This window comes from Meles meles, chromosome 18 (assembly GCF_922984935.1).
Source record: "Meles meles chromosome 18, mMelMel3.1 paternal haplotype, whole genome shotgun sequence".
Classification (NCBI taxonomy): domain Eukaryota; kingdom Metazoa; phylum Chordata; class Mammalia; order Carnivora; family Mustelidae; genus Meles; species Meles meles.
The window spans coordinates 62,316,693-62,454,708 of NC_060083.1; the positions used below are offsets into that span (position 1 = coordinate 62,316,693).

Below are 138,016 nucleotides of genomic sequence, written 5' to 3' on the forward strand. Positions count from 1 at the left end.
ATGCGATGGGGCGGGTGACCTATACTTTGCACCCGAGTGTCTGGCCTGGCGTCCTCTGTGCCCCTCGCTGGCGGGGGGGGGGGGGGGGGGGGGGGGGGGGGGGGGGGGGGGGGGGGGGGGGGGGGGGCGGGGGGGGGGGGGGGGGGGGGGGGGGGGGGGGGGGGGGGGGGGGGGGCTGGTTCTCCAGGGAGGTGGGCACTGTCCAGGGTGCTGGGCTCCGGTTGGGGCGGGGGTGGGGGTGGGGGTGGCGGTGAGGCTGCTGGGGGACAGCCGGGGGCAGACCCCTGCGGGTCCAGAATCTGTGCTCCTCTGCACCCTGCCCCGAGGGCAGCGACAGGCAGCGCCTCCCCCTTGTCCACCGGGGGGCGCCAGGAGGTGGCATTGTGGCCGCGCCCGCCCGAACTCTCCCTGCCCGCAGCGGCGGGACCCGGACCAGAGAAACGAAACTGGGCCTCCGCAGAGGCTTGCACGCCCGGGCGGCGCGGGGGCGCGGGTGAGCGGAGGGAGGCGCGGGGCGCGGGCGGGCCGCCGGGTCCTTGGGTCTGGTCGGGGCGCCTGCGTGCAGCGGGCCGTCCCCGCCCGGCGGCCTTTTCCGGGGCGCCTGGTTTCGGTTTTGCCTCGGGCCCCGCGCCGCCCCGTGCGGACCCCAACCCCGGGCAGCCGGTGGGCGCGCGGCGTGCGCGGAGGAGTCCCGGGGCTGGCGCCGAGCCCTTCGCTGCCTGGGGTTGCCGGGGGCGCCCCTGCCTGCGTCCCCAGTAGCTCCCCGGAGCGCGGCACCCCCGCCCCGTGGCCGCCGAGCGCTGCGCCCTTCGCGTTCCCAGCGCTGCCCGCCGCCGGGGTCCCAGGCCACGGTGGGCACCGCTGCCGCGACGGCCTTAAGGGCCCCGAGGTGGCGGCGGGGAGGCCGGAGAAGGAGCGAGTGCGGAGATGGGGAGCCGGGCGCCCTCGACCCGCGCGGCTCCCGACCCCACGTGACCCGGCCCCGCCGGCGGGCGCGGGGGGTGGCGGCCGGGGGATGGGCGTGGAGTCCGGCGCATCCTGAAGCTGGGGACGTCGGAGGCCGAGTGGCTAGAGTATTGCCCGGGTTCTGCTACGCCTCAGGCCCCGGGTGGGGGCGGGAAACAGAAGGGCCCTTCAGGGACTTCTGAGCCCTGTGGTGGCTTTTCTGGTGCGCGGGGAAGCAGAGCCTTGCGGAGGGCAGCGGAGGGGTGGAGGCCCCGTCGTCACTGAAAATCGTGGAGACGCCGGACCGGGACGGTGGTCGCGTCCCTGGCCATGCAGGGGTGAGGGGCGGGGTGGCCGGGGCTTGGAGGTGACAGGTTGAGCCGGGGAACCTGGCCCACACCGTCTAGCTCTCCCTGCCCCCAAGAGCTCACTAGCTAGTGCACCGCGCGAGCCAAGGCTGGGGGAGGCAGGCAGGCCACGGGCTGGAAGCGGGCAGGGCGCAGCCTGCTAGGCTGACCACTAGCCCTGTTTGCCCTGAGCTGCCCCAGCGCACAGGCGGGCCCCTCCAGCGCTCTGGCATCTCTGAAGGGCTGTCTGCCCCACCCAGTCCCCATGGCACTGTGCACAGGTGCTTCTGTCTGTCTGCCCCTCGTCCAGCACCCACCGGGCCCTGTCCAGCACCCACCAGGCCCTCTCACACCGTGTCTGATCTCGGGGTTCTGCAAGGGCTGTGTCTCTGCTGGAACAGTGCCCCCTCCCCCAACACCTGGTTCTCAGTTGTCCCAGCCCCCAGGTCCAGCCAGCGGGAACCGTTTTAGACTCACTGAGGGATGGAGACCCCAGGACGGGTGGTCCTGGCCCAGGGAAGGGGGGGGCAGGAAGAGAACAAGCTGGAGCCCCTGGTAGGGGAGGGAGCGGGGGAGGGGGGAGATGCCGGGGTCAGGAGGGGCGGTACCGAGGGGGGTTTAGGGCTGCGAGTGCTGCAGGTGAGGACTGGCTAGCAGTAGGTTTCCGATTCAGCGGGGACCTGCTGGGCGCTGTAATTTCCCTTTCCCAGAAAATGAAACTGAAGCAGGGCAGGTCACGTGACAGGCAGCTCAGTATATAGTCAGCTGCCTGGGGACCCTTTTTCTTCCAGACCTGCAGGAGCGTGCCTGCCTGGAGCAGACCCATCCCCGGAGGAATGGAGTGTATTTCATGTGGCTACGTCTCCAAAGACGAAGCCCCCAAGTTCTGCAGCCGGTGTGGACAGAAGCTGTCTCCTGCAGCCCCCGTCCCAGGTGAGGGCTGAATGGGGGCGGTGGTGTGGGCAGCAGCCCAGCCCGGCTTCCCGTCTCCGGAATGGAAACTGTGCCCAGTGGGCAGCTCCGGCGAGTAGTTGGAGGTCTTCTATGGCTGCGGGACTCTTACTAGAAGCACTTTTGTTACAAGAATAGTTTCTCTGGTTCTTTACTGGGAGCTCTTGTTGCTTTTTAAAAACCTTCAATTTCATTTCCTGGAGAGCATCTGATGGTCCTTCTCCTCCCCGGGACCAGGCAGTGTCGGGCCGAGCTGAGGTGTTTCAGATTGCAGAGGATGCTGTGTGGGAGTGGTATCCCAGGCGGTGTGATGGGGTGCGGGGTCCCTACAGCCTGGACAGGACCCTCTCTGGTGATGGGGGGCAGGTCAGTGCCTGAAAGGGAACCATGTCACCTGCCAGCTCGGGTCGGTCCTTAACTCTTGGTGTCCAGGACCTCAGCCCGCCTTCCTTCCTTTCCTAGATGTTCTTGGACCCAGGACCTTTGCACTGCCTGTTCCCTCGGCTTGGAATATACCTTTCCTCTGAGGGCAGCACCATCACCCCCTCACCGCCTTTCTGTCTTTGCTCCTCGGCCCTCCCACATGGAGGCCCACTGACCACCCCACTGAGAACAGCACCTCCCCCCCTCACTTGCTCAGGCTGTTTGCGGTTCTACCATTCGGCCCCCAGCAGCGCACAGCTTCAGACAAGACATTTGTTCTCTTGGTAGCTGCTTTACTCCAAGTCCCTGGCACGGCGCCTGGCACATAGTAGGTGCTTGACCAATAATTTCCGGACCCAGCAAGGAAAGTCTTCTGGAAGATCGTGTGTGTTTTCTTTTTTTAAAGATTTTTTATTATTTTTTTTTATTTATTTGGCAGAGAGAGAGATCACAAGTAGGCAGAGAGGCAGGCAGAGAGAGAGGAGGAAGCAGGCTCCCTGCGGAGCAGAGAGCCCGATGCGGGGCTCGATCTCAGGACCCTGAGATCATGACCTGAGCCGAAGGCAGCGGCTTAATCCACTGAGCCACCCAAGTGTCCCTCGTGTGTGTTTTCTAAACACAGTTTGTGTGCGTGTGTTTGCACGAGAGTCAGTAAATGCCGTCAGTACCAGCCCTTCTTGCTCACTGACCCCTGGGTGATCTGCGAGGGTGTCCTGTGTGTGAAAGGGAGGCCCTGGTTCGTTACTCTCGTCTCTGCTGCGTGTGTACAAAACACTTACATCCCAGATGTTTTTACTGGACTGTAAGAGGTGCGAAGAGGCGACTGCTTTTGCTCTCAGGTTTGTTTGACTTTCTTTGGCCGCGGCCCCTCTAGGGAGGAGCTCCGGCTACAGTTAGATCCGGGGAGTCTGTCTTTTCCTTTGGAACACAGGGGACTTGACTCACGCAGTCGAGCTTGAATCAGCTCCGTGTTCGCTGTCCTCATTGGCTCCTGGCTGTCTGGATATGGGACCATGGCCTAGCTGAACTCTTGGTGGGTCCAGGCAGAATTTTCCCCCTGCTAGGGCTCCACACCCCTGGTCACTAGAACATCCGCCTGAGTGGGAGACCTTGTGAGGGGGTCTTTGGGACCCCAGAGAGTTAAAAAACCCAAATCAGACCAGTTGGTGAAATGGCAGTGAGCCTGATGTTGTGCTAAGTCTTGAGAGAGGAGACGTCATAAATTCCCATTTTACAGATGCCAAGAGTGAGGCACAGGGAGGTTAGGGAAACTGTCTACAGTCCCACAGCTAGCAATTGGCAGAGGCAGGATTTGAGCCCAGGCCGGCAGAGTCCTGGGAGGAAGCCGTGGTCTTGCGCCTCTGGGGGAAGGGAGGGGGGGAGGGTGGGGTGCTGGCTGCTCCCCCATCTACTCTGAGGTGCCACCACCTGGGCGGTGATAAGCAGCTCCACCCCTGCTGGCCCCACCCCTGCTGGCCCCGGCCTGTATGGGGGTCAGGGGTTAGGGGTGAGGCAGGGGTTGAGTGTGGGCCTCCAGGGTGGACATGAACGACCGTGACCAGGTAAAGCAGGAGGACCCCAGACCGGCAGGCAGGGGACCCTGAGGGCCTTCTCTGGAGTCTGGGTCCAGTGCCTCAAGCCTCCTGGAGACCCACCTCTTTAGGAAAGCACTCGCTCCTCTCTGGGGTCTCCAGGGGGCGCAGTACCTCTGCCCTCCTGTGGTTTTGTGGGGGGGGGTCTCAGAGCTCTGCTGAGGGTGGCCCAGGTGTCATGGCAGAACTGGGAAGGGAAGGTCTGCCTGCCAGCCTGGGCGTGTGGGGCTTTTACAGGATGCCATCAAGTCTTCCTGCCCTGACAGCAGGCCAGCGGTCACGGTCCAGGGCCCCGCCGATCCCTGCGGGTAGGGAGGAAGGGTCAGCCCCCCCCCCCCCACCTCCGAGATGTCCGCATGCTGCCAGACGACAGGACGGGAGACAACTGGAGAGCCGCCTGGAGTGCTGACTTCTCACGTCGGGGCCTCCCCTGCTGCTGGTGGGAGCGGGGCACACGGGATGGGACTCCAAGGGATCCCCAAGGGCCGGGATCTCAGGAGCGATGGCGATCTCCCCCAGCCCCTGCCCTGCAGGGCGCTCCTCCCAGCCCCCCCCCCCCCCTCCCTCATTCTCGGCCAAGCTTCAGCTTATAGGAAGGGAAACCGAAACCAAGCTGGGGCTGTGGGGGGAGGGGGAGATCTTCTTCCTGTCAGCCCCTCCCGGAGCCGCCTGGCTGCCGCCCCAGGGCTCTGGGCTGGGTGCCGCTGCTGTTCCTAGGTGCTGGGATCTGAAGCCTGCTTCAGGAGTGCGCGGCCGAGGCCCAGAAAGAATCCTTCAGACGTTTTCAGGGCAAAACAAGTGGTTTTATTGAAGCCCGGGGACCGAGCCGGTGCCGGAGTGCAGGGAGAGCTGCACTGGGGCCCGGGGAGCAACGGGTGATGTTCTTTTAAGCGGAGGACGGATGGGTAGAGACAGAGGAAGTTTCCGAAAGGATTTTCTTATGTTAGAAAGACTTAGAGGAACCCGGAGGCCTAGCCCTTGTTGAGCTAAGGTAGTTTTGGGCTCTGGCAAGACAGTAACAGGACGACCCTTGAGAGCTCCTGGAGGAGCTTCATCCTGGTCTCATTGTCCGTTCACCATAGTTATGGGGAAATCCCATTCCCTCTACCGTTTCTTTCTGCCTCGCACCTCCTGTGGCTGGACGCCTGGGTCGGGAGGCTGGGGGCAGGGCACCGACCACATAAAGGAGCGGAAAGGGGGTGTGTGGAGAGTCCCAGTCCAACCTGGGCAGAGAGGGGCCAACTTTGCCCAGAGTCGTGTTGGGCCAGTCTGATGAAGCTCTAGAACCTAGGTGGGGTTCGGTGGTGAGGTCCGGAGCCGACGGCTAAGAAAGAATTCTTAAGACGTCTCTGGTGCAAAAAGGTGGTTTATTAAAGCACAGGGACAGGACCCGTGGGCAGACAGAGCTGCTGCCCCGCTATCCTGAGGAGTGGCTGGTTATATACACAGGAGTTGGATAAGTGAGGACGAAGGGGTGTTCAGCAGGGCTATCGGGGAAAGAAGACTGTCAGGATATTGAAGGCCTGGTTACTGTCAAGCCAAGACCGTCTTTCCCTCTAATGAGGCACTAGCAAGAAGACAATTGGGAGTTTCCTGGTGGAATGTTGCATTCCTCCTATCAAGCGTCCTTGTTAGTGAGATTTGGGTTTAGAAGAAACTCAACTTTATTTACATTTCCTTCTGCCTCAGCCTCCTTTTTATGGGGGGAGGGTGATGTTAGGGCTTGAGGAACTGAGTTATGTGCCTCTGGAAATTGGGCTATTGATAAGGTAACTTCTTTGTTGTAAATCTCTAGGACATCTGTAAACCAAGGGAGAAAGGACTGTGATCTCTGTTAACTTTGTGTTTTCTTTTAGGGCAGCCAGGGGTGCCTGAGGAATGTCACACACGTGACCGAGGGGAGCGGGTGGAGAGGGGGTGCAGGTGCCAACTTTTTCTTTGTCCTCAGCCAGCCTCCTGCTCCCTCGTCAAGTCCAAAGGTGGAGGGTAGGGCCAGGGGGGAAGGTCAGGTTCCCCAGCGGACCCAGTGGGACTCTACCCTGAGTGCTAGAAGCCTATTATCAGGAGAGGAAGTTCCGGCCAGCGTCGTTACTTTTTCGTTTTCTGCTTATGTCCCAGTTTCCTTGATGTTTTTATAAGGGGAAAAAGAGGAGAACCTGAGACCCTATTCGCATCCAGGGTAGGGCTGGGGGCCCCTGGGGCAGCTCAGAGGCAGGACAGGTAGAGGTGGGGGTGGCCCCAGGCCGGGGGGGGGGGTTTGGGGAGCAATGGAGGGTCCCTGGTCAGGAACAGAGCCGTCCTGCCTGTTCGTGCCTGTGGGGCTGGTGTGGGCGCCTCGACTCCACGCCCACTGGCACAGGCCGTGGGTTTGTGCTCCCTGACCGGACTTGGGGCGGGCGGGGCAGGCACACCCGGAGGGTTGCACTGCTCAGTGCCCTGGGTTTTACGATTTCGATCGGGGTAAAACATTTATAACGTGAAATTTACCATTTTAACGCAGTGTCGCTGTTCGGCGGCCTGAGGCCCATTCTCGTTTTCATGCGGCCATCCCCACCATGCCCTCCAGAACGTTCCATCCTCCCAGACGAACGTCCATCTGCAGCAAACACTGATGCCGTCCACAGCCTCTGTCACCCACCGTCTCTTTCTGTCTCTGGGAATGTGACCGCCCTAGGGACCTCCGCGAGCGTGGGAAGCGTGCCTGCTTGCTTTTTAGCCTTGACAGCCTGCAGGGCTGCGGCCCCTGATTTCCAGCCTAGGGCTGGGCCCGGATGGCAGGGGGCCCCGGGCTAGCTGGCTGCCGTCCCAGGGGTGCGTGCGCTGCAGACCCAAGTCAGAAGCCTGGGTGTCGGAGTCAGCGTGGCTGACCGCATTGGGTCGAGTTAATTTTCGGTGACGTTTTGTCAAAGTGATTTGGGGTTGTCGGTGAGGCCCCTGCCTTCTCCCCTCATTCCTGTGCTAATCAACCATTGACCTGATTTGGGGACATGAAGGGGAGCTCAGACCCGTTGGCTCTCTGGGTACCCCCGGGTCTGCTTACCTGCAGGCATCCTAGCGTGCACGCATGCTTCAGGGCTAGGGGATGCGTCAGGGCTAGGGGACAGGAATTTGCTCTGATTAGCCAAAATATCCTACAGGCAAGGACCAGGACCCCGACAGCTGTCCGCAGGGCCTGTTGTGGCTTCTGTGAAACCGTGGGAGGCAGCCCAATGCCTGGGTTCAAGCCCTGCTCCCCAGTTGTCCTTCCATATTTGTGTCTACCAGGAAAGCATCTCCCTGTTGGCTGGCTGTGTGGGTACTTAGCGGGTTCACACGCAGAGCGCCCACTAACCTCCGCCGCAGGTTTGCTCCTCCTGAATCCAGCTGGAACTAACACCTGCTGGTGAGAACGGAGGTGATTGGAAGTGGTGTTCGGGAGCAATTCTTCAAACATTCGTGGTACAAAAAGGGTGGTTTTATTATAACACGGGCAGGACCTGTGGGGAGAGAGAGCTGCCCTCGGACTGCGAAGAGATTATATACTTTAGAGTTGGAGGAGGTAAGGACAATGCAAAGTTTCCAAAAGGATTTTCCCCGTCTCAAAGATTCACAGGGTCCGGGAGGCCTGGCTAGCTATTGTCAACCTAATGTTGCATTTCCTCTAGCAAGGCATTAACTCGGGAGACTGGGACTTCCTGGAGGAATGTTATATTCTGCCGGTCTAGAGTGCTTGTCAATAGGGCTGAAGGTCCTAAGGAAATTCAATTTTATGTACATTTCTTTTGCCTTTGTTCCTCAAATCATGAACGACCCTCCCACTGTAGGAGGGCACAAAAGCCATGAAGCCCGACCTCCTCCCAGCCCTGACCCTTTGCATCCCCCGTGAACACAACACTATTAAGTGTTTGGTGTGTCCCCTTCTGGATGTTTCCTCTGCGTGGAAACGTGCGTAGGCATATGTGTTTCTGTAAGCTGGTGGGTCATGCTGATGTAGTTTGGGAATACAGGGGAGGCTTGGTGGGGTAGGGTCCGGAGCCGACAGCCAAGAAAGAATTCTTGAGACATCTTTGGTGCAAAAAGGTGGTTTTCTTAAAGCCCGGGGACAGGACCCATGGGCAGAAAGCTGCGCTGGGGTCATGAGGAGTGACCCATGATGTGCTCTGTAGTTGGGGGGCGGTGAGGGAGAGCGTGAGTCTCTGAGGAATTTTGGAAGCAAGGTTTGCGGGACCGTGAGGGGCCAGCTGGTGTTGGGAAGAGGTCATTTCCTACTGCCTAGCAAACCTGAGTCATGAGACTTCGGATGTATATCTGTGGGTCATATCCCTGGGGATAGAGATAAAGGGAGTTTCCAAAGGAATTTTTATTTATTTTTATAAATTTTTAAAGATTTCATGTATGTATGTATGCATTTTAGAGAGGGAGAGAGTGGAGGGGCAGAGGGAGAAGGAGAGAGACTTAACCCAGCATGGAGCCTGACATCGTGACCTGAGCCCAAATCAAGAGTTGGATGCTTAAAACCGACTGAGCTATTCAGGCGCCGCCAAAGAAATTTTTATATTTTAAAGTAGACTTAACAGGATCCAGGGGCCGGGCTAGGACTGCCTTGGGCCCTTAGCAGAGTGTCAGCATCCGCTGAGTCCCTAGAGTCCCTAGAGGAAGGTCACTCTGCCTGTTTCAAGGACTTGTCAGTGGGCTGTAGGTAGTAAGGAAATTTAATTATTTTTTTCTGCCTTTGTTCCCCACATCACTGGGCATTTGCCTTGTTCCACCGTTTGTCGTAAGGGACATGGCGAGGCGGATCCTGCCCCCGGAACAGTCTATCTGGAGGACAGCTCGTGTGTTTATAAGCATGAGGCTTCTGGCCCCTCTGGCCTCCGGGTTTTGAGGTTTCTCGTCCACCTGCCTCCTCTGTAGCACTGGGCGCTACACATCTTGCTGGTCCATGCCAAGTGGGTAGGTGCACATGGCATCTCGTAGGTTCCTTGATCGCTTCCTTGATCAGTAGAGAGCCAAGGATGTTTTCGAGGGTCCCGTGTATTTCTTTTTCTTCGAACCGCCTCGTTTTCCTCTTGGGAAGCTCATTTTTTACAACAATTCCTACTGATTCTTCATAGGCGTCGAGGCTGTTTATATCGGAGAGGACCAGAACCGCAGCCCCCTGCTTCGTCCGCTGGAGGAATGCACTGCCTGTACGCTCGGCTCCAGAACCAGGGTCTTGGGTTTCCGCGGGGCTCGGGGCTCGCTCTCTGTCCCGAGTTCCTCTGTCTCTGCCTCTTTCTCTGGTCCCCTGCTTTGTCCCCAGGCTGGCTGTGTTCATGAAGGCAGACGAGCTCACCAGCTCCGGTGCCTGGGATCTGTTTGTCTGACCAGGGGAGGGAGTCACTGTGTCTGAAACCCCAGTCACCAACCCGGGAGGCCAGCTGCACGTTCTGCCAATCACTGGGGCCCGGGGAAATGCCAGGTCCTAATTGGATCAGGCTAATCAGGGATCGCACCACAAAGAGGCAGGTAGAGGCCAAAATGCTCAGAGTTTATCATCAACGGAGAGTGGCTCTGGGCGTTGTGTACGATGAGATCCTTGCTGGCTTGGTTCTTCGGCCATCAGGTTGTGGGGGAGGAAGAATTTTTCTCTACCCTTCAAAATGCTGCTGGCTGGTCTGAGAAGTAAACTGACATGAGACAGATTGACAGGAGAAAAATAGATTTGATTTCTGTACGATGAGAGATTGCAAAGATAAGTGAGGGGAGGGGTCTGTGTCACCCGGACTCAGGAGAAGGGACTGGGTAGGGGTCTGGGACGCCAAAGGGAAGATGGCAGGTCTCAGGGAGATGGGAAGGAGTCAGGGGTGAACAGATGTTTGCTGGGCCATCAAGAAACTATGGAACAAGAAGACTGTGGTCCAGCAGGGACCAAAGTTCCTCCTGGCCCGCCAGCCCGCCAGCCCGCCGTCCCTAGTTCACAGCTTAACGTCGTTATGTGCAGCGGCTCCCAGTGCCTCCTTCTCGATTCTTTTTTTTTTTTTTTTAAAGATTTTATTTATTTGACAGACAGAGATCACAAGTAGGCAGAGAGGCAGGCAGAGAGAGAGGAGGAAGCAGGCTCCCTGCGGAGCAGAGAGCCCGATGCAGGGCTTGATCCCAGGACCTTGGGATCATGACCTGAGCCGAAGGCAGAGGCTTAACCCACTGAGCCACCCAGGCGCCCCATCCTTCTCAATTCTTGTAGGCAGTTAGGGGGAAGGTCAGAATTTCTTCCTGAGTCTTTTCAGCTCAAAGGAGTCTTCATGACAAAGTGGCCCATCTCGGGGCAACTCAAAGTTCTAAGTATGTGTATTTAGACATTTAATGTAGTTGTCATTAATTCTGAGTCTCGTCACAGTCATCCAAAGGATGACTTCTGAGGGCCAAGTTCCAAATGGCAGAGGCTCCAAGGGAAGCAAAGCACTGGTCCCCACTCTCCAGCATTTACAGAGGGGAGGTTGGGCATAAGACAGGGCCTAGGAGAAGGAAGAGGAAGGGGCTTCAGAAGCGGGGCCCAGCAGGCCTTGGCTTTAGAGGCCAGGCTGAAGGAAGGTTTCAAGTAGAAAGCCATCTGGGGGGTGGAGGTGAGGGTGGCATGGGGACCTAGGTTTCAAAATAGGGTCCCTGAAGGCCTCAGTTTGGGAGGGGCCCCCATGGGGATGGTGGCTGTAAACGGGGGCGACTCTGAGAGCAAAGCAGCTGGGGTACAAGGGTCAATGGGGGGCAGGGACCAGGGAGGTGCTGGGAGACTCTGGGTCCGGCCGGGATCCCCAGTGAGAGGGGCTGAGAGTGGGGCGCCTGTCCCTGAGAAGAGAGGAAGAAGCACCTTGGGCAGGGAGGGGAGCGGCTCATTCTGTTTTAGACCCAGGGCCGGGCCACTCTGCTGATGCCGACATCAGGAAGAGCTGGACGGTCAGACTGCATGCGCTGTCTCGGGGGTTCGGCTTCTTCCTTGGGGCTGGAGCCGGGGTCCTGGTCCGTCATGCCCACCCAAGAGCAGAAATTGTACCCAGGGAAGGTGCACGTTGGGGAGAGGGCCGATCTGGCCAGTGTCCTCGCGGGACTTTCCTCCGGGACTTTCCTTGCTTTATCCTGAGACTTGCGTGGACCTTTGCAGATTCTGAGAACAACAACCCTGAGGCAGAGCCGGCCCCAGAGGAGAAAATGGAGTGTGAGCAGGAGCTGAAGGAGGACGGTGGCCCCAAGGTGACATCGGACCCAGAGGCAGAGATGGAGTGTGGACAGGAGCTGAGGGAGGACGGTGGCCCTTTCTTGTCCCCGGACTCAAGTCACCTCCTGCGGGCAGATCAGGATGAGCCCGTTTCCAGTGTCTCCTTGGCCGGCCAAGCAGTGGGCAGAGTGAGTCGTCCTGCGCCCTGGCGGCGGGCCGGGGGGTCTGTGAGGAGCAGCAGCGGCCCATTTCCCCCTGCTTGGCCCAGAAGCTGCCGCTGCTGTGGTCACACCCGTGGCGGAGCAAGGGGCCCCCTCATCCTTACCGTGCGGCTCGGTGTGGCCCCCCTGCCCCCGACGGCCGCACGCGGGGCAGCAGCAGGGCAGCCCGGTCTCTGCAGCCGGTTGGCCGCGGGCTCTGGGCTCCTGCTCCCCGGCCAGGCCCGGCCGCCGAGCGGGGGCTGGTCTGGAAGCCTGAGCGGCTGCGGCGCGCTGTGCCTCCTCTCCGGACCTCTTGGCCTTGACGGGGCTGGCGCTGAGGTGTCTGAGGCCACAGAGGCAGGGTCGCCGCTCAGGGAGGACGGCGGCGGGCCAACGCTCCTCCCCTAGAGCGGGGGTGGGGAGCCGGGGCTCAGCAGTCCGGGGTCGCCCGCCAGTGACCTGAGCGGGTCTTGCGAGCGAGCGAGCCTAGGCCAGGCTTGCAGGGAACGCGGGGACAGGTTCAGGGGCAGGTTGGGGACCACGATGCGGCAGAAGGTCCCGTGCTGCAGCTCGGCCTGTACGGACTGTAGGACCCAGTGGCCTGGGGCTTCCGCTGGACATGGGGACACGATGTTGTCCTTCCGTGTCGGGGTTGGGGCCACTGTCTTGTCTCTTCTCAGTTGTTCCTTGAAGTGTCAGGCCGGCGGGGCAGACGCGCAGCCGGCAGCGTCACGGTCAGTGGGGCACCGTGCGGGGCGCGCGGAGGGGTGAGGCGGGTGTGCGTGGTGTGGCAGGGGTGTGATGTGAGGTGAGAGCGGGGATGTGTAAGAGCGTGTGTGTTAGTGTGCGTGTGCGGGCGTGTGGGATTTGTGTCGTGTCGGTGTGGGTGGGGTGTGTGGAGGGCGCAGGAGTGTGGGTGTGTGGTGTACGTTAGTGTGGGAGGCCGGTGAGGTTTTTGTTAGTGTGCGGTGTGTGTGTGGTGGTGGGTGTGCGTGGCGTGGGAGTGCGGGGTGTGGATGTGTGCGTGTGAGTGGGGTGTGGGGCGTAGACGTGTGTGCGGGCGTAGCTGGTGTGACTGCGGTGCGTGCGGGGGGTGTGTGTGTATGTGTGTGGTGTGCATGTGAGCGTGCGTGGGGTGTGAGTGAGTGGACGCGGTGTGTGTGTGAGGTGTGACTGGGGTGTAGGGGTGTGAGTGTGATTTGTGAGTGTGTGGTGTGTGAGTGTGTGTCCTTCCCCTTGGGGTGTCGCTGTCCCGAGCAGGACGTGGGACGGTGAAGGTTCAGGTGAGCTCTGGGAGCGGGCGCCGGGGGGTGCACACCCGCAGGAGGGCACGTGGCGCCGTGAGTGGACCCGACTCTGAGCCCAGCAGGACTGGGTTTTGTTTTTTAATTTTGAAGTAACCAGAGTGAGTTTTTCAGGCTCTTTTGGAAACAAAAACGGGCAAGAATAACCAAGAATACTATGAAAAAGAAAAGTCTGAGTGGGACTTCTGCACGAAATCAAACAGAAACGTGGTACAGAGCCCTAGTCAGTGCAACGGTGAATTCTGGGGGCGATCGTTGTACTAGAAGAGAATCCCTGAGTCAGAACCTAGTATGTGCAAGAACTGGGGGCGGTACATACATATGTATCTGATCTCTGAATGGGGAAAGAGTTTCTAGTAATTAAAGCAGGGAAAAGACGACAAGCAAGAGACTGGTGTCTTTGACTTAAGAAAATTAAAAACGTCATAGAATATGATAAGCACCAATGAAGGACAAACAATCGAGGAAAAACTTAGAATATTTTTATTTACATAAAAGTACTTTTAGCGAAGAGTGAGTTGCCTCAGTATGTAAAAAGCTTTTAGAAATCAAGAAGAAAACAGTTGACGACCCGGTAGGACAAAATGGGTCAAGAGTGGATTGTAGTCTCTAAATAAATGGCCTGTCAATTTATAAAGCTCCCACCTCTGAACTCTACCTGGAAAATAAAAAGAACTGTAAGCTTTTACGTGGAACTTGTAAAATGAAAGAATGGAGTAAAAGTCAGTGTTTGGGGCAGAGTTGTCTCTGCACCTGCGGGCCGTCTGGTGGGACCCCGGCGAGACAGGTGCTCTTCTCTGATTTCATTACGAGAAATGACCCCAGAAAGGCATCTGAAGGTTTCAGAGAGGATTTAATCACAGCCCCAGCTTCTGTGGCCCAAAGGCTGGAACCCTCTTGAGTTCCCCCCACCCCGGGCAGGGCCCCCTGGGTCGTCCCTAGGCCCGAATGCATTGTGGCCTCCGGCTGTTACTGTCTCAAAGATGGAAGCCGTGGGGAAATTCTTGCGATCCAGCCATATAACTAAATAAACGAAAAGAGAAAAGAAAAAAACCCCAAGAATGGTAAAGGGATACCAGGGACAATGGCAGAGAAGGAGCCTGCAGGGTTCTGTCCCTCCCAGGGACGCACCAGCCACACTGAGCAAAAGAGCGTAAGTTCAGTTGCACGTCTGGAAAGTCTCGGTAGCGGGAGACCTGGCCCCGGTGGCTGAGCCTAGTTTGTGGGTTTCGGCCTGGCCCCACTCCCTCCCCGCATGGGGGGTCTGAAGGTGCCGCTCGTTCTGACGGAGGACGGGAGCCCTGCAGACCGGGTTCTGGGGCTTGACCTCTGGGATGTCTAAGGATGAGAAACGCTAAAGAGGCTGTTGCTGGGACAGCCGCCGGCACCTGGAGGGGCTCCCTGCACCCCCCAGGGAGGGAAGTAGGGAGTCATTGCTCAGAGGGCATGGGGTTCCTTTCGGGGAGGATGAAAATGTCCAGAACTAGATAGTGCGTGCGTGCAGTGGCTCACTGTACGTTCTGTGGTTTTCGCCTCGTGTCAGAAAGCCACATGTGGCACTATCACGGGAGGGGTTGAAGACAAAAGCGAAAGACGGCACGTGCGTGTGTGAACAGGCTCGTGTGTGCAGCTGGGGTGTTCCCACGGGGCGGGGGGACTCTGCCAGGGAACCAAGGGCCAGGGCCCCGGGCTAGGATAGGAGCCTTTATTCAGTGAGTCACGAATCAGGCAGCATCCCACCCAGCAACGCCAAAAGGCTGAGTGGAAGGTTTTCGAGAGGCAGAAAGGGGGTGGAAGAGAAAATTATTAGTAAAGAATGCATTGTTTTCAGGCAAGGTTGTACTCCTGTGGGGGTCAGGCGGAGGGAGGGCCAGTTGGGCTCGCTTTCCTGCAGAGGGTGTCCGGGAGGGATGGCCTCGGCCCAGGGGCGTGGGGCAGGGGACAGGAGGAAGGAGGTGTCTACGAGAGGGACATCGAAGCAGGAGAGGACAGCAAGGAGGCGTCCTGACTGTGTCTGGCATTTAAGATGGACGTGGCTGAGTGACAAGAGGAGGGATCGTGCCATGCCGGGAAGCCCCGGGTAGACGAGAGAAGGAGGGGGCAAGGCAAGTTTGGGCAAGTTCAGGATTGGCTGGTTTGAGTGATCTTGGTGGGCCCCAGGCTGTCAGGGTGTTGCCTGCCATTGTGTCCCCGGCCCTGGGGTGATTTAGAGCAGAAGAGCCGTGGCTGAGGGAGTTGTGTGGGGTGTGGGCTCTGGGTTGGTTGGTTTGCGAATGGAAGGGAGTCTCCCACAGTCTAGGAGTGAGCTAGCCCTGGGCGGGGTGGGCTCCAGGATTAGCGAGGACCCCAAACTGTCCAAGCGCCATAAACTGCAGAAAATAAAACCCAGGATTAATACTGGCGGCGGGAGCAGGACAGTGCAGGGTGAGGTGGGCGGGCTGTGAGCGGGGTCTCCCAGCCATGGTCCGGCTGTTATCCTGAGTGAGCAAATCTGGCCGCTCATACACGGTACAGGACCAGGGAGTCCTTGGGGAATGGGCGAAGCCATCTTATTAGGGCTTCAGTGTCTTTCAGGCTCGGCCTGCACCATCTCCTCCAGGAAGCCTTCCAGGCTAGAGGCCACCTCTGAGATCCCAGCCCCTTTGCCATTGGCCTTCCCCACACACTTAACACTGTCCGTTTGCATAGTCTGCTTCTCTTCCGAAACCACTGGCTTCGTGGGGCGGGAACCAGGCTTGCGCTCTTGCTCCTGGTCCCTGCACAGAGCCCAGTCGGAGCAGAGCTGGCGGGGCTCCCAGGGGCGCACTCGGGGCCTGTGCAGGTCCTCTGGTCTCCAGTGACCCTGGCAGCAGCTCATTGGAAACGCAAACGCCCAGGTCCCCCACGCCCGCCCAGTTACCGTCTGCGGCGTTAGTGCTCTGTACCCCCACGGGCGTTGGACAAGTTACCGCCTTAGCTGACCTTTCTTTCTTTCTAAGTTTTATGTATTTAAGTCATCTCCACACCCCATGTGGGGCTCGAACTCACGACCCCGAGATGAAGCATCGCGTGTTCTTCTGACTGAGCCAGCCTCTGCCCTTAGATGACCTTTTCTTTATGAGTTAAAGACTTTATTTATTTATTCATTTATTTTAAGGAGAGGGAGTGACAGTGTGGAGCCCGACACGGGGCTCGATCTCTCGACCCTGAGATCATGACCTGAGCCGAAATCAAGCGTCGGCTGCTTAACCATCTGAGCCACCACAGGCCCTCCTGCCCCCTTTGAAAGCCTCGTTCCTGCCAGCGCCATGGTAGCAGGTGTGGGCTTACAGGCCAGAAAGTCTCCGTCGGAGGCCGCAGCGCTGGGGCGGCCCGTGTGTCCTGCTGGTTGCTGCGGACAGAGCTGGGAGAAGACCCGGGACCTGACCCAGAAGCGGGCCGACAGACCCCAGGCCCGGGGTGGGGGGCGAGCCCCGGGTCCGTGTCTCTGGCACTGACAGGCCAGTGGCCCCTCCTCCCCCGCCCCAGAGCTGTATCCCAGGCGAGGTAGGGCACCGGGTCCCTACCCTGTGGCTGGGTCCACAGAGGGGCCTCCCCACACTGCTCCCCACAAGCTATTTCTGGTTCCAAAGCCGGGAGCGCCGGCCGCTGAGCAGGGATCTCCAGGCTAGAAAGGGCCGCTCAGACTCCGGTCTGCTTCTGGTCTTCTAACCTCCCAGCCGAACGGCTTGGTGTCGGAGTGTGGTACGTGGGGGCCCGTGTCCGCTTTGGAACTTGCGAGCAGCGCGCTTCAGGATGTCCCATGGGAAGCAGCCCCCGGGGAGGTTCTCGGCTGTGATTCGCGGGGACGAAGGGTGCGGCCAGCACTGCTCTCGGCCTGTCCTGCAGCTCTGCCCTGCCCCGGCCGTCGGGACTTTCCAGGATAAGCAGGTCTGACAGAGACGAGGGGGGTTGGTCAGGCCAAGCTTGATGTACTCGAGACATTGAAAGGAAATGGGAGGAAAATGTTGGGAGAGTGGAGTGACCCCAGGAAATTTAACAAGTGTCTCTTCTGTTCAGAGCAAAAGGAAGAGAGGGAGGAAGAGAAAGAACCCGAGTGCTTCCGCTTCTGCAGAGCCAGACTCCTTGTTGGAGGCCTCCTCAGTCCCCGAGGGTGTCTGCTCGCTTGCAAACTCCGGCTTCCAGGACCCAGCCCCACCCCAGAGCGGGGCCCCACACGGTGGTCCGACCAGCGAGCCGAGCCAGCCCCCGGGCGCCGCCCCGACGCCGCCAGACAGTGGCGACCACCCAGGGCCCGCGGGGCACGCCGAGGCTGGTGGCAGCCGTCCGCCGGACCAGACCGGCGGAGGTGCCCTCCTGCACGGGAAGGGCCACGACACCCCCGAGCCCTCCAAGGGCAGGGGGCCCCCCCCGGAGGGGGCTGGTCCAACCACCTCTGCCAGCAAAGACCGGCCTGGGAAGGAAGGTGCTGCTCAGGAAGTCCTGCCTCCTGAGTCCAAACGGGGTTCTGAGCCCAAGATGGAACCACAGAGCCCCGCGCGGCAGGCCGGGGCTCACGCCTCTGGGGTGAGTTGTCGGGAAGTGGTGAACGGGTCCGCTGTGCCCGGACCACTGGCTGTGGCCAAGCAGCTCCGCCGTCCGTCGCCTCCCTGCCCAGGAAGGGCACCCCTGGGACTTGTTCCCCGGGATGGCGCCCCTCCCTGAGCCACTGGTCCCTCTCGCTGGGCTGGTGGCAGTGCTGACCTATCCCCGACAAGCTGTTGCCTGGGCCCTGACGTGTGGGGCCTTTGTCTCCTCCAGGAAACCGCTGCTGCAGCCCAGCCCGCTAGGCCCGTGGGAGGGGCTGGGGAAAAAGTGAAAGCCAAGACTCAGAAAACGAAACAGCCGCCCGCAGGCCCCCCTGCTTCCCCAGAGCACTGCCAGGTAGGGAAGGCATCTTGTCTTGGAAGCCTCTGCGTCCAGCTGTCTGTCCCACCATCTGCTCCTTTGGGCCCTGTTCCTTCTAAACCTCATCCTTCGTTCAGCCATTCAGTGATTCCCTTTTGGGGGCTAGGGATGCAGCCACGAAGGAGACCTGACTCCTGCCATCATGGCTCACATTCTATAGGGGGAAAGACAGCGAAGTTAGGCACAGGGAGAGCCACATGGAAAGCAGGGTGCGGGCGGGGGGAACCGAGGTGGGTGCTGAGAGAGCGTCGCCAGGCAGGGTCTCCTCAAGGAAGTGCCGATGGGGCAGAGATCTGCCAGCGTGAGGGGCAAGCCATGCAGTTCTCTGGGGACATGTCCCAGGCAACAATGGCAGGTGCAAAGGCCCTGTGGCAGACTTGTATTGGGAACAGTAAGGAAACCAGTGACCCAGGAGCAAGTGAGGGAAAGAGGGTTGCGGAGGGGTTCTTGGAGGCTGTAGCAGGTGGGTCAGAGGGCGATGGAAGGGAAGGGACATGACCACTCTGGCTGCTGTGACAAGCATTGGTTGGAGGGGGGCAAATGGGCTTGGTTACTTGTTCCAGGAAGCTGAAACCAAGGAGAAGGTGGCCGTTGCTGGAGACAAAGCAGGTGGAAGTGATAAGGCCAAGCCAGAGGCTCCAAAGAAGCCAGAAGCGAATGACATGAACTATGCGGCCGCGGTGAAAAATGAGAAGGAGCAACAGAACCGCAAAGCCGGAGCATGTGAAGTGAAGGAGAGGTAGGTATGAGCCCTGGCACCTGGGAGCAAGGACACAACCTGCCCCAGGGACGCAGGCACAGCCTCCCGGGCTCCCCCACCTCGCCCCTGCTGGGGCAGGAGACAGACAGATTCCCAGGCTGCCCTTCTTGGTGACTCTTTTGGGGAAATGGGGGAACTGCTGAGGAGGCAGACCGGGGAGAGCCACGTGTCCCTGTTCCTTGCTGGTGATATGCTCCAGCATCCAGCCCCCAGGGTCCCCAAGGCCACATGGGCCTTATGGATCTCAGGGGAGAGGCTGGCACGTCCCAGAGTGCTTTCTGTCCCCTCCCGCCTCAGCCCCCAGCCTTTCAGAGTGGGGCAGAGATGGCCCCCACCCTTGAGTAGAAGCCCACCCCCTGCTCCACCGTGAGGGAGGCCCAGCAGGACCCACGTGGCATGGGTCTGTGGATGCCGTTGCACTCCGCCGGGGTGTATGTGAGCAGTCAAGAAGCAGAGGCCCTGTTGTGCACGTGTGTGTGAGTGTGCACGTGAGTGTGCAGGAGGCAGGCAGGTCTAGATCTAATCCGTGTTTCCTCTGATGCTTGCCTCCAGCCCACTGAGTCTCCAGGAAAGGATCACGGTGTTCTTCCACGCAATCATTTCCAAGGACGTCAGCTTTGACCCCAACGTGCACAAAGTGTTTGTCAAGGGGGGAGAAGAGTTGGGGAAGCCCAAGTGGAGTCGGAACGTCTGTGAGATGCACTGCACCAAGTGAGTGTGCCGGGGTCGTGGGGACTCTGTTGGAGAAGCAGAGAATAGCCAGTCTTCGGAACACATTGAAATCATGGTTTTTTTCACGTTGCTAACAATCTCACACTTTGGAAAACGACGGCTTCAAACAGATACGCCCTCGAATGCGCTTCTGTGCGATAGGTCACCGTGGCCCACTTAGTGTTGGTTCTGTCTGCAAACTGTGTCTCGTTCTAGAAGCATCCTCTGGTCAGCAGTGATTTCTTTTCTTTTCTTTTTTTAAAGATTTTATTTATTTACTTGACAGACAGAGATCACAAGTAGACAGAGAGGCAGGCAGGGAGAGAGAGGAGGAAGCAGGCTCCCCGCTGAGCAGAGAGCCCGACACGGGGCTTGATCCCAGGACCCCGAGATCCTGACCAGAGGTGAAGGCAGAGGCTCAACCCACTGAGCCACCCAGGCACCCCTCAGCGGTGATTTCTAGCTCTGGGTTTGCTCCAGGCTGTTTGAGGAGAGCTAAAACGTTCAAAATAGGAATCTGTTTTGGATAACCGGCCGGTGTCCTGTTGATTCAGAGACCTGCACGAGAACGGGTTCCTCGTGGAAGGCAGCGCCGTCCTTTCCCGGCAGCACGTGAATAAAGCCATCCCCTACAAGTACGTTGTCGTGCGCGGCAAGAACAGCGACTACGAGTACATCTACAAACCCCAGCAGAGCAGCGAGCACGTCAACCGCTGTCTGCAGGTGCGGGCGGAGCTTCTGGGCTCAGGAGGTGAGTCGCCGGCAGGGCCCCTGGGCTGAGCTCAGGCGTGCAGGTGCCGGGCCTCCCGAAGTGGCCGGTCCTCTGCAGAGCGGGGGCCCCCGTGGGTCCTCTTGGCTGGTACTGCCCTTGCCCGTGCCCCCGGGCCGCGGCCCCCAGCCTCCAGCTCTGCATTGAAGAAACCCTAGTTCAGAAGCCCGTTTCTGATCAGTGTAATGGAACCCCTCACTTCCCAGGGGAAACCAGGAAAAGGATTTTTACTCACGGGCAGAGAGGGTGAAGCTGCTGGGGGTGGGGGGGCAGAGGCTGGGTGGAGGGGCCGCAGGGCTCTGGCGAGAAGATTCAGGGCAGGAGGATGAGGCTGGAGCTGCGGGCAGCGACCCCTTGCCCCGGAGACTGTGGGTCTGATCCCTGCCCGCACCCACACCCCCGCTGCTTGGCGTCCTGGCCACCCTCCGCTCGTCTCCTTTCTCCTGTTCGTGTGTCATTGCTTCCTTGTCTTGTCTTTCCTGTTTTTTCTTTGCTCTATTTTCTTCTCGTTGTATGTATGTGTGTGTGTGTGTGTGTGTGTGAACACGGCGTGTGTGGAGTGTGGTGTGTGGGGGACATGGTGTGTGTGTGAACTGTATGTGGGGCGTGTACGTGGCACATAGGCGTGTGTGGCCTGTATGGCCTGTGCGGCGTGTGTTCTACCTATACGTGATCTCCGTGGCTTCTGCTTTGGGAACGTGCGAGGACTTTCTCTGTGGCCGGGTGCCCGGTATGTGGCAGGCGTCCCCGTGGGCTGAGCCAGACCGGGCAGCGAGCTGGGGGCGCGCGGGCCCTCGTGCATCTGGTAGACGAAGCCCGTTTGATAGTCAAGTCCTTTCTCGAAAGGCTGGCGTGTGGGCTCCCGAGAGGCCTCCGTCCGTGTGTTGCCCGGCGCTCCTCCCTGCTGCTCGGCCGCGAGCGCCGCGGGCCTTCGACGCAGGGTGGCCGTCTGGACCTGGGGCCGTGGGGTGTGGGAGCGGGATGGAGGTGAGGCCTGGTGACCTGCGGGACGGCTCGTGGGGAGGCCTTGGCAGGCTCTCCTCGGAGGTCACTGTCATTGCTACAGACGGCTGGGGTAGGGGCGCGGAAGGTGCCGGGAACGGGGTGATTGCGGGGGTTTCGTGTCCGCTCCGTCCCGTGCTGCGGCGGCTCCTCTATAGGACTTGAAATATAGCAGGTCTCCTGGTTCCCGGCGCAGGTACGGGCAGGGGTGGCTGTCCCCCTTCCTCCCTCTACGCATCCCCGCATGGCGTAGTGGCAGTGGCCAGGCCGCCACAGTAGGGGCTCCCGGCTGCCGCCCCACACCCCGAGAGACCCAGACCATGGCCGCCCTCCTGTGGGGGCCTGAGCATTGTCCTTCCGTGTCCTCTACCACTGTCCCTCCCCGTCTCTCTGTGGTTCCTCCACTGTCCCTCCTCTGTCCCTTCTCTGTCCCTCCATGGTCCCCATGCAGTCCCTCCACAGCCCTCTGCCGTCCCTCCACTGTCCCTCCGCAGTCCCTCTGCCACGTGTCGGTGCCGTTCTGCCTGGAACGGGGGGTGCGCCTGCTGTCTGCACCACCGGCTTCTGCTTCTCCATCTCCGCCTTCGTCTCTGCTCGGCCCTTGCTCTGGGGCCTGCCTCTCCGGCCACCTGTCTGTTTCGCTGGGCTTTCGTCGGTTTGTTTTCTGTCCTGGTTTTTCATTCAGTCTGACCATCCGTAGAGCATGCACTTAGCCTGCCCGGGTTCGTCCCGGCTGCTGCCGGAGGACAGACTTTGGCCGTCTTGACGGGTCTCTTCTCTTCACCTTGTTTTCATGCCCTCTTTTGGGTATTTTTTCTAAGTTGCAGAATTTCTTTCTCTTTCGTTTTCTCTAGTGGGTTGGAAACTTAAACATGTTATTTCTTTTCTTCTGGTAGATTCTGAGAGACCAAAACCTCTGATGGCCCCCTCTCCTCCATCCCAGTGTCAAAGGTGTCCCCTGCCTAGGTGACCCGGGTGGCCCTCTCTCCTCCTCTGGGATGTGGGCCTGGCCAGGCCAGCAGTTCACGTGGGCGTCTGGAGGCCGGGCACGGAGAGCAGGAAAAGCAGTAATTCCCAACGATAATTTCAAATTCTGGCCAGGCTGGGGTGGAGCAGAGGTGGGTGAGTGGGGACCTCGGTGCCGACAGCGGGATGCCGAGTACCTGCACTTCCGGACACTTGCCCATCCTGATCTTCGTGGCTGAGTTCGTGTGTTCATGTTGTCTCTGCCGTCTTCTAATTATTTTGCAGCTGGTTTTGCTGGGTTTTCTAATCAACTCTGTACCTTTGCACCTCGTCCCAAGAGCAGGGGTGGACTCAGTCCTTGCCCTGCCTCAAGGGCTCTGTCTTGTCTGTCCCACATGGAGTGGGTGTCCCAGCTCCCAGCACACAGGAAACTAGCCTTTGGGTCCAGTAACTCAGCCAAGTGGGGTGCTCAACTGTTAGTGAGTGCGGTTTCGGATAGAATTCTTAACCTCTGTGTGATCGTTTTCCAATGATCCCATATACCACGTGTGCTGAGCCATCTGGCTTAGTACAGACCCGTTTCGAATATTTTCACGCCCGCCGGATCATGGGACCTCGGGGCTCCCTCTCATCGCTGTGGGGCGGCAAGAGTCTGGGGCCTGAACACAGCTGTGCTCCTGCGTTGCCCCTCGCCGGCGGGACCCTGGCCCGGATGAGTTCAGTCCTTCCCTTCCTCTGCCTCCTGCGTTGGGGTCGTCAGCCTCCTAGGGGCGGTCTAGGTCGCCGCGACCGCGTGGCCCGCAGCGTGGTGTTTTCCTCTCTCCGCTCCTAGACTGGCACCAGTACGATGATCTGGTCCGTATGAAGAGCCCGGGGATGTTTCAGAGGATGGTGAGCTCCTTCACAGACGGGATCAGGAAGGACCTGGTGAAGGGCAAGCAGGTGGCGGCCGCCGTCATGCTGGACGGCATCTTCAGCCTCCTGCAGCCCTGGAGCGCCGTCAACCTCAAGAGCTTCTTCACCCAGCTCCGGCAGTTCTACTGGGTCGTGAAAGTGCCCATGATCTACGAGGGCCACGCCCAGCCCTGGCACTCTCTGCAGTACGAGGAGAAGGAGGTACTGGGTGTCGGGGTGTACGCCCCTCCCCTCCCGTTCTGGGCAGTCAGCACCACCCCACTTCCTACCGGCCAGGGGGTCCCTGCGGAGCAGCTGGGGGCAGAGCTCACCCTCGCCGCTGTCCAGGCTCTGCTGCTTGTGGAGTCTCTGTCCTCCTGGTTTTCTTCCTTCCTTCCCCGACCGGCACCTCCTTCCCCAGGCCCCACCCCGCCCACCTCCTCTCCTGGCCCCCCCACCCCCCAGGTCCTCTCCCGGCCCCACCCCCTCAGCTCCCCCGCCCCCCCGTCCCCCCCTCTGGCGGAGTGAAGGAGCAGGTGGAACCTTCCTTTATCACCTCTGCCTGCTTTGTGGGAAGGCCCTGGCCAGCCTGGGGACGTTTCGGAGTTGGCAGTTGGGCCTCGCAAGCGTGAAGGGCCCCTCCACCAGGCAGAGTTTCTGGACTGCACCGTTGGCGGCCTCTCCCAGCAGAGCCCTGGGAAGTGGGGGTGCTCGGGGTTAGCTGGGGAGGCGGGGCAGTGGGCCGGCCTCTCCGTGGAGCCGTCTCTGCCTCTTGGGGGCCTCGGTCCCTTGCCCAGCTGACAGGGCACTGAGGGCCGTGAAGGGACCCCTCTCGCACCCCTGCCGGCTTCAAGTCCACGGTTCCGTCTTCTCTCCTGGGGTCAGGTGAAGAGAAACCTGTGGGAGTATCTGAAGAAGCAGGCGGCTCCGTTCCTGGAGAGCAGCGGGGACCCTCTGCCCGAGGACAGCCCAGTAAAGAGTAAAGTGAGGATGGGCCTGATCCTCCTTTTCGCCGTGGAAAAGTTCGACATTCCCGTGTCGGAGAACGACCTGGGCATCCTCTGCCGTCTTCTTTCCTCCGACGCGCGTTCGCCAGCTGACCTTGACGGGGACCTAAGCCACATCTTTGGAACATGCCCGAGGTACTGTGTGTGGGTCAAACGATTTTACAGCTGTTGACAAGAGGGATCTGATCCTGCAAGAGTGTTTGTCGCGGGTCGGCGCGGACGTGCGGGCAGTGAAGCTGCTCGTGGTTTCCCTCGCCTGCCGCTCCCGTGTCGGCCTCGCCGGCCTCCTTCCTAGCACGTGTTTTGTCTTCATGTCTATTCCTCTTCTGTCGAACAGCCTGCTTTTGAGACGCTTTATGGTGTACCGTGCCCTGCCGCTGGCGACCCAAAATGAACAAACCTTTTTTCATAAAATTAAAAAAAATAAATAAAGGAAGGGGGGCACCTGGCTGGCTTAGCCGGTGGAGCGGGCAGCTCTTGATCGCGGGGCTGTGAGTTGGAGCCCCACGTGGGTGTAGAGAAGACTTAAAAATAAAATCTTTAAATTGATTTTTTTTATTCGTTTTTTTTTTTTTTTTTTTTTTCTTAAGTAGGCTCCACACCCAGTGTGGGCCGCCAACTCACGACCCTAAGATCAAAGTCGCACGCTCCACTGACGCAGCCAGCCAGGCACGCCACGTAAAAATGAGATCTTAAAAAAAGAAGAATGAAACAGGAAAAGTATTTTATTTGAGCCCAAGTTAAAGCGGCCAACTGGGACCCACGAAGAGGAGCACACACGCTCCAGGGAGGGAACCTGGGCTGCAGGGTCACGTGTGCTCTTTGCAGAAGGAGTTATAGATCATCAAGACAGACGTTCAGAAAGTTACAGACTTTTCCTTATGTGTTTAGTATGTACACTACTTTACTCTTGTGGGAACCTGAACATGTTTTCTCTCTCTTCTTTTTTAAAGATTTTATGTATTTGCCAGAGAGAGAGAGAGAGAGCGCACACACAAGCAGGCAGAGAGGCAGGCAGAGGCAGCGAAGGAAGCAGGCTCCCTGCCGAGCAAGGAGCCCCATGCGGGACTCGATCCCAGGACCCTGGGATCATGACCTGAGCCGAAGGCAGGGGCTTAACCCACTGAGCCACCCAGGCGTCCCTGTTTTCTCTTATCTTTCTGTTTGGAACGCTCCTTTTTGGTTTTTATTTATTTTTAATGAAGCAGACGCACGGTGTATGCTCCTGGCAGAAACAGAGCCCGTGGTTGAAGTCATTTTCACCTTTGTAAATGTCAAAGTTTTGCTTCCCTGGGAGCCCAGGAGCAGTGCCCACAAGCACAAAAACTTGAAAATGTCCCATATCACCCTGTGTGCGCAAGGTTGCTGGCGTTGGGGTTTGGGATGGACGGTGAGGGCCCAGCGAGGCACGCCCGTGGATGCAAGGGGGGTGCTCTCCCTGGGCCTCGGCGGTGGCCGGCCTGCCCTGAGGAGCCTCCGTCGTTCGGGTGGAGGGCCCCGCTCAGCACCCCAGGATTTCAGGCCCTTCCTACGCTGTTTTCAGGAGCTGTGTGAACAGAACTGGAGGGCAGTAGGAGGCAGGCTTCCCTGAGCAGTGAGTCCTATTGGGACATCTGTCTCTTGGTTTTACAAACTTGAAACACTGAGGGCAACACTACATTTTGAAGGCAGAGGAACTGGCAGCAAATGTACGAGGTTTGTGAGCGTGTTTTGAGGGTTTCCGAGAAGCGGCAAGCATTCTTGTCTCGCGACGGAAGGCAGTGTGCCGTGTGTGGTTGGCTTCCCCTTGTGCGGGCAACGTGGCTTCATATCTGGGCCTACTGTCTCCAGAGGGCCTGGGATCACAGGTCACAGAGCCCCTGAACCTCAGCTGTCAAGGGGATGGACGTTTGCTGTGGGTCTGCACAGAAGGCTTGTCTGGGGCCCGACGCTTCGCAGGGTGCCAAGGGCGCCCCGTGTCCCATGCAACCACGTTTTTCCTGGGGCTAGTCACTCTTTTCAGCCACCCTGAGTGCTCCTTACTTCCTCCGTGTGAGGGGCTGTCAGAGCCCCGGGGGCAGGACACTGGCCATCCCAGCTCACCGCGGGCTCTCTGCTCCCTTCGCAGCTGGCGAGAGTTCCTGGTCAACCTGTGCCGGCGGTGCATGGAGGCAAGAGTGAACCTCTGGGTGCTCACTCTGCCCGTCCTGCACCACTGCCTGGCGTCGGCGCCCCAAGGAAAGCACTCCAGGATGCAGCCTGAGGACACCTGGGCGGCCCTGGAAGGAATCTCTTTCTCGGAGTTTCGGGAAAGAAGGCTAAATGGGTAAGTTGCAGATCTGCACTTCCATCTGTAAATCTTGGAATCACAGCCGTGCTTCGGGGAACTCCGGCGGCCCCCTGGGTGCACACGTTTCCGCTTCTAGTGATCTTTTAAAATAACTTCTTTAGCAAACTTTAGACATACAAGAAATGTAACAAAGAATATTTAAAACAAAAAACAAAAAAACAAGCCTGAATTCCCAGAGAGAATCGTTGTTGCTAATACTTTGGCATGCACATTTCTAGGATTTTGTCCAAACACAGCTTTGCGGGCACGTGACGTGCTCGATAACAGTGACAAATGATTGGCTCTTTTTTTTTTTTAAAAGATTTTATTTATTTATTTGACAGACAGAGATCACAAGTAGGCAGAGAGGCAGGCAGAGAAGGGGGGGGGGAAGCAGGATCCCCGCTGAGCAGAGAGCCCGATGCGGGGCTCAATCCCAGGACCCCGGGATCACGACCTGAGCCAAAGGCAGAGACTTTAACTCACTGAGCCACTCAGGCACCCCAAAACGATTGGGTCTTTATTCTGTTTTCCAAACAGGCTTTTTTTCACCGCACAGTATTTTGTGAGCGACTCCGTGTCAGTAAACGTACGGCTATGTTGTTGTAATGACTGCTTACTCATCAGAATTTATTTTTACTTAAGTAAGGACTGGACAGGTTATTTCTGACTTTGTAAGCACGCATGCTTCCACGAGCATCCTTGTTGCTTCCCTGTCCAGTTCTTTCCCCGAGCTCAATCCCTGAAGGCAGGCCTGCCCGGTCAAAGGCTCGGCCCGTGGTATGTGCCAGTCTTGGGGTAGGGAAGTACCAGTCTCCGGGTGAGCCAAGCTTTCTTAGAGGAGACCCAGAATACACAATCCACAAATGAAAAATGGTAAATCGAACCTAAGTGCACAAACCAAATAAAAATTTGATAAAAAATTTGAAAAAGAGGAATACTTCTACTCAGTGGCAAGCACAGCGCTCCCCCACCCCCTGGCCCGTTCACGTTGTCTTGGGTCAGAGAAAGGATTCCAGGTCTCACCTGCTCCCAGCCCTCCAGCAACCCAGTACACTGCTGCCCATCCGTTGTTAGGGATTAAAGTAAATTAAGTTATTGTTCCTTCACTATTATTAGAACCTTTAGAAGTTAAAGCCCAGTTAAGATTACTTATATCAAGGAAAAAAAAGATTTCTTATATCATTGCAAATATTTTAGGGACCCTTTCGTGGTGTACAAACTGTCTGGAAGAAATTTAGTTGTAAACAGTGGGGAATGGCAAACACCAGCCTTGGTCTTAAAGATCGTACCTTTCAGGCAGACGTGACCTTTACTGTGCCATGAACCTTCATCCATGGGGTCCTCCTACTCCTGGGACTTCTGTGTGCCTTGCTTTATTGATTTTCTTTTTCTTTTAAAAATTTTTTTAAAGATTTTATTTATTTCTTTGACAGACTGAGATCTCAAGTAGGCAGAGAGGCAGGGAGAGAGAGAGGAAGAGAAGCAGGTTCCCCACTGAGCGGAGAGAGAGCCCGATGTGGGGCTCGATCCCAGGACCCGGGATCATGACCTGAGCCAAAGGCAGAGGCTTTAACCCACTGAGCCACCCAGGCACCCCAGCTTTATTGATTTTCCAGTGGTCATCTTGTGGAGTCTCCAGTACAATGTCACAGAACCAGTATGATTTAAAGACCTTCACTGGGCTCCTTTGGACAGTTCGATCTGAAGCATTCACTTAGTAGCTCATCAAAACACTTAGTTCATACATCACTGCAGCCAGTATGGAAAACAGTATGGAGGTTCCTCAAAAAGTTAACAGTGCAACGCCCTTTTGAACCAGAGGTCGCTCCTGTGGGCATGTATCCCAAGGAAATGGAATTGGCATCTCAAAGGCGTACGTGCAGCCCCATGGTCACTGCAGCATTCTTCATAATAGCCAAGACACGGAAACCACCGAGTGCCTGTTGACCGATGAATGGGTAACAGAGATGTGAGACCCGCACACATGTACACACACGGGAGTATGATACGTGCAATAGCATTTGCGTGGAATCTAAACAAGTCAAATTCCTAGAAACAGAGTAGGACGGAGGCTGCTGGGGGAAATCGGGAGATGTTGGTCATTGCACAAATTTCCAGCTGGAAGATGAGGACGTTCTGGGACCCCAGGACACAGTGTGGTGACTATCGGCAGTGATACTGCATGATAGACTCCCAGGTTGCAGAGAGAGGAGATCTTACCTGCTGTTAGCATGAGAGGAGGCCTGGTCACGTGACGTGGCGTCCGTGCTAGCTACCCCTTCGGGGAAGTGTATCAAGTCAACACGTGGTACGCGTTACGCTTACACGATGTTAGATGTCAGTGATATCCCAGCGGAGCTGGAAAAAGTGCCTACGTCTTCGTGTAGTTTTTTGCTGTGGTAAAATACACACAGCCTCTAACTTGCCCTGACCAGTTCCTGTGTGGACTTCAGCGGGCCCACTCGCGCGGCTGGGTCGCCACCTTCCGTCCCAGAGGTTTTTCAAGTTGAAACTCTGTCCGCGTTAAGCAACATCTCTGTTTCCCCGACTCCCCCACCCCCGGGTAAGCACCATCCTCCTGTCTGCTTCCTCGAATTTGCACAAGCTGGGGACCTCGCGGAAGTAGAGTCAGCGTGGCCGTCCTTGCGCTACCGGCGGCTTCACTCGGCGTCACGTCCTCAGGGTTCATCCGCTTTGGTGAATTCTTAATACGTTATTGTTTGCTTTTCATTTGATTCAGTTATTTTTAAAGTTTGAACTTTATGGCTCTCTTCTAAACATGACTGTACTTACCTTCACTCCATCTGTGTGTGCTGATCCCTACGGCTGCCCTTCTGTTCCCATTGTCCCTTATCCAGGACACGGCTGATTGACCTTATGGGAGAGTGGAGCCATTTGCTGGACGTAGATGTGTGTCTGTTCCGGTCCTGGTTCAGTCTGCTGCCTCTGAGCAACTTAGTCTCCTATATGAAGAACTTCACGGAATATCTGAGTCGCTCCCCTGCTCGCGTCCTGGACTGCCTTCTAGGGACTTGGTACCAGCTTCAAGGGCTTAGAGAAGTCTTCAGCAGAAATCGGGAGGTCTGTTGTCTGTTGTCTGGAACAGGCTCTCAAGTCCTTGCTTATTAGCAAAAGCAGATCAAACTAGACATTCAGGACCCGTGATTCCTTTTTTCTGAAATCCTGGCAGGGTGAAGCACTTTGAAGCCAGAGACGTGGTCGGGCCGCTGTTTCTTAGGGCTGCAGGGCTGCTCTGCTTGCCATTACTCTAGGGCGGGACGGGGTGGGGGTGGGGCCTGGAGTGGTCAGGCCCTGTGTGTGTGCATGTGCGTGTGTGTGTGTGTTGGGGGAGGTCCGGACAGGGTCCACACAGCTGCTCTCTCCTTTCCCATTTTGTGCAGTGCAGAAAACAGTATAATCTTAAATCCTCAATTTTATCTGTGAAAGATGTAAGCTTGGTTCTTGAGCATCTTAAAACTCACTTGTAGACAGAAAAGAACCCATTGGGTACATCTCTACCCATGTAGAGAAAACCCACTGGGCACATTTCTATCCATGTAGAGAAAAAAGAACTTAGATTTGCCTTATTTAGGTTGGTTTTATTTTTTCATTTGTTTTCAGGAAGATGGTAGCATCATGATTAACTCTTTCCTATCTTTTCTCTTCACTGCCCCAGAACATTGAGGAAATTTTTCAAATGCTGCTGCACCTCCTGGATATTTTTCAAGACAAGTAAGTAGAAAAGTGAAATGCAGCCTCTGTCTTGCATGAGGTTACCTCCCCCACTCCCCCCAACTGACCGGCCGCGTCCCGTATTTACTGTTGAAATCGGAAGACCCTCAGTATATATCCAACCTTGTTTTTAAGCTATTACTATCCTGGTTTGGTTTGGTTTTTTTCTTAAGGGAAAATAATCAATATCAGCTGCTAAGATTTTGGTTTATTTCCATCTGGTCTTTTTTCCTACACATTTGCTTCCATTTATTTTTTTGATGATCACCATATTACATATTCACGCTCGTGTTCTGGATTTCTTTAACATTGGTCTTTGTGTGTTTTTTGCAAGTCAGGCCGGTTGAAAGTAAAAATCAAACTTAGCTTTACATGGTTATCTGAACTCAGTTGCTCCTACAGACTTGTATGACCTCTGACACCCTGAAGAGACACACTATAGAGCAGAATGCAGAACAGCAGAAACGCACAAGTGCTGATAGGTGTTTCCTGAGATTCCCGGAGCTCTTTCCATATCACCTCACCTGAACTCGTAGGGTGTTCAGGATGGTGGGGGTGTCAGATCTCTGTTAATGTCAAGCTCCACAGCTTCGAGGTCTCCCCTGGGTCCCACAGAAGCACCCCCACGGTGCCTTTCTCCTGCCACCTGCCACACCACGCTCCAGTCAGTTCCCATCAGCTCGGGCCCTGTGCCAGCCGGGGAACGTGAGATGTGGTCTCCACGCACAGTGCCCATTCTAGCACTTTCCCCAGCCCTCTTCCCCAGCCCTCCCTCCCTGGATCTTTCTGAAATTTTTTCAAGTTTATCTAGTATCCTGATCTTCAGTAATACACAGCCCTAGCGTTTTTTTTCTTTCAAATAAGGGACTACACTTGGAAATAGTTTCACTTGCTTTTGTCTAAAGAGTTCAGACCATGGAAGCAAACCAAAAGGACTTTGTTTCCTTTTTTATCTTGGTCATAAGTTCAGGATCTGTTGAAACGCTCCTGATGTTAAGCACATGGGATCAGAACCATGCCCTCGTCGTAGGTATTTTGAAGGGAAGGAGCTCATCAGGGACAATGGGTACTGTTTTCTCACTTCTCCTAAATTACTTCAATGATCTCTCTTGACTCTTTGCTGGGTAGGATTCTTGAGGAGCCCTTGATACAGTCCTACTTGACTGTGTGCCTGAAACTTCATGAAACTATCTGCAGAATCACAAAAGACCCAAAGTTTTATGAGCTGCCTGCCTTATCTGCTGAGATTGTTTGCAGAATTATTTCACTTAAGCCTCTAGTGGTAAGTGGAACACACACACCATGTCACACCCACAATAAGTATGGAATTCCAAGTGGCCTCACTGCAGAACAGAGATCGGCTGGTTTCTAGGATTGCTAGAGGGACACAGAGTGGCTGATCCCCTCCTCAGATATTTGTTGGGCACCTGCCCCACGCTGGGTTCTGTTCTATACACTGGGGATGTTTTGATGATGAGTCTGTGCCCTTGCCCTCCTAGGGCTTCTGTTGGAGGTGGAGAGGCAGTGCAGGGGTCAACGTACAGAACTTCACATGAATGGGTTAACGGAAGAACAGTGCAGCTGGCTGGCAAGTCAGGCAAGGTACCCAAAATATGTGCCCAAAGTGCGTATCCATGCATGGTCGTTCCCACGTGACCTCATTTCCTGCGCACTGTTCCTTAAATACAGCAGCCGGCTGCACACGTCCCAAGTACACACCTCAGGGCCTTGCACACAGTCTCCCTTGTGCTGCCTCCCGAATCAAGCGGTAGGGAGACTCCAGCGCCCTGTGCCCTCTCCTACTCCCTCCACACACCTCCCAGGGGGAACCACCTTCTGTCTCCTACCACCAAACCTGAGTTGTGGCTGTTGTTGAACTTTCTGTGTTGTGTGTCTGCTCGCTTCACCCAGCACCATGTCTCTGAGACTCGTGCCCGTTGCCGCTCACGACAGCATTTGCTTCTTGTTCTGTACTCTGCATGCTTGAGTTTTAAGGGCTTCAGTTTGAAAATGATAGGAGATTTTATATTTAGACTAATCAACCTTTGGTCTACTCTATTATGATTCAGAACTGTGATGTTAATGATGGAGAAGAATTCAGTGTATGTTTTAACTTTATTCCTTTCACTCTTTCTTCCTTAAAATACCAAAGACACATTTTAAAATAACTATTATTGGTAAGATGATTGCTTTTTATGAATCAGGTGCCATTTAAACCATCACAGGCAGGTGCCCACTTCCAAATGAACTGTGTTTAGGAAGTTTGTTAGTTTTCTAGGGTCTATTTTCCTGCAGAAAAAAAAGTCTTAAATGTGGGTCAGAATCCCAGACCAGTGTAATCTACATCATGGTAAAAATACTCCATCCATGCCATAAAAACAAAATGTTTTGCAAAACTGGAACTCAACAAAAGTGACGCGTTTTCAACCAGCTTCCGGATGGGTCCTGACACAGGGCTCACTGGACTGGCAGGACACCGGAGTGAGGAAAGCAAGGAGCACACACGTGAGCCTGCCAGCCTAGATGCTCAGGCTTGGGCTGTTCACTTAATTGCCTGGCCCGGTGCAGAGGACAGGGGGATGGGAGAGACAAAGGCCCGCCTCCCAGAGAGGTCTCTGGGGGGCCACCCAGTGAACACATAACTGCACCACAAGGGACACAAGTAAGCTGGAGGGTCGATAAGGTGCCCTGGGCACCAAGGGCAGGGCCTGCATTCCCATGAAGCGGAAACAGCCCTCACGGGGTCAGGAAGGGGGAACGTTGCTGTTCCCCAGGGCCTGTGGCAGGAAAGGAGCCAGGTCCAGGTAAGGGCAGATCGCAGGGAAGGCATGCCATGCTGAAGCTTGTGGACTATTCTCGAAAGTGCTGCACCGATTGGGGATTTTAAACAAGGGCTGAGATGTCCAAATTTCAGCTGAGAACTGTTGCCACCTCTGGCCATGCAGTGATCGGGCGCACTGGCCAGGCACACCCCTACCCACCTCCCACACATCCGGCACCCTCCTCCTTCTTAGGGACAGAGCCCCTTCCTGCCTCAGGCTGGGTATCTGCCCTTTCGTACGTCTTGAGAATACCTTGGACTTTCCCTACTCGACACTCACCGTGGTTAACGCCCAGATGTCTGCCTGTCTGTCTGTCTGGATTGTAGCCCTCTCCCCCGCAGCATCAGCTCCCGTGGGGAACAGCATCTGCTTGGCCAGCAGCTGGGAGGGAGGGCACACGGTGGTTCTCAGGGAGCATCCCGCAGGGAGAAGTAGCAGCGAGTCCCGTTGTGGGTCCTGACATTCTAACTTGTGGAACTCCGCTGAGGAACACAGGCTAGCACAGAGCTGGGGAGACCCTTCCAGGGCCTCAGGGAGCAGCCACCACAGAGGTGGGGGCTCCAACGCCTGCATGCATACGGCTGTGCTCCTGCTGTGGTGGGGGGACACGCCAGAGCCCGCGACCCCACAGAACTCGGATTTTCCAGAGGGAGAGAGGGACTAGGGGAGGCCTCATGGGAGGTGAGCATGGATTTGGGTTTACCTCTGGCCCACTTCCTGCTGTTTCTGTGGCCAAGGATTAGGGGTTTGCAGGGTGCCCTGGTTGAAGGGTGTCTCTGAGCTGCTGGTGGCTCTGCATTTGGGATGCGCCCTTACCCAGCCAGTCTGGAGAAGGTGTACCGGCGTGGCCTGGGCTGGCATGATATGCTCATTGGTAAGGCCAGGTCCCCTCTGCTAGGGTGGTTCATGGGGGCGGTATGCTTGTCCTTCCCGTCCCTCCCCCACTTTGCCTGAGTTGTCAGCTCTCAGAGTGAATCCAGAGTCCAGGGAAATGGAAGCACCTTGAATGTAGTCCCTGGCGAGGCAGGTGTCCCGGAGGCACTCCTGTGACTCAGAGGTTGCTGTTCTCAGGGCCTGCTGTGGACTGGGAAGGGAGAGTGTTGTTTCCAGAGTAGCCCGAGTCACAGTTCAGGGACCATTACACACCTTCTCTCCCCTGCTGCAGCAGGATTCAGCCGAAGGGCCGAGAAATGAAGCTGGGAAGATTTCCGTGCAAACAGTATTCCAGGGGACGTTCGCTGGGACCAGAGCTTGGCTTCGGGGCATTTTTCAGGAGAGCATCTTTAGGAACACCTACCCATCATCTGTCACGTTCAGATACCAGGAGGAAATCAAGGTAAGCTCTGCTGGGCTGAGACGCTGCCCAGAGGGGTCTGAGCAGGGATGCGATGTGTGGGCCCCAGGCCGGTGCTCCATCCTCAGGACTGGAGAGCGCAGTGCTGGTCATACCACCTGCAAGCCCCCTGTGACAGGCCTCGTGGGAAGAGGGGACACAGGCCTTTGGCGAGGGGGCTTTGGGCTCTATTTGAGCAAGGAAGGTGGGAGGTAGTCATGGCTGGAAATGTCAGGAGACAGTAGAGACGAGGTAGTTGAAGAGGCGATTGGGCAGAAGGTTTCTGCAATCAAAGAAGAGGGAAATCAGCCTCAGAAAGGCTAGAAGGGTTCCAGAACAAGGCTGGATGAGGTGGGGGAGGACAAGGGCCACGGGGGGGTCTGGCCCGTGGAGGGGTCACCCAAGCAGGAGTGGATGCGTTGCTCCGAGATGGAGGGGTAAGAAAGGGATGTGCTGAAGGCTGGGGGTGCCTTACTTCCTCTGTTTTTTACCCTAATGCCTTATGTCTTCTTCCTACTTCCAACAAGTTATGGAGGGTCTTCCGCTTGAGTTTCCATGGTGTTGAGAAGAACCCACTTAAAATGATCTCCATGCTCGACGTTGAGATTTTGGGCCATCCCATCAGTGTACCGTGGGATGGCTCTGGCTTTACGGGACTGGGTTAGGTCCTACAGGGCTGTCTACACATCCTGTCCGTTTCTTATTCCCCTGCAAAACTAGAGAGGTGATGGCCCCTGAGGAAAATGCCTGAAAGGAAAACCTTGGCCACGAAAAGCTTATAACCCTTAGCAGGTTCTCCTGGCTGGCGGCCAGCGAGCTGGCAGCGTGTATGCCGAGCATCCGGTTCTGTACTCCCGTCCTGGAGCGATCTTGGTTTTCCTTCCCCTGTCTGCCTGGGGTGATGCAACCAGTGTCTGTGGCTCAAGGCTCATTTTCACACTCTTCTCAGCCTCCTAATCAGACCTCGCCTCTATGTCAGTGCCTGTTTTCCATCAAGATAGAAGGCGACTGTTCATGTTGGTCCCTCGCATAGAATAGACTAGAATATTGACAAAACAAAATGCCCCCCAAAAGTTGCATATTTCAGCGTGTGGCTCAGTGGGCTCAGCTTGTGATTGTTAAGCATCAGAAAAGCCTTCTGTAATTGCGCTGTGAAATTCCAGGCATCAAGAATGACTTCAGGATGGCCTTTGGTCCATGGACGTGAGAGGATGATTTTCAGCTAAATGCAGTAATAATGGTGAAATAATGTTAATTAGAATGTCATTGAGTATCCCCTCTGAGGCTGGTGCCTCACCCCCTACGGAGGAGGCAACCATGGCTTGGGGGAGATGGGGCAAACCCAGCTCTGTTCCTGGGACCTCTGTTCACAGGACAGGGGTCTCGTGACCTCCTTGTGCAAGTCTCTGATGCAACAGCACCCCCAAGATTTTAGGCAAGCCGTGGCACCGTGCAGACTCTCAACCCTGCCTGACCTACAAAAATACATTTTTTTTTTAAAGGTTTTATTTATTTATTTGACAGGCAGTGAGGCAGGCAGAGAGAGAGGGGGAAGAAGGCTCCCCGCTGAGCAGAGAGCCCGATGCGGGGCTTGATCCCAGGATCCTGGGATCATGACCTGAGCTGATGGCTGAGGCTTTAACCCACTGAGCCACCCCAGGCGCCCCAAAAATACATTTTCTATGCGGCTCGACTCCATAGTGTTCCCGCCAAAAAAAAAAAAAAAAAAATCAAATCTGGATCTCCTGGGAGAATCATGAGTCAGAGCAGGTTGAGAGAGTCTACAGGACAGCAGAGTGTGGACAGCACCTCCCACAGAGGACTGGGTCCCGCCAACATGATGTGCCTTGAGTGTGACATGTGCGTCATGATTGTGGAGAAGGGCCACAGTGTTTGGATACTCCTGCCCAAGTATTTCAGGGGCACGTGGCGTGGCACCTGCGACTTCTCTTCCAGGGGTTCTGCAGAGAAAGTTCTGTAGAGAGAGCATGGAAGACAGAAGGCAGCTGTTGAATATTAACACCTGGGGAATCCAGCTGAAGAAATATGGGCGTCATTGGGCCATTCTTGCGACTTTTTTTTTGTAGGTCTGAAGGTGTTTGAAATAAGGCAAGCGAGAGAAGTACTTTCAGAATAAAAAGCAGTTACACTGTGGAAGGACCGTCCTGGCGGTCTGGCCCGGTCCGGGCCCTTCCTTTTCAAAGTCTAGGGTGGCTCTGACTTGCCACTGACACAGCGCACCAGGGACAAGGACAGGGTCAAGTCCCAGGGGGCCGTTGCTCCTGGGGTTGCGATAAAAGTCTTTGCTCCTTCGTGGACTTCACCGCGGCTGTCACTGACACGGGTGCTTTGCAGGTCTGGAGACGGCTGGTGGACATCAGCTTCCCCGTGGAGTGCGACTGGACGGGGTCCTTGATGGGGGACTTGGAAGGGCGAATCAAACAGGTACCGGAAGTCGGGTTGTTCTTTCCATGGGGCATGTTGAGGAAGCCGGACGCTGACGACAACCTGCAGAGGACACGTGGCCTTTGAACGGACGGGCCTGCTGGGCGCAGGGCACGGGGCCAGGGCGCCCTTGTCTTCTGACCCAGCCTGACGAGCTTGACCGAAGATGACATCCCCGCGACGAACGGGGGGGATGGGTCCTTTCCCCCGGGAAACCCACAGGGATGGGGAGGAACGTCCCCCACGCAGTAGCTCCAAGTGGCCCGACCGAAGCCGTCCTAAACCCGGGGCCAAACGGGGAAGCAAAAGTGGGCCTCGTTTTAGCTCAGGCGCGCGGCCGAGGCCCGTCAGGGTGTGTTTCCTCAGGGCAAGAGGCGTTGATGCGGAACTATTAAAGGCCGCTTTTAGGGACGGAGAAACCGGCGGGAGGTCACTTACTCTCCACAGTCCCGCGGCTTCCTCCACAGAGCGGGAGGCGCTGGGGGCGGGGCCCGCTGTGGGGGCGGGGCTGGGGCGGGGCTGGGGCGGGGCTGGGGCGGGGCTGGGGCGGGGCTGGGGCGGGCTACCAGGCTCGCTGAAGGGCGTCTCGGTTCCGAGGCCCGCGGGCGGCCCCGACGCGCTGGCTGTGGTTGCAGGAGAAGCCGCTCGTGCAGATCTCCGCCTTCTGCAGCCCCCACTGGGACGCCACGGAGCGGGAAGACAGCGTGTCCCGATGCTTCGAGAAGTGCGCCGTCGAGGCCGTGAGCTCGGCCTGCCAGGTGACCAGCCCCGCCGGCTCGGCTCGGCGACCGCGACCGCGCGCGCGGCTTCCCTCACGCCGAGCCCCGGGCATCCGCCTCCCGCTTGGGGGCGCCACCCGTGCGAGTGCGCCGGTCACTGCCGCGGGCCTGTGTGAGCGCCAGCAGCATGCGGGAACCCGCCGCAGACGCACCGCACATTTACGGAGGCAAACCGGCCGCAGCTGAAGAGATGTTGTCGACTCACTCACGGTCTCGGCTGCGGGGCGGGGAGAGATTGCGCCCCGCGGGGCCTCTCGGGAACGGCCTCCACCCGTCCATGTGTGCGCGTGCGCCTGCGTGCGCGCGCCCGTATGTGCGTGTATATATCTGCGCGTGCGTGTGTGCATGTACATATGTGCGCGCGCGTAAAGTGCGTGCACGCACTCGCGCTCCGGGCTTTTTCCCGCCACGAGACCCGGTCAGGGCCCGTGAGGTTCTGCACTCCTTCCCTCCGACCCGGCTGCTCTGCGTCTTGCTCGCGCTCGTCGGTCTGACGCGCAGCCGCGGTGCGGGCGTCCTCGCCTGGCTCCTCGTCTCAGGAGGACGCCGTCGTCCGTCACGGCGAGCGCGTGCTTAGCTCCCGGCGGCGTCCGTCAGGGGCCGACGTCCCCCGGTTCCCGCCTCAGCGGGGCGTCCAGCCCGGGGGCGCGGGTGGGGTCGGAGCGGGGTCGCCTCCTTCCCTGTCTTCCCCGAGGTGGCGGACCGCGGGAACAGACTCCCGCTCTGCCGAAGGCTTCCGGGCGGGCGGCGGGGCGACAGGTGTCCTGTCCGTCGGGAGCGGGCCAGTCACGCCGCCCGCCGCGTCCGTTCGTCCCCGCAGTCCCGGACCAGCGTTCTCGAGAGGATCTCCAAGCACGACCTGTGGAAGTTCGGCACCCTGGTGTCGGCCGTCATCACCAAGTCCTGGCCGCGACCCGACGGCGACGCCGCGGACGACCTGGACGCGGTTTTAAAGCACCTGCTCGTGTGGCCGGACATGAGGCATCTCTTCAAGCTGTGCCGTACGTCTGCGGGGGGCGCCTGCTCCGTCCGACCCCGGGCTGGGGGTGCAGGGGCCGACCCCCCGCTGGGATGTTGGGGTGATGTCGGCAGAGGGAGCGGACGGGCCCCGGGAGCCCGGGGGATTCAGGGCATCGACCCCGTGGGTAGGAACCGACCCCGGGAGCCAGCCTTCCCCGGCCGGGCCAGGCCGCCGCCGCCGCGCCCACCGGGTTCCCCGTCGCGGTCCAGAAGGATCCGCGCGCTCGCTGGGGTGCGATCGTCTCGCGCAGGCCCTTGGGGATAGGGATTAAGGACCAGAATTCAGATCCACGTGTGTCTGCGGGAGACACTCCTCCGTTTTCCCGGGTCAGCGTCCATGTCCCGTCCGCCCGAACAGCTTCCGACCGAAGACTCGGACCGTCGTCTTCCACCCTCACCCCACGCCCTGAGCGTTGTAGGATCAGAGAGCGCGAGACACGAATTGCCCCATAAGCACCGTATTACAGTGTGTGAGTCATCAGATTCGGATTTAGGGGGAAAGCACTGGACTTGGAGCTGAAAGTCCCAGTGAGAAGATTTGGAGCCTCTGTTCCATCGGAGGACGGGGACAGCCAAAACGGAGTTCCTTGTGCGTGGGTGCGGTGCCCATAGCGTCAATACCCAGTAGTGCGATTGCTGGGTCATAGGGCAGCTCTATTTTCAACATTTTGAGGAACCTCCATGCTGTTTTCCAGAGTGGCTGCACCAGCTTGCATTCCCACCAACAGGGCAGGAGGGTCCCCTTTCTCCGCATCCTCGTCAGCATCTGTCATTTCCCGACTGGTTAATTTTAGCCATTCTGACTGGTGTGAGGTGGGATCTCACTGTGGTTTTGATTTGTATTTCCCTGATGCCGGGTGATGTGGAGCACTTTTTCTTGTGTCTGTTGGCCATCCGGATGTCTTCTCTGCAGAAATGTCTGTTCATGTCCTCTGCCCATTTCTTGATTGGATTGTTTGTTCTTTGGGTGTTGAGTTTGATAAGTTCTTCATAGATTTTTGGATCCTAACCTTTTATCTGATAAGACATTTGCGAATATCTTCTCCCATTCTGTCAGTTGTCTTTTGGTTTTCTTAACTGTTTCCTTTGGTGTGCAGAAGCTTTTGATCTTGATGAAATCCCAGTAGTTCATTTTTGCCCCTGCTTCCCTTGCCTTTGCCGATGTTCCTAGGAAGATGTTGCTGTGGCTGAGGTCGAAGAGGTTGCTGCCTGTGTTCTCCTGCAGGATCTTGATGGATTCCTGTCTCACATTGAGGTCCTTCATTCATTTTGAGTCTATTTTTATGTGTGGTGTAAGGAAATGGTCCAGTTTCATTCTTCTGCAGGTGGCTGTCCAATTTTCCCAACACCATTTGTTGAAGAGACAGTCTTTTTTCCATTGGACATTCTTTCCTGCTTTGTCGAAGATTAGTTGACCATAGAGTTGAGGGTCTGTTTCTGGGCTCTCTATTCCATTCCATTGATCTATGTGTCTCTTTTTGTTCTGGTACCATACTGTCTTGATGATGACAGCTTTGTAATAGAGCTTGAAGTCTGGAATTGTGATGCCACCAACTTTGGCTTTCTTTTTCAACATTCCTCTGGCTATTCAGGGTCTTTTCTGGTTCCATATAAACTTTAGGATTATTTTATCCATTTCTTTGAAAAAAATGGATGGTTTTTTGATAGGGATTGCATTAAACGTGTAGATTGCTTTAGTAGCATAGACATTTTCACAGTATTTGTTCTTCCAATCCATGAGCATGGAATGTTTTTCCATTTCTTTGTGTCTTCCTCAATTTCTTTCATGAGTACTTTATAGTTTTCTGAGTACAGATTCTTTGCCTCTTTGTGTAGGTTTATTCCTAGGTGTCTTATGGTTTTGGGTACAATTGTAAATGGGATTGACTCCTTAATTTCTGTTTCTTTCATCTTCTTGTTGGTGTAAAGAAATGCAAGTGACTTCTGTGCATTGATTTTATATCCTGACGTTTCACTGAATTCCTGTACAAGTTCTAGCAGATTTGGTGTGGAGTCTTTTGGGTTTTCCACATAAAGTATTATATCATCTGCAAAGAGTGAGAGTTTGACTTCTTTGCCGATTTGGATGCCTTTAATTTTTTTTGTTGTCTGATTGCTGAGGCTAGGACTTCTAGTACTATGTTGAATAGCAGTAGTGATAGTGGACACCCCCGCCGTGTTCCTGACCTTAGTGGAAAGCTCTCAATTTTTCTCCATTGAGAATGATATTCACTGTGGGTTTTTCATAGATGGCTTTGATGATATTGAGGTAGGTACCCCCTATCCGTACACTGTGAAGAATTTTGATCAAGAGAGGATGCTGTACTTTGTCAAATGCTTTTTTTTTTTTTTTAAAGATTTTATTTATTTATTTGACAGAGAGAGAGATCACAAGTAGATAGAGAGGCAGGCAGAGAGAGAGGAGGAAGCAGGCTCCCTGCGGAGCAGAGAGCCCGATGCGGGGCTCGATCCCAGGACCCTGAGATCATGACCCGAGCCGAAGGCAGGGGCTCAATCCACTGAGCCACCCAGGCGCCCCTGTCAAATGCTTTTTTAGTATCTATTGAGAGTATCATGTAGTTCTTGTTCTTTCTTTTATTAATGTATTGTGTCACATTGATTGATTTTGTGGATTGTTGAACCAACCTTGCAGTCCCGGGATAAATCCCACTTGCTTGTGGTGAATAATCCTTTTAATGTACTGTTGGATCCTATTGGCTAGTATCTTGGTGAGAATTTTCGCATCTGTGTTAATCAGGGATATCGGTCTACACTGTTTTTTGATGGGATCTTTGTCTGCTTTGGGGATCAAGGTAATTCTGGCCTCATAAAATGAGTTTAGAAGTTTTCCTTCCATTTCTATTTTTTGAAACAGTTTCAGGAGAATAGGAATTAATTCTTCTTTAAATGTTTGGTAGAATTTCTCTGGGATGCCATCTGGCCCTGGGCTCTTGTTTGGAGATTTTTGATGACTGCTTTAACCTCCTTACTGGTTATGGGTCTGTTCAGGTTTTCTATTTCTTCCTGGTTCAGTTGTGGTAGTTTATATGTCTCTAGGAATGCATCCATTTCTTCCAGATTGTCAAATTTGCTGGCGTATAGTTGCTCATAATATGTTCTTATAATTGTATTTCTTTGGTGTTGGTTGTGATCTCTCCTCTTTCATTCATGATTTTATTTGGGTCCTTTCTCTTTTCTTTTTGATAAGTCTGGCTAGGGGGTTATCGATCTTATTAATTCTTTCAAAGAACCAACTCCTAGTTTCTTTGATTTGTTCTATTGTTTTGTTTTGGTTTTGGTTTCTGTTTCATTGAATTCTGCTTTGATCTTTATTATTTCTCTTCTCCTGCTGGGCTTAGGCTTTCTTTGTTGTTCTTTTTCCAGCTCCTTAAGGTGTAGGGTTAGGTTTTGTATTTGAGACCTTTCTTATTTCTTGAGAAAGGCTTGTATCGCTATATATTTTCCTCTCAGGACTGCTTTTGCTGTGTCCCACAGATTTTGAACCATTGTGTTTTCATTATCATTTGTTTCCATGAATTTTTTCAATTCTTTTTTAATTTCTTGGTTGACCCATTCATCCTTTCATAGGATGCTCTTTAGTCTCCATGTATTTGAGTTCTTTCCAAATTTCCTTTTGTGATTGAGTTCTAACTTCAAAGCATTGTAGTCTGAAAATATGCAGGGAATGATCCCAATCTTTTGCTAACGGTTGAGACCTGATTTGTGACCCAGGATGTCATCTATTCTGGAGAATGTTCCATGTGCACTAGAGAAGAATGTGTATTGTTGCTTTGGGATGGAATGTTCTGAATATATCTGTGATGTCCATCTGGTCCAGTGTGTCATTTAAGGCGTTTATTTCCTTGTTGATCTTTGCGGAGATGATCTGTCCATTTCAAAGTCTTCTACTATGACTGTATTTTGTTGATGTGTTTCTTTGATTTTGTTATTAATTGGTTATATAGTTGGCTTCTCCCATGTTAGGGGCATAGATATTTAAAATGGTTAGATTCTTTTGTTGGACAAACCCTTTGAGTATGATATAGTGTCCTTCCTCATCTCTTATTATAGTCTTTGGGTAAAAATCTAATTGATCTGGTAGAAGGATTGCCACCCCAGCTTTCTTCTGATGTCCATTAGCATGGTAAATTGTTTTCCACTCCCTCACTTTAAATCTGGAGGTGTCTTTAGGTCTAAAATGAGTTTCTTGTAGTCAACATATTGATGGGTTTTGATTTTTTAATCCATTCTGATACCCTGTGTCTTTTGAATGGGTCATTTTAAGCCCATTTACATTCAGGGTAACTATTGAAAGATATGAATTTAAGCCATTGTATTGCCTGTAAGGTGACTGTTGGACTATATTCTTTGTTTCTTTCTGGTCTACTACTTTTAGATTCTCTCTTTGCTCAGAGGACCCTTTTCCATATTTCCTGTAGAGCTGGTTTGGTGTTTACAAATTCTTTCAGTTTTTGTTTGTCCTGGAAGCTTCCCCCCGCCCCCCCGGAAGCTTTTTATCTCTCCTTCTATTTTCAATGATAGCCTAGCGGGATATAGTATTGTTGGCTGCGTGTTTTTCTCATTTAGTGCTCTGTATATATCATGTCATTTTTTTCTGGTCTGCCACATCTCTGTGGATAAATCTGCTGCCAATCTAATATTTTTACCATTGTTTGTTACGGACTTCTTGTCCTGGGCTGCTTTCAGGATTTTCTCTATGTCAGTAAGACTTGTAAATTTTACTATTAGATGACAGGGTGTGGACCTATTCTTACTGATTTTCAGGGAGGCTCTCTGCACCTCCTGGATTTTGATGCTTGGTCCGTTTGCCATATTAGGGAAATTCTGTACAATAATTCGTTCCAATATACCTTCTGCTCCCCTCTCTCTTTCTTCTTCTTCTGGAATCCCAATTATTCTAATATTGTTTCGTCTTATGGTATCACTTATCTCTCGAATTCTCCCCTCGTGGTGCAGTAGTTGTTGGTCCCCCTTTTGCTCAGCTTCTTTATTCTCCATCATTTGGTCTTCTATATCACTAATTCTCTCTTCTGCTTTATTTATCCTAGCAGTAAGAGCCTCCATTTTTAAAAAAGATTTTATTTATTTGACAGAGAGAGAGAGATCACAAGTAGGCAGAGAGGCAGGCAGAGAGAGAGGAGGAAGCAGGCTCCCTGCTGAGCAGAGAGCCCGATTCGGGGCTTGATCCCAGGACCCTGAGACCATGACTTGAGCCGAAGGCAGAGGCTTTTTTTTTTTTTTTAAAGATTTTATTTATTTATTTGAAAGACAGAAATTACAAGTAGGCGGAGAGGCAGGCAGAGAGAGAGGAGGAAGCAGGCTCCCCGCTGAGCAGAGAGCCCGATGCGGGGCTTGATCCTAGGACCCTGGGATCATGACCTGAGCCGAAGGCAGAGGCTTAACCCACTGAGCCATCCAGGCACCCCAAGAGCCTCCATTTTTTATTGCACCTCATTAATAGCTTTCTTGATTTCAGCTTGCTTAGATTTTAGTTATTTTATTTCTCCAGAACGGGCTTTTATTTCTCCAGACAGGGTTTCTCTAATATCTTCCATGCCTTTTTCGAGCCTAGTTAGCACCTTGAGAATCATCATTCTGAACTCTAGATCTGACATATTACCAATGTCTGTATTGGTTAGGTCCCTAGCCTTCGGTACTGCTTCTTGTTCTTTTTTTTGTAGTGAGTTTTTCCGCTTTGACGTTTTATCCAGATAAGAATATATAAAGGGAGAATAAAATACAAAAGGGTGACAAAGACCCCAGGAAAATGTGAGTTAACCAAATCAGAAGAGACCTCAAATCATGGCGGGAAGAAGGGGGGTCAAAAGAAGTTCGGAAAAAAATTAATAAATAAATAACGAAAAGAAAAAGAATGAAAAAAAATTTAAAAAATATATATATTAGACAGGTAAATAGAACAGAGCCACCCACTTAATTTTGGTATTTTGGTCTATTAGAAGAAAGTACCTCCCAAAATTTTAATGAAAGAAACACACACACACACACATATATATATATATAACTGTATATGTGTATATGTATATGTATGTATATATACATATAAGTTGGTTGGGAAAAGAAAGAAAAAGAAAGTGGGGAGAATTTGCTCAGGCTGGAGACTAGAACAAAGCCCTGTGCTGGATTTAGGGTATATTTTGATCTATTAGAAGAAGCTGTGTCCCAAATTTTTTTAGAAGAAAAAACCGTACGTGTATACAAAAAATAAAGTTAGATATAATGAAGAATAAAATATGATTATAATAACGAAGTTTCAAAAAGATTTTTTTATGAAAGGTATTGTTAAGATAAAGTAGTAAAAAATGTTAAAAGAGGAAGGAGTAAAAGTTAAAAAAGATCAGAATAAGAAAAAAAATTTTTTTTTTAATTAATTAACTTTGCAAGACTAAAGAATCATGGGGAGAAAGCCATGAATTCCATGCTTTGATTTCTCCTCCTCTGGAATTCCGCTGTTCTCCATGAGTGAACTTGGTCTTGGCTGGATTTCTTGCTCATCTTCTCGGGGACGGGCCTGTTGTAGTGATTCTCAAGTGTCTTTGCCCGAGGTGGAATTGTGCCACCCTTGCTGCAGCCGGGGGCCGGGCTAAGTAATCCGCGGGGGTTTGTTTTTGTTCCCTGAACGCTTTCTGGCGAGCCCCGGAGGACTGGAACGAAAGTGGAGGCCTCCCAGTCTCTGGCCCTGAGGAGGCGAGAGCTCGGGGCTCCACTCCTCAGTGCGCCCCCCAGAGAAAAGCGTTGAATCACTCCCGTCTCCCTGGCCTCCAGCTGCGCTCCAAGCTCACCCAGCCTGCGACCAAGCGTCTCTGTCTCTGGCACACAGCCCTTCCTGGAGTCTCCAAACCCAGCAGATCCCTGCTGATCTTCCAGGGGGGCAGCCCCAGATCTGCCACTTGTGGGGTCCCTGCTCAAGGAGCAGTGGCCTAAGTGTGACACAGATCACAGTTTAAGGTAATCCCAAGCTGCGAGCTCACTCCTCGGCTCTGTCTCCATAGCCGGCTTCCCCACTCTAAGACCTGCGAGCTCGGCGGCACTCAGACAACCCCCGATCCTTCTGTGACCCTGCGGGACCTGAGACCACACTGTCCCCACGTGGGCTTCACCCTGGCTTAGCCTCTGGAGCGATGTCGCTCAGTGGAGCAGACTTTTAAAAGTTCTGATTTTGTGCTCCTGTGCTCTGCCACTCGGCGGGAGCCGGTCCTTCCCCCCGCGGTCTATCTTCCCGTCGCTTTGGATTCATTTCTCCGCTGGTCCTACCTTTCAGAAAGTGTCGATTTTCTGTTTCTAGAATTGCTGCCCTTGTTCTCTTCGATCTCCTGGTGGATTTGTAGGTGTTCGGAATGGTTTGATAAACCATCTGGCTCCATTTCCTGCTGCCGGATGTCCCCTCCGCCTGCTACTCCTCCGCCTGTACCTTTGTTTTTGTCACCAAATAATCTTCCATAGTCGGGACGGACCGCAGTTTGTCCTTTCACCCACTGCAGGACATCTTGGTGCTGCTTCCAAGAATTTGCAATTATGAACAAAGCTGCTGTGCTTTTAATGGCACAGAGAAATCTGGTCTTCTCATCATGCCACACAACCCTAAAATTACTGGGAGGGAAGGCCTCTCTGGGGGTTGAATTAAATATATTTAAAAATTCTGTTTTCTAGATTGATCTTCAAATTCAAATTCAAAATTTTGCGAGAAGGCCAAGATGTGCATAGAATCCAATCCTCGCATTGATGTATCTCTGTTTCCATATGCTACGAAAACACTCCCTTAAAACCATCTGGGTCACCCTTGCTGGGTGCGAATACAGCCACTCTTCCCCTGGATGGATTCTCAAGATGGGGGCACATAGAGGAGACAGTGGTTTAAGAATGATATTCAGGGGACGCCTGGGTGGCTCAGTTGGTTAAGCGGCTGCCTTCGGCTCAGGTCATGATCCCAGCATCCTGGGATCGAGTCCCACATCGTGCTCCGCAGGGAGCCTGCTTCTCTCTCTGTCTCTGCCTGCCACTCTGTCTGCCTGTGCTCGCTCTCGCTCTCTCTCTCTGACAAATAAATAAATAAAAATCTTTAAAAAAAAACAAAAAAGAATGATATTCAGCATATACTGAAGGGGCCCAGGTTTTAAAACCCAGAGCAATGTGGCTCTCCTGCCTGATTGCCACCATGGGAGGAATCCTTTTCATGAACAGGGTCATTTGGGAAGCCTTCCAGGCAGAAGCAGAATTGGGTGAAGGGAGAAGCACGTCTGGAGACACAGAATGACCTTCACTTGTCCCCTGTGGACGTGGGGGCAGGTCAATGAGGAGGCTGTTGGGGACCCCCATGCTTCGTAGAGTTGGGAGGAGAAGCGGGCGTCCACTGTTCTAACTTTGTTCCCCACCTGATCAGGAACTGATGAGAAGATATTAGCCAATGTTACTGAGGACGGCAAGAGGCTGCTGGTTACTGCCGACTCTGTGTTCACAAAAGTCAGTGAGGATCTCCTGAATGGCACCATTTTAATTGGGCACCTGGAGCTCATCGCGAAGCACTCAGATCAGTTTCTGGACATCTGGCAGATAAGTGAGTACCTGGGTGGGGTCTGGGCTTCAGGTTAGTGGGCAATGATTGCACTTGCCTATGTATTCTGTAGGGGGGCGACCCTCGTCATCTTTACAAGAGTGGCTCTTCCTGTCACTAAGTGGGGAGCGGATGGTTTCTAAGCCTCCGGAAAACCTTGGGAAAGTGATAAAATGGTGACTTAGTTAGACCTGCCCTTTCTCTCTCCACGCAGCCGAGCTCATAGGCGTCTTTCCCGTGTGGCTGTGCACACAGCCCCCTTGTCCCTCCCTGTAGCCGTGAACATGGAGCATCTTCAAAGGGATGTGGAGGAGACCGTTGCAAGGAAAAGGCTCTGCTTATTTGTTCTGTTGAGTTACTTTTTTCTTCCAGAGAGAAAAGATCTTTTACCCCAAGAGAAAAAGCACGACATGAAGGAGGTGCTGGACTGGAGAAAGGATGAGCTGAAATTTCTGAAGAGAGAGAAGAAATACGTGGACAGTCTCCTGAGGTTGTGTGAGCAGGTGAAACATCTGATAAAAGGTGATACTCCTCAGTGTTAACACAAATGACATTGAGAGGGCGCTGGGGGAGAGGGGTCAGAGGGGCGGAGAGTAAAGTAAACACGAGTCCCATGGCAGCCTCAGGGGAGGCAAGTCACACGCGCCTCCTTAATTCTTTTGGGATTTATCCCCATGCTCCCACATGGTGTGCTTAGACACCCCCTTCACCATTCAGGCTGCAGCATCAGGCCCTGTGGAACAGGACTGGGTCTCTGTTTCTCCAGGCTCTGCACATGGATGCACCCCTTCCAGCCTCCCTCTGTTCCCAGTCCTGTCAGGATTTCAGTGCGCTCACCACTCAGGGTTCCGCGATCACATCTGTGTAAATACACTGTTCACAACCAAGCTGTGAAAGAGGCCGTCCTGGTTTTCTATCTCTTGCACCAGCTTTGTCGTCTCTGGAGTTAAAATTCTCATTTTCTCCTCTGCTTTGTTTTCAGTGTATTTGTTTTCATTCAACCCTGGGCTCTTGATCAACCGTCTGAATTTCCTCACAAAGCAATCAATCAGATCTTCTGGAAGGGTTCCCCCAGACTGCAGGGTTGTAATTCTAGAATCTTCTTTTGCCATCTTAGGGGTTTCCTTTATGTCTCTCCCCAGTGAGATCTATTTCCCAGACTCCGTGATTCCCGTCTCTCATGTCTGTTTAGTCGAACGAGTTCTCTGTTCCTTGCTCACCCCCGAGAGAGGAAACACGTCTCAAATCCTTGCACGTCCGAGGATGTCTGCCCTTGCAGCAGTGTAACTGCCAGCCAGGTGGAATTACACAGCAGAAATCCTGCAGGATCTCGGATGCGTTGCTGCACCATCCTGGTCACTGCTGGGAATTCAGATGGGAAGCTCACGACCGAGCCTGTGTGTGGGCCACGCGTACTCTCTCTGGAGGCTCTCCAGAGCTTTTTGGCCCCACTCTCCTGCAAGTTCGTAACGATGTGCCTTGGTCAGGGTTGGTTTCCGTCTACCACATTGGGCATAATAGGATGGGTCTTTCTGGTCCAGAAATCCACATCCTTGACTCCTGGGCACTTCTCCTGAGTTATTTAAGTGGTTAGTTTTTCTCTCAGGAAAATGTGCATCGTTGGGTGCTTGACCTCCCAGGGCGGCCATCAGCCTTCCCTAAACTTCCTCTTCTCTTGCCTTTCTCTTTGGTTTCTGCCCTGCTTTTGGAGAGATTTCTACAACATAACCATCAACGTTTGCATCGTGTTTTTCGTTTGACTTCACACAAATATTTGATTGATGGGAACAGCTTTTTCTCTGAATGACCTTTCTTTATACTACCTTGCTCTTATTCAGAACTGCGGTGTTTTGTTTTTCTGAGATTATTGACAGTTTTGGTTTAGAGGTCTTCCTTGTCATCGTTCCTCTTCTTCTTCTTAAGATTTATTCATTTGGGGGGCGCCTGGGTGGCTCAGTGGGTTAAAGCCTCTGCCTTCGGCTCAGGTCATGATCCCAGGATTCTGGGATAGAGCCCTGCATCGGGCTCTCTGCTCTGTGGACAGCCTGCTTCCTCCTCTCTCTCTCTGCCTGCCTCTCTGCCTACTTGTGATCTCTGTCTGTCAAATAAATAAATAAAAAAAAAATCTATTAAAAAAAAAAAAAAAGATTTATTCATTTGGGGGCGCCTGGGTGGCTCAGTGGATTAAGCCGCTGCCTTCAGCTCAGGTCATGATCTCAGGGTCCTGGGATCGAGCCCCGCATCGGGCTCTCTGCTCCGCAGGGAGCCTGCTTCCTCCTCTCTCTCTCTGCCTGCCTCTCTGCCTACTTGTGATCTCTCTCTCTGTCAAATGAATAAATAAAATCTTTAAAAAAAAAAAGATTTATTCATTTGTTTGAGAGGGAGCGAGCAGGGGGAGGAGCAGAGGGAGAGAGCGAGGACCCCGAACACACCTGCTGAGCGCAGATCCGAGGGGGCTGGATCTCAGGACTCTGAAACCAAGAGCTGGCACTCAACGGACGGGGCCGCCCCGGCCCTCCTAGAGGTTTTCCTTGTCTTTTACTCCCAGAGCTTCCTGTTTCCTCCGAGTCTTCTTTATGTTGCTCTGTTTCCATGTTTGTCTTTCACATGAGAGATTTATCACGTATGTCTGGGAATTACTTTGCTCTCTGTATGGAGAGGGGGCCCAGCAAACCCACGGAAGACCTTGAGGGTGGTGCAGCTGGTCCTGCGGTGGACAGGTCTTCTCTGGGGCTGGCCAGCCTTGCGGTCCCCAGCTTGGCGGCCACAGAGCGCCTTCCACATTAGCAGCTGTCGCTTGCTGGGGTGGAAGGAGTGGCTGGCCTGCTATCTAGAATGGGGTGGGCAAGAAAGTCGGACCTCTTCTCCTGCCTTTCAAGCCAGGCCTTCTCACTTCTCACCAGCTCCCCCCCTCCAGCGGCCATATGACCGGTGTAGATGTTGCTGGAAATCCTGTGGCAGGAACCTGGCTGAGTCCTGGCCTCCCCGCTGCAGCCTGGGCTTCCATGTCCGGGGGCCCAGCTTGACCTTCACCACTGCTTTACGACTCCTTCCCTGCTCTGGCTGTCACATCTCATTTTCTGCTCTTCCCAGCCAAGACCGTGTCTGTTCTGGCCCTGGAGTGCAGGATGTGGGGAGGGAGTGAAATAGGCAATGTCCACACTGTCATCCCTGCCCAGGAAAGACCGTGCTTGCTTTGTTGTGAAAATTCATGAGCAAACTGGGAGTGGGGTGGGGTTTGTCAGGGAGACAAATGGCTTCTTAGTGAGGAAAAATGCCAGCAAATGTGTTTGTGTGAGTTTTCTTAGGAGCAGTGAGGAAGACAGTAAATATGGGGGAAATAAAATAAAATGGTGTGGTGAGCAGAGGTTCGACTTCTGACCTTCCTTTATGGTTTCAAAGTGGATCTGGAAGAGATGGCGGAAAGACACTTAGAAGATCTCAACAGTAAAGGACTGAGTGACGCCGTGACAGTGAGGTTGTCACTCAGCTCCCCGGATGTGAAGAGGACGACATATTACAACCTGAGCCCCCAAGTCCGGGAGATGGCCGAAAAGGTGGACCAGCTAAAGAAGAGCCACATTTTCCAGGTCTTCTGGGAAGACGCGGCCGAAATGCTGAGCGAGCCCGGGGAGGAGATGGAAAGGCAGACTCTTCAGGCTGAGGAGGCATATGACTGTCTGTATCTCCCTTGTTTAGAGAAGTTGATGAAACTGTATGAGGATCTGAGGTCCGGAGAGATCACCTTTCAGGAGGTTGACACCGTATTCAAGGATTTTGTGAATAGGTATAGCCAACTCACCTTGGATCTCCAGAGTATGTGTGTCCTGGACCCCAGCGACCGAGGGGACTGGATCAGGTGTCGCGTTGGGCAGATCAGGGAGTACCATCACCTGCACCAGGCTGTCGGCTCAGCCCAGGTCATTTTGAAGGTCAAGGAGAATTTGGGCCTGACCGGAGACTTCAGTGTTCTGCACACTTTGTTAAACTTTGTAAGTTGTTTACCAGGGACCCTTAGGGTGGGGGTGGGGGCTCCCATGGGCTCTCCGGGCTCTGGAGGCCAGACAGGATGGTTTCACAGCCCCCCCAGGATTTCTTGTTTGCATTTCACCTGATGCCTGATCATGCCAAGGGCTTCGTTCTCACCTGTTTATAGTGAGTTGATATGAGTGCTCCTGGCAAGTGAGCATTTTCTCAGGTTGGCATGAGAGTTGAGAATGTGGGAATGGGCAGTGACCCTCTTTTGGTAGCCAGGCATTTGGAAAGGGTCATCTGGTCTCATCAGGTAGGAGTCTGGAGAGGCAAAAATAAGGGATTGTTCTGGTCCCCTCTCTGTGCACATCTGCCAGGGCCGGCACGGGGTGGCGCACGGTGAGCCGCCTCTGCTGTGCCGAAGAAGCAGGTGCTTTGTTCTGTGTTTCTTCAGGTGGGCATTTATAAGGCACCCCACGATCTGTGGTGCGACAGAGACACTTAAAAGATGATGAAAATCAAACACAAAATTTGGAACGAGGCACACGTAGCCTCGGCTCCCAGCAGCGTGTTCTCAAATCGGTCACTGCTCTGGGCCTTCATTTCTTTACCCACCAAACGGGGAAGTAACAATGTGCACCTGGCAGAGTTCTTGTGTAAGTTGCTTCGTGGAGCGCCAGGTAGGGGAACAGTAGTTACTGTGGGCCGATGGGGAGACGGCAGCGAGGGCTCTACTGTTGCAGCTTCCGGTCAGGAGCTTCATGCACCTGCCTTTAGCTGCTGCAAGTCCAAGAAGGGCAGACCGGGGCCTTTGGGATGGTCGGCGCCACTGCTTGGACTCTAGGGTTCCAGGTAGCCAGGTTCAGCCCACAGTAGAGCTCTGTCTCGCAGACTGACAACTTCAACAACTATTGCCACGAGAAGCTGGACCAGATCAGCGAGCAGCTGATCCATGCCAAAAAGCTGCTGCAGGACATCAGTGAGACCCGGTGCCAGTGTCTGCGTGAGCTGTCGCTGAGCAAGGAGTTCATCCGCTGGGTCCAGGAGGCTCTCGGAGGTACAGCTGGTCATTGAGGTTGCTGGGAGAAGGGAGAGAGCGTTAAGAGGGCTCACGGGAGGGTTTCATAAATTTGCAGGCAGTCCCTTTGCTTGGACACATGCTGTGTAAAAAACAGACGCACTGTCTGCGTCCCTTCAGGATGTGCCGTGCATGCCTCATCGATTAGGCATCATGGCAGTATTTCATACGTTTTGGCATAAAAACTATTTCCTTCACTGCTTTTTGCCCTTGCTCTGGAGGCTTGTTGTGAATAGTTGGATATCATTTTCATACAAACTTACCCTCTTTAGCTTTTTCCTTTGGTTGATTTTAACTAGAAGACAAGATAAGCTCTTATCCACCAAAGAGATTTCATTACATCAGCTCATTAATGTTACGTGCATTTCTTTTTTTGGCCAAGAGCTTGGAAGCCTTTTTTGCCATGTGGCTTAGGTGCCTCTGGCGGAGGGGATGCATGGAGGGGGACAGAGAGGTGAGGAAGATAGGTGGAGGAAGCAGGAAGGGGCGGCAGCAGCTCTGGTGTGCAGGACGGGAGCTCATCTGGGTGCTCAGTACCCTCAATGGGGGGCTGCTTGGCCCACTCTGGGGCACAGCCTTTGGTTAGTAAGTCGTCCAAAGAGAATTAGCTTCATTTCTTTATAGTTAACTGGCAACATTGCATTTACCAGGTGAAATCATTTCTTTTCATATTAAATAGTGATGTTGGGTGGATCATACACGACAAAGTGCACGGAGGCCTTGTGCCATGTCTGCATGTTGCCGCTCTGTGAGGCCAGATGTTGGCCAGTGGCGTCAGCATCAACAGTGGAGGAAATGTGGCCCCAGATTTGTACTAAAAAACAAAAAGTGGATTAGGCCCTAAAAACCCATCACTATCCATTTATAGCCTAAGTGTTCTTGTTCGAGGTCTGAGTGTGGGATCGTCCTAGAGCCCTTGGGCACTTACCTGTCTCTCCTCACCCCAAGACATCAACGAACTAAAGGTGTTTGTGGACCTCGCCTCAATCTCTGCGGGGGAGAATGACATCGACGTGGACCGGGTAGCTTGCTTCCATGATGCCGTGCAGGGCTACGCGTCGCTGCTGTATAAGCTGGATGTGAGTGCAGGATTTGAGGAGTTCATGATACATCTTGAAGAACTGTGGAAGGCCCTGGAGAATGACCTGCACCTGCCCCGTAAACTGGTAAGTCTTCTTTCTGGCTTCATCTGAGCACACGAAGCTGTGCACAGGATCTCATTTGGCATCACAAGGGGCAGGACTACAGGTCACCCCACCTGTGTGGTCTATGTTAAAATGATGTTTGAGACCAGTTTTTCTTCGTATGTGGAACTGTTATCTTTTCCTTGTTATGGTAGATAGAAAGTGGGACTCAAAATTTCATGTAAATAACAGCAGTTTCCACCGTGCAAAACACACATGGAAAAAAGACTGATCTATGACCCGTGTTTCCTTTTGAATGGTGATATCTGTTACTTTTTACTATATATTTCTTGGTTCTTTCCACGTTTCCCACAATTGGCATGAATTAGATTTCTTTAAATAAGCTCTCCACACCCAACATGGAGCATGAACTCGGGACCCTGAGATCAAGAATTGCATGCCCCCCCGACTGAGCCAGACAGGCACCCCCGTAAATTCATTTTTTATCAGAGAAAGGAATGAACGTGTTAGTGTAAGTAAACCATTTGCACCGGGATCCACACAGACCCCTACCATGTCACGTGGCTGGCACACAGAGGTGATGTCCAGCCAGATCCGCCAGAGGGTGAGGGCGGAAAGGAGAAACAGGACCGGGTAGAGGGGTCTCCACTTCCGCTGCTGGAAGCTTGCGCCTGAACAGAAGTCTTTGCTGTAATCGCTCCCAGGGCTTCCATTTGGAGCTGGGGTCCCCAGAAGCACACTTAGAGTGTAAGGCCACACTGCCCTGCTCTGTCCAGCAGTACCCCCACCTGCGGGCCTGGCAGCATGAAGCCCTCTCAACTGTTCTGTCCATGTGCCCCCGTGTGCTAGCCAGGGCAGTGGCCATTGGTCCCCACCAGACAGCCTGTTATGTAAAGGGCAACACCATGGGACAGTGACCGGGAGGGCTAAGTGAGAGGACAGTGGGTGAGGAAGGCCTCCGCTGCGGGCAGAGGATGGGGAGGGGGAACTTGCCCCATGGGGAGCAGAGACGGAGCCACAGGAAGAAGGGCAAGAAGGTTGCTCATACCGTGGCCTATTTCCCCTCCTGTTCCAACAGCGCGACTCTGCCAGGAACTTGGAGTGGCTGAAAACTGTGAAGGAAAGTCACGGGTCGGTCGAACTTTCCTCCCTGTCATTGGCAACAGCCATCAATGACAAAGGCGTCTATGTGATCAGGGCCCCCAGGGATAGCCAGAAGGTGAGCCACCCTGCGTCCTGGTACAGCTGTCAGTGGTGTGTTCAGGCTGCCGCAAGTTGGGGTGGGGGTGGGGTTCTTCTTCCACAACAGTGACCTCTAAGCGTGCACGGTTCCGTAGATCTCCCCAGACACGGTTCTACAGTTGCTCTTGCCGGAGAGCCATGGAGACCCTGAGGAGGCGCGAGTCTACTCTTTGGAAGACCTCAAGGAGCTTTTGAATAAATTGATGCTGATGTCTGGCAAGAAAGATCACAGGAACGTTCAAGTAGAGATATTTTCCAAGGTGAGGACTTGTGATGACGTTGGGACCAAGCAGATGTCTTGAGCTCATGTTTGGGCAGAGGACTGTCACTGCCCAGTAGCCAGAGAAAGAAGGGTTTGACTTTGGATTAGTTGTTAGGAAGCACTCTGCTCTAAATCCACGGAGCGGGGAGCCAGCGTGTCTGCAGAATGAAGTCACCCCAATTCCTGACCCCAAGAAATGCCCGAGCTCCAACGGGCCCTTTGGTCGGTAGTCCCTTCTTAAGATGCTCAGACCAGATCGTTCTTAATCCTCCACATCACGGGGAGATAACTCCATGGGTAGGTCTTAGAAGGAGACTCCTCTTGTTCCGTTTACTCTAGAAGTCAGCAAGAACACGCCAAGACTTAAAGATTTAGCTAGTCATTCTTCACTGAAATCAAAAAGTAACCATGTCGATAAAGGAATATCTGTGTACGTAACTGTCTCTGGACTTTGTTACGGGTGTTTTCTTTCGAGGTCGTTTGTACTTTATGATGACATCCTTTAGCCTTATCAGAGAGTCCTGTGGGAGGCGTTGATATAAATCAGGAAATAAGGCCTCTGTGATTACCCCGTGTGCTCAAGGCCACCTAGGGAACCAGTGGAAAGACATTATCCCAAGTACTTCAGGTCATATTTCTGTTTGGGTCTTTCTGGACGATTGTGTGACCTCTGACGCACTCCGTGGCGTCTGCCTCCTGGTTCCGTTTGCTACAGGTGTTCTGCAGCGTGCAGAGGCTTGTCCAGGCCTTCATAGCCCTTTACTGTGCTGGAAACATGTTGTTCAGGGCCTGGGATGCCGAGGTGTACTGCTCCCCCCAGCACAGTGTCTCCATTCGAATGGATTTCTGCTTGACGCCCGTAAGCCAGCTCAAGGGCAGTGGCCCGGTGGCCACGCTGTTGGAGGCCGTCAGCAGAGAGATGGAGTGTTTCCTGGATCACTGGAAGAACTTCGTGGCAGAGAAGCGGGCCAAGTACTTTTATCTCAACTACTACACCGCCGAGCAGCTGGTGTACCTGAGCACAGAGCTCAAGAGACAGACGCCAAGCGATGCCGCTGTCACCATGCTGTCCTTCATCAAAAGTGGCTGCACCCCGACAGATGTTGCGAAGGCCCTCGAGGGGCCCGATGGTGAGGCTGCCAGGCACCACGAGAGGACAGTGGTTGAGAAATTGCGGCGTGAGTTCAGCCTGGTGGGCAAGCTGAAGGCCGTCCTGGAGCAGTCCATGGTGTGCATGAGTGCCTTCCTGCCCCACTCTCTGGACCTGGAGACCCTCGGCCGCTGTCTGGACCACCTGGGCTGGATGAGTGGACGTCCCGTGATGCGGTTCCTCCCCAATGGCCTGCACGTCGGCCAGCCCAACCTCATCGTCTGTGGCCACTCTGAGGTGCTGTCGGCCGCACTGACCATCTACATGCACACCCCGCATCAGCCGCTGCCCACCTTTGACGAGGTACTGCTCTGCACCCCGGGAACCACGTTTGAGGAAGTGGCCCTGCTCCTGCGCCGCTGCCTCACTCCAGGCTCCCGGGAACAGGGGGTCTATAGCCTGCTGTATGCGGACCTGCTGAGCTATGAGGTGGCTTGCCAGGTGGAGGCGCTCTTCCTGACCCTGTGCTCACAGCCACACCGGGATGACTTCCAGCTGGTGATGATCTGTGACTCTGAGCGGGAGCATTGCCACCTGCCCTCGGCCTTCAGCCAACACAAGGTCCTTGTCACCCCTCAGAAGCCCCTCCAGGATATCCAGGCCTACCTGGCTCATCATTTCCAGGTCCCCAAGCACATGCCGTCAGCTGCCGACGTGTTCCGCGACCGGATGTGTGTGGGGATTGTGGCCTCCAAGCGAGCAGGCGTTGGTAAGGACAGTTCCTGGGGTGGATGGGCCCCTTGGGTCCCAGGGACCATTTGATGTTCAGTGTTCAGTGATGTACAAATGGCACAGGTTCCGATGCCGTATTTTCCCATTTATGTCCATGAAGTACCTTGGGATGACGTTCCCTATCTTGCAGGGGCAACTCAGGCAGAGCCCTCTGTAGGAGGAAACTGAGTCTCAGGGAGGTTTTGATTCTCGGAAGCTGTAAATCAGGGCCCATGCTGGAATGCGACACCCTTCTCCCTGGGTTTCAGGCTCAGGCGAGTCCAGGGAGCCAAGTCACCTTCCTCTAAACAGGCTTCTCTGAAGCTCCCTCTCTATTATTTTATTTATTTATTTATTTGACAGAGAGAGAGAGAGATCACAAGTAGGCAGAGAGGCAGGCAGAGAGAGAGAGAGAGAGGAGGAAGCAGGCTCCCTGCTGAGCAGAGAGCCCGATGCGGGGCTCGATCCCAGGACCCTGTGATTATGACCTGAGCCGAAGGCAGAGGCTTAACCCACTGAGCCACCCAGGCGCCCCGCTCCCTCTCTTTTAAACTCTGTTGGCCACTTCAGGGTTGATGTGGATCTTGAGAGCAGAGGGAGGTGTGATTGCTTTGTCTTGAGAAGAAATAGATGCCCCTTGACTTCCCTTCTCTTGACTTTATCCCCTAAACAGCACAACCTTCTTTGCATGGAACACCTGTGCCTCCCCTCCCCCGGACATGGGTGACACAGCCGCTGTCCTTTGATTCAGATGGCCACCATCCATTCCAGGGCATGGCAAGGATCTTGAGCAGGCAGCAGCAGGGAAATTTGAGGATTCAAAAGTGTATTCTTTACCGTGATGTTACATCGTGTCGGTTCTGAATTTTGCAGAGAAATGACTTGTAATAAATCTGGATTCTCTTATTCCTGGGCACAGCCCTGGCACATGATTTCCATGTTTTATTTTATTTCATTGTTTTAAGACTTTGTTTCTTTGAGAGAGAGCATGGAGGGAGGAGCAGAGGGAGAGGGACAAACAGACTCAGCGCTGACCGAGGAGCCTGATACGGGACTCCATCCCAAGACCCTGGAATTGTGACCTGAGCAGAAATCAAGAGTCAGACGCTTAACCCACTGAGCAGCCCAGGTGCCCCCTAATTTCCATATTTTAATGTTACAGGAAAGTCTCTCTATGTCCAGAGATTACATGGCAAATTGAAAATGAAGCTCGGAGGCAAAAAAGTGCCCCTAAAAGTGATCCGACTAATCGATGCTCAGGTGGATGAGAACCAAGTGCTGCAGTCCCTCCTGCCTTTCCTGAAGGCTGAGCACCAGACCGGACCTGTGATCTTCCACTTTGACGTGACCTCTTCGGTAAGTCCCCCAGGGTTTCAGTTGATTGGTCGCGTCAGGAAAGACTCAGGCCCCATGTCTCGCGCTTCCTCCTTCCTGTATAAAGAATTTCCTCTTTCTATGTGATAGTCAGTATCGCTGTGTCCAAGGACAGAGAACAATGGTCCTCAGGGTTGGGAGACTGCATGGTCCTTTGTGTGACTGCTTACACACCCATGTGATTCTGTCTCTAGGTGCAGACTGGACTTTGGGCGTTCATTTTCAAACTCTTCATCCTACGGTACTTGATGGATATTAATGGGAAAATATGGCATCGGAACCCGTGCCATTTGTACATCATTGAAACCCTGGAAAGGACGCCAGCGCCGCCCAGGACGCCTTCAAGACGGGTGTGTGCCACAGGGCCTTTTCACGTGTCTGTGCCGGCACGTCCCACTTCTGCCTTCGCGAAGCCACTTTACAAGTACTTTTTTGATAATGTCTGGAATAAAAACACTCTTACTAGTTAGGAGTGTCTAGAGTTTGATTTGGGATTGATGCTGTTTGTCTGAGTAAGCGCTAGAGGCGCTCAGGACCCAGTAAATCCATCTGCGGGCACACACAGTCCGTCCCTAACGCCAGCTAAGACGGGGAGGAGGCTTTTGTCACATACACTTCTTAACAGAAGCGAGCCTTGTGCACACACGCACGCGCATGTGCTTAGGAGAGATTTTGTTTCAGGAGGGTGGGTGATAAGGACCTGACCGTGGAACCGGTAGCTCCCTTGATGCCCCATAGAGAGAGAGCAGCCTGAGCACAACGGAGTCCGCAGCAATGAGTTTGTGGAAAGTGGGATCTCAGAAAGGTCCTGTACACTGCATGTGTACAGCTAGTGTAGATCACGTGGAGGGTTAAAGATTTTTTAGGAAACGTAGTCATAACCATTGTATTCGTGTCTCCCGTTTCTAGAGTACACACACCCCCTACTTCAGTTTTCTCGATATCTTCCCAAGAGTCACCTGCCGGCCTCCCAAAGAAGTGATCAACATGGAGCTGAATCCCGAGGAGAGCTACAGCGATCCAGGGATGGACCAGAAAGCATTCCGCAGTGAGACTTTCCAGAGGCCTTATCAGTATTTGAAACGGTTCCATGAGAAACAGAACCTAGACATGTTTCAGTACCAGAAAGGCTCTGTGGAAGGCAATCCTGGGGAATGCCTCCAGTATTTCCTGATTTACTGCGGGTTGATAGATCCATCCTGGGCAGAGCTACGGAACTTTGCTGGGTTCCTCAATTATCAGCTCAGAGATTGTGAGGCCTCCCTCTTCTGCGACCCACACTTGATTGGAGACACCCTTCAAGGCTTCAAGAACTTTGTGGTCACGTTTATGATCTTCATGGCAAGAGATTTCGCCACACCGACACTTCATACGTCCGATCAGAGCCCTGGGAACTACGCAGTCCCCATGGATGGGGTCAGGGAAGAAGACCTAGCCCCTTTCACTCTCCGGAAGAGGTGGGAGTCAGAGCCTCACCCGTACGTGTTCTTCAATGGTGACCACACATCCATGACATTCATGGGCTTCCACATCGAGCCCAATGGGAGTGGCAGCCTTGATGCCATCGACCTCTCCAGTGGGAGAGTGATCAAGAACGATGTCATGGGGATGGAACTGTACCGGGGGTTGTTGCTTCAGAGGGTGCCTTTCAATGTTGACTTTGATAAGCTTCCCAGACATGAGAAACTTGCAAAGCTCTGCCTGGTGTTGGGGATCCAGTGGCTCTTGGACCCTGATGAAACCTATGAGCTCACAATGGACAATATGCTGAAGATCCTTGCCATCGAGATGCGGTTCCGGTGCGGGATCCCCGTCATCATCATGGGGGAGACTGGCTGCGGGAAAACCAGGCTCATTAAATTCCTCAGTGACCTGCGACGTGGGGGCGCCAAAGCTGAAACCATGAAGCTGGTCAAGGTCCATGGAGGGACCACTGCAGAGATGATCTACTCCAAAGTGCGGGAGGCAGAGAAACTGGCTATGTGCAATAAGGACCAACATCAGCTGGACACTATCTTGTTCTTTGATGAAGCCAATACGACAGAAGCCATAAGCTGTATCAAGGAAGTCCTGTGTGATCGTACAGTGGGTGGCCAGCCCCTGGCCAAAGACTCGGGCCTGCATATCATAGCGGCCTGCAACCCTTACCGGAAGCACTCACAGGAGATGATCTGCCGCTTGGAGTCGGCCGGTTTGGGATACAGGGTCAGTGCAGAGGACACGGTGGAGAGGCTCGGCTCCATCCCCCTGAGGCAGCTGGTGTACCGAGTGCACGCTCTGCCGCCCAGCCTGATCCCGCTGGTGTGGGATTTCGGACAGCTGAACAACACCACCGAGAAGCTCTACATCTTGCAGATTGTGCAGAGGCTGGTGGACGCCATCAGGTTAGATGAAGACGAGACTCGCATGATCACGGAAGTGCTCTCCGCCTCTCAGGCTTTCATGAGGACCAGAGTGAATGAGTGCAGCTTTGTCAGCCTCAGGGACGTGGAGCGCTGTGTCAAAGTGTTCAGATGGTTTTACGACCACAGTGTGATGCTTCTGTCAAAGCTGGAGTCCTTTCTCCAAGAGTCCCACGTCAGCCAAACCAACGTGGAGAGAGATCCTGTCGTCTGGTCCCTGGTGCTGGCCCTCGGGGTGTGCTACCACGCCTCTTTAGAACGGAAGGAATCGTACTGGAAAGCCATTTGCATTCTCTTTCCAGAACCATATAACGACAGCAAGATTATTCTGGAGGAGATAGCTCAAACACAGAGTCTTTTTCTAAATGGTGTGTCTTTAAGGAAAACCATCGCTAGGAACTTGGCTTTGAAGGAGAATGTCTTCATGATGGTTATCTGCATTGAGCTGAAGATTCCCCTCTTCCTGGTGGGGAAGCCCGGCAGCTCCAAATCGCTTGCCAAGACCATTGTGGCAGATGCCATGCAAGGCCCGGCCGCTCACTCGGACCTCTTCCGGAGCCTGAAGCAGGTCCATCTGGTATCATTCCAGTGCAGCCCACACTCTACTCCTCAAGGCATCATAAGCACCTTCAGGCAGTGTGCCCGCTTCCAGCAGGGAAAGGACTTAGAGCAGTACGTCTCTGTGGTGGTGTTGGATGAGGTTGGACTGGCAGAAGATTCGCCTAAAATGCCCTTGAAGACTCTGCACCCGCTGTTGGAATATGGGTGCATTGAAGACGATCCTGCCCCCCACAAAAAGGTTGGCTTCATAGGCATCTCCAATTGGGCCCTGGACCCTGCCAAGATGAACCGGGGCATTTTTGTGTCACGTGGCAGTCCCAACAAGAAAGAGCTCATAGAGAGCGCTAAGGGGATTTGCTCCTCAGAGCCCCTAGTTCAACAGAGAGTCCAAGGCTACTTTGCGCCCTTTGCTAGAGCCTATGAAACAGTATGTCAGAAGCAAGACAAGGAGTTCTTTGGCCTCCGCGACTACTATAGCCTCATCAAAATGGTCTTCGCCAAGGCAAAGTCTTCTAATAATGCGCCCTCCCCGCGGGATATTGCGCAGGCCGTCCTTCGGAACTTCAGTGGCAAAGATGACATCCATGCTCTGGACATTTTTACAGCCAGTTTACCTGAGGCGAAGTGCTCGGAAGAAGTCAGCACCATGCAGCTGATCCAGGAGAACATGTACAGTGACCTTCAGAAGGCGTCGGGCAAGGAGCTGGACGGCTCCGAGTCCCGCTACCTGCTTGTGCTGACCAGAAACTACGCGGCCCTGCAGGTCCTGCAGCAGACGTTCTTCAGGGAGGACCAGCAGCCAGAGATCATTTTTGGCTCCAGCTTTCCCAGGGACCAGGAGTACACCCAGGTCTGCAGAAATATCAACCGAGTGAAGATCTGCATGGAAACGGGCAAGATGGTGGTGCTGCTCAACCTGCAGAGCCTGTACGAGAGCCTCTACGACGCGCTCAATCAGTACTACGTCTACCTTGGAGGCCAGAAGTACGTGGACCTTGGTCTGGGGACCCATCGGGTCAAATGTCGGGTTCACCCAGACTTCCGCTTGATAGTCATTGAAGAGAAAGACGTTGTCTACAAACATTTTCCCATCCCTCTCATTAACCGGCTGGAGAAACACTATCTGGATATCAACACCGTTTTGGAGAGATGGCAGAGAAACATCGTGGGAGAGCTCAAGAACTGGGTGGAGAGATTTGCAGCTGTGAAAGCGGAGCATCTTGTGGCCGGACACAAGTACAGCCCCTCTGAGGTCTTCGTCGGCTACCACCCGGACGCGTGCGCCTCTGTGGTGCTCCAGGTCACCGAGAGGCTGGGGCCCCGCATCTTGACTGATGAACTGTACCAGAAGGTGTCTGAGGAGGCCAAGCTGATTCTGCTGGGTTGTGCCACGCCAGACGCCGTGATTCGGCTGGGAGCTAGCTCCCTGGGCCTGTTCGCCGCCCAGTCCCTGGCTCGAGAATACTACCACACGCAGCAGCATAACTGCTTTGCTGACTTCCTTCAGGCCCAGCTTCGCACCGCGGATCTGGGGCACCATGTGACCTTCACGGAGGTGATTATAACTTTACCGTTGTTTTCTTTCCGAGGCCTTGCATCCCTAGTTTCTAGAATTCGGGATTCTTTTCAGGTCGGTGTACAGGATTTATAAATTGACGTGTTTGGACTTCAGTGTCTCTCCATTAAGTGCAAGGAAACCCAGGCACTCACAAAAATGCAGTGAGAGCAAGTTTGGAGTGCCTCTTACTGTGCAGAGCTGCGTGGTGGTTGTAGCACCGTGTCCAGTGTCCACTTCAGCGAACGAAGCGACACGAGGGCACCGAGGATATAAAAATGCGTCGGCACCGTTCTTGGCCTTGGTCCACATACAGTGTCAGACTCGTGAACGGGTGCCGTTGGCATATACCACAGGGCTATCCGTAGGGGCAGAAAGGAGCAAGGCACATCAAGGTATGAGGTCAGAGGACCCTCCAGCCGACTGTGAAATGCGGCTGAGGAAGTGTCATGGGCAGAGGTCCCTCCTGGAGAAAGGTGTCAAGGTGAGGCACAGTGCCGTCTGTGCAGGAAACCAGGAACCGGCCGCTGTGCATGTGGAGCTCGAGGGTGCAGGGGCCACGAGTTGGGGATGACATGCCCTGCAGAGCCTTCATGGAGGGACCTCTCCGCGCTGCTGATGGGCTGGGTGTGCTGTCGACAGGGGGGAGAGGAATGCGTATGGAGATGGGTCCCGTTGCCTGGGAGAGGGAGAAGGCCAGATGGAAGACTGTCCCAGGAAGGGCAGGTAGGGAGGCCGCTGAACCACTTGGAAGTAGAGCCGCTGGGAGACGGAGCTGGGAGATAGCTCGTGAGCCGGCAGAGCTCGTGACTGATGCCGTCTGGGGGCTCTGGAGGACGAAGGGTCTAGGGATGACTTCCTGCAGTCGTCCTTGGATGACTGGAGGTTTGGTTAATGACAAGCCAGGAATGAGCAACACATATTGGTAAATTCCATTCGGGACAGACTCTGCTGCCCGTGGGATCCCGGCAGACACGTCTGTCATGCAGGTGGACATGGGAATCAGAAGCTCAGTGGCAGGGTCGGCCTGGAGTTGGGGGTTCAGGAGCTGTGATAGCTGCATGCCCATAAGGAGTGTTTTGGTTTGCTCTGGGCCGGTGGGGGGGAGTGATACAGGGTTACAGGAGAATTGGTCATAACTCGGGGGCGGAAAGGGCACCAGCCAGCTGCGCTCCATCCGGAGTATACAGAAGACTAGGAGGGAGGAATGGCATTTGTGTTGAGCCCCAAGGGGTCATCCGAACTTCTAGAAAGGGCTCCCCAGATAGGAAGGGACACTGCAGTCCAAGGAGATGTGAAGGCACCTGGTGGTAGGTTGGGTCTTTGCTCCATTACCTTTGGATCCCGTAGGTTCTGTCTGCCTCACCACTGCCTCATTTTTCAAAACTCCTCTGGGTTTGGGTGCTTTTCTGTCTGTATACCAACTGCACAGTGATGCTGAGCCCATAGAAGATATTTGCTCAGCATCCTCCTGTTTCTAAACCCAGCAAACCCGCAACCTCCCTTGAATTCTAGCCAATAATTGGCATTTCCTGACTTCGCAGATCACCACTTTCTCCAGGCTGCTCACCAGCCATGACTGTGAAATTTTGGAATCAGAAGTAACGGACGGAGCTCTGAGGCCCACGATCCTGTCCCTGCAGGAGTTTGATACCGAGAGCTCATTCCTCGGAAAAGTCCAGTGAGGCTCCCCCTTCCCTCCCCGTCCCCTCCACCCCCATCTCCGACTGCTTCATGCTTCACGTGCCTGACTGCGGGGGCCACCGGCGCCGTCGCCAGCCCTGGTTAGCGAACACCGAGGACACGTGGTGGAGAAGGATGGTGTCCCGTTCTCCCTGTGTCCTCTTTGTCTGTCCTGCCTTCTGCGTAGGCATCCTTCTCAGAAGCCAGCGCCTTTTTTCTCATTAGAGAAGCATTTACTGGGGTTTATGCACTCTCCACTGGCTTCTCTATCCACATAGACGAGAACCCCCACCTGAGTGATTCCCACCAATACATTCCTTCATATTTCCCGTCACCCCGGGAGTTTTATCACCCATTGTTTAGGACGGGCAATTTCTTTTTCCTTTCAGAAACTGCTTAAATAACGCAGCCAGATGCAAAATCCTTATCATTCAAACGAATTTCGAAGACGGAGTCCGTAGTGCTCAGCTCATCGCTTCAGCTAAGTATGTTTTTGTTGTTTTTCCCAGAAACTACCCAGAAAGCCCAAATTTCATTCAGGAGTTCCTGAAGAGTTTCTTCCCTGAAAACAGTGTAGTATTAGAATACACAAAGAAACAGAAATAGAACAGCTCTCGCTTTTCATTCTCTACAGATACGGGCTAGAGAAAAGGCTAAAACAAGGCAAAAATGGTAAAATGCCTAGAGGTGTAGATAATAGATTATTAACGGATATAAAAGAATATCCTCGGAACACATTCTCTACAGACGCGTCTCGGTAGTTATTAATTGGATGTTTTTATGGTATTAGTATAGCAGAAATCGGGTACTGTGTTCTCTTATTACTTAAGTTAGGGGAAAGTGATTTCTGGGCCTTTGAAGGCTTTGGAAGCCGTATCTCATAGTGTGTTTGTGGGTTCACAGAATCCTGTTTCTCAGGATAGAAAGCCCAGCCCGCCTCACCCAGAGCAGCCTCAGAGCAGGCCCATCAAGGGTTGCATAGGGACACGACACTTTAAAGCAGAGGGACACGGGAGTGGGGAAGAAAATGTTCCCAGTGGTACAGAGCTTGCCCTCTTCTCACAAGAGGAAACAGTGAGCATGAGGGTATGAAATTTACCTAGGGCGCCTAGGTGGCTCAGTCGGTGAAGCCTCTGCCTTCCACTCAGGTCATGATCTCAGGGTTGCGGGATCAAGTCCTACATCGGGCTCCCTGCTCAGTGGGGAGCCTGCTATTCCCTCTCCCTCTGCTGCTCCCCCTGCTTATGGTCAGTCTCTCTCTCTGTCAAATAAATAAAAAAAGCTAAAAAGACACAAGATTGAATCCGACCACAGGTAGGACACTCTTCAGCCACTTCACGACTTTGGTTTTGTTTATTTGCTTGTTTTTTTGTTTTGTTTTTTGAGTTGTTTTGTCTTTGTTTGTTTTAAAATAGGTATTCTTCCATAAATGAAATCAACAAGCTACAAGGCAATAAGGACCGCATCTTGGTCTATTTTATTACGAAACTGTCCCGGATGGGAAGTGGAACATCCTATGTGGGATTCCATGGAGGTAGGATGAAAATGTTAGTGAAAATGCTTACTTAGATCCCGTCTGAGTTTTTCCTGATTTGGTCCCATGATGTACAAGTCTGGAATTAGAACATTGATGTTAGTCTCCGCAATACTCGTTTCGGATTCGATGAGATTTCTTACCAGTGGTTATCGCGGGAAACACTTGTGTCTGGACTTGCTGCCCCAGCCTCTGGCTGCCCCTTCATAGACCGGTAGATCAACATTTGCTTAACCTCTGTGGGTCCTCGCCTTGCGTAACATGGACGACTCAGACGAGACCCTCCCAGCTGGCGCTGTTTCAGAAGCGCTGCCGCTTTATGCCTGTTTCTGGAGGGAGCAAAATAGTATTTTAAACCTCTTTCTCTCTTCCTTTTTCTTCTGAGAATTAAACCGACTAATGTTAAGAAAATTGGTACTTAAGAAATTGACAAATAACAGCTTGGGGAATGGGAAGCAAGTCTTGCCAGTTTCCCACACTCTTTACTAACTGTGATGCAGCAAGTATGATACAAAATGGAAAATATTCAAGAACCTTCAGATATCCTTTACAAAAAGGCAGTTCTCTTCGCTCTTATGACCAATGTTCGTGTCTTGGTCATCGGCATAGGTGCAGGGACAGGTGGTTTCTGTGTGGATTCCAGGCTTTGGGCATCAGGTACAAATCATGGAGCAGCAGTGAATTGAAACGTCAGGACCCGTGGTGTGTCCCTGCTTGTGGCTGACGAGAGGACACCAGGAAAGGCACGGGGAGACTCTAGATGGCTTTTACCCCCCCCAGGGCTGTGGCAGTCTGTGCACATTGACGATCTCCGGAAGTCCACAGTCATGGTTTCAGATGTGACTAAGTTGCAGGATGTGGCCATCAGCCAGCTCTTTAAGCCAGAAGAGAACCCTGAGTGTAAGTCGGGAGAAAGCATTTGGGGACGTAGGTGGGACAGCAGGACTGGTGGCCAGGGGTGCAGGGAGCTGCACTGCTGTCCCGTGAGGGCCAGGCCGTGCCCTTGTCCCCATTGCACCTGCCCCAGGCAGGTTAAGTCCACAGGCAACACCTGCTCCTTCCCAGGACCAGGCACTGGTCAGGAGTCCCACATGGCAAAACAGGTCTGCATGGACGCAGCAGGCTGTGAAGTGGGGGCGGGGGGGGTGTCTCTGCCATGTGTCACACTCTGGTCACCGGGGCCACACGTCAGCTATGCTTTGGATGTGGATGGGAACAAGTGTTGCCGCTGGCGGACCGCACAGACGGGGCCGGTTCGAGGCCTATGTGCTCCGCAGCCTCTCCTACGGGGCCTGCAGTGGAGGTGAGGGGCCGGGAGGCCTGTGGGGAGAGTCCGCGTGTCACTCCCATCCCCAGTGGCTTCACTATGCGTCTCCTGCAGCGGAGACAAGATACGGGGCTGGAGACGGCCAGATGGAGGCAGAGGAAACCCAGGCTGCCAGGTCAGCGGAAGCGGCAGCGGCAGACTGGGAAAGGGAAGGCTCTGAGACGCTGGCCGGCACATGTGCTAAGCGAGGCAGGAGTGAGGTGAGTTCTGGCTCTTCGTTCGTGGGCCTCCCAGAAGGCCAGGCTACCCCGCAGGCAGCCTCCTTCTGCTCACCTTTGGAGTCGAGGCCCACAACCAGGGCAGGGCTCCCCATGGCGGAGTCCCCCAGCAGTGGCCCTCAGAGGGGCGGGGGTGGTGTGGGGCCAGGAGACCTTACCATCCCCGCCACACACACACAGATCCTGGACACCACCAGCCTGCTCCAAAGCTGCATCCAGGGCGCCGTGGGCATGCTCAGGGACCCGGAGGAGAGCTGCCCGCGCGGCATGCGGAGAGTGGAGATTCTCCTCCAGCTGCTGAACGAGGACGACGTGGAGAAAGGTACAGGGTCCTGGGGCCACACACAGGCAGGCTCCCCTCAGGAGTGCCCGTGTGACACACCCAGGACGTGGCCCCTCTGCCCTTCTGCAGCTGCGTTCCTGCAGGCATGCAAGGCGCGCCTCTACGCCCTCCTCAAGCAGCAGGAAGAGAATTGCTTCTTGAACATGAAGGAGTGGGTGTCGAGGGAAGCCTCGAATCAGGATGCTCTCCAGGAGGCAGGCACATTCAGGTACCGGGATGAAAGGCATCCGGGGGCCGTGATACGATGGTGGGGCAGGAGCGCCCTGGCCGTGGATGGTTTGGCCACCCACTTCTTCCTAGAGCTCTGAGTGGTTCAGAGTGGTCATGTGTCTTCTCCGAAAGATAGAGGATGGTCTGGGTGGTGGTACATGCGGTTTGCTAGACTCTTCTCTACTTTTCCGCATGCTTACATTCTGTCCTAACAATAACAGAACCAGAACACCTGCTCTTGCGGGATGTAAGCACTGGCCGGCATGGCCGCCCGTGGAGGTGGCTGCTGTTTGAGGCTGTGGAGGTGGTGCTAGGCAGGGAGGCAAGAAAATGCTGTCCCAGGCCTGAGGTTTGGTTGAAGTTCCGTGATGATCATAGGCATCCGACCTGGGAGTGTTCATTCAGTGGCATGGTCTTTTTTCTGTAAAACCTGACCGTTTTTCAGGACCAAGTGAGCCAACCCATGTTGTGGGGAGAGGTGGGATGCTGCGGGTTCCCCCAAGAAAGATCCGGCCCCCACCTTGTCCACAGAGTCTTTGTAGGCTTGTGACAGTCACACTGTCACTCCTGAAGGAACGTTCAGCTCACCGGAAGCCTCTCCCAGCCGGTCTTCCCTGCCATGATCCGTGTGGTTTCAGGGACACAGCCCTCCTACGCTGATGCAGGAGGGCAGTGTGGGCGCCCCCGGAGTTGAGTGGGAGGTGTGAGCTTGTCAGTGTTGGTTTTACTGCTGTGGGTGGGGGTTTCTGCTTAAGTTTCCTTCCTTAGTTACCCGTAGTGTCTTTCCTACTTACACTTTCTGAGTGAGGAATTGTAGAAGATCACACATGAACCTAGATTCCTTCATTCACTCCTTACCGTACTGCTAAGTACTTAATTTCGCATTAGTACTCCTTGAAATCTGTTTTGGGTACACACTTGACAGGTGTTCCAAGAAGCACACACGTGGCCCCACTTCTGATTGCTGTGCCTTTGGCTGTGGCGTTGGGGCTGGCCCAGCCCTTAGCAGGCACTGGTACTCTCTGAACACACCTTCGTGGAGGAGTGTTCAGGACCACACCTGTAGCTCCCCTATGTCAGCCGTCGGGCAGGCTCCAGAGCCTGCTAGCCCACTCCCAAAATCTCTACGCCCGTCTCTCTTTACCATCCACGTACCTGGGACCTATGTCATTTGCCCTCTCGGGATTAAAATCCAAGGTGTGATAGTCCTGGTTGTTCCTGATGTCCGAGGTCTGCATGCCTGTCCAGGGACACCTTCCTGCGTGCCCTACAGCCAGCTTCCAGCTGTCACCCTGCGGCCTTCTACGCTTCCCCGCTATGCGCACATTTCCCTTCAGTCAAGGGCTCTCTGACCATCAGCATGATTTGTTTCCTCAGTAGATGCTTGTGAATTCTTGCCCGTGAATTCACTCTTCAAGAAGGAAATCATTGTTCTTTCTTCTTTTCAAAATGGGCCTGAATTGGTCTCCCCGACATGAACGAGCCGGTAACAGATGTCTTACACTGGGTTACAGAGTTTGTGATTGTGTATAAACATTGTGATAACAGTGAAGGATAGCGTAGTTCATAGAAGCGGAGAAGTGTCCCTCTGGACGTAGAAACACTCAGACCCCGTGTGTCCAACCATCAGCAAGAGCGACCTTCTAGAGAAACAGCTACTTTCCTGTTTCCCTTGACCTGGAACACATTTGTTTTGTATATAATATAGCTTTGTATATAATATAGCCTTTTATATAATATAGCCTTTTATATAATAAAGCCTTGTGCTTTATTATATTCTCTCTTTAACTGTTTTTTTAAGAGTAAAATTTATTTTTTCCCCCAAATGCACATGGTCCCTCTTCTTGTAGAGCCTGGAAGACTTGCCCTGGGAAATTAGCTGTATGACAGGGTTCAACAAATGCTACTTGGCCTTTTTAGGGAGCCGATGACCACTTATTCCATGTAGATTAAGGTATATTCTGGTCCTGCCTCCAACCTTAGATGTTTCTATCTGTGAGTTTTTCTTCGAGTACTTACAGACACCGGCAGTCTGCATTTACCGCCCGAGCCGTAGTGTGGAATTGGGAGACCAGACGCGTTGTTCCGGCCTAGAAGGAACCGGATGTCCGAAGGAGGCAGGGCTCCTGCAGCAGTCTGTGCTCATGGAGCTGGAATGAGATCCCCTCTCCCCTGCACTGCAGGCAGACCCTCTGGAAGCGGGTCCAAGGTGTGGTGACCCCTCTCCTGGCGAGCATGGTCTCTATCCTGGACAGAGACAGCAATCTCGAGCTACTGATCAGGCCGTACTCTCCTTCGTGGACAAGAGATCTTTGGATGTTTATTTTCCAGGACATGAAGCTTCTGAACATTCCTCTTGTGACAAATGATACGAGGTAAGTAGGAGAGTTTCATTTTGTGGAAAGGGAAAAAAATCGTAACACAGCGAAAGTCTTCATGTGTTCTTCCAAGTAATTGACAAAGCATAGGTTTCCATTTTGGAATCACATTTATTTTTTTTTTAAGATTTTATTTTTACATACTCTCTGTACACAGCGTGGGGCTCAAACTCACAACCCCGGGATCAAGAGTCTCACAGTCCATCAATGGAACCAGCCAGGCGCTCCTGAATCACATTTATTTTAAATGCGGCCTCCTTTTGCAGCCTGAGGTTTTGCAGTAACAAAGGGGAGTTCTGGAAAGTTCTGAGACATCCTGGTTTCATTCCCCTTCCTAATTTCCTTGCTTCCAGAGCACCCACCACAAATAGAATTTCCAGCTTCAGCTTTGTCTACACCAGTGAGGCCGCGCTTTGGAGAGCTGTTGGATGCGTGCGGCACTGCCTGTCCCTCATTCTGTGGCACGACCCACGCGGCCCACCCCGGGCCTGCCCTTACATAGCTCTACTCTCAGCGGGCCTCCCAAGAGCTTCCTCTTGGATTTCGGGGGCTTCGATTCTATAGTATGGGCGAATAAAGAGTCTACGAGTGACTGGGGTTTGGATCTCCAGTGGGAACGCTTATTTAGAAGACAGGACGCTGTGGACCATGATGGAAAGGGTCGCCTCGGACAGGCCATGTTCTCTGTGCATAGGTGGAGGACGAGGGTAGGTCCAAGCACCGCAGACGTTGGGTAGCCCGCTTGACTCTTCCTGGCCTTGGTGCGTTTCTGTTTGTCTGTGAGGCAGAGGTGATCTGTGGATGTCCTGGGTTCCTTTGCAACAGAAGCCCTGAGCTGTGAAAGGGACCAGCAGGTTGCCTCTGAGGCCTTTTAGGCACACCTGCCGTCGAGCATGGAGAGGAACTGGCAGCGGTGTGGGTCTCCTGCTTTGAGCAATCGCTCACTGATCCTGTCCTTTGTCCTCCTCTGCCCGGCTCAGGTCTAAAAGTGAGATACCCTACATCACAGTGCAGAATGGTATGAGCCCTCCCGAGGGTGTGTCCAGTGACGTCCCGTTCTCCTGGAGAATCAAAGACTATCTGGAGGAGCTGAGGGTCCAGGCTCAGTACGTCACCGGAGCCGAAGGTGAGCCAGGGGTGTGGGGAAACAGGACGTGCTGACTCGCCGTCATAAGCCATGGAGGCTTCTGGATAACTAGCGTGCCAGCACTCAGGAGATGTCCCTAGGTGAGCCTTTCCCAACAGCATCAGCAACCAGAGTGGACTCAGCTCCTCCAAACTGAGCGGTCAGTGTCCTAAACCACAGGGCTCTTTGCTCTGCTCTCACAGGCCGAGCAGCTTGGCCTTAAGTGTCCCAAGAAATCTGGGGATAGTGCATACTTTTGCAAAAGTCATCTTTCGTACATGGGATAGTCTTTTCAAAGTTTACTTATGGTATTGCCTTTGGAAAAAGTAGGTCAAGGGGTACCTGGGTGGCTCCGTCAGTCAAATGTCTGCTCTCAGCTTAGGTCACGATACTGGGGTCCTGGGACCGAGTCCCACACCGGATTTCCTGCTCACCGGGGAGTCTGCTTCTTTCTCTGTCTCTCTCTACCACAACCTATTCCTCCCCATTGCTCATTCTCTTTCTCTCAAATATGTAAATAAAAGCCTTAAAAAAAAAAAAAGGTCAGGACTCCTGGGTGGCCAGTCATAAGCGTCTGCCTTAGGCTCAAGTCATGATCCCAGGGTCCTGGGATCAAGTCCTGTGTTGGGCTCCCTGATTAGTGGGGAGCCTGCTTCTCCCTCTGCCTTCCGTTCTTTCTTCTTTTGCTTTCTCTCTCTCTTTCTCTCTTCGACAATAAATAAAAATCTTTAGAAAATAACAACAAAAAAAGGGGGGGTTAAATATTTGAGCACGTTACTTCTCTGGGTACACATTCTGCCACTGGCTCTGAGCAAACTGAAGCAGTCTCTATCCTGAGGAAAGAGTACTTCTTTTTCTCGAGGCCGTGTCCTAACTGACCGGGCTTTCCTGTGATAGCGTGTGCCCCAGGGGCCAGCGCGCCTGCACTAGGGGCAGATCTTTCTGGTGTGAGCAGCCTGCGAGCCCAGCCCCTGAAGAGCAGCTCACTTACTCCTCATCCACGTGGGTCCTGGGGTTCCTGAAGCACATTATGGTGCTGGCCATAGAGCCCGGTTTGCTTTAGGTCGTTTTATCCAGCTCGAGCCAGCTAGGCTGTTTGTGACAAATCTAACCTTTGTTTCTGGTACTCCACTGGGAAAACATCTAAAACGTCTAAAAACATCTGAAATGAAAGGACTGTCAGATCCTGCCGCTTGCCCCCCGTGGCCGAGAGCCAGCGTTTGGCAAAGCCTTACCTGCTGCTGCCGTTCGCAGCGCTGCCCTTCCCTTGGAGACGCGGCGGATTCTGATCGCAGGGCCAGAGTCACACCTCACGGTCTCCCTCCAAACCCTTCTTGGTTCTCCTCTGCAGGAACGTCGAAGAAGTTAGTGGAAATCTTTGAGCAGACCCCGCTGGGCAGGTTTTTTGGGCAGCTCGGTGCGGAACAGCAGCGGGAACTGTTTCTGTGCTACATGAAGGACTTCCTCCTTCTGACCATGAGAGCGTCCACTCGGGAAGAACTGGAGGTCAGTGCTGGGTCTCGGGCGGGGCGGTGACGATGTCACAGGGATGGGGGTGAGCCGTTCTTCCACTGCTGAGTGTGCTTTGACCCTCAGCCCCTCCGCCCCGGGGTCCCCAAACCACGGGCTTTTCATTAACACGAAGAAGACCTCCGATTTTCCTTTAATGCCTTGTTTTTAAATGTGGAGTTTCTCTTGAAAAATATTAGGTGAATTTAACTGACTATTACAGGTAATAACAGTAATGGAAATTTTAGTGGACATTTTGATACTTTTTTTTTTTTTTAAAGATTTTATTTATTTATTTGACAGAGAGAGAGATCACAAGTAGGCAGAGAGGCAGGCAGAGAGAGAGAGAGAGAGGAGGAAGCAGGCTCCCCATGGAGCAGAGAGCCTGATGCGGGGCTCGATCCCAGAACCCTGGGATCATGACCTGAGCCGAAGGCAGAGGCTTTAACCCACTGAGCCACCCAGGCGCCCCCATTTTGATACTTCTGACAACCGAAGGATTTCAAACTTAAGTACATAAAAAATGAAAATGACAAAATTTGAGGCGAACATATTTACAACCAGTATGATTAAGGGTCAATAAAACATTCTTGGGAATCTTGGGGCAACCGGCTGGCTCAGTCAGTGGAACGTGCAACTCTTGATCACAGGGTTGCTCAGGGTTGTGAGTTCGAGCCCCATGTTGGATGTACAGATTACTTAAATATACGAAATAAAATTGGGGGCCTGGGTGGCTCAGTAGGTTAAGTGTCTAACTCTTGATCTCAGCTTAGTTCTTGATCTCGGGGTCCTGAGTTCAGGCCCCACACTACGCTCCACACCAGATATACAGCCTACTTTAAAAAATAAAGTGAAATAAAAGATCCTTAGGAATCAATAAGAAAGTCTCCTTGGGTCATGTGTGGCTCAGTCGGTTAAGTATCTGCCTTTGCCTCATGTCATGATCCTGAAGTTCCGGGGTGGCGGGGGTGGGGGCTTGCGGGAGGGTCTGAGGGAAAGGGAGAGAGTCCTGAGCAGATTCACCCCTGAGTGTGGAGTCCGACACAGGGTTTGATCTCATGACCCTGAGATCACGACCTGAGCCAGAATTAGGAGTTAGATGCTTCACCAACTGAGCCACCCAGGAGCCCCAGAAGGTCTCCTTATTTTAATAAATAGGTGAAAGTTATATAAAGCAGGAATTAACAGAATAATTATGCAGAGATCTAGAAACATTAGAAATACTGGCCAGCCTCACTAGTAAGTCAACAGAACGTGACTGGCTTTTAGATACTGCTTTTGCCTGCCCACATGGCAGGACTGGTTTGTGACAAGGCCAGATGCTCTTCTGTGGCTGACAGTGCTGAGAACAAGCACGTGCTTCGGGAAGAGCCTGGAGGATGGATTAGGAACCTTAAACTATGAACTGGTGTTTGTGTCCCAAGAGCGTTACCAGATGAGGACATATATTTTATCCATAGGAATGTTCCTTCCAGCTTTGTTTTTTCTTTAAAAAAAAAAAAAAAAAAGATTTTATTCATTTATTTGACAGAGAAAGAGCAAGAGAGGGAACACAAACAGGGGGACTAGGAAAGGGAGAAGCAGGCTTCCCGCTGAGCAGGGAGCCCAATACAGGGCTTGATCCCAGGACTCTGGGATCATGACCTGAGCTGAAGGCAGAGACTTAACAACTGAGCCCATCCTTCTTACAATGAAGAAAATAGAAACAATTGTCCATCATGAAAGGTCAGGCTAATTAAATCACAGCCATCTGATTGTTGATTGTGATTGGCGCACACATTAACAACGGGGTTCTTCCAATGTGTTTAATGACAGAAATGTTCACAATGTGATATTAAGTGGGGAAAAATCAGAAATACACCATGGTTGTGATTTGAAGACCAAACGGGGGCAGGATTTGGGTATAAAATACCCAGAAGGGGAGACACCAAAAGTGCCCAGGGAAAGTAACTGTGCGTGGTTTTTAAAGTTCTCTTTTGTCATTTCTGAGCAGTTCAAATTTTCCACTGTGACAATATATCTTTTCTTTGCGTTTTACAACTGTACACTAAAAGCTTGTTTCTCATCCCAGGTTTTGCAGGCAGCACTGGGGTCCTGCCTCAGTCAGGAGCTAGCAGAGAGGCCAGAGGAAGCGGTCTCCTTACCGTGGGTGCACCTCACTTACCAGCGCTTCAGGGGCCGGCTGCAGAACTTGTCCAGAATCCTGACTGTCTCCCCCCAGATTCTCCAAGTGCTATTTCACAACATAACAGAAGGCACATGGAATGTCCGATTGGACGGACGTGAGCTGGTACGGCCCCTCGTGGGGACAGTTTGTGCTCAGAGTCAGGGCTTGGCCTTCCTGGAGCCGGTGGGTTGTGTTCCGGGGCCGCCCGGGATGGGAAAGCCCGGGAGCTGTGTTCTGCGCGGTGTGCCCGGGTAAGGTAGAGATGTGAGGAACACATCTGCCTCCTGCCTCCTAGGTCCCAGGACGAAAAAAGTTGAGGCTCCAAGCCTAGAACACGAGAACACACTGGGGTCACGGCCTGGACCTCTGGACTTAGCACTTAGGGCAGTGACAAGGGGTGGGGGTGCTCCTGCGTCAGGGGCTTGTTCTCTGTGCCCCCAGACTCTGGACGCACTGGCAGCAGTGGCCTGCACAGAGCTGCTGACAAGGGACATCCTGCAGCCCAGCCCCCAGGCGTGGCTGCAGATGGTGAAGAATCTGTCCGTGCCACTGGACCTCCTGGGCTCTGATGGATACCTGCGGAGCTGCGGGAGGCTGGCCACAGAGGTCATCAGGGTAGTCAGGTGAGACCAGCAGCCTGGCCCCCACCCAGTCCTTCCCCACATGCTTGCCCACAGCTGGCTGGGTCCCGGGCACGTGGGGTTCTCTGGCCACAGAAAGGGGTCCTCTCGCCACTTATATCACATCTGCTGAACCTTCTTCCGTGCCAGGCCTCAGGCTGATGCTGGAGACGCAGAGAGGGAGAACACATCCAGGGAGTGCTGGGGGTATAGGCAGGACAGAAAGGGGAGCTTGGGGCTTCACGGGAGAAATGCCGGCAGGAGGGAGCAGTGGGAAGGCGCCCCAGACAGGACAACGGGGACCAGCAGGCAGAGGAGAGGGGTAAGCAGTTAGTCTAGGCTTCCCAGCAAGGTAGGTCCTGTGCCGGCCTTCCAGAGCGAGGCAGCACTCACTCGGCACAGCCTGTGGATGTGGCCCCTGGGGCCCCTCTGCTCTGCAAATCGGAGGGAGGGCGGAGGGCACATGGAGGTGGCTGGGGGTCGGGAGCATGCAGCAAAGTCTTCCATCTGCCCTCACCCCACCCCTTTCGCGGATTCCGCCCCTCCCCTCCTCCTGGCATCTCAGATGCTGTTGTCCAAGCCCAGGGAATGACAGCCGTCTCTTACAGAACCCACTGGAACCGCATTTTCCCCCTGGCTCTTTTCGTGGAACACGTGCTGCTGGGGATCGAGAGCCAGATTCCTGAGCTGCAGGCACTGGTAACTAACTACGTCTTCCTGCTGAACAGGGTGAGTGCTTGGGCCGGTCCAGCTCAGCTGGTAGCACACACGAGCCTCTTTCCAGGACGCAGGACGCCAAGGCGTCATCGGACATTCATCCGCGGGGTGGTACATTTGCTTCCGGCTGAGAGTCGTACCTGGAAGTGCAGAGGCGCTACCCAGGCCTCCAGTGGCCTTAGACCCGCCCAGCCCAGCAGTCTGGCCCCCTCGCGAGGCCAGGTTTTCACAAGAGGGCCACTGGGCTCTGGGCTTCCAAGCAGTGGGTGAACCGAGGGAACGGGAAGCCCTGGGGCCTCTGCCACCTGCCACCCTTCATGAAGTCAGCGCCTCAGTTCAGTGCCCTGTGCCCACGCGCTCAGCACCGATGGCCGTTCAGCAAAAGATGGCCTCTGCCTCGGTTACCCCTAGAGCCTTGCACCAATGCATCTAACAGCTCTAGCTGTCCAGGCTCTGACGCACACTCCACGGAGCTGACGTGGATACCAGGAGCCAGTCTTCCTCCTCGGTGACTAGAGTGTCAGTGGCAGAACAAAACGTAAGGCTGCTTCTCACATGGTCCTGCGAGCCTGAGCAGTCCGGGGCGGCGGCAGGCCCCCTGTCAGGTGCCCCCGCCCCTCTGACTTGTCCCCTTGTCCTCGCTACACAACCTCCACCTTGTCATCTGAGAAGGCTCTTGCTTTCGTGTGCTGCAGGACACGACGCACGGCCCATTTTGAGAGCACAGGTCAGAGTCAGTTCACACCACTGTGAGTCCTCGCTCACCGTCCTGAATGTAGTCACAGCCTCACCTGGCTGCAGAGCAGGTGGGGACACCTCGGGCAGTGTAGTCATACGCCCAGGTAGACCTGGAGGTTCTTTTGAGGGAAAAGCGGAGAACTCTAGAAAAGGCTGGCGCTCCGCCACCCGGGGTCCAACTTGGCCAACCTGACCAACTTGACCAACTTGGCCAAGGACAGTATCCATGGCCCAGTTGAGACCTTTCTCCTGTGGTAAGAAATGCAGCCCAGCCTACGGTCTGGTCACAAAGCTCAGGGAGAGCCCTTCCCATCTCAGCTCTGCCTGAAGGCCACAGGCACAAGAGGGTCTGCCTACAGCCTGACTGCCCCAGAGTTATGCCCAGGAGGAAAGGGCAGGAGCCTCACTCTACCAAGTGTCTAGGCCTTGACCGGCAGTAGGGCACCCAATTTGATTTGCTTATCTCCCTTCCTTCCTCCCTCTTTCCAAAAAAAAGAAGGAAAAAAAAAATTGGGGGCCTAGGTGGCTCAGTCGTTAAGTGTCTGCCTTCGGCTCAGGTTATGATCCCAGGGTCCTGGGTTCTAGCCCCACGTTGGGTTCCCTGCCAGGCGAGAGGCCTGATTCTCCTCTCCCACTCCTCCTGCTTGTGTTCGCTCTCTTGCTGTGTCTCTCTCTGTCGAATACATAAAATCTTTAAAAAACAAAAAAAAGACAAGGACTCATGATACCCTTCTTCCCACACAGAGGTCAGCTATGGCCTCTCTCCGGTCTCTGCCCAGTCCCTGGCCACAGGTCCCAGGGCTTGCTCCATCCTTCCAGCCGGTGCAGTGTGGCTCCTGATGGCCAGGTGACCGGTGAGCCAGAAGAGAAGTTGTTAGGTCCCCACACGCCGGTATGCACACACACACGCAGGCTTTTGCAGGCTCGGTATGTGGGGAGGTATATAGGGCAATAACGTCACCCCAGAACTTACTGGGTTTCTGGATTGTTTCTTCCCAGTCAGATCCGGGTGTGAATGATCAGAGCCAGAGGTCTTCTCTCACACTTTTTCATACCTGAAGACTCTCGTCTTTATGGCCTCATGCTCTCCTTGTCCCCTCCGAAGCCAGCCTTGAGGCCACTCGCAACAAGAGGCCGGAGGGGGAAGCATTGCCTGCAAGGCTGGCTCCCATCATCCAGCTAGGAAGGAAGTATTCACCAGGCAAGGCCTGGGGTCCCAACTCATCTTGCGCTGGGGCCGTCTTTGAGAGCCTCCACTTAGTTCGCCTGCGCCAGCAGCTGCCAGGGCCTCCCACAGGACTTTGGCAAAAGCTGCAGAAAGATGGATATTCTGTTTCTGATCAAAAGGATGGGTGGATGCATGGATAGATGGATGGGCAGATGGACAGATGTAGGTAGGGAGATAGATTCTCTTGCCCTGTGACCTGCCTCTCATGGAGTCACACGGGACAGACAGTCTTACCAGATGTTGTGTGCTGATCTTAAAGTCATTGGCTTCCTAATCTGAAACGTCCCTGTCCTTACCAACAACCATCCAACCACTAGACTACTGCCGTTTTTTCACTGTGGTAAGATACACGTCACATGAAATGTATCTTTTTGAGCATCTTTAGGTGCACGGATTAGTGACATCAAGCATATTCCCACTGTTGTATACTTATCACATTGTCTCCAGAACTCACTTTTCTTGTGAAACTGAAGCTCTGTCCTCATGAAACACTGATTCCCCATCCCTCCTCCCAGCCTTGGTGCCCCCGTCCCACTGTCTGCCTCTGTGATCTGATGACTCTAGGGACCTCACACAAGTGGGATCCCCCAGTGCTCGTCTCTTTGTGAGTGGCTGGCTTCCCAGTGGCCTCCAGGTCCGTCCCTGTGGCAGGCGTCAGGATGTCCTTCCTGTCTAAGCCTGAGTCACGTCCGCTGTGCGTGCGGACCACGTTCCGTTCATCCGTCCGTCCACTGGTAGACGTTCAGGGTGTCTCCGCCTTTTGGCAACAGGGAGTAACGTGTACGCGTATCTGAGCCCAGGCTTTTGACTTTCTCGGAGATCTCCCTGGAAGTGGAATTGCTGGTCATACGGAGGGTCTGTGTTAACTTTTTCGGGAACCGCAGAACGGTTTTCCCCCGTGGCTGCGGCCTTGCGCTCCCGCCAGCCATGTGCGCCAGCCTCCGGTGTCTCCGCATCCTCGCCAGCACTTGCCGTGTTTCCGTGGTGTGGGCTGCCATGGCCGTCCTAGTGGTGGCAGGTGGCATCTCATGGTGGCTTTCATTTGCTTCTCCCTGGTGCCGATGACCTCGAGCCTGTTCCTATGTGCTTGTGGCCCATTTGTGTGTCGTCTTTGGAGAGAGGTCTGTTTAAATCCTTTGGTCCCTTGTGAATTAGGATATTGCTTAACAAATCAAACTTCGCGGGGTATTAAAAACATATCATTTCAGGGAGCCTGGGTGGCTCAGTCAGTTGGGTGTCTGCCTTTGGCTTGGGTTGTGGTCCCAGGGTCCGGGGATCGAGTCCTGCATTGGGCTCCCTGCTCAGTGGGGAGTTTGCTTCTCCCTCTGCAGCTCCCCCAGCTCATGCTTTCTCTTTCTCTCGCTCACACTCAGATAAGTAAATAAGATTTTTTTTAAAAAAACACATTATCATTTCAAAGTGAAATTAATCCTGGGAATTCAGAGAGAGCTCAAAAATCATAAAATCATAAATGTTATCAGCTATGTAACAAATTAAAAGTGAAACCTTAAATGCCCATTTCAGAAGGTACAGAAAAAGAATTTAATACAATCTATAATTTGGAAAAAAGTTACTTTTGGCAGACCAGGACGAGAAGGGGCATCTCTTTATGGCGATAATGCCCAAGGGCATGTAAAATATAAAGATATCTACTGCAGACACCATGCCTGAGCCCCAAATTCCAGAAACACACGCAGCTCACTCATTGTGTCGTGGCGCTGGAGATGTGCGCTTCCTAGAATCCATTGCTTCCCCTTCTAAATACATGCCGTAGAGAAACTTCCCACTGGTGTACTCAGGCGGACACATGGAAGGATACAGGGTGCAGAACTGTAATTGCAGAACAAAGGGAACATTCTAACTTGATTTTTTTTTTTTTTTTTTAAAGATTTTAAAGTAGGCAGAGAGGCAGGCAGAGAGAGAGGGAGAAGCAGGCTCCCCGCTGAGCAGAGAGCCCGATGCGGGGCTCAACCAGGATCCTGGGATCATGACCTGAGCCGAAGGCAGAGACTTTAACCCACTGAGCCACTCAGTTGCCCCCAAAGGGAACATTCTAGATGCCCATTAACCAGAAAACAAGTAACTGGCGTGTCCGTCAGTGTGCGCCGTACAGCAGCTAACTGAGTCATCTGGACCTACGGACAGCGTGACGTCACTGAGGCAAAGGCTGGAAACGTTCAGAGCAGCACCACGGTCTCTGTGCTCGTGTGTAAATGTAGCGGATGTGGGCGTTTGGGAAGGCGGTCCTCTGTGGGAGGGGAGGAGGGCCGTGTTTTCAGAACGGACACAGGAAGTCACAGCTGTGTCTGGGATGTTTTGTTTCTTTAAAAAATAACCTAAAACAAATATTCAAAAATGACAAGATTTCTTAAAGCTAGGTCATGGTCACACAGATGGTCATTATGTTATCATTTAAAGTTTGAAATGTCTCGGAGCGCCTGGGCGGCTCTGTCAGTGAAGCGTCTGCGTTCGGCTTAGGTCATAATCTCTGGGTCCTGAGATCAAGCCCTGCTTCGGGCTCCGTGCTTGGCAGGGAGCCTGCTTCTCCCTCTCCTTCTGCCTTTCCCCTCTGCCCATGCTCTTGTACTTTCCCTCTGTCTCTGTCTCAAAGAATTAAAATTTTTTAAAAAGACATTAAATAAATTGAAGTTTGAATGATCTCCTAGTGGGAGAAGTGTGAACCTTCTCAGAGAGAAGGGGGCAGAATCAGAAGTGGCAAATCCCATCCTCCCCGCAAATGCAGCATAATGAGAAAGGGCATTCGAAGCCAAAGAAACTGCTGGAAACAGAAAGGCCTTGCCCTATAGGCTGACCTGATGGTCCCACAGCCCAGCAGCTGGGGGGTACCTGAGACGTGCCCTGGGTTGCCCGGGGAAAGTGGTCTTGCTGGCTAACCTTTGCCCTTACTCATGGCTTGTCATCCTCCTGGTCGTTGCTCCTCTCTCCACCAGTATCTGCAGGATGACTCTGACATCAAGACATACAGGCCTTTTGTCGCAGTGATGCGTACTCTACGTGAGTGCAAGGACCAGGCCAGCAAGACCCTCTCCAGGTGAGAACTTTGCTTGGAGATCACCTTGGTGGGGAGCACTGCATGAGTGAGGTCTGAAGCTGCCTGTGGCCAGCTTCTCTGCTTCAGAGCTGGTGCCTCTACGTGGATTCTAGGGTTGAGATTCAGCCGTGCCCCATCTGCCTGGGGGACGCCCAGGATCCGGTCTGCCTGCCCTGTGACCATGTGTTCTGCTTGAGCTGCGTCAAGTCCTGTCTCACCCTAGGGCAGATGAGATGCCCCTACTGTTTAACAGACTTGCCAGAAGACTACTCTCTAGCTGTGTCCCAGGAGCACAGGTAAATCACCCTTTCTCTTCGATTTCTTCCCTTTTTTGGCAAGTACATAAACTACAGAAACATAAACTTGTTAACCTACTTATTAATATCAACTGTATTAACCTGAACGAACCTGACTTTGGAGCACCATCCAAGAGAGACCGCCACCTTCTTAGACCCCTAGTGTCTCAAAATTGTTCCCTCCAGAAGACACCCCCAAGTAAACATTTGGGAGGCAACACGGTTAGAGGAGATAAAGCAGAAAGTCCTCAATGAGATAAAAGCATCGCAGGATACCAGGGAGTTTAGGACACAGCCAGTTTGGCTCCAGAGACCTGAGGGCAAAGCTAGCTCCTATGTGGCCGCGTTCTCCCGAGCAGGGAAGGAAACGAGCGGAGGCTCTGTGGGCTCAGCAGCCTCCGGCTCCGCTGCAGCGATGGCTCCCCGCCTCCTGAAAGGGGAGCACAGGGCCAGCGCGGGGCGCGGGATCTTTGCAGGCTTCAGGATGAAAGGTCCCGAGGACCAAAGTGCTCCTAGAAAGACACGAGTCTGCGTCCCGGCAGATAGCTATGCCCCCTGCTCAGTCAGTGTAAGGGGATGGTTGCATCTTTTTACTGAAAAACACAGACCGCAGGTAAATCCCGAAGCGCTGCGCGTGCAGGAGCGCGCTCGGCAAGCCCGTTCACCGTGTGTTCCAACCGTCCCCAAGGGAGGCCGTCCGGAAGCATGCCTGCGTCCGGCAGCGATGCAACAGCTTCTTCCTGGACCTGGTCTCCACCGTGTGCTTCAGAGACAACTCCCCGCCGCAGAAGGAGGTGATCGACGCTCTGCTCGGTTTACTCTTCGTACAAAAGAAACTCTTAAAAGACACTTCCCAAAGTAAGTCGCTTGCTTCATGTAGACCTGAAAACGCACTTCCTCGTCTCGCTTCTTTATGACTGATGGGAACACGAGCCTCCTCTCTCCCTCTGGTTTAAGGCCACCGCGAGCACACCAAATCTCTGTCTCCGTTCGACGACGTTGTGGACAAGACCCCGGTCATCCGCTCGGTGGTCCTGAAACTGCTGTTGAAGTACAGGTGAGCACAGAGCCTGGGCTCTAGAACTTCTAGAACGCCTTGCCTCCTGCTTCCCTCCTCTTGGCCGCTGCTTTGCTGCCAAGCATCCCTGGCTGAACTGGTAGGTGGTTCACGGTCTTGGGCAGAGTTTCCAGGAGGGACCGCCTGTTTCTTTATCTGTACTGGTTGTGTGCTTCACCCGTGGGCACGTGAGTTCCTCATCTCCACAAGTTCCCCGTTAGCAAGGACGAAGCGGATTTCAGAGAGGAGTGAGGTAGTGTGACACGTGTGGGAATGTGGGCAGGGACCCGTAGTTCTGAGCCTCCTCACACAGCTGCCTAGTCCTGTGACCCGGGGGCTGCTGAAAATGTCCCCTCATCCTCGTGGTCCTGCATGCCTCCGACGTCTCGTTTCAGTGTTTCAGTTTCTCTGATCCCGTGAATGGACAGAGAAGTCCCTATGGTGCCAGTGCTCAGCAGTCTTGTCAAATTATGCTATTCTAGAAAATTCTTAGGGAGCTGATCTCTGTTCAGAGGCTTCTTTCTGAGGACACTGTGTATACTCGGCCTGTGCTCTGATCTGACAGCATTCTTTGAGGTGATGGCAAAATCAAGATGCTTCAAGAAATGCTCCAAAGGGGGCGCCTGGGTGGCTCAGTCGGTTGACATCTGCCTTCAGCTCAGGTCACGATCTCCGGATCCTGGGATCCAGCCCTGCGTTGGGCTCCCTGCTCAGGGAGCCTGCTTCTCCCTCTGCCTCCTGCTCCCTTTGCTTGTGCTCACACTCTCTCTCTGTCAAATGAATAAATAAAATTTTTAAAAATAAACAAGTAATTAAATATTTGCAGTAAGATGTTGTTAGGAACTGGTTGTACATATTTACGTGGTTATGTGTATATCTGTATAGGGAGATGGAGATGGATAGGCAGATAGGTAGAGAGATTCTCTCTCTCTCTCCCTTTTTGGTACGATGAGACCACCAGGTACCCTGTTTTTCTTTCCGTAGCTTCCAAGAAGTAAAAGATTATATCCAGGCTTACCTGTCGCTGTTGGAGGAGAAGGCCCTGCTCGCTGAAGATAAAACCGAGCTGTACATCCTGTTCAGCAGCTGTCTGGAGGTGAGCACGACGCCCCCAAACTCGCTGCACCGTGTGGTTGACTCTGTGGAAAAGAGTCTCTGGAAATTCGCAGGTGATTTTCGTCAGTGAAAGGAACAGACGTGCTGTGGCGTGCACACGGGGCTTCCGCAGCCTGGCTTCTGCGCCTCGCGTTTGTGCATCCTGCCACGCTTGGGCCTGGGCCAGAGAACAGAAACTCGCCCCCCGACGTAACCGTGCTCATCTCCAGCTGGCGAGCTCTGATGGCTTTACATTTTACATTTTACATTTTTTTTTTTAAAGATTTTATTTATTTATTTGACAGACAGAGATCACAAGTAGGCAGAGAGGCAGGCAGAGAGAGAGGGGGAAGCAGGCTCCCTGCTGAGCAGAGAGCCCGATGCGGGACTCGATCCCAGGACCCTGAGATCATGACCTGAGCCGAAGGCAGCGGCTTAACCCACTGAGCCACCCAGGCGCCCCTACATTTTACATTTTTATCTTCCTATTTTGTTACTTCCCAAAATTTTACCAGGTGTGTGAGGAAATTAGATCATAGGACATTTTTTTCCATTCGTTTCCTCTACCCCTTCTTCTTGCCCCCATCCCATACAAAAGGGATGTTCTCTTGCCACGATTCAATACAGTTACCCTCAAACTTACGGTATTTCTACTTGTTCCCCACCGTCACAGGGTGGCGATTCGGGAAAGTTGGGGGTGTGCCTGCTGAAAGGAACATCCGTTTTTTCCGGGTTCTTTGTTCCCTAGGATTCGCTGTACGAGAAGGCCAGCGGTCTGTCTGCCAGCGAGGAGCTGGCGTACCTGCGGGAGGAAGGCGTCTTCCTGCAGACCTGCTTGTGGCGGCACAGCCTGGAGCCGGCCAGCGAGGCGTCCGTGGAGTACCTGCAGGAGACGGCCCGGGTCCGCCTGTGTCTCGACAGAGCGGCCGACATCCTCAGCGAGCTTCAGGAGGGCTCAGGCAGGTCTCCTTTGGCACGTGTCCTTACCCTAGGCTTGGAAACTCCACGATTTAGACATTCGGGGCATTCTCAGGGTGACCCCAGTCTGTACCCGTGTCCCCTTTCTCCGCGACTGGTTTGTTCGCTGTGAGCTCCTGGCGACCGGGGCACCTGCCTTCCGCCGGACTCCGTGTCTTGGGTGGGCGGGCAGCGGGTCTGCTCAGCCAGCGTCGCTCAGCTCTCTCTCGGGCTCCGCAGAGCTGTCCGGGGAGAAGCGGCGCTTCCTGCAGCAGGTGGAGCGCTTCTGCGGGCAAGGGGGGAACGACTGGCACCGCGTGTACCTGGTGAGGAAGCTCGCCGGCCAGCAAGGGATGGAGTGTGTGCAGCGCCTCTGCGGACAGGGCCAGCCGGCGCAGTGGGTGCTCCCCCAGGAGGCCGTGGGGCAGCAGGTGAGGACACCTGACCTCGCTTCCCCCCTCCCGTGGCTGCTCTGGCCCCTTGTGTCTCCGCTGTGGCACCCCGAGCCTGCCGCTGGGCGTGGGGGACAGGGTGTGCGTGCACTTCTGGCTTGTCTCCTGCGGGCAGAAAGGCGTCTTTAAGGCTTCACTTCTGATCTAGTTTGACGTGGGGAAGGCCCAAGAATGATTCTGTGGCTTTTGCTTTCGGCAAATGAAAAGTAACTCAGGTTGAAGCATCTGGGGGGCTCGGTCGGTTGGACGTCTGCCTTCAGCTCAGGTCATGATCCCGGGGTCCTGGGACCCAGCCCTGCATTGGACTCCCTGGTCAGCAGGAGTCTGCTTCTCCCTTTGCCTCTGCCCCTGCTCCTGTGCTCTTTCTCTCTCTCTTTCTCTGACAAATAAAATCTTCAAAAAAGAAAAAAAGGAATTCAACTTGCAGAAGTCCATTACTCTCTTCAGCAGACAGGAGGTACGGGAATGAGGGTAATAGAACAGGAGCAGTTTAGGCTTGGGGGCCCTCTCTAGTCCTGTCCTGGGGGTACAATTGTACTAAAATCCTGACTTTCTTTCTCCCTCCTGGTGGGAGCTGACAGTCCACATACCAGAAGTCCCTTGTGTCTGGTGTCTGCTCTCAGTGGAGACAGGACGCGGCGACAGGACCGCCGCGGCTGCCTCCCCCAGTTTCTCACCTGCTCACCCCTTCACTGGGCAAGGGGGAGGCGTCTCCCAACACAGCAGGGGACCGTCATGCCCGGGGCTGGACCTCTGATGCTTACCCAGTCCTTTACCTTTCTCGATGGTTCTTTGCGTGTGCTGCTCTCGTCCCCGCCCTGTGATTAACCTGTGTGTTCCTGGGCTTTGCAGGAGGATCATCCAAGCCAGGTGGACCTATACCTGGTGCATGGTGAGGAGTACAAGGCTCTTCGGGACGTGGTGGGCAGAGCTGTGCTCAAGTGCAAGCCCTTGGCCGCTGTGGCTGGTCCGATGGTACGACAGCCCCCAAGTCTCCTTCTGTACCAAACCGCCGCGTTTGTGTCAAATGACCCAGCGGAAGAGGCACCCCCAGGCGACGTGCCATGTTGGGCATCGTGTGTCCACAGCCTCAGCGTGCCTGGCTGAGACAGGAGGCCGTCAGCGACAGAGTTAGGGGACAGATTTGCTCCGCTGTGCTGACCTGCAGGCCGTCAGCGACAGAGTTAGGGGACAGATTTGCTCCGCTGTGCTGACCTGCAGGCCGTCAGCGACAGAGTTAGGGGACAGATTTGCTCCGCTGTGCTGACCTGCAGGCCGTCAGCGACAGAGTTAGGGGACAGATTTGCTCCGCTGTGCTGACCTGCAGGCCGTCAGCGACAGAGTTAGGGGACAGATTTGCTCCGCTGTGCTGACCTGCAGGCCACAGCTGTCTGCCGCTCCGTCCTGGGTGCTCCCGGGTGTTAATTTCCTTTGAGACCCAGCTGGAGCCTCCCTCCCTCCAAGGTCACCCTGAGGGCAGACCCGCCAGCAGCGCTGAGAGATTCCCTCCTGTGCACATTCAGGATTCCTGGCCGTGGGGATGGGGGTGTGGATTTTCATAAAGGGCAGGGTTTTTAGTATCTAATCTTCAAGCAGCTCTGGTCTTCCTTCCTCTTTGAGTCCCTGTTTACTCTGGCAATGTGCCCAGAAGCGAGAAAGTAAATAAATAGCCTCTTTCTGCTCAGAAGTTTCAAGGAATGGTGAAGTGGTCGGAAAAATAGATGGTGATATCTGTTACTTGTATCCCAAGTGACCTGATCAACGTGCATGCGTTTCACGGCAGAATGTTTGTGAGCCTCGCGGGCTGAGGTGCGGGGTGGTGCGCGTCCGGCGTCCGGGAAGGGCTCCCTGCCCTCCGCCTGGTGGAAGGGCTGAAGCAGCGGGACTCCGGCCCTGAGGCAGACGTGTGCCATGGCTGTAAGCCTCACCGGGGTCCCTCCTTCTTGCTTGAGGTCTGCGAGAACCCCGGCCCGCGGCAGGCGGCCCACTTCCTGCTGGCGCTCTACAGAGAGGTCACCACTCTGTACCGGTCCCGCAACGCAAACCTCCACCCTAAGCCAGAGGTGAGTGTCCGCGTTCGGGCCGGCGCCCCCGGTCTCCGTATCTGGAGGTACTTTTCTGAAGAGGACTAAAAGCCACAAACACATTTTGCCCATAATTTTTCTTTTTATCTGGGATAGAGGTTCTCAACTTACTTTTTTCTTTTTCAAGATTTATTTATTTTAGAGGGTGGGGAGGGGCAGAGGGCAACTCTGAAGCCGACTCTGCGCTGAGCCGGGAGCCCAGTGTAGGCCTCGATCTCGTGACCCTGAGACCGTGACCTGAGCTGAAATCCAGAGTCTGCCGCTCAGCCAGCTGAGCCCCCCAGGTGCCCCTCAACTAGCGTGATGTGGAGGAACGACTTGCTGTGCCACGCAGAACTTTCAGAATTACGATGAAAAAGTCAAGAACGTGAGAAACTGTCGGAGCTAGTCCTGGGGTGTGTGCGGCTGCGCCGGCAGGGGACGTGCTCTGGTCTGGGCCATTGCCGCCCCCCCCCATTCCCTCCGTATCTGATAACTAGTCACGTGAATACCTGCCTTGAAAGCAACTGTTTGTGGTCACATCACATTCTTCTCTGATACATTGTCAATGCTAAAACGGTTCTGATACATTGTTAATGCTAAAACGGTTTCCCATCAGCAATGCGAGGCTCTACACAAGTTCATCCAGGAGAGCCAGGTCCTGTCTTCTCCAGACATGAGACATTTTGCGACATCCCTCGTGACCAACACGCTGCCCCTGCTGAGTGACAGCAGCCTCGAGGGCCCAGTGGCAGAACTGGTTGTTCACACCGCAGTCGTCCTCCTGTGTGGACACAGCCACCTCTTAGAGCCCCTGCAGAATCTGGCCTTCTCCCCGGCGGACATGGTGGTAAGACCAGGCTGCGGTTTTCCTGCGGCCTGTCCCTCGTGGCCTGTGTGTCTCATGGCTCCTCTCTCTGCCTCTGTCCCTCCTGATGCCCTAGTCCATGGTGAGGTGAGAGGTGGAGAACTCCCAGGGCACTGGCAGCCCGCCCAGTCTCTCACCTTCCTGAAGCCTTCTCTGCTTTCTTGCCGTTTCAGACTGCTTATCTTCCAACGATGCCTGAAGACTTGCTGGCTCAGGCTCGGAACTGGAAGGGTCTTGAAGGACTCCGCTGGTATGGTAAGTGTCCGGTTCTGACACAGGACCGCCATCCTCGTTGCTTTGAACTGGAGTCCCTGTGGTTTGTGCCTCAAGGTCCCAGACACCTGCCCTGGCCCACTGTCAGGGCTTTTGCAGCACAGGGCGCCCCGCTGACTGCAGAGGGCACGTGTCAGGGCCTTCCCAAGCCCCGTCCGGGGGGAGGGTCTGCATGTGAGCCCAGCCAGCAGCTCAGGCAGGGGTCCGCTCGGCTGTTTGTGACCCAAAGATAATTGTTTTTGAAACAACAGAACTAGGAATCCAAATAATGTAAACCATACTTTACGTAAACTTTGCTGCTGTCTGAGAAACAATCTTTTTCTTTTTTTAAATTTTTATTCATGTTTTTAAATAGACAAAGCAAGGCCTTTCCAGATTCTCTCTCTCTCTCTCTCTTTTTTTTTAAGTTAGTTCATTTATTTATTTAGTAATCTCTACACCTGACGCGGGGCTGGAACCCACAATTCCAAGATCAAGAGTCACATACCCCTCCCACTGAGCTAGTCAGGTGCCTCTCAGCAGATAATCCTTTGAAATGAATTGTAAAAGTCGTTATAAGACATGCTCTTGGGGCGCCTGGGTGGCTCAGCTGGTGAAGCGTCCGCTCTTGGTTTCAGCTCAGGTCGTGATCTCAGGATCCTGGGATCCAGTCCCGCGTGGGCGCCCACTCCGCAGGAGTCTGCTTGAGATCCACCCTCGGCCTCTGCCGCTCCCCCGACTTGCGCATGCACACGTGCACTCTCTTTCTCTCGATATAATAAATCAGGAAATAAAATCTTTTTTAAAAACCCACGCTCTTTAAAAACAAAAATTAAAGAGAATATGAAAGAGGCCAACGCTACCTCGCGGGACGGCTCCTTCAGGAGGCTGTGGTGGAGTGTTTCCCTGCTCTGTCGGGTGAAGCTGTACATAGTTTTCTCTCATGTGCTCGGCCCCTACTCCATGTCTTGGTTTGGTTAGGCTGGAGAGGAGGGTCTTGGCTTTCCTTCTCTGCCCTGGGTCATCAGGTTAACCCTCACCAGCCCACGCGTCTCCTGTTGTTCTTTTCACAGTGTGTCCCAACGGTCACCCGTGCTCTGTGGGAGAGGTAAGTCTCGGTATTTAGGGTGGTGTTTGCCGGGCTCAAACGTTTATTCCTCTAGATCTGAGCAGAGGGAACGGGGAAGGGGTTAGTGAGGGTCATGACCTTCTAGAGAACACAAACTCTTTTCAGCTCTGCTTACGGTGCTCCACCCAAACATCTAAATGGTGTGGAGGGCCTGCAGGCCTCCCTGTGTTGTGGGGCTGGCACTGTGGGCTGTGGTAGGCATTCCTGCTCTCAACTCCTAGAGGCCAGTTGCTCCACAGGTCACAAGGGGGACAACCAAAAATGTGTCCACACATGGCCCAAGTCCCTCTAGGAGACAAAACGGCTGCTAGCCGTCCTTCCCAGCCACGGCCGCGTGGGGTCAGTGACACGCGCTAGGGGTTGACTGGGCCATAGGCTGGATTGCAAGTGTGCTCTAGAGGCCACAGGACAGGGAAAGAGACCCTGGATGATCAGCCCCAGTGGAGAGATCTGTGTGCCTCCCCTCTGCATCCCGCAGCAGCCGGCAGGGCCCTTGGCGCTGTCTCCTCTGCTAGCCCAGCAGTAGGCTGAGGAGCTGAGCAAAGTGAATGAGAGACAGGGAGGAAGCACGACTACAGACACTGCACCTTTCTCAGGTTCGCCCACTTCCTCCTCCACGACGTGGGGAGAGCGAAGCCCTTTCTTCCCAAGACGCACTCCACTCCGACGGTCTGAGGCCTGGGGCTTGAGGCTGGTTTGGGCTCTTTCGGGCTGAGATTCACAGTATACAGCAGCCCACGGCCACATTTGGAAATATGAGGTTTGGGAAGGAGCAAATCATATGGCTCCCTGTTTTCCTTTTTTAAATTAAAGAAGTCCAAACTGAGTTCAGGAATTACGTTTGGAGGCTGCGGTAGTCTCTGGGCGCTAGATGATGGAGCTGCGGTGCGGTGGCCAGGGGGCGGGGAAGAGCAATGAGCCTGAGAAGGGAAGGCTCCTTACGTATTTGTCTGCAGAGTGTCTGGGAGTAAAACTCAGGTGGTCTCTCCTGCTTGAAAAGTCCACACTTACTCCCATGCGCCACATTTGCATGGAGCATCTGGCCCGGCTCACGGGGCTCCTGCAGTCACTGGCACGTGCTCGCAGTAGAGCAAGCAGTCGATGTGCCACACGTGGATGGGCCTGCAGGGTGGCGTCTGCGCATGAAGCTCTCCTCCTCCGAAACTGAGCAGGGCACCTTTGTCTTCGTCCCAGTGTGGCAGGCCGATGGAACAGAGCTGCTGTGTTGACTGCGGGGCCCTAATCGGAGGGATTAATCACAACCCCGAGGCTGGATTTCGAATTATCAAGTATGTAAGAGCGGATTTCTTTTCTAAGTGATCAAGCCACGGGTGTCCGGGCTGTCTCGATCCCAGCGGACACAGTGCTCCTGAGTGCAGTGTAAGTCTCTGCTGTGCATTTGGGCCTGTGTCACGTCGGATCTCAGCGCTGAGGTCCCTGTAGTCATGTCCCAGTGAGGAATCTGATCTGTCGTTGGCCGACTGGGTTCTTAAATGTAAAGCAGACCACACGTTCAAATGTCTTATCCAGATGTCCTCCGTGTGGGCCTGGGCCATGCCCCTGTAGAAATGTGCTCCACACACAAGTGACCTGATTCAGAGGGACACTGAAGTCCATGGAGGCACAAATTGGGCTTTTGTCTATCTGAGCTCACACTGTCTCACTTGTAAGCTCTCTTAGCTTCCTCCACTGTTTGTGAGACGCTAAGGAGACGTGGTGCTTCTCACCAGACACTCCAGAATCCACGCGCATAATCCACACACTTGTCCTATCCCAGCGTTCCCTCAAGATGAGCGTGGCTCCCCGTGCTTCTCCAGATGGCAGGTGGGGCGACCTCTGGCCATCATACATTGTGGCTCTTCTAGGACTGTTATAGTTTAAAATACCTTAGCCTGTTGTCGTCACAAACCTTCAGAAAGTTCTAGAACCTCCAATATTTACAACAATGTATCTCTCAAACTGTGCCTCCCTCCTGGATGTGATATGAGATTCTTCACCAGGCCTTCAATCGCAGTGTACAGTTTGGGAAAATGAGATTGAGACACACACGTCCTGATGTTGATGTCACCCATCCCAAACTCTGGCCACACTTAGCCTGTCTGCTCCCCTCCCCATGATGATTTCCGTGATAAAAGCAGGTGCAGACCTTGGCCTGACACATGGCCCAGGAATCGCACAAATAGCCACTCGGTTCAGCCGTTTCACAGAGAATGTTGTGGCCTGTGTTCATCCGGAAGGGAGAGGCTGCATGGAAGACGCTGAGTCGAGTTGTCTGGGTTTATGAGGACAAGTCCTGGAACGCCGTTTTCTTTAAAACGGCGAGCCTCCTCTCCCAGCTCCCAGGAATCTGGGTTGTGCCCCGAGGGCTGAGGAAAGATGATCATCTTCCGTCTCCTCCCTGTCTTCTCTTGTCCAGCGACAGCACAGACAGAACACAGACGGGCCATGTGCTGGGAGCCCCGTGGTTCAGAGGCGAGGCGGTGGTGTCTGACCGGGAGCTGTCCCCAGTGGTCTTCCTGCTCATCCGGCTGCTCACTCACCTGGCCCTGCTCCTGGGAGCCGCTCAGAGCCCTCAGGTACCTTACGGCCTGTTCCTGCCAGGCTGTGTGTTTGCTCGTTCGTTTTGAACAACCCACTGTAGATTTTTCAGTGAGTCCTTTTGTCTACAGAGTGCGGGCCACCTCCCGTGGGTTAGGACACCTCCTCTGTCACTGTTCTCTAAGCCACAGAACAGTAGAACATTCACACCTCCTCACTTCCCCACTGTGGCATATGACGGTGTTGGGGAGCTACCCGTCACGTTACATAAAGTCCATTTGATTTATTGATTTGGACAGAGGGCACAGAGGGGAGGGGCAGAGGGAGAGGGAGAACCCCAGGCAGACTGCACACTGAGCAGAAAGCCTGACCTGGGGCTCCATCTCACAGCCCTGAGATGACCTGAGCCGAAACCAAGAGACAGACACTCAACCGAGTGAGCCCCCCAGACACCCCTAAAGCCCATCTTAAACGAGCACTCCATGTCTGCGCCCTCCCAGGAGCGGAGAGGCTCCCGGAACGGTGACATTACCTGCGTCTTCCCGGTGGCTCTGGGAGGAGACACACTGTCTCCTCTGAGTGGATTAACTGTGATAGCAAACGTCAAGACTTTGAGATTCTTTTACTTCGGGGTGTAAACAGTGTAGCTTTAATGATAGGGATGAGGCTGTTTGCACATAAGCTTGTAAACGTGCATCTTTTTTTTCTTTTTTCTTTTAATTTTTTTTTAAATTTCTTTTCAGTGTTCCAGAATTCATTGTTTGTGCGCCACACCCAGTGCTCCATGCAATCCGTGCCCTCCGTAATACCCACCACCAGGCTCCCCCAAGCTCCCACCCCCGCCCCTTCACAACCCTCAGATTGTTTTTCAGAGTCCACAGTCTCTCGTGGTTCGACTCCTCCTCCGGTTTCCCCCAACTCCCTTCTCTGCAGCTCCCCATGTCCTCTGTGTTATTTCTTACGCATCTTGATGAAGGAAGACGTTACTTGAGAGATGGGTTTCGAGGCGTTAAGAACAGGGCGGCGAGACTGTTGGCACTGACGATGTCGCAGGCAGTCGTCCCCAGACCGTGGCGGCTCCTGCCACCGCACGAGCCTCCTCTGAGACGCCGCCTCTGCCTCGGAGCTGGCTTCCCTGCCCGGGGCCTGCGCGGGTGCCCGGCTCCCCGCGCGAGCTCGTGTGTCTCGCCCTCACAGGCTCTCCTGAACATCATCAAGCCCCTGGTGCAGGACCCCAGCGTCTTCCTGCAGCAGCACGTCCGCAACGACCTGCAGCAGCTGGCGAGGACGCTGGGGAAGACTGCTGACGAGACCCTCACCGTGGCGCACCTCGTGCTCTGCGGCCTTCTCCCAGGCCAGCACCACCGCTTTGGATGGAGTGAGCACAAGGGCCGGCGGGGGTGGGAGTGGAGGGCGGCGATGCTGAGTCATAAAGGGAAGCCGGGAGAGGCCTGTGGAAGGGAGCACAGGAGGACAGCTCGGCTTGCGTTTCCCCGACCAGGTTAAGACCCGTGACACCTGTGTGGCCGTGTGCACAGGGGTGTTACCTGTGCGTGCACGGGGGAGGCTTTGCCCTTTCAAATGCCAGCCTGGTGTGCCGTGCCCCTGCTGCACGAGGGACGTGTACGGTCCAGGACAGGCGATGTGTGAGTCATCACTGTCAAGAGACCAGTGTCTGGTGATCTGTTGGGACTTGTCCTCCTTGGACCCCTGGCTTGTCTGCAGGTCCTTCTGCTTTTCGTAAGCACATGGCTGTCCAGGGCTACCTGGCCGTGTTGACATGTCTGCAGGTCGCTGTGTGGAAAAGTCGGCTACAAACCACTGTGGTCACTGAGCTAATGTTCCCATTTTTAAAACTGAAATCCATAGAAAGGAAAGGTCCGTAACATAACTTGGTAAAATGGTTCTCTGGCGCTGAGATTTGACTTTATTTGTATCTTCGCAAAGATCATGGGGTTGGCGGGAGCAGCAAGGACCATTTTTAAGTGTTCGGGTTAATTTAGGAAGACGAGCCCTGCCCATCCCTGAAAAGGAGTGCGACTTGGTCACCTTTAGGTCCTGTTCAGGGGGCTGCTGTGCTTTCCGTTCCGTGGGTAACCCATCACGCTTCCTGGCAGGCCCTTTCGGTTTCGATGCAAGGCTGTCAACCAGAGAGCAGAGAAAGAGCTGGGAGAAAGCCATGCAGACCCTCATTCTCCCTGAGCTGGAGGTACGTGGCCAGCGGCCCGGCTGGGAGCCTAAGGGCTGGTATCCTGGGTGTCCCCCAGGCACTCGAGCCAGCACGGCTCACGGAGGTGCTGTCAGGGGCTCTGGCTGAGCCCCAGCCCAAGGGTTGACTGCCCAGCCACTCCACTGTCCCGCTGTCCCCACACCCTCTGCCCCTGAGGCCGGACGGGCAGGTTGGGACACTACTGTGAGTCCGGACAGTGCACGGGGCTTTCGCTCCCCCGCCTTTTACAGCAGGACAGGAGAGCAGCAGGTAGACAGACAAACCCTCCTGCACACACCCACCAGAAGTGGCACTTTGTCCCTCCTCTGTCAGATGACAACAGCACTGAGAGTAAATAAGCCCAGCGGGGAAGGAAAGTCGGTAAAACAGGTCTGGGAGTCTCGTGTGTGGAGACGAAGCCCGCAAACAGTGAACCGTGAGCGGTCTCCAGAGACAAGGAGTGTGGGTGCCCGGTCGCGTGCTGGACCCAGCAGGGCAGACTCCCTAAATGGCCCGCCGCTGAAGCTACCGGGTGTCCCCGCCTGCGTGAGTGGTCTCACCTCCAGGCCCTGTGCCGTCCTCTCACCCAGCACCTGGAGCAAGCCCTGCTGACGGTGAGCAGCCTCATCAGCAAAGACGAGCGGATCAGCTCCAACCCTGTGGCCCGAATTGTGTACGGTGACCCGACGGCCTTCCTGCCCCGGCTGCCCCGGAAGAGCGCGGTCCACTGCTCTAAGATGTGGACGTGCAGGAGGAGGGTCACGGTGCAGCACCTCCAGCACGTGGTGGAGCGGAAGAACGGCCGGGAAAGCGTGCCCGTCCTCTGGAAGTTCCTGCAGAAGGTGAGGCTGCCCCACTGAGCGCGCACCCGTGTCCTCCGTGCGCCTGACGGCCCGCCTTCCTTTGGTCAGTGGGGCATCTGACCGACGACATCGGGGCTTCGCTTTTCTGATGGAACGCCGGGAGCACGAGACTCGGGGTCGGGGGGTGGGGGTCTTTGTACACATGAGACCGTGAGGCGGTTCGAAAGTCACAGAGGAAAAGAAAACCATACGCGGGTCAGGGTTAGTGGGAGTCTGTGAAGCCGGGGAGGGCCAGGACCGCATCTCCCCAGTCACTCAGCACGGAGGAGGGGAGTCAGACCTTGCGGCCGGTGGCCGTTCACCTTCACCCCCGACCCCCAGTGCCGGGAGTTGAGTGAAAAAGCTTTCGGCAGCCTAGAGTCTCCCCTGTTCCCACCCCGGCCTTGGGAGAGGGCAGTGTGGTAAGCCAGTCCCATCGGTTAAACCATGAACCCACCCGTGCTGGCCTTGTTCCATGTAAAGGCTCCTGTTTCCACAGTCGTCTGTCGAGCCCCTCCCCCTGGGCCAGCGTTTACAGTCCAGCAGGAAGCGTGGGGCCTCAGAAATGTCTGACGGTTGGCGAAAGGGCAGGAGTTCCTGGGGGAAGGCTTTCCTGGCTCTCCCAGGAGGCGCCCCGTCCCACTCCACTGGAGATTTGGGTCCTGTCCTCAGATGACTCACAGGAGAGATCCCAGGCCTGGTTGCCTGTGTGCCCGGCCTTTCCGCTCCTCACATGGGCCCACAAGACAGATTTCTTTCATGAGTTTTTGGCAAATACACATGATGCGTCAGCTCCAGGAAGCCAGGGACTGTCCCTGGTGTGCAGGACATTTGGCATCCAGGCGGCAGGCTCTGGTGAATGACGAACAGTCACTGCCCGTGTCTGAGGAGCCTGATGCGGCATCACGTGACACGGCACGTTGACTCACCCAGTGCAGACCCGAGCCCTGAGCCAGCCCCAGAGTCCGTTTCCCGGGGCGTGTTCCGGGAGAACTGATGCGCGGCCGGGCTTCCCTCTCCAGGAGGCAGAGCTGAGACTCGTGAGATACTTGCCGGAGATTTTGGCGCTGCAGAGGGATCTCGTGAAGCGGTTCCAGAACGTTTCTGAAGCTGAATACCAATCTATCAGATCTTTCGTTAGTGGCCACCACAAAGGTACGGGTCGGCACCACCCACTTTTGGTGGCTCGAAGGGATCGCCGCAGCGGGGCTGGGAGAGGCACAGTCGGGCTCTGGGTGCTCCACGCCCTCAGCTTTTAGTGCCAAGCGGTGGGCGCTGTGAACCCAAAGCCCAGACGAGGCTTTGCTGCGGCTGAACACGCTGCCCGGCCTCTGGCCGCTAGAGCTGGGCGTCTGCGCTCTCGGTGCGGAGGCGTGAGGCTGGGCTCTTCCCAGAGACCGTGGGATGTTATCGGTTGGGCCTGGTGGGGCGGATGTTTGCGTGGGGCTCTGAAGAAGCGCTCTGTCCGGCAGACGGGGTGAAGCAGCTACTGCACAGGAGGGTTGGCATCTTTCTGTCAACGTGGAATAAGCTGAGGAGGTCGCTTCAGACCAGAGGTAGGTGCCGCACTCCCTGCACCTGCCCGACTCAGCCCTGCAAATGCAGGGCGCCGCGCTGCACGTGCTTCCTCTGACCCTCTGAGTGGAGGTGTCCGGGACACGTGAAATGACGTACCGGGAAGACTGAGTCCCCACTCATCCTGGCGTGTCGATGTGGACTCAGGAAGGAGTTGAACATCGGAGCCAGTCAGTGCAGGGGAGAGGCGGGAGGTAGAACGTCAGAGTGTCCCCGGGTCCAGCCTTGACACGGTGGGAGCAGCGACAGCGACCGGGGAGGCCTGTCTGCTGAGAACACCTGTCCTCTCAAGGTGAGATCAAGCTGCCAGAGGACTACTGCGCCGCCGACTTAGACGCGGACACCAGTTTCGAGGTCCTGCTGCCTCGTCGCCGCGGCCAGGGCCTCTGTTCCACCGCGCTGGTCAGCTACTTGATCAGCCTGCACAACGAGATGGTCTATGCCGTGGAGAAGTTCTCCGGCGGGAGCAGCAGGTGGGTGCACGCTGCAGGGGGCTCCGCTCTGCCGGCGCAGGAAGCGCTTTCGGAGCTGGCTCACCCGGGGCTGCCGGGCCCGCCAGGGCGGACGTGAGCGCCGAGGCAGCAGCTTCCGTGCCTCGGTCAGGTCCTCGGGTCCCCGCGGCAGCGTGCTCGTCTGCTCCGACCGCACACGTCCGCCAGGGGTCGGCTCCGTGTCGCCCAGAGTCCCGGGCCATGTGTGCGCGGGAGGACGCTGAGTGCCGTGCTCCGGGCTCCCGCAGCTACTCCATCGACACCTCCGAGGTCACAGACCTGCACGTCATCAGTTACGAGGTCGAGCGGGACCTGATGCCGCTGATCCTGTCCAACTGCCAGTACCGGGTGGAGGAAGGCCAGGAGACCCTGCAGGAGTTCGACCTGGAGAAGATCCAGCGCCAGGTCACCAGCCGCTTCCTGCAGGGCAAACCCAGGCTCACTCTCAAGGTATGACTGACCCCGGGGTATTTACTGGGCCGACACGATTCTGTGAAAGTCGGCCCAAGTGTGGCTTTTATCCAGCGGTTTCGGCATGAGCTGGGAGCGGGGGTGGCCGTGCAGCCGCACATCCCCGCAGAGGCCGGGACTCTACTCCCGCCAACCCTCTTGAGCTGCCTCTAAGCTTCTACCTCCGGGTCCCTGCAGGTCCCAGCGGACCCGCTGTAACATTTCCCCACCGCAGTAATGGCATTGCCTCCTGCCCCGACGGTCCTTGGTGGCGGCCGTGTTCCGCTTCCTCTCTACACACAGCCTGTCCCCCGGCACCACGGGTGACCCATGTAGCTGCCACAGCCCCACCTTCCACGCCCAGCATGTGGCCCAGGTGTGACTGCTGCAGCGGCCACCACCGCCCCCTGCCTCCCACGTCTTCAGGCCACATTTTGAAGCCAGATCCGACTCCTGTCACTCCCTGATGATGGCCCGACCACAACGGGCATCCGGTGCATGTGGGGTAAAGTCCACGCTTGTCCCAGCCTGACTCTAGCCACCTCTCGCAGGCGGCGTGGACTGCTGTGACCTCACGTACCAGACCGTCCTCTCTCCCTAAACACACTGTGTCCCTTCACGTCTCTGTTCCTTCACCTGGGCTGCTCCTGTTCCTTCCAGACCTTGTACTGGGGGCAGGGGGGTGCTCCCTCAACTGCCTGAGGTCACGCTCTGAGCTGTTGGGGCCCAGGGCCGCCTGAACTGGCCCTGCCATCCCTGTTGTCTAGCAGAGGGACTGCCTTGTATGAGGCTGTGCCCTGTCGTGTTCAGGGAGGGCCCCATGTTCCTGTGTCCCCAGCGGCTCGCAAGCTTACAGCATTCTATGTGAGGCGTCCGCGTGGCCGTGGAGGCGGGGCCGGGTCCCTCATTGTGTTGTTGGTTCCATAGACTGTGGATCAGACACAGACATAACGGGGCCAAAGCTGCGTGCTCTGCCTGGCGGTGTGCTGACAGCACGGGCCTGCGGCGGCTCAGGAAACCTCCACGGGCTTCCATTTCCAGAGTCTGTTTTCTTTCTCAATTCAGGGAATACCCACTCTGGTGTACAGACGGGACTGGAACTACGAGCGTCTGTTCACGGACATCAGGAACAAGATGCCACAGGTGATCGCGACACCCCCATCGTGTGCTTGCTGCTCTCACCTGGTCACGCGCTCCCTTCCTGCGGGGACTCCGCAGCCTCGCTCCGGGCACCATGGGGGGTCTCCCCGAGTTCCCTGGGCCTGCTGCTCTTTCCAGAGGGCAAGCAGGACGCAAATCAGAAGTGTTCTTGTTGAAACCCTGCTTTCGTTTCTTGGTAACGATGTCATGACTGCGTGTGCTGATGCAGAAGTTCCAGAGAACTGATTTGTCCCGCTCTCTGGGTTTCTGTGGTGGGGTGTGTACCTGGCGTGTGTGTGTCCGTATGAGTGTCCTCACGGAGCTGCTTTGAGGACTTGGTGACTTCACGTCTGTTTCTGTGAAGGGTCTGAAATACCGCTGCCACGTAGGAGTCACTAAGTGTTCACTGTCGTTATTGTTAGAGGGGTCGTCCCCCCTGTGGCCTGGCAGTGAACAAGGTTTTAAGGGCTCTTGTCAGGTAGCCGGGAAGCCCCAGCCATGGACCCCTGTCCTGTCTTTGATTTCCTAGAAAGCCCTCCCCCACTCAGCCGTCAGCGCCATCTGCGGGCAGCTGCTGTCCTACAGCGAGGTCTGCGAAGCTCTGTCTGTCCTCGAAGTCGCTCTGGGGTTTCTGAGCACGGCCGGCGGCGATCCGAACCTGTCCTTGAAGGATTACGTCCGAGACATGCTACGCATGGGCGACCAGACCGCCCTGGCTCTGCAGGTGGGTCTCGGCTGGGGCTCTCTCGCAGCTGAAGGCACGCTGCCCTCCCCACTTCCTGCCAGGATTAGCGCCTCTCGGGGCCTCCCCAGAAGGCGCTCTGGCTAGAGCTAGAGATGCGCCCGCAGTGGGGGACTCTGAGCCCAGCCGGCCACAGACCGCCCCCGGCACACCAGCCAGGGCCGCTCCCTCAGGGCGAGTGCGGGCTCTGAGCTGGCCCCGGCGGCGAGGGGGACGGCGCTCTTGAAGTCAGGCGCACGCTGGTGCACGCATGTGGGAGGCGTCTGTGTCCGTGGAGAGGGGGATCTGTCGCGCGGGAGCAGAGGCGCCACCGCTCCCGCCCACTGGTTCCTGCAGCCCCGCACCCTGCTCAGGGGCCTGTTGCGCTTTCAGGTCTTCCAGAGGTGCCAGCTGAAGCACGCCATCGCCCTGTGGCAGCTCCTGTCGGCCCACAGGTCGGAACAGCTGCTCCGGCTGCAGAAGGTGAGTGCAGCCCCACCGGCCAGGGGCCGCCCGCCTCCTCCCAGCCTCCTGCTGCCTCTGTTCTGGTTTGTTCCAGGAGCCCTTCCGGGATATCAGTGCCCGGTACAAAGTGGATCTCGTCCCAGAAGATGCTAAGTGCCTCGGCATTTTCCTGAATCAGACGGACCTCGACTCCTTCCTCCTGGAGCTCCATGAAATGATGATCTTGAAACTGAAGAGCCCCCAGGCCGAGGACGACTTCAAGCCCGAGTGGAGGTACGGAGGGGTTCGTGCGCACGCGGGTGTCCTGCCGTCTCTCCCACGGTCGTCTCTGTCCTCCACATACATGGAAGATACCGCCTCACCTCAGAAGCCCGCACCCTGCTGCGGTACTCCCCCCAGGCCCCCCGCAGGCTGGCCTTCTGGGTTTGGTCTCTGTTGGGTTTCTTAAAATAACTACGGGAGAATTATTTTCATTATAGCAAGCGTACTTATGTCAGAGATGTGCATTTTATTTTTAAGTTTTCCTTCTTTTATTGACGCGTAATGAACACAGTGTCCCGCTAGTTCTCGGTGTGCGGTGTGGCGCTTCCACAGCTCTGAACCGCGCTCCGCGCTCGTCATGGCTCATGTGCGCTTAACCCCCTTCGCCTGTCCCGCCTGCCCCCCGCCCCGCCTGCCCCTGGTGACCACTGTTGGTTCCCTAGAGCTAAGAGTCTAGTTTTCTTTGTTGTTTGCTTTTTTCTCTTTGTTTATCTGATTTGTTTCTTAAACTCTCCAGATGAGTGAGAACACGTGCCGTTTGTCTTTCTCTGGCTGACCGCTCAGCGTAGTGCTCTCTGGCTCCGTCCACGTCGTTGCAAATGGCAAAATTTCACTCCTTTTGATGACTAATATTCCATTGTGCCCATATATATATTGTAACTTCTTTTTTAAATTTATTTAAATTCATCTAATTTACACAGAGTGAACTATTAGTTTCAGGGACAGAGGTCAGTGACGCGTCGGTTGCTCACAACACCCGGCGCTCATCGCATCCCGTGTCCCCCTCAGTGCCCGTCACCCAGTGCCCCCGGCCCCCAGCCCCGCTCGTCCAGCCACCCTCGGTCTTTTTCCTGTGGCTAAGGGTCTCTTACAGTTTGTCTCCTCTCTGACTCGGTCTTCTTTTATTTTTCCGTCCCTTTCCCTTTGTTCGTTTGTTTTGTTTCTTAAATTCCACATATCACTAGATCATATGATAACTGCTTTTCTCTGACTGACTTATTTTGCTCACCATAATACCCTTGAGTTCCACCTACGTCGTTGCAACTGGCAGGAGATCGTTTGTTTTGACGGCTGCGTAGTACTCCATGGTGCACCACCTTTTCCTTATCCATTCATCTGTCCATGGACATCTGGGCTCTTGCCATAGTTTAGCTACTGCGGACATTGCTGCTATAAACGTTGGGGTGCAGGTGCCCCTTCGGATCACTACATTTGTATCTTCAGGGTAAATACCAGTAGTTCAAAGAACATCAGTGTATGCAGGTATGTGCCAGAGAGCGGAATGGAAGAAAACCGCAAATACAAAGTATGCTAGCGAGGGGAACTGGGATTAGATTATCTATTTAGAAAAACAGGAACCAGGGCGCCTGGGGGCGCTCAGTCGGTTAAGCGTCTGCCTTCAGCTCAGGTCATGATCTCAGGGTCCTGGGATCGAGCCCCATGTCGGGCTCCCTGCTCAGCGGGGAGCCTGCTTCTCGCTCTCCCTCTGCCTGTCTCTCTGCCTACTTGTGATCTCTGTCAAATAAATAAATAAACATCTTTAAAAAAGAAAGGGAGGGAGATAGAGGAGGGAAGGAAGAAAGAAAGGAAGAAAAAAAAAGCCACATCAACGTGTTGTATGTAAGAATGCCCAGCACTGGATATTATCCGTCTTTAACATTTTTGCCAATCTAACAGCCAAAGAAAAATCTCATTTTCACTTGTATTTTCCCTGGTGAAGCTGCCCATTTTGTATCCTCCTCTGAATTATCTGTCACGTTCGCTTTGGGCTGTTCACCTTTTATCATAATCTTAAAAGATTGAAGATTAACTTTTTGTTTGTTATGTTATAAATGCTCTACCTTGGTCTTTAATTTCAGAAAGCCAGATCTGACCATTTTTCTATCAGGACTAGGAAAATACAGCCGTACAGGTTTCCTTACCCGAAGGTTGTAACGTATTCTGCCGTTTTCTTCCTGTGGTTTATAGTTTCATGTTGTACGTCTGCTGTGTTAACCAGGCTATTTTTTAAGTGTGATGGGAAGGATTTACCATTCCTGTTTTTCTTTTTTTTTTAAGATTTTATTTATTTGACAGAGACACAGGGAGAGGAGGAACACAAGCAGAGGGAATGGGAGAGGGAGAAGCAGGCTCCCCACCAAGCAGGGAGCCCGATGTGGGCTTGACCCCAGGACCCTGGGATCATGACCTTAGCTGAAGGCAGACTCAGCCAACCGAGCCCCCCAGGGGCTTTGAATGGCGAGGCCATGCGTTCATGTAGCAGGTCACATTAGCAGAGTGCGAACGGGACCGTGACCCGGCCGTTGCCGGCGTCAGCTCTGGGCCGCGCTGTCTGTAACTGTGACCCGGCCGTTGCCAGCGTCAGCTCTGGGCCGCGCTGTTTGTATGGTGCAGTGCGGTACGCAGCAGGTGCATCCTGGAGCCCTGCGGCGCGCGTTCTAGTCCCCGCTCAGGAACTCAGTAGTTGGTTGACTTGATTTTGACGGTCTCCACCAGCACTTGGGGACTGTGACGACCCTGATGGTGTCCTTGCATTATATGGGAGACGCTTAACCTTCTGCCTCTTGTTTCTTGGTTTTTCAGCCTGAGAGACACTCTGGTAAGTTACATGGAAACCAAAGACAGTGAAATTCCTCCTGAACTAGAATTCCAGTTCCCCGAGAAGATACTGCTGTGCAGCTGTGTCCCCGTGTGGAGCATGGCCGCCGAGCTGAGGCGGGCTCGGCAAGTGAGGTAGACTCTGCCCCCAGCTTCTGCCACCGGCCACCCTGGCTGGGGCTTCCTGGGGGGCCACAGGACCCCCGTGTGCTGCACCGCGGGCGGCCGGGAGGGCCACGCTGCTTCAGGGAATGTGCACGTTTCTCGTCGGATTGTGAGTGCTATGCATGGGGAAGGGAGAACCCGAGACGCCGTGATACCAGAACCGACCACCCTTCCATTCTCTGGGGCACCAGGCACGTGCTCCTCAGCGTCCCGTGACAGCGGCCTTCAGCTCGCCGGCTGGAGACTGGCAAGCACCCACCCCAGCCCCTCTCGCTCCAGAAAGGCGGGGGAAACAGGGCTATTGATTTTGCTTCTGTTTTCCTTCTCATTAATTCTGCACTCGGAGAACCCGGCTTGTTTCTTCCTTCCAGTCCCTTCAGTCCCGCGTGTGATACACGTATTTGTGGACTTCCATGAAGGTGTGAAAAAGTGCCAGGCCCTTTTCTGCGTCCTCCCAAAATACAAGCCAGCATGTTCTGTGAGTGCCTTAGGCCAAACCTCCCAGCCCTCACGCAGCCCCCCGGAGTGGCACGGGTCAGAGCTTTCCTCGTGCACGCAATCAAGAGACTGGTGTGGTGGCCAGATTTGCTTGTGATTCTAGGGGTTTTCAATTCTGAACGAAAGTTTTTCAGTTAACCTAGGGTCAAAGGCATGGTTCTGGCATTTTCCTGGGAACTTTTGGACTGGCCAGCATCATGCTAAATAAACGTGTGTTCTTGATGGGACCTCGATGTCTCTGACATGTGATTGGTTCTTCCTCTGATCTCAGCCACGCCATAAAAACAGACTCAGAGAGAAAACTGAACCAGTCAAGTTTCTGAAAAAGGAAAAAGAGCAGTCGATCAGCTCTGATCTTGTACCTCTTTTCTTCCTGGGAGGGTTGTGTCTCTTTTGTACAATGTCCTCAGACACTTGTGGCCTTTGGCCTGACTCCTGCTCCCGGGGGGCTCAGCGCCTTTAGCACGGAGATGCCCGCTGTTCACGAGTCAGAGGCGGACGTCTTCAGTATACAGTCCCCACGAGTGAACGACTGTCAGCTTGAAATCAGGCCCTCGGGGTGCGAGCTGCAGGAACAGAGAATGCTGCCAGGACCGCTGTTGACCCTGCAGCCGCGGCGGAGGGAGCAGCAGGCGGAAGAAGCCGCCCCCGTCCTCTTCGTGTCTGAGGAAGGGGGCGCGGGAATCCAGACCCCTCCGCGGTTCATCTGATACAACAACCTCTCGCACTGAGGAACCTACGACTGTTCCATCATTCTATGCTATGCAAAGGCCCCTCCCTTCCACCTGGATTGCCCATGTCATGGGGGGGGGGCTCTTCAACTCCTCGACTTGCACTTGAAATTCCTTTGACACCTCCAAGCTGGGATGGAGCCGGTGTGGCCCTCAGATGCTGCGCGGGTCCCCGCTGTGCCACGCCTTCACGGGCAGTCAGGTGTCGGTCTTGTGCTGTGAAACTTGTTTTTGGCTGGGAGTTTTCTCCCCCACACTTACGTAGCATTTTTTAATGAAGGTATTTTGTGTGCTATGCTTTCGAAGCCTTAACCGTCGTTATCTAGAATTATCTTGTTTGTACAGAAATACACTGGCTTAGCACAGGCAAATATAAATTTTCATGTATTTGTTTTAATAAACTTGAGTTTTGCTGCTGAAGAATCATCTTTGAGGGTGGAGCTTCTGTGTTTGGCAAGTAGACACCAGCTCAGCCTCGGGGGATGGTTTTGGTTTTTTGTAGACCTTCCACTTGGAAGGTTCTGGACAGCAAGCGTTCACTCTGATGTAGAAGGTGGGAGGTAAATTTTCGTCAGGCCCAAACGGCCGCAGAGCTGGGGATCCCTAGTTCGCCACCACTCGCCACACTCCAGGGGCAAGACCCGCAGCCTCGGCGTCGAATGCACACTCCCCTGCCCGAGATGCCTTCGCAGGGATACGGCCGCGCTGCCGCCGAGGTGTGAGCACCGCCCACGGTCGGGCTGCGGGATGGGAACAATAGTTCCTCTGTAAAAGGGAATAAAGCTACGCGAGGAATGAACGGTCAGCGGCCCGCTTCCATTTGACTGGTAAAAGACCACTTGGGGGAGAATTGCATTTTCTCTCCCGAACGGAAAGGCTCCTCCGGGAGAGAACCTGTGGGCATCCAGAGGAGGGCCTGCCCCTGCTGTCAAACCCCTCTTTCAGCCGCACTTTGTTTCAAGCCCACCGACCCATCCCCTGCCTTCTCAAGTCCTCAGTGACCACCACCTCCGCCTCCTCCTTGCTCCCGTCTCATGGCCTCCAGCCACCCGCACGCTTCCCGGCTGCAGCTCCTTCTGCTTTCAGCCCAGGCAGAGACGCTCGCTCGGCTGGTGGTGATTGACCCGAAAACCGTCACGACTGATCGCCGTCTCCTCTTTAAGACCGTTGCAAACGCTGCACGTGTTGTCCTGGCTCCTCTAGACTGAGACAGCCATGAGATGTCGGGGATTCCTGGGTTCAGGCAACGCTTTCCAAGCCCGTCTCGGCCACCAATTAAGCTTGTACACAAGCACGGTGGTCCCAGCTCCAACTGGAAAGGGCAAGTGCTGACCTCACCTCATCAGGGGCCTGGGGAGAGCAGGACCCTGCTTGCTTCTGAGGAGGTGGGAGGGTTCGGGGGAGCCATCGAGAGCAGAGAGAAGTGGAGGGAAGGGTCCCAGCTGGAGCCCACACAGTGCAGCCCCAAGGCCCGGCACATCCTACACAGACCTGCCCCCGACCCTGCCCCATTCCTCCACACTGCACCTGGTGGCGAGTGCGCCACAGGCCCAGCATTCCCCGCCCCCCGACTGCCTGTACCCCGAACTATGGCAGAGCCTCCGCCCAGAGCCACATTGGCTCCAGCTCCGCAGGCCCACGAACGGCCCCCAGTCACCCAGTCCAAGGCCCTCCTCATCCACACCGCCTGTGCCATGACAAGGCCCATGCACAACACGTCCCAGGCGGACCCCAGTGCGAATCTGGGCTTTCCCGTTTTCCAGTTCTGTGGCCTTGAGCGAGCCCTTGACCTCTTTAAGCCCTGACCTCTCGGTGTGTACAACACCTCAGTGCTGTGGCGAGAGAGAAGGTAGTGCGCGGAGACGACACGACGCCGTGCCTGGGGTGCAGTGGCGCCCAGAAGTGGTCGGCATTCCTTCTCCCTGCCGGACACTTGCCCGGCCTTCAAGGCCCTGGCCGCTGTGAAGTGCTCTGGCACGGCTTTCCCGCACCTCGGACGCCCGTGTCTCCCGTCGCGATCTGTATTCAGACCACGTTCCTATCCACACTCCTCCGATCCGCCGGTAGGACATCCACGTGGGTCGAGTGCCTCCATGTGAGCCTCGCTGGCCGCCTTCCCGGCCTCAGGCACGCCAACGTCTTGCCTACCACCGGACCCTTGCACGTGCTGTGCCCTTTGCCCGGGCTGCTCCGCGCGCCCAGAGAGGGCTTCCCCCACCGCCGGCGTCAAGTGGGCTGGCCCCTGCTGGACAGCGCGCGAGGACGCCGTGACCCGCGCGCCCGGCACGTGGCTGGCACAGGGGAGCGCAGAGAGAACGTGCGTCCCGCGGAGGAGCTCGGAGTCCACGCTCCGGCGGCTGTCCGCGGCCAGTGTGGCGGTGACCCGCGGGTCTGGCCCGGGACGGCCGCGTCCCGCTCTCAGGACGTTCACCGCGGCCGCTGGGCCGGAAGTCGCAGTGCCGGGGGCGGGGCTGCTGCTCGGCGGTGGGGTCGGAGCGGGAGCGGCGGAGAGCGGAGAGGGCCGGGAGGGCCGGTCGGTCCCGCCCCGCGCTCCCGCGCGCACCGCACACCTCCCCGTGCCCGGAGCCTGCGGCCGGCGCCCTCCCCAGCCGCCCTGCTGCCGCCCCGCCCTGCCCGCAGCAAGCCCGGCCGCCCACCCCCGGCTTCGCGGCCCTCTGCGCGCTGCCCCAGCCTTGGCCCTGACGGAGACCCCCGCGCGCGCGCTCGGACTCCCCACTTCGCGGCTCCGCGGAGCCTCCCGCCACTAGGCGGCGGCGTCCGGAAACACAGCCGTCCGACCCCGAGCCCAGCCCGTCGCTCCGAGCCCACGAAGACGGCCGAGCGCCTGCGCGCGGACCTCCGGAAGTGACGCGAGCCGGAAGCGACGCCACCGGAAGGGGCTCTTGGGAGGCGAGGCATGGCCGAGGAGGCGGAGGCGCGGCCGCTTGAGGAGACTCTGTCGCTCTGGAAACGGTAAGGCGCTTGGCTGGCTGCCAAGTTTTGGGGTCTGGAGTGACTTGGGGGCGGCGGAGGCCCGTCCCGCTTCCGGTACGCAGGCGAAAGGGGCTTCGGGAGTTGTAGTCCGTGAGGTCAGCGGGGCTTGCTTCCGGCGCGGGGTCTCGGTGCGGTGGGAAGAGGAGGTCGAGACCGCGGAGGAGGGGTTCCGGGCGGGGCTCCCCGGGCCGGGGTCGGGACCGCGGAACGGGGGCCCCCGAGGCCGGGCTCCCCGGGAAGAGGGTGGTGAGACCGGGAGTGCCCCTGGGAGGAGCCTCAAGGCCCCGCGCCCCGCCCCGGACGTGCGGGGTCCGGAGTCCGCGGGACGTGTGTCGCCCTCAGGGAGCAAGCTCGGCTGCAGGCCCTCGTCGTGGACCGGGACACGGAGGCGTGGCAGCGGGACGCCGCCTTCTCGGGGCTGCGGAGGGTCGGGGGCGTGGACGTGTCCTTCGTGAAGGGCGACAGCGTCCGCGCCTGCGCGTCCCTGGTGGTGCTCAGCTACCCCGAGCTCGAGGTAACCCCGCGCGGCGCCGCAGAGCCCGCGTCTGCCCTCGTGGGTTCCCTGAGCGGGCGGGAAGCGTCTGCAGCCGGACGCAGCGAAGTAGCAACGGGGGCGGCCTCGCGACCTGACGTTCGGGTCCACCGCGTCCGGCGTCCCATCCCCTGACCCGCAGCCGTTCACCCCGGCTGCCTCGGCTGCGCGTCCCTGTGTCCCCCGAGTCCCAGGCGCACCTTCCGCCCCGCCCCGTCCCGCGCTGGCTCCGTTTCGCCCTTCCTGGGTGTGGAGGAATCTGCCCCCGGCTGCGCCCTGTCCCCTTCCGTCCGCCTCCCGGGGTTTCCTGCCTTCAGCTCTGCCCGCTGCGACCCTCTCCGCGCTGCCAGCGGCGCGACCGTCCTAAGGGACTGCGGTCGCGCCACCGCCTGGCTCGCTGAGAGCGCGGGTGCTCGCTCTGACCTCCCGGTCGCTGGGGCTGTGCTTGCTGATAAGTACAGACTCGGTCGTCGCCGTGCGGCCCGTCCTGCCTGCCTGTGCGCAACGCTTCCTCTGCTCACCAGCCCCTGCTCGCCTCTCAGGTCCCCGTAGCTCCCCTGCCCTGCCCTGCCCGGCCCAACCAGGAATTACTCAGCGCCCTCCCGCTCCCCTTTTCTGCGCTGGGGTGGGGGCGGCGGGTGGCTCTGCCCTCCCAGAACGTGAGCTCCGGGGTGATGCGAGCCGCCTTGCCGTGCCCACCCGCTGCGGCGGCGGGCGCCTCGCTCGGGGCCTGCCCCGGAGGACGCTCGGACAGCGCCCGAGTCAGCGGGATGCCCGGGATGCCCGGGATTCGTTTGGGGGCCGCAGTTGAGGAAGCCTTGACTGAACAAGGGCTTGACAAGCTCCGCAGCTCAGAGGTTCGTCCTCCCTCCTCCGCGGCTCCCGAAGACTGAGTGTTCCGGCTTCTGTGTCTTCATTTCACGGGAGGACCCTGTTAGCCCAAACGTGGCAAAAACGCGCTGAGCGCCTGCCGCACGCCGAGAGCTGGCTTTGGGGTGGCCTGGGAGCCTGGCCCCCCAGGTCCCCCCGGTCAGTTTGTAGGGTGGCCTCGGGGAGAGGCACAGCCTCGGGAACCAGACCGCCGGGGTCCTTACCTCGCCTCTGCCGCTCCCACTCCGCCCCCTAGGCCCCTCACGTCCTCTTTTAACTCGGGAACAGACACAGCCCAGTTGTGAGGGGTAAATGGGAGCACGCGCGGAAGGCGAGGCGTTGGCCCTCAAAAAATAAATGTCAGCTGGTCTCAGTTCTGGGAACCGAGTTCCCGTGGTCCGTCTCTGTTCTTCCCCTCGCTGCGGGGTTCGCTGCCTCTCGTCCCCGTCCGTGGTCTCTTTCTCCGTTGTAACCAAGTCGGCGCACTAACGGGGGGTTCTTAAGCGTGGGGTGAGCCTGTCTTCCTCCTGGAACCCCGGCACAGAGAGAGTGCCTGCTGCTTGGACGGAGCCCGCGTTCATCGTCCCGTGCTGGGGAGCTTAGACTAGGAGAGGGGCTTGGCCAGGGTCTGGTGCGGAGGCTCCGCAGTGCCGGATGGCAGGTCTGCCCGGTCAGCCTCCCGCAGGCCCCTGAGGCGGATCCAGAGACACAAAGTAAACGCCTGGTTGCTGAGGGGCAGGGAGGGGGATGGACGGGGTGTGACTCCTAAGGGAGGCAAGATTTATTTGTGGGGGGCGGTCATGAAAATGTTCTAGGATCAGAAGGTTGTACGACTCCGTAAGTAACCTTGAAGTACGTGCTCCAAACAAGGAACTTTGTGGTCGTAAATTCTATCTCAAGCTTTTAAAAATACGTAAATCCCAGAGCCCCAGCTCAGTTCTGGAAAGAAAGAGGACCCCCATGTACGACCTGGAAGTCCGCTTCCTTAAACAGGCGTCCCTGTGGCAGCCCATGCAGCTGGGAACCCTTTCCCCAGCATCCCTGACCGATGGCCTCGCACCAGAGCCCGGTGGTTGGACGCCGGCTTTGTATGGCCCAAGGGGTGGAGACGTTCGTGCCTTCTGCCGGTCCACCAGGCCTCAGGCAGCAGGCGCAGGCCAGACCTTTCCCGCCTTCCTCCACGTCCACCGTCCTGCTCTCTGAAGGCCACTCTGCTCTCCCTCCCTCTGCCCCGCTCTGCTCAGAGGCTCGCTGACGTGACTTCCAGCTCCCCTGCTATTGGTCCCCCGGGATGCCCGCACTTAGCGGCGTCCGGCTCGACATCAGGCCCCAGGACTCAGCCGAGTTGCCCCCGAGTCGGGCCGGTCTAAATGCACAGAGACTTAGTGTTCGGGGCCATGTCACGCACTTAGGCTGCAAGGTCCTGCGGATCTTCCCAGGGACTGCGGACTGGATCGTGCTCACACCATCACACGCTGAGTTTTTCCCTTTTTCCAGATTTCTAACTGGGAAACGTGTAAATGTTGAAACGCTGTAAGAGTGACACCTTGAACCCGCGTGTCCTCTCTGCTTAGAGATCGCATTTTCCGCGTGCATCCCAAGGGCTCCGCGGGTGTCTCCCAGAGGTGGTGACAGCTCACTGGGGCACCCCTCAGCAGGCCTGTCCCCAGAGGGACCTCCGTGACAGCAGTCTTCAGGGTCCCGTAGCACTGCCTGGATCCCTGTCTGTATCTCTTTTGCCCAGTTCCTTCTCGAGCTGGTATTGCTTTCCCATCTGCAGGGGTCCGACGTGTTATGGAGCCCCCTGCTGCCCTTGTGTCACGTGGACGTCACGTGGACTCGGGGCGGGGGTGCCCGTGACCGCACCTGTTTCCTTTCCTTCTCTTGCTCCCTCACGTACTTCCCGAGCCGACTGGTGCAGGTCCGTGTCCCCAAGCTGGCGGCTGGCTCTTTGAATGTGTGGGGTCAGATTTCCTTTCTTTCTGGAACGCTTCTTGGATTGAGGCGTGACGTGCCCAGCCCTGTCATCCTGTTTCTCGTCTTCGGCCACGCGCTCTGGCTTTCCCGGCCGTCCTGAGTTGTTAACTTTTGCCTCGTGCTCTCATCTGCGTGTAGGAATAGCTCACTGTCCGCCACCACCGCACGGCAGCCGGCGGCGCTTACCCACCCGGGAGTCGGCATCGCCGTCCGAGCTGGCGCAGCCCTCCGTGTGCGTGGCGAGCCGTGCTTCGACAGGTGTCTGGAGGCCCGGGGCTGTGGGCGGCCGGCTGGGTTGCTCGGATCGCGAGGGACGGTGACGTGTAGTCGCTCCAGCAAGTGGTGTCCTTTCCCGAGTCGACTACGGGCACCATGCCTTCCTCCTCTTGACTCTCCTGTCTCTGAAGGGCTCACGCTCCTGGCCTCGTTCTCTACACAACCCTGCGGGGTTCCCCTGTTTCTCCCCAGAGGCCGCGTCTTCCTGCAAGGCCCCTGCTGGACCCGTGTCTCTTCCCTCAGGTCCCCGCTGGCCAGGACTGCCCACGGGTCTCCTTCTGACCAGCCCCCCGGCGCCAGCGGTCCTTGCCCAGCCCAGATCGAGAGCTGCCTCTGCCGCTCCCGGCCGCTCGCTTCTGCGTGTAGGTGCGCCGGGGCCGTCGTAACGGGCTCATCCCTGGGTCGTGCTGTGGACGAGGTGTCCGCGGAGCTGCATGTGCTCTCCTTGTGGCTCTCCGGTTTCTGGGGCTCATGTGGACAGATTCGGACATAAGCATCCATGATCCTGTGAGGGTTCGGGCCACATTTGAGCGTCCTGGGGCTCTGCTCCAGCCGCCGGGCTCACCGCGAAGACGTTTCTCTGCCCTGTCTGCGGCCGAGAGCCCCCTGCTTTGCGTCACTGGCAGTTGGATAAGCTTCCGCGAGTCCGCGATCAGGATGCTGGAGGCACAGACCCCGGCCTCGTGCTCGGCGACAGCGGTCCCTTCTCTGGGGCACAGGCACTCCCAGCCCAGCTTCAAGGGGGGGTGGAAGGTGCGCTTTGGACGGCCCCAGGGCTCTTCCTCTGGCCGCCTCACAGTCTCTCTTTAGACTCCTGTCCCTTGGGACCTGTTTTCTCTTTCAGATTGTCTAGCTCTGAGCCCACCTGTCCTTTTCTGGATTCTCTGAGATCTCTTTTCGCAGAGCCCGGCTGGCCTTTCTTGTGCTCGTAGCCTCTGTGAAGGCCCGGCCTTTGCTTCTGACAGGGAGCAGTGGCGTCCTTCCTTGTCGGTACTTGACAGATGTGCTCTGTCTTCTCTGAGCCTCCTGACGGCTGGCCTCCGGGCGTGGGGCAGACAGCGGGGACCTGAGCAGCAGCTGGGCGTGGGGCGGACAGCGGGGACCTGAGCAGGAGGGCCCGGTGTGGGAAGCGTGTGAGCACCGTTGAAAGGCCGCAGGCTGACTCCCCCCACCCAGGGGGGCAGTGCAGGATGATCACCTTGTCACTGTGCACACCTTGTCACCAGCACTCTCCCCCCAGATGGGTGGGGCTGGGGCGTGCGGCTGGGAGACGGGGAGGGAGCTGGCAGCTCCATGAGGCTCGAAGGCTAAGGGCCGAGGGCCACGCCCACCTGTGACCTGGGTGCCCCGTGACAGGTGGTGTATGAGGACTGCTGCATGGTTAGCCTGACGGCTCCCTACGTGTCGGGCTTCCTGGCCTTCCGAGAGGTGCCCTTCCTCGTGGACGCAGTGCGGCGGCTGCGGGAGAAGGAGCCCCGCCTTGTGCCCCAGGCAGGTACCTCGGCTCCGGGGAGGAGGGCCCTCCGTTTCCACCCAGGAGGGAAGGCCTGGCCGGCGCACTACCCGCCACGCAGGGAGACCTCGGAACTCCCTGGCAAGGAGGCACTCTTACCTTGAGGAGAGAGCCCAGATTTTCTCAAAAGCCGCCATCCCCCCGGACGCGGCAGTCCCGCCCCTCTTGCTCCAGGATGCCCTGGCTGATGGGTGAGGGGCAGTGCGGCCGTCTGACTTCCACCCGTGGCTCTTCCAGGTCCTTCTTGTGGATGGAAATGGGGTTCTCCACCAGCGAGGTAATCCTGCTCCCAAAAGACAGGGCCCAGGAGGGGGCAGTTCCGACCACTGTCCCTCAGGAGTGCCTGTGCCCGGCCTCGGGCCCTCTGCTGCCAGCCGGGCCCTGGCCACGCTCTGCTGGGCTTGCTTTCATTGTCAGGACCCCACCCAGTAAAGAACCCTGCTCCTTGTCACTCCCGCCTTGTTCCTGCTCGCCCCTGAGGCCTCCCCTAGCGCTCTGCACTGGCCCATGTCAGGCCCGCTCCGCCGTAGGTCCTGGCTGCCGCTCAGACTGTCCCGCCTCGTCCCACCTCCAGTAGTGACAGGCCCTCGACTGCAGCCAGACAGGAGTGCCCGTTCCCCACTGACGCTGGGAAACTACACCCACCTGCGTACTGGGACGCTGACCCCAGAGTGACCTAGCATGGGGGTGCACAAGCCAGGGGGTGGGGCAGCAGAGGGACCCGGGAAGGCTGGCCCTGGGACCGTGGGTGCCAGCATGGGGCCGGGCCCCCAGTCGCTGCATACGCATTGCCTGGCAGGAGCCCCAGGGATGTGTTGGGAGGGAAGCTGAGGCCTGACGGCAGCTGCAAAGAGGAGAAGAGGATGGAAAGTGCCAGAAAGTGGGAGGAGAACCAGTGTAAAGTATTGTGAACTAATCTGGCTCCTAACCTCGCCAGGGGCAAGGAGGCGTCTTTCCCCCAAGCCTGACAACTGTGAACTTGAGGCAGAGGGCCACGTCCCAGTCAGGCTGGCCCTCCCAGTCCTCTCTCTCCTCAGTGCTGTCTGCCGACAGGCCTCTGCTGACCTGGGGACACTCGGCACGTTCTGGTTTGTCCTCTGTCCCTACACCATGTCCGCCCTGCTGGGCTCACCGCCCGCCAACCCAGCCTCACCCTCTGCCCCGTAGGCTTCGGAGTGGCCTGCCACCTCGGTGTCCTCACAGACTTGCCCTGCGTTGGGGTGGCCAAGAAGCTCCTGCAGGTGGACGGGCTGGAGAACGATGCCCAGCACAAGGAGAAGGTGAGGGCCGGGGCGACGCCCGCACAAGGGGAAGGTGAGGGCCGGGGCGACGCCGCACGAGGGGAGGACAGGGAGAGGGCCTGTGCGGGGCACGCAGGGGCCTGCCCCTTAGGTACCTCTGATCCGGCTTGGCCTGCCGGCACTCTCCTCATCCCAGAGTAAGAAAGCCCCGCCGTTCTCCGTGGGAGGCCCGTGTCCCCCCATGGGTCGTGGGTCGCAGCGGCAGTCTGGAGGAGGGCCCTCTGAGCTCTCCCAGCCTTCTGGGCACGTGCTTGCTGCTCCCCTCCCTGTTCCCTCTGTGTTGCTGTGGCACCCCGCGTAGGGCAAGGGCCTGCAGTCACTGGGGACGGGACGTATGGGAGCCCGCGAGGCCCTCTCTGCTTCTCGCCAGCCCCAGTCCAGGGCCCGAAGGTTGGTGCTGCCCAGCCTGCCTCAGCCCTTCCTCGCTCCACCTTCTCCCAGCATCCCCCTCCTCTGGCCCCTCAAGGGTAGCACTGGGAATGAGACACCCCACTCCAGAGGGACCGGTGACACGTCTGCCTCTGCCGCTGGATGGCAGGCTCTGAGAACGGCGATCACATCTGTCTCGTTCCCCCGCACAGAACAGTTGGCCATGGAGTTGACCGGCCCCAGACCCAACTGAGGAGCCTCCCGGGCCACTCAGTGGACCAGTCCCCGCCCCTAAAAAGACTTTGTTGGGTTGAGTCAAACATCCTTAAATTCCTCGCAGGAGAGAGCATGGCAGGAAGGGCTTCTGGCCCACGGGAAGCGCCAGGCTGGGTGGGCGGGTGCCAGGCCTTCGTGGCAGCCCAGTGCCTCCGGGCATCAGTCCTGGGGCCTGGGTGGGCTGCTGCCTCTTCTCCGGCCCCGGTTCCTTGTCCACAGAACGAGGAAGGGAGAACTGAATTCCAAGGGCCTCGTCAGGGTCGGGCGGTGTAGGAATGGCCTCCTGGATGCCAAGTCCGCTCATGGGACGGATACGCCCATAGCCATGAGACCGCTTGGCTTCGCAAGGACAGACCACTTGGTGACCTGGGCCCTCCCCCGCCTCGCCCAGTGGCTGCTCAGGCCTGCCCTCTGCCTTCCACCGAGAAAAGACTTTTTCCATGTTTTTTCTTCCTGTTTTCCAGATACGATTTCTGCAGGCTGGAGGGGACTCATTTCCTCTGGTAGGAGGCTCTGGGACCGTCCTGGGCATGGTGAGCAGCCCACGCCTGCACCCCCAGGCGGGGGGGGACCCACAAACACGCATGCAGTCGCTCCCGTTCCCCAGACCCTGCCCGCTTCCCCCCGCCCCTCTGACGGAGCCAGGGGGTGCCCTGAGCCCCCCACCCCATCTGTGTGGAGGGGACCTCCGGGCTGTCCTCGCCGTGGCCTGCCCCCAACCTGTTGCCTGTCATAAAGTCCCCGGGGCTTGTCTCAACTGCACCCTGACTTTGCCTTCCTCGTCCTAGGCCCTGAAGAGCCACGACCGCAGCAGCAAGCCCCTCTATGTCTCTGTGGGCCACAAGATAAGCCTGCAGGCTGCCGTGCGTCTGACCCGAGGCTGCTGCAGGTTCCGGATCCCGGAGCCCGTGCGGCAGGTGGGTGAGCCGCGTGCACTGGCTACTCTGCGCTCAGCCCAAGCTCCTGGGGCAGGGCCTGCCTGGGCCCCGCTGGGCCCCGGGGGGAGGCGGGGGCAGCAGAGCCCCTCCTGGCGCCCTGCCCTGCGTGCAGCATCAGCCTCCTACACCGTCCTGCACCCCACACTGGGGTCCTCGGGGGCGTCAGCTGACGCCCGCCCTCGCTGAACCCCTCTGGGCCCAACCTGCCCGGCGGGCCTGCGAGGGAGCCCCTGTCCTCTGCGGGGCTGCAGGCGGTGTTCAGCAAGCCTCGTTCCGGGCCGGCCTTCAGTCGGGAGGTTGTGAGATGCGGCTGGGCCAGGCCCCTAGCATGTGTATCAGGGACGGAGGCTGGGGTGGGGCGGAACTTTGGGGAACAGGTTGGCTCGGCTGAGAAGCAGCGCAGCTCGTAGGGGCTAGAACTGAGCACAGGCGGGCTGTGGGCCTGCGTTGGGCTCGGTGGTGACGGGGCATCACCAGTCTCAGGGAAGTGTGTGTCCCAGGGAAGCCCGGGGTGTGAGGACCCGTGAGAAGCCATCCTCAGGAAGAGACCAGCCGGAGGAGGGGGAAGGCGGTCCAGGTTCAGGGACCCACGTCCGTCAAGGCCCTGGGATGGGAATGAATCTGACGCCGGCAGGAAACTCCGAGGAAGGGGTCGCCAGAGCCAGGGCGGCGCGAGCCCTTCATCAGCCCCCCCCCCGCCGCGGGGACGTGGGTGTCTCTGGGGTCTCTGGGCCGTGGGGTCTCGTGGGGTTTCTGGGCCGCTCAGAGGAGCCGGGGGAGCCCTTCCAGACAAGAGGTGCCGGTTGTGCAGGTTCCTGCCTCAGTGCTGCTGCTGTAGGACAGGAGGGCAAAGCGCCTGGAAACCTCCCTGGTCCCTACTGCTTCCCCCGCCTCCCCATGACCTGTGCCGGGACATCTCGAGGGGACCCAGGGGCCCCAGCCGCACTGCTGAGAGCCGCTCCGCACAGCTCAGCTCCCCGGTGACCCTCCCGGCCACCTCCTGGGGACCTGGCCCCTTCCCCGGCTGCTGGTGCGCAGGACGGCCTGCAGGTGGCAGCCGCAGCCCGCGTGTGGCAGTGGCACACGCCCCACCCCCCCCAACACCCGCCCCACGGCCAGGCTGTGAAGATCTGGGCCTCTAGGGGGCGCCTCCGGGGTCCCGCCGTGGCCGGAGCCCCATCCCTCAGGTGGGCTGGACCGCTGTGCTGGTGACTCCGCAGACCTTCTGGGGACACCTGGGGAGGGGCCTGTAGCAGACGCGAGCCGGAGACGGGCGAGCAGGCTGGGGCAGAACCACAAGGTCTAGCAGCACAGGCCACGCAGCCGGCGGGAGCCCAGGGTCTCCACTGGCTCCCGGGGACAGACCACGGCCTCCCGCTCAGCCTTTCCCCTCGGCCCCTTCAGGGACCTGCCATTGTGTCACTCACGGGGCTGCGGCCCCTGTTCCCGAAGGCTGGGCCTGTGACAGCCTGGCGTCACCTGTGTGGCTTTGTCCAGGAAGCAGGAGCTCGCACCGGGCTGGCGGGGGGCGGGGGCTCGTGTAGACGCCAGCACCTCTCACCGGGGCCCCCTCTCCTCAGGCCGACATCCGCTCTCGAGACTACATCCGCAGGACCCTGGGAGCCCCGGGGCCCCCCGCACCAGCACAGGCGAGGTGAGTGCTGGGCACGCTCAGCGGCGGTGGGGCCGTGTCCCTGCAGGGCTGGGAGGAGGACGCGGAGTCCCTGGAGGGATGGCAGAGACCAGGCAGCAGGATATGGGGCCTGGGCTGACTCCAGTCCGTGGGAATTCCTGACGCCCAGCAGGGCTGCCCCCACCTGCCTCGTCCACTGTTTGTGTGGGGCCGAGGCGTGGGCTCTGCAGGAAGGGCATGGGAGTCAGATGGACCCGGTTCTCGTTCTGGGCCTGCACAAGCTGCCATGGCCGTGACTTTCTCCGGGCCTCGGTTTTCTTAACTGCGCGCCAGCCATAGTCATTCTCGTCCTGTAAGTTCTGGTGGGAGAGCCTGGCACGGATGTGTGGCTGGTTATTCAACCTTCCCGTGGCACCACACCACGGGACAGACCCGTGGCCCACTGTCCGCGTGCAGAACAGGCGTGGCATTGACCAGCCCCAGAGAGGTTACCGTCGGCTTTTCCTCGAGCTCCTTTTTTCTCTAAGTCAAAGGCTGTCCTAGGCCGAGCTGAGCTGTTCTGAGAATGGGCCGCCCCCGTCCCCGAGCTCTCTCCGGCTGGCCAGCTGGAGTGCATGGGGCCCTTGTCCAGCAGGGTCTGTCCCTTCTCGAATCAGCAGCGGCTTCCAGCACCACCTGGGGAGCCAGGGGGCCTCCGGGCTGGCTCTGCATTTGATGCTGCCCTTTCTCAATGTCATTACCAGGAGCCAGAAGGCACAGGGGCCAAAGGTGTGCCCCAAGGGAGGTTCGGAAGAGCCCGAAGGTGAGGACAGGCCCCCCGAGGCCCACAGCTGAGGCCCCAAGACACACCGCAAAGACCAGCAGCGGCAGTGGGGAGCTGAGCCAGACACGGTGAAGCGCTCGGGCTGCCCGGCTTCCCACTCCTGCCCGGAGTGGTGGGTCCCCAGCTGCAGGCCTCGGCACACGCTGGCCACACCGGCCACGGGGACGGCTGCAGATTTGGCCCTGCTGGGTGGGCCCGGGCGGTGGTCCCTCCTGCTCTAAGGTCTCGGGCGCGAGGTTGCCAGGACCCCGCAGGAGACCCATCTCCCACCACAGAGTGCCGGCCCCAAGAGGAGCCCGATAGTGCTCTCCCAGGGCCCAGGAAGGGCATTTAGGGTTCTGGGGGTTCTTTGGTATGTTTTGTTTTTGTTCTTAAAGTGCCCAGGTGGGCTTAGGGCTGCCAGACTGTGTGTCTATCCTGGCTGCTCGTCCGTCCGCCCTTCCATGCCCACTGCTGCTGTGTTTGCTTTTGCGTTTTATCTTTCTGGAGCTCGTTTCTAAACCAGCGGTTCCCCCCATCTCCACCCCTGGCCAGTCAGCTGTACAGAGTGGCCTCTGCCCCAACCCTGACAGGTGCAGACTGGAGTGGCCAGGCCTGGTCCCTGGCTGCCCTGCCCAGCGCTGGCACGTTTGGAGATCAGGGACCCTGTGGGCCGGCCCAGGTGCCAGAGGCCTGCCGCTGAGATCCACGGGGAGCGGTGTCCGACCTGTCGCCCTGGCCAGGGCCTGCCAGTTGAAGCGCGTCCCGTCTGGGCCGGAGAGCTCTACCCTGCCAGCCTCCTTTCCCCAAGCCCAACCTCCCCTGCAGGGACGCGGTGCACCCCTGTCCCGGCTGCTTGTCTCACGGAGGGCTGCAAGGCCCAGCTTGCGGGGGCCGTGCCCCTCACCCACAGCCTCTAGGCCTCTGCGTGCCTGCTTGCCCTCCAGGCTCCCTACACACTCTGGCATTTGCTGAGAAGTGTGATTTTAAGAGGCCTTTCTTGCTTTTTGTACTATTTCTCAAAGAGCTGGTCGTCACGCTCTGGACAACCCTGGGGCTCAGCACTCTCCATCCCAGCATCTTCCATTTGTGAGAAGTGAGCTCTTCTCTGGGGCCCGGGCCTCGGGGAGAAACGAGGGGGACAGTGAGTGAGGCAGGCTGCTGGCCCCCTTCCCCTCCTGCCCCAATGGTGCTCCCGAGGCCCCCTTACAAGGCTGGATGGCTGGGAGGAGGCCGAGCCAGGCGGCCCCACTTGATGGCAGTGGCCCCTGTTTGGGCCATCTCAGAAGGAAGCAGGATTGCCCCAGGGCAGGTGGGGCTGTGGAGTGCACCAAGGTGCTCAGGGGCTCTCCATGGCGGGTCCCAGCATGTTCCACAGGTGCCTTTGAGGGGACTTCTGCTTGTGGGAAGGAACGCACCTGGTTCCGTCCTCCTGTCTAAGCAGGTCTCGCCTCCCACCGCCACCCCCATTTGCAAAGCTCTTGGCCTTACCTGCCTGGCAATCAACACCAGCCCTCCTGTCCTGGTCTAGGGCTTTTCTTGCCGCAATGCATCAGGACCAGGGGCAAGAGTGCAGGGTGGAGGCCGGGCCCAGACGGCCTGACTGCCTCTTACCAACTGGCCTTGGGCTAAGCAACACACCGCCCCAGACCCCGGTGCACCATGTGGAGGGCTGTGGCACAGCCCGCCTCGTCGGTCCTGCACAAAGGAAAGGACAGCGTTTGGGGGGGTGGTTCGTGGAGGCCAGGGTTGACGGCCGTCTGCTGCGAGGCTGCCTGACAGCTCCAGCGAGAAGGCAGAACAGGAAGGAAAGGGGTCCCCATCTCCTCCCAGCCTCCCTGCCGCCGCAGGCCCCCAGAACACAAGTCCTGCGAGGGCTGGGCAGACAACACCAGGCCTCGCGGGTCCGAACCGTGCCTTATGCACCCCCCGCAGCCATGTGGACAGGAGAGCTTCCCCGGGGGCTGGGAGGCTTGGCACCAGGTCCCAGCAACAACCCCCGGGGTTGTCCCGCCCTCTCTAAGGGGTGCAGGCAGATGGCCCTGGCTTCCCACGGGGGTGGGGGGGGCTCTGCTGAAAGCCATTGGCTCCTCAGAGACCAGAGGGGCCGGGTGGGCACGACCTGCTGCAGTGGGGTCCCCACCCCCTCAGTAAAGAGCAGGCCAGAGCCTGGAGAGGAGTTTAGTTTTGATATTAAAGTCACATCACAAAAGCTGCTGTTTTTAGCATTTTTTTTCAAGTGTACAATTCAGTTTTTAGCGTGTTCACAATCTCACGCCATCGGTTCTGGTGTCAAGTTCCTGAGCCGCTTTGTCACCCCACGGGGAAGCCCCCACCCTGCGAGCCGTCACTCCCCCTGCCCTGACAACTCTGGGCACCCGAGTCCCCAGAGGCACGCGGCGTGTAGCCTTCGTGTCTGGCTGCTCTCACATCTCTGGGCCCATGTCTGACCACGGGACGTTCACGGTTCTCCACGGTGTGGGGCCAAGCGGGGCCACTGCGGACGGCCCAGTGTGACTCCGCCGTCCGGCAAGAGCCTGTGTGGCGGCCGTGCACACGGGCGGGTGGGGGTTTATATGGACACGGGCATCCCGGCCCCCCAGGTGTGTACCGAGGACGGCAGTCTCTGGGTCCTGTGGCGGCTGTGTGTTACCTTCTGGGGAGGGAGCTGTTTGCCTGCTGTTTCCCACAAGCTCCCCAGCAAGTACAGGGCTCCCGGGTCTCCCCCCCGCCGCTTCCCATTCTGGCCGCCCCCAAGTGTGATGTGCATTTCCCGGAGGACGGGGAGCCCCTTCTCATGCAGTCATTGGCCATTTGTACATCCTTCTGGGTGAAATGTCTACAGAAATCTTTGCCCTTTTTGAAATGGGGCTGTCATGTTGTTGTGAGAGTTCTCTCTGTGCTCCGTGTACCAGACCCCTCCGGGTTACGTAACGCGCACATGGGCTCCCTCCAGTCTGTGGGCTGGCTTTTCACTCCCCGGGTAGTGCTCTTGTGCGTGAAAGCTGTTGAATTTGATCGAGTCCAATGTGTCTGTTGCTCATCTGTTGCTGGTGCATTTGGTGTCACATTGAAGGAATCGTTGCCTAATCCGGGGTGGTGGAGACCTCCCCTAAGAGAGCTGCAGTCCCGGCTCCTGCACTGAGATCTCTGACCCTTCGTGCGACCCTTCACAGCCGGCTCTCCTGGGCCCCTGCGGTTCCGTGTGAGTTTCAGGACCGGCTTGTCCATTTCCGCGAAAGGGCTCTTGGGCCTGTGGCGGTCACTGCACTGACCAGCTCTGGAGCACTGCCCCCTAGTGGTGCTCAGTCTCGCAGCCGGGCTCCAGCGCCTTTTCCTTTCCTTGCGGTGAACTTCTGTCCGTATGGTCGTGTGGTTTTCGGTGTTCAAGACTTCTTTTTTTTTTCTTTTTTAAGAGGGAGAGAGAGGGATGGGGAGGAGCAGAGGGAGAGAGAGACTCTCCACATGCTCCACACCCAGTGCGGAGCCCTGCACGGGGCTCAGTCCCATGACCCTGAGATCATGACTTGAGCCGAAGCCAGGACTCGGTCGCTGAACCCACTGAGCCCCCCAGGCGCCCCTTCAGTGTACACATCTCACCCTTCCTTTGGTTAAATTTGTTCCTAAGTATTTGTTCTTTTTGATGCAATTATAAATGAAATTGTTTCACTGGCTTCATTTTGGGATTGTTCGTTGCTAACGTACAGAAACACCACGGGGTTCTGTCTTGTGTTCTGCAGCGGTGCTCTAATTTCCTAGCTCTGAGTGCGTGCGCGCCTGCGTGCACCTGCGTGCGCCTTCGTGCGCACACAATCTTCGGGGTGTTCTCCGTGTGAGGTCCTGTCATGTGCAAACAGAGATCGCTTTCCCTCCTTCCTTTCCGTCTGAACGCCTTTCCTGTCCTTTCCTTGCCTGACTGTCTGGCTAGGACTTCAGTAGGACGTTGAATCCCAGTGGCGAGCGCAGACGTCCTTGTCTTGGTCCTGATTTGAGGAAGAGCGCTCTCGGTCCCCAGTGTGAGCCACGGGCTCTTCACCAGCGCCCTGTCCGGGTTGAAGGAGCTCCCTGCTCCCGGTCTCTCTGTGTCTCCATCGTGAATGGGGCTTGGGTCTGTCCCGCACTCTCTGTGCCTATCGGACTGGCCGTAATGTGCTGTGTTGCGTGGGTGGACTCTCGTGTTTTGAGCCACTCTGCGTTCCTGCAAGGAATCGCGCTTGGTCATGATGTATGACCCTTTTACCCTGCTGCTGGATTTGATCTGCTCCGGTTTTGTGGAGGACTCTGGATCGATATTGCCGAGGGTTATTGGTCTGTAGTTCTCTCGTGATGTCTTTGTCTGGCTCTGGTAACGGTAACGCTGGCCTCCAGGAAGCGAGCCCACAGCAGTGGGGAGGGGGGCCATGGGCCCCTCAGCCCTTCCAACGGCCAACCAAGGCACGGGGCGCAGATCGGAGGCGCGGTGAAGAGAGAGAGGGCTGGGTGGTTTGCTGAGGGCCGGCCCACCCTGGGGACACAGGCGTGGATACGGCCAGGGCTTCTCAGAGGGGCTGGTCTGAGGGGTGCAGGGGTCAGACGTGGGCCAGGCTGGGAGTTCAGGTAGAGGGGCGGTCGCAGAGAGGTGTCCGTGCCGTCAGGTGGGTGCACTGAGGTGGGGACCTGCCAGCCACGGCCATTTGCAGAGACTCAGGAAGCCTCAGACGTGTGTGGGGGGAGGGGGCTTCAGGGGGCATGTCCTGCTCACTCCACACCCCCCCGCCAGGAGCTCTTTCTTGCCCCAGCACAGAAGGGCATGTGGGGGCCCTGAGTGGGTGGTGTCTCAGCTCCTTAAAAATAGGGCCGAGATGATGTCCATCTTCACAGACCACAGCCTGCCCCAGAGCCAAGAATAAGTCTTGAGCCACTCAATTATTCAAGTCGGATCCAAATAGATTTTCCTGTTAACCCAGTAGCCTCTGCCTCCCTTCCCTAGGTCCCCACGCTGCCCAAGAGCTGGGAGTGAGGGGCTCCCATGAGGTGGCTTGGCCTGGCCATTGCGGGTCACACTTGGGCCCCTTGGGTCGCCCTACCTTGGGGGCCCCAGCCTGTGCACCCTCCCCTCTCTTGGCCCATTCAGGAATGGGGGACACCCAGGGCTGGGAGTGACCCTTTGTGATCAGGCCGAAGACAGGCCTTGGGGGAGACCTGACCATGGTCCTAACTGTCCCAAGGACCCCCCTCCCCCACACACTCTGGCCACAGGCATTGGCCCATTTGATTGTGGTTTTTAGCCAGGCCCCTCAGCACCTTCGACCATCCCTCACTGCTCCCCCAGGATCCTGGGGTCCCAACTCTCCAGGGCCCAAAGGGCACCAGTCGCTGGTGTACACGTACCCCCGAGGGCCTGTTTTCCTGCTGCTTTCCTGGATGGGTCCTGAAGGGGCTTGACCTAGGCCTGCAGGGCCTGGTGGGAACAGCTGGGGCCAAGGAGCCAGAGTCCTGAGTTCCAGCCCGAGGCCTGTGTCCTTGCTGGTGGAGGGGGGAGTTCCTCACAGACCCGGCCCGCCCCCTGCCAGCTTGTCCCAGCCCCGGCAGTCCCTGCTGCACTGCCCTGGCCCCGCACTGTGTGGAGTTTTAGCAAATTATTAATTAAAGGCCCAGGCGTGCGGCAGCGCCGGCCCCCACATGAGCAGCATGCTGGGTAATTAGACGAGGTGTCGTGGGGATGATGGAGCACAGCCCGTTCTCCCCGGTTCACCTCCCCGGGAAGCAGGAGCAAACTCCGGCAGCTTCCTACTGCCATCGGCGGCGCTGGGGGCAGGGACAGCTGTTGCTTGGGAACAGGGCTGGGCCCCCCCCCCCGTCCTTCCCCACCCAACAGACAGGAGAATGGGGAAGGGGCAGTGAAGGGGAGCTCACTGTTGGAGATAGACAGGCAAGCGGACCTAGAGCAAAGCAGAGGGAGGGAACACGGGGGAAGCTAGCGGGGGCCGCTGTGGACAGGATGCAGAGCAGGAGCCCGCAGCCCCCCAGCCCTCCCCTGGGCCTTCTGGGAGTTTGTTCGCACAGTTCCCTTCCACCCGTCTTCTCAGTTTGGCTGAACCCTAATTCGGCGTGTGCATGCTAGTTCCTCGCTCACACTGCCCAATGCGAGGAACGTGTGCTTCCGTCTCCTTTCTTGTACGACCTCTTGTCTTTCCGGGACTTAATAACTGCCCCATGTTTTCGGTTTGGTTTGTTTTCTGTGTACCTCTTACTTATTCATCCCCAAACCCTGCAACAAAGATATAAATCTCTTTTTTGATCCATGAAAAATGTCAGGTCATCTCTGAATTTGTTTTTCCTTGGAGCCTGTGGTAGCCATCCTCCGCGCTGGCTCCCAGCAATCCGCAGTCCCCGGGGTTTGTGTGACCCTCTGGCCGGGTTGATCGTCGAGACTTTGCTCTGTCCTGGCGTCCTGCACTTGGAGGGAGGTCAGCTGCCATGTCAGAAGCTGCCCTGTGTGGTCCACGTGGCGGGAAAGTGAGCCCCCCATCTCCTAAGTGCACCCTCCAGCCCTGGTCAAGCTTCCCACGTCCACAGCCCTGGCTGTCGTCTTGAGTGCAACCTCATGAGAGACTTTGAAGATTTCTTTATTTATTTTTTCTGAGAGAGAGAGAGAGCACGAGCAGAGGGAGGGGCAGAGGGAGAGGGACAGGGAGAGGCAGATCCCGGGACCCTGAGGTCATGACCCAAGAAGGCAGATGCTTCACTGACTGAGCCACCCAGGTGCCCCTCGTGTGCAGCTTTGAACCAGACCAGCGAGCCAGCTACCCCCAGGTTCCAGTCCCTCAGAAACCGCTAGACCACAGATCTTCGTTCTGGGATAATTTACTGCACAGCAGAAGACAGCTAACGGCGAGCGCTGCTCCGCGCCCACCCTTCGCCGTTGCCTGGTCCACCTGCTGCATATCCATCACCAAGGACCGCTCCCCACCCTCCCCTCTCCTGTGTTGAGTCCCCCCCTTCGTGGGTTCCGTGTGGCCCCTTCCCTGGGTCTGCTTCCTGCTGGGAAGGGTGTACAGCGCCCTTCGGGAGAGCCCCACCCCCGCCCTGGCCCTCCCCCAGAAACCTGGGCCCCGTCTGGTCTTCCGTCAGGGAGACCTGGGAAAGTGGTTGAGTTTCTGTTTCTAAGGCACAAGGATACCATGATGACTTGCGGGTGTCTGTCACTTGCGTGGTCTGCGAACCTTGGGGGCCAGGAGGGTCCACCGTTTCCTCTTCTGGGCCCGCGGAGCTGTGGGCCTGGAGGCCGCCGCTGTCTGTGGTGCTGAAGCCGATGCTGGTGGGTCGCCTGCACGGAGGCCCCGGTGCTGAGGGAGCCTTTGCCCTACTTTGACTCCTCTCTCGCCGTACTCTCTCCTTCCCAGGGCAGAGGCTGTGCTGTCTTGAAAAGTCCCCTTCCCTGCCAGCCCTGGCCCTCTGTCCAGGCCTCCCCTTCCGGCACCAGGCTGTCTTCCTGCCCAGACGCTCCCCTGTGCTGTTGTGACCAGACCACACAGGTTCTGCAGACGGGCTCACGTCCTGGGGCACGAGCCCGTAGGTGTTTGAGCCGAGAACCCTCCAGGTGACGTGCGACAGAAACCAACGTAAAGCACCGTAAACAAAAATGGGCTCATGGTTCAGTCCGGGAGCAGAGCTGGCTGTGCGTGGCCTGCTTTCTCCCTCTGTGTGGGCACGGTTCCGAGGGTGTCTCTCCACTGGGGGCCGGTGGCGGGCAGCAGCCCCAGGCTTACCTTCTCCTGGGCTACGTTCCCAGGCAAAGTGCAGCCTTACTGTCCCAAAGGCTCCCACGGAAGCGCCAGGGCCGTGCCCCTCAGTTCTGGCTGACCCGGCCTGACCACGATCCCTGTGGTGAGATTGCAGTCGGGGGGACCGTGCCCGGAGCCAGGGAGTGGAGTCAGCCCAGTTTACCTGTGCCTGGGGTTCCTCTGCTCCTTGTGCACCAGAGGAAGACGCGCCGGCTGGGGGGACAAGAGGGGCCGTCTCAGGAAGGTGCAGTGGCTTTGGGATGTCTCGGGACACTGTGTTCCCAAGGCCCTAGAAAGCACTGACGATGCCCAGTGGTGCCCCATCCTGTCTCTGGGTAATTAGTGCCAGCAGGAAACAGCGTGATTAAGCCTCCATTATTAACCTGCCAATCTTGTTTCTGGGGCACAGACGCATACAGCTGAGGGGACCTAGTTGGCATATAACAAGGTCTCCATGACAAATTACTTGGGTATCAATTAACTGTCGAGGGAAATGTCAAGCAGGATCTGTCACGCTGGTGGCGGGGGTGGCCAGTTAACCTGGAGCGGCTAATCCGATCCCCAGCAGTCACCTGCCTCAGCCTCCAGCAGGGCCTGGAATGAAGGAAGGGGCCTGGGGTTCCCAGGGTGCGCAGGGCTCGGCCCCCATGGCCCCAGGAGACACACCCCTGCCGTCACGTCAGGGGCCCCAGTGCACTGCTCTCGCAGCCTGCCTCTGCCTATCGTTCATTCCTTCTTCGACCACCTGCGGGGTCTGCAGAGTCAGGCCTGACCTAGTCTCTGCTAGTCAGGGGTGGGACAGAGTTGCGAGGGGCAGATGTGCGTTTAGGGGATCGTGATCCGTGCGGTCTCTGGAGGACCCAGGAGGCATAAGGCATCCACAGGGCAGGGCCTGCAGGGGTCAGGGTGAGGGGCGGGTGGGGGCAGTCGGCTGAGGGCTCCCAGGCACAGCACGGGCACGGAACCTTTGGCAGGGAGCCCGCAGACCGAGCAGAGTGCGACTGCCATTCGGAGCTCCGAGACTTGGAGGGAGCTGCTTAAAACCTTCCCGGCCTCCCTTCTCTCACCCGAAAATGGGGCCGATGACTCCTGGTTCCCAGGACTGCTGTGAGAGTCCACTGTGCCCCCCGCAGACATGCCCAGCGCAGTGCCTGGCCCGGGGTGCTGGCTGAGCTCGGCTCCCCTTCTCTGCAGGCTCCTCATGGGTCAGGGAGCTTGGGTGGAGTCCAAGCCCAGAACAGGCCCAGGAATGGGGAACTTGAGGAACGCAGCCTGGGAGGAGGAGAGCATCCTGGAGCCGGTGGCGTGGGCTGGCCAGCGGGCACACCGGCAGACCGGGCATGGGGGACAGTGTTCGGGGACTCTGGTCACCCGATGTCACCATGCCTTCTGGGTTTTGCTTGGCTTTCAGGAACGCCCCCTATCTGCCTGGGGCTGTGTCCCTCCTGGTCAGGACCAGTGACCATGCCGTGGCCCAGGCTGTCCCCCGACCTGGCCTGCCCCTCTGGTGGAGCCGCCCCCCACCCAGTGGTAGCCCCCCCCCGGTCTCCTCAGCGGTGATTGGCAGCTGCCACTTCCCAGCCCTCCCAGCCACGGAGCCTCGTGCTTGTTCATGACACGGACATATGGCACCTCCGTGGAGGGGGTCGGGGGAAGCTGCCAATTGTGAGTGCAGCGTGTCCCCATTCGAGCCGCGCTGAAGCCAAACAAACACAAGATGTGAGGGGAGCAGAGGCGGCCCGGGGGCGTGTGCGTGTGTGTGCGTGTGCGCGCATGTGTGCATGGGCGCCCCATGCTGCGGGGGTGCGGGGGGGAGTAGGGTAAATGGCGGGGAGTGCGGGGGTGAGTTTGGGTTTTCATGGCTTCTGGGGTCTTAGCTGATCGGGTCCTCGGAGGTCAAGTTGTCCATCCCTCTGCCCCAGGCAGGCCGGCTGACACCAGCACTCAGAGCCTTCAGCTGTCTCCCCTCACCCCTCCCACAGACGCTGCCCTGGAGGCCAGCGAGCAAGACAGGCCAGCAGCCCGCAGCCCCGTGCGCAGATCACGGAAATGTTCGGATTCTTTCCAGAATCAGGAAATTCCACCTAATGTCAAACCAAAGTCCCCAGAACTCCAGGCTTAGCCAGTTTCCTCTTCAGTCTGCACTGGGTAGGGAAGAACGTGTGCACGCCCACCCCCGTGGCTGGGGGCACTGCAGCCCCCTGGCGTCCCCCCCATGTGGGGCTGGCACCCCAGGCTTGGCTGGGCACCCGCGGGCTACAAAGCTCCGCTCCTGGGGCTGGGGAGAGCAGGGCAGCAGCCAGAGCCTGAGCTGGGGGGTCCTCAGCCGTCCCTCCTCGCAGACCCAGGGCTAGAGCCTGCTGCCATGGAAACCAGGCTCTTTGCCAATTGGGCACGTGCATCCTGGAAAGGGTTGACAGGTTCAGGGACTATGGCTACCACTTCCCAGGACTCCTGGTCCCAGGGACCCCTGACCCTGCTCTGCCACCTGTCCCCACTGGCAGTAAGGGAGGTCCCTAGAGATAGAGGGAGGTGAGGGAGGCTGGAATCGGCCCCAGGACCCAGCAGACCCGGGCCGGACGCCAGCGGAGAGTGGAGGGCCTGCCCTACAAGCCCCAGCGGAGGGCCCCGGCATCCTGTGGGGTGTGCCCAGGGAGCCACCAGCCTCCTTCTTGGGGAGGGGAATGGCTGGGGGCTTGGGAGCAGCGCCGCACACTCGGGGCCTTTCCCAGGGAGTCCGAGAGCTGCGAGCGCGCAGCGTGCTAAGAGCCGCTCACCCACCAACTGCCTCCCAGGCGGCTGGAGCCCTGGTGCGGGAGAGTCGGGGGGCTGCGAGGGCAGCTCCCATTCCAGCCACAGCCCGGTCCCCAGCCCTGTGGGCCTCTGGGTGGGTCCCCTGCTTCTGCCAAGTTTGGCGTGAGCCCTCGGGCCTGGCTGGCGGCGCTCACGTCCGGCAGGCGCCGGGCTGTCTGGCTGCAGACACCGCTGTGCATGGAGGCATCTGCTGCTCGCTGTCTCGGGGCAGATGGGCTGCCAGTGAGCTCAGTGTGTGCGGGGGAAGGGGTGCCATAGGAACCCCTTCCCGCCGGAGCGTGGGGGCGGGAGAGGCAGGCCGGCGGGGGGAGCAGGGAGTGCTTGGGGAGAGGGGGCTGGGGCCGCAGAGGCTCTGGGTGTGGGGTGAGGCACGGGCGGGGCACTGGAGGCCAGGGACACCTGTCACCACTGGCTGGGCGGCCCCAGGCAAGTCTACCCCCTCCCAGGGCCTCAGTGATCGTCTCCGGGTGCCTTCCAGCTCCTAAGCCCAGAGCTTGAGCGGGATAGGGGTGTCCTCCTGCCGTCTGTGGGGCCCTCCTGCCAGGCCGTGAGCGTGGCGGGGACACCAGCTCGGTCTGCCACACCGGCCAGGGCACAAGGGCGGCCCCTGTGCCGGGAGCGGCGAGGCCGGGGCCCGGAGAGGCTGGGTGGCACCGCGTGCGGGGCACTGTGCAGGGCCGAGCCGAGGCCCACTTTCCCAGCCCCACCTGGAGGCAGGCAGGAGCCACACGGTGACACGCTCACGGCGGCCAGGTTGCTGGGCAGGATGCTGGCGACAGAGAACCGCCCTGGCCTGGCTGCCCCAGCCGCACGGGACCCTCGGCCCTCGGGGGCACCCTGTGGGAAAGTTGGCAAGGACACACCCAAGGCCTTCGATGGTCTGGGGCTGCCTTCACGGGGGGGGGGGGGGGGGGGGTGCGGCGCACCGGGAGGGCCTGGGGTGGGGGGAGGCCCACGGGGCAGGCGTCACGGTCCTGCTCTGGGAAGCTCCAGGGCCCGTTCCTCAGGACGGCAAACGGACGCTGGGGGCCTGGCTCCGTCCCTGTCACGTGCGGGAAGCCGCCCTGAGCACTGAGCCCTGTGACCGCTCACCTCCCGGACTCGGCGGCGCGGAGGAGGCAGCAGAGGCCCGGGGCCCGCTCGGGGTTAACGGACCGACGGAGGCCAAGTTCCTGCTCCTCCCCGGGGGGCGCAGGCCCCACAACCCCGGCGGAGGGCTGCCCGGCGCCCCCCCCAGCTCCAGGAGCCCAGTGGAGGGTGCCAGGTGGGCCCCGAGCCCCTCTCGCCTCCCTCCCATCCCCCGGCAGCCCCCACCCACCCCTGCAGCCGCCTCCGCCCGGCCCAGCGTGACTCAGCTCAGCTGTTACCGAGCCTCCCGCTTGGTGCTGGTTGCCTTTTTTTTTTTTTTCCTTTTCTTTTCCAAAGTGTGGCCCTGCTGCTGTGCCGCGGCAGGGTGACGGCCCGTGCTGGCCCTGGCTCAAGGAGGCCGACGTGACCCAATGACGAGGCCTCGCCCCTGGGCTCTGGTCCTGGGCGGAGAGGTTCCGTCACCTCCAGGCAGGTACAGTCCTGGCCTTAGTACCACCTGACCCGGGCCTGGTGCTGGGGACACCTGTCCCAAGTCCCCCTCTGCAGCTGTCTCATGACCCGAGGACCCTGTGTCCCTGGGGTGGTAGATTGGGCCTCAAGAGGCCAGAAACCCTCCTAGGGAGGGTGGTGGGCGGGGAGGGGCAGAGCCCCACTTTTCAAGACAGGGAAGAAATGGAGAATTTGTCTAGGGTCACGTTACTCAGACAAGGACGGGCTTTCCCTCAGTGAAGGACGCTTCCCTGACGCTTAGGACTGTTGGCAGAATTTGCGGTTTTGCTAGGTGGTGAGTTCCCTGTTCCGAGGAGGATTCAAGCACTGACGTGGATTGAGCCTGGTGTGGCGGAGCGGGTGGGAAGGTGTTACAGGCTGGAGCCGGGTGTTTGGGCTCCAAGTCTCAGGTCTGTCTGTGGGAACTGAGGCCAGTCATCGCGCCTCCCCGGGCTGTCTCCTCCATACAACGGGATCAGCGTCTCCTCCGCGGGCGGTGCTGAGGATCTGACCAGACCACGGAGATGAAAGTGCATCCAGACGCTCTTAACTCCGCTTCGGACCACACATCTGGAAGGTTCTCCACCTCTGAGAGCATCGGCTGCCACGGGTGGGAACGCGCCCGACCAGAGAAATGGGTCCAGCCCCAACAGGGAGGCTCTGGGGGTACACGGGGAGAGCTCCAGGCAATGGGGAGTCTGGCGGGGGCAGTGGGGGACTCCGAGCCTGGCCTGGGAGGGAGGGGCAAGGTAGCTTCTCCCAGCTCCTGGACCCAGACCCCGGGGTTCCCAAGTACAGGGGGGCCCGGGGCCCGTGAGGAACGGGGTGCTCATGGTGCCTGCAGCCGAGGCTCCCCTGGCCTTGGTGGGAAGACCCACCTGCACACACAAACTGCGTTGGGGTTTAAATAAGTAAGTGAAGGTCAGGTGGTCCCACACCCTTGGACGCTGGGCTGGGAACAGCTGGTTTCTCCCGGCCACCCGCCGCCCCTGCCTTTCCTTGTCTCCCCTCCGTCCCAGCCCCTGTGCCCACGTCTCATGCCTCTTGGGGTGGATTAAATGGTGACCCAAAAGATGTGCCCACCTAGAACCTCAGAGTGTGACCTCACTTAGAGGAAGACTCTGCGGATGTAACCAAGGTGCGGGGAGAGGAGCTCCTCCTGGGTGAGGGGGGCTGGGCCCACGCCGCCTCAGGTGTCAGAGGGAGGGGGAGGCTCAGATTCAGAAACGGCCTCGAGACGTTGGAGACAGAGGCCGGGGTGGTGCCCGCGAGCCCGCAAGCCCACGACTGCCGGCAGCTTCCGGAGGCCGGGAGAGGGGCCCGGAACCGGTCCTCCCTCGGGGCTCAGTGGCCGCTGGGAACCTCGGGGTTGCGGGGCGGCCTCGCGGGGCTTCTGCGCCACACAGCCCCGTGCTGGAAGGCCGAGGCCGGCGCCGGTGCTCCCTGACCCCCCGGGCAGCTCCAGGGTGGGCAGGTGGCCGGGGCTCCTGCCACCAGACTCACTCGGGCAGACAGACACAGAAGGGAGCGACACAGGCCAGGGCCCAGTCGCTTCCCCCAATGGTTGCTCTGGGGACAGCCGCGGGCCGCTGCAGGGTGTGTGGTACTGAGCAACTCCAGAAGATTCTCGGAGCCGCTGACGGCCTGCGATGTCCTCCTCTCTGGGCAGACCAGCCGGAGTGGGCTCTGTGCGCCCCGGGTGGCGTGCGGGGGAGGAGGCGCCAGGACCGGCTCTCGGCTCTGACCGTGCGCGGAGGCCACGGGCCAGCGAGGAGCCCCTGGAGGCCCTGCCAAGCCCCGGGGGCCGCGCTCACCTCTGCCCTGCGGCCTCGTGGGCGCGGAGCTGACTGGGAGGCCCGTGAGGGGTCAGGAGGGGAAAACACGCCGCTTGGGACAGGACGCCCTCTGTCCCCGAGGTAAAGAGGCTCGGCCCCTCCCTGGGCCCCAGGCACGGCTTCACCCCTGCTCCCGTCCCTCCCTCTTCTCCTGGGGCCCGTGTTCTCCCTCCCTCTGTCCTCCTTCTCTCCCCTACACCCTTCTTAGAAATGAAGTCATCTAGAAAAATAATCAAAAAATAGAAAGGAAAAAAAAAAAAGCTAAGAAAATGGGATTTTTTTCCCTTTCAAACATTTGGTAAGATACCTCCCACACGGATGACTGTCCACCGGGCCTGTTTTTGTCCGAGGGAGACTCGGGCCTGCCCCTCTTCGGGTGGCGGGAGCCTGCCGGGCCTCCCCACTCCCGCTTAGCGGACTGCACGTGGCCCGCCGGGCAGCCTGGCACAAGTCAGCTCCCAGGAGCCTGAGACCCCAGGCGGCACCCTCCTCAGGAGACCCTGAGCCTCTGAGGCCAGGGGCCAGGGGTGGGGGCTGCCTGGCAGGAGAGGGCCAGTGGGTTCAAGTTCGGGGCTTTTAGGTCCTGGCGAGGTCCCTGCCTCGGGTCTCTCCCCTCTTGCCGCGGCCCACGCCCTCCTGCAGACGCGCGTTTGTTTATTTATAATTTATACTCAGCCTGCTTCCAAGAAAGCTTGAGGCACTTGCTGAAAAGCTGCTTCCCCAAGCTGGGCTGTGCTCCCCGCCGCCTTGGGCTCCAAGCCCACAGGCACTTCCCCGGGGCTCGCAAGTTCCCACGGCTCAGCCGGGCTCCCAGGGCCCACAGATCTGGCCCCCAAAGGCAGCCTTTCCCGCCACCCCCGATGGGCACCCAGCTTCCAGAGAGACCCTCCCTTGGGGCAGCCTGCTCAGGATGAGCCAGCGCTCGGCCCCCCATGCCTTCTCCCGCTTTGGGGACCACACCCTTCCTCCGTGACGCCTCCTGGAGCCCCGCTGAGAGGGGAGCCCACCTCTCTTCTGCCCCTTGGCTGTCAGTCCTGTGCTACAGTTCCCAGTCCAGGCCGCTCCGCCTGCCCCCAGCTGGACCTTGCCCAGACCTCGAAGGCCTGTGACCGAGTCGCATTACTGGGACCAACGGTGCTGCAGGGGGCTGACTCCCCTCGGTGTCTGGGAAGGTGTTCAGGCCGGGCCTTGGCACAGGTTTCCAGGGGTCCACATGGAAGGGGGGAAGAAGCTGTGGCCGGGGAGAGGCTGCGGGGTCACCCTGATGACTTCGCCTAAACCAAAGGAGGGGCCCCGGGCCGGGTGACGATGTGCCGCTCCCAGCGACCAGCCCGGGGAGGACAGAGCGGCTGCCAGTGCTCTGGCTGCCTTCATCCTGACCTTCCCTGGCCCGCCGGGGCCTCCAAATCTCTTGCTTCTGGCAGGAGGCTCGTCTCTGACCCTGGGCTTCCCCATCCTCAGCCTCGCTTCTTGGGGCGAAATCAGTGAGCGTGGGCGCTGCTCGGTCTCCGACGCGGATCGGAAACACTGGGGCCCAGAGAACCAGCTGGGGTAGGAGAACTTGAATGCGGCACTTCCCTTCCCCAATCCCCAGTCCCTCCTTCGGGAGACAGAGCCAACGATGCCCACGACAGCCCCGTGTTGAGGACCAGAGAAAGCCCACGGAGCAAGTCCCTGCCCCTCACATGGCCTCAGTTTCCCCACCTGCAAAATGGCTTCTCCCTCTGCCAAAGTCTGTAGATCCAACTTCCAAAGAGCAAGCCGGAGGCCCCTGCCAGCCAGGAGGGCACATCGTGGGCAGGGGGTCAGGGCTGCCCTCTGCCCCCTACTATCCCCAAGCTCAAGAGCCCACTGGCCTGGCCCCACCAGTGATGGCCAATGTACTTGCCCCCTTCCTCCCACCCACCCGGCAGGGGAGCCCTGGCATGGCAGGGCCCTTGGCCCGTCGCCTTCAGGAAGCCTCAGTGGCAAGGGCAGTGCCAGGCAAGTCTTGCCGGGGATGTTCTGCCACTTGGCGGGCACACAGGGAAGCGTGGCCTTTCCCTGGTTCCGGCTGTCCTTGCCACTGAGTTCCACGGGGCCACAGATGCCCTGGCTGTGGGGGTTGAGGCAGACCAGATGTCCGTTCCAGGCCACAAAGCCCCATGCCAGAAGGACAGGGCAGCATGGCCCCTTGCTGACACAGTCCTAAAACCCTTGACTTTGGAGCTGAGAGGGAGGCAGGACAGGAGGGAGGAGGAGAGGAAGCCAGGTGGCTCCATCTCCTGAAGGAAATGCCTTTGAGCCACGAGCTGGCCCTGGAGCATCTGGCTGCTGGGTGGCCTGTGCCCTGCCCCCCACGAGGTTGGCAGCAGATGGCTGCCCTGGCTTGCCCAAGCCACACGGCCTGCAAAGAGCTCCTCTCCCGATGCCCGAGCCCAGAGGGAGGCCATTTGCACCAATTCCGGTCAGCCCCGGATGCTTGTCTGGCCTCCAGCCCGAGAAGCCGCTTCGTGCCCCGGGAAGAGCATGGGCTTCTTAGCCACAAAAAGCTGGACGGGGACCTGGATCCTCCACACGCTAGTGATGTGATCTCGGCCAAAGGGCTGCCCTTTCTGAGCCCGCTCCCTCGTTCCTAAAAGGATAACCTAAAAGGATAAGTGACAGCCAGAACCACACCGAGCCCAGAGACAGCGATCGAGGTTGGTGGTTCGTGGGGCACACCCCACAGCAGACGTGGCCTCTGGGGACCCCAGGGAGGACTTCCAAGGACCCCACTCTGGCAGCCGACCCCGCTACCCTCCCACCGCGCCTCGCACGCGCCCAGCCTGGCAGCTGTCACTTTCCCGTCAGTCCCTCCCACCTGCCCGAGAGCCTGAGGGCGGCACCAGGCCTTCATCCAATTCGGCACATCTGCAGCCGAGGACCCTGAGCCGAGGGCGACAGTGTGAAGGGTGGGATTCCCTGAGCCTTGGGCCTCCCACACGAACGAGCTTGTTCCAAGGGAGTTATTGAAAGTAAGGCACTTGGTACGTGGGCGGCCACTCGTTCCTGCTGGCTCCCCTGCCAGAGACGCGCCCCAGGCGGGGAGGAAGAAGAGGAAGAGGAGGAAAGGGCCTCCTTTCACCTCTGTTCACTGCTCGGTGTACAGTATTCCCTGGGCACCTGCCGCGGCGTGCACGGGACCAGCCACCTTCCTGGAGGTTTCAGACAGCCAGCAGCATGCTGGGTGGGGCAGAACACAGGGCTGTGCAGAAAACACAGGGCAGGGGGCAGGGGACATGGGGACACGGGGGGGGGGTGTCATGTTGAACAGGGGGTCCCCTCGCTGGGGAGGTGATGCTGAGCAACGCCCCAAGGAGGCGGGAGCCGGGCAGGAAACCACGCAGGAGCAGGACCTGCAAGTGCAAAGGCCCCGGGGCTGGGAGGAGGGAGGCGGCAGAAGTAGCAGGTCAGCCAGGGCGGGAGGCGGGAGAGTGTTCCGGGGAAGGCCTCGCCATTCCCTCCGAGGGGACCCGGGAGCTGGGCGGAGGGGACACCACAGGTCACTGCGGCTGCAGGACGGAGACCCCCATGCGGGGGCCAGGGCGGGAGGCTAGAAGAGAGGGCGGCCCGGGGCGCGGGGCCAGCGCGGCGGGCGGGAGAAGCGCTCAGGGCGCGGACGGCGAAGGCGCAGGAGACTCCAGCCCGCGGGCGGCGGGGGGCGGGGCGGCGGCCACGAGCGCTCCCGGCCGGAAGCCCCGCCCCGCCGGCTGCCGCCACCTCCGGCCGGCTGGGGAGTCGAGCTCTCGCGAGAGCGTCTGCCGGGCCCCGCCCCCCCGCGCCTGGCCAATCACCGCGCGCAGGAGCGCGTCGCCGTGGCAACCGCGCTGCGCCTCGGACCCGCGGGGGTCCTGACCCCCGGAGCGCGGCCTCCAGGCCTCGGGGTCCCCGGGGTGCCCGCGCGGCGCCCGGTGACCAGGAGCGCCCTCGCTGGGAGGTCCGGGGACAGGAGGAGGCGGGCGGCCGCCCCGTCAGCCTTCTCCGAGCACTGCCCGCCCGTGGAAGCCCCGCAGCCGCCGCCGCCCTGCCCGGGGTCGGGGTCGGGGTCGGGGTCGGGGCCGTGGGGGGCGGGGGCTGCCACCCGCCTCTCCGGGCCCGCCCGCGCCCCGCCCTCCCCGGTCCTCCGCGCCCAGCCCCCGCCCCCCGCCCCGGCCGGGAGCCCCTGCAGGGTCCAGCTCAGGGCTGCAGCGGCTGGACGGGGCGGACGGAGGCACCGGACACTGGACGGCCAGGGTCGGTGCGCGGGGGCCGGCCTGCGGGGAGGACGCCTGAGGACGCACCGCTGTCCCTGCCCGCGCGGACCTCCGCAGGGCCTGACCCCGGCCCGGCCGATCGGGGAAGGGAGGAAGAGGGAGGGCTGCTCCCGGAGTTCACGCAGAAGTCTGACTCAAAGGAAAGTTACCGCACCGGGGAGAGCACAGTTGGCTGGAGAAGTCGGTTTAAAAATAAATAAATAAAATTCAAATTACATAACTAACACGTGTTCGGTATGGAAAAATGGGAAAACACAGAAGTATAAAAGCCCTTGATCCCACCCCAGACAGACGCCCTGGGAACACTTGGGAATGTTTTCTTGGGGCTTGCTTCCCTCCCTGCGGGCTCTTGCACCGGCACGGTTTTCGGGGAAGACCTGTGGGCGCTCCGGCGCCCCGTGGACCCTTGTGTATGAATGGGAACGGCCACTCCTGACGGGATGGGAGTCGTGGCTTCCCCAGCGCCCGCATGCGGCAGCAGCCTCGGGGCTCAGCACCAGTGTGCCGGGTGCTGGTGTGGCTGCGGGTTTCCAGACTCCGCAGTCGTCCTGCGGACGGGGTCCTGGGGCTGCGGGGTCCTGGGGCTGCACTGAGTCCTCCACACTCCTTCCTACGGCCCTGAGTTCCTTTGACCTCCTCCTGTTGACAGGCGTGCGGGGGCAGGGAACAGGGCCTAAATGAGGCTTGAGGAACCTACCTGTCGCCCCACCCTGCAGGTGCAGGGGAGTCCTGGGAGAAACAGGAAAAGTGGCCAAATCAGACAGGGAGGCAGCCGGGGCCGAGTCCCAGCCCTTTACCTCTGCTCTTCTTGGAGACCACACTAGAGGACGGAAAACCAAAGGAGGACCCCCCCCCCCCCAGCACCATATACACACGCCACATGGTTTCACCCTAACAGGAAAAGGGGACATGTTGTGGCCTGGCCACCGGGAGAAGCCCCTAGCTTGCCCCCTTCTGAGCCCACATCGGGGGTGGTCAGGGATCCACAAGTCTGGGCCCTCAGCCCTCCTGGCTGAGCCTGAGCAGTCCCCCCGACCCTGTTCTCCAGGGTCATGGGAGTGACCTTACCATTCATCTGGACACGAGTGAGGCTGCCACCATGTTGGGCATCTAGGCAGAATGGGGACTGGACCACAGGTGTCCTGGACCCTCGGTGCCTGCAGGCTGGGGTTGGTTTTGTTCTGTTGACAAAGTCTGTCTTGAAGGGTGTGTTGAGTGTAACTGTCTCTCCGCCCAGAGTAAAAGCGGCAGCGGGGTAGGCCCTTCGGGGCTCCTCCGGTGGGATGCTCTGTTTCCCGACTGTGTGGAGGGTGCGTGGAGGGCGCAGACAGCCCTGTCCCGCTCCCTGTGGCCGGTGGCTCATCTCCGAAGCCCCTGGGAATCCCCTTCCAGGACGCAGAGGCTGCCTGTCTGCCCCCAACCGCCCTCCTTCCCAGCCCGCAGGGCAGAGAGCGCCCCGCCCGCACAAGCAGCCACAGAGAGCCCTGCCCCAGACGCTGTCCCTTGCACCCCAGACAGAGCGTCCTGACTTGTCTCCCAGAATGTTTCTTCTTTCAAAAATCACTACCTACTTCTCCTTGCTTAAACCATCTGGTGGCTTCCCGCACCGTTCAAAGTAAAACCCACAGCGCTTCCCAGCCCCAGACCCCAGGAAGCCACCTGCCGTGGAATGAAGCCAGCGAGTCTGCACAGCGCAGGGAGCCGAGGGCCGTGTCCTAGGGAGGGTGTCAGCAAGGACAGAAAAGACCCATTGTGGGGGGACCCAGTGGGGGAGGGGCAAGGAAACGGGGATTCCACTAGCTGTCTTAGTCGTTTTGGTCCAGAAGGCAGGGAAACAGAGCAAAGCTGGGGCTGGTGTTGGTGGACGCGTTCACATCGGGAGGAAAGGGCACGTGTGGCCGGCCCTGAGTCTGGACCGCGAGCGCGCCCTGTCCGCTCCCTGACGTGACTGTGGGGTGCCCTTGCTTTGGTATTGATCCATCTCCGTCACCAACATCTGGTCGATGTCAGCCTTCGGTGTTGTTGTTTAGCCCTGAAATTGTCAGGGGCCAGCAACCAGCACGACCCCACGTGACCTGACCGCCGCTGCCCCGTCCACCCCCGCCCCGTCACC

The 138,016-nt window shown here is 56.9% G+C and overlaps 2 protein-coding genes across 7 annotated transcripts; both read left to right on the forward strand.

Moving 5' to 3' along the window:
- Positions 1–416: 416 nt before the first annotated feature.
- On the forward strand, positions 417–104,581 carry RNF213 (ring finger protein 213). 4 transcript variants are annotated; one of them, XM_045984009.1, is made up of 69 exons: positions 417–493; positions 2,084–2,225; positions 9,352–9,426; positions 11,376–11,617; positions 16,972–17,478; positions 17,713–17,835; positions 18,423–18,598; positions 19,172–19,330; positions 19,885–20,081; positions 22,900–23,183; positions 23,847–24,103; positions 26,076–26,273; positions 29,138–29,360; positions 29,956–30,011; positions 31,140–31,293; positions 33,999–34,169; positions 36,522–36,611; positions 37,247–37,369; positions 38,211–38,391; positions 46,830–47,003; positions 47,373–47,522; positions 50,403–50,992; positions 51,864–52,029; positions 52,999–53,216; positions 54,274–54,414; positions 54,533–54,697; positions 55,415–56,558; positions 57,723–57,916; positions 58,129–58,284; positions 58,844–62,452; positions 63,997–64,133; positions 64,525–64,620; positions 65,551–65,669; positions 66,450–66,569; positions 67,051–67,196; positions 67,395–67,536; positions 67,627–67,765; positions 69,951–70,142; positions 71,126–71,271; positions 72,623–72,777; positions 74,852–75,070; positions 75,389–75,570; positions 76,176–76,296; positions 81,202–81,302; positions 81,416–81,598; positions 82,287–82,456; positions 82,556–82,655; positions 83,640–83,751; positions 84,499–84,709; positions 84,948–85,138; positions 86,012–86,134; positions 87,112–87,222; positions 87,842–88,072; positions 88,264–88,345; positions 89,416–89,450; positions 90,666–90,760; positions 91,888–92,047; positions 93,207–93,387; positions 94,127–94,218; positions 94,809–95,060; positions 96,083–96,215; positions 96,533–96,616; positions 96,928–97,108; positions 97,372–97,576; positions 98,642–98,719; positions 99,246–99,440; positions 99,831–99,920; positions 99,997–100,175; positions 102,747–104,581. In XM_045984009.1, exons 2-69 carry the CDS (start codon positions 2,129–2,131, stop codon positions 102,898–102,900), a joined length of 15,663 nt encoding a protein of 5,220 aa, XP_045839965.1. In that variant the 5' UTR covers positions 417–493; positions 2,084–2,128; the 3' UTR covers positions 102,901–104,581. The 4 variants fall into 4 exon arrangements, with proteins under 4 accessions (XP_045839965.1, XP_045839969.1, XP_045839966.1 ...); XM_045984013.1 differs by lacking the exon at positions 417–493 and adding an exon at positions 916–1,283 and having other exon boundaries at positions 34,002–34,169; positions 97,375–97,576; XM_045984008.1 differs by lacking the exons at positions 417–493; positions 2,084–2,225 and adding an exon at positions 6,540–8,182 and having other exon boundaries at positions 97,375–97,576.
- A 2,461-nt stretch (positions 104,582–107,042) lies between these two features.
- ENDOV (endonuclease V) lies at positions 107,043–119,865 on the forward strand. Of its 3 annotated transcripts, none has more exons than XM_045984037.1 (9): positions 107,043–107,128; positions 107,492–107,663; positions 112,161–112,299; positions 112,555–112,594; positions 113,485–113,597; positions 114,728–114,796; positions 115,052–115,180; positions 116,782–116,855; positions 117,578–119,865. In XM_045984037.1, the coding sequence occupies exons 1-9, from the start codon at positions 107,073–107,075 to the stop codon at positions 117,638–117,640; spliced, it is 855 nt and encodes a 284-aa protein (XP_045839993.1). In that variant the 5' UTR covers positions 107,043–107,072; the 3' UTR covers positions 117,641–119,865. The 3 variants fall into 3 exon arrangements, with proteins under 3 accessions (XP_045839993.1, XP_045839992.1, XP_045839994.1); XM_045984036.1 differs by having other exon boundaries at positions 112,161–112,295; positions 117,578–119,859; XM_045984038.1 differs by lacking the exon at positions 112,555–112,594 and having other exon boundaries at positions 117,578–119,864.
- Positions 119,866–138,016: the final 18,151 nt, after the last annotated feature.

What these genes read in the sequence shown, in the direction of transcription:
- ENDOV (XM_045984036.1), top strand. Translation starts at nt 107,073, where the DNA reads ATGGCCGAGGAGGCGGAGGCGCGGCCGCTTGAGGAGACTCTGTCGCTC. An exon ending in ATGCCCAGCACAAGGAGAAG is followed by an intron (nt 113,598 to 114,727) that starts GTGAGGGCCGGG and finishes CCTGTTTTCCAG; the next exon opens with ATACGATTTCTGCAGGCTGG. An exon ending in CCCGCACCAGCACAGGCGAG is followed by an intron (nt 116,856 to 117,577) that starts GTGAGTGCTGGG and finishes TGTCATTACCAG; the next exon opens with GAGCCAGAAGGCACAGGGGC.
- RNF213 (XM_045984008.1), top strand. Translation starts at nt 8,077, where the DNA reads ATGAAGCCCGACCTCCTCCCAGCCCTGACCCTTTGCATCCCCCGTGAA. An exon ending in CGGGAAAGAAGGCTAAATGG is followed by an intron (nt 26,274 to 29,137) that starts GTAAGTTGCAGA and finishes TCCCTTATCCAG; the next exon opens with GACACGGCTGATTGACCTTA. An exon ending in TCATTCCTCGGAAAAGTCCA is followed by an intron (nt 64,134 to 64,524) that starts GTGAGGCTCCCC and finishes TTTTCCTTTCAG; the next exon opens with AAACTGCTTAAATAACGCAG.